Here is a 127,257-nt window from a genome sequence, read left to right on the forward strand (position 1 = left end):
CTGCCAGACACTTCAGAGGAAGTTAACAGAACAGGGCAATTTTGAGTGATTCATCCCCTGTCATCCAGTCCCATCTTCTGGTCGTCAGAGGTTTACAGACCACCCAGTGCATGGGATTATCCCTAACCCTCTTGGCTAATAGCCACTGATGAACCTATCCTCCATGAACGTATCAAATTCTTTTTCAAACCCAGTTATACTTTTGGCCTTTATAACTTCCCCTGGCAACGAGTTCCTCCTGTGCATTGTGTGTAAGTACTTCCTTTTGTTTTTTTTAAACCTGCTGCCTTTTAATTTCCTCCTGTGACTCCTGGTTTTTCTGTTAATGTGAAGGGGAAAATCACACTTACTTTCTCCAAGATTTCTATCATAGCCCCACTAGTTGTCTCTTTTCTAAACTGAATAGTTCCAATCTTTTTAATCTCTCCTCCTATGGAAGCTGTGCCATGTCCCTAATCATTTTTCTTGACCTTCTCTGTACTTTTTCCAATTCTAATATATCTTTTTTGAAATGGAGCAACCAGAACTGCAAACAGTGTTCAAGGTGTGGGGGTACCATGTATTTATATAATGGCATGATATTTTCTGTCTTATTACCTATCCCTTTCCTAATAGTTCCTAACGTTGTGTTAGCTTTCTTGACTGCAGTTGCACAGGAATCAGGAGGAGAAGAAAGACTTCACACTGAATTCTGGGCCTTGCACCTGGGGGGCCCAATCAACAATCTTCAAAGGGGGCCACAGATTTGCTTGTGCCAGCTCTCCTGGCAACCACACCCCTATTGTGTGTTGTGAGGCCTATTGTTGATATAGGGTTGCAGATTGAAGCAAGCATCACCTTAGAGTGTCATATTAGCCTTATAATATGGGATATTTCAAGTAAAAGAATGTAATTGTTACAGGTACCATCATATCTCAACAGATGCTGAATAACAGTCATGCTGCTATTTCGCCTTTGTCATACTGAACACTTGTTTCATTGTACAGGAAAGATACTCTTGTGGTTGAGGTGTGGGACTGTCCTTAAGGACATCTGGATTCAGTTCCCAGCTCTGTCAGAGACTTCCTTTATGACCCTGAGCCAGTCATTTACTCTCTGTGCCTTAGCTCCCCATTTTAAAATGAAGATAAGACTTTTTGTTTGCTTTGCCTATTTAGATTGTAAGAACTCCAGGGCAGCAACTGTCTCTTACTGTGTATTTGGACAGTGTCTGGCACAATAGTGACCTGATCTTGATTAGGGTCTCTGGATACTACCGTTATAATAAATAATTATATTGAATTATAAGGTAATTATAGAACTGTCGTGCTAAAAATCCTCTGCACTATCTGTGATAATGCTATTTTAGAGAGGAATGCAGTATGAGGTAACCTGCTCTGCAAGCAGAATAAATGCAGATTATTTTATTGAAAACATCTAGTATTGGTTAGAGAGAAAAATTCTGTCTCACATGTTCTAAATTTTGATCTTTATGCCTATGAGCCCTACAAAAGTAACTCTGGAGTAAAGCATCCAGCTGGGATTGTCCTGGACATTAATGAAAAACGATAAAGACTCAAAAAACCCAGAATTCTGTGGACAGTTTTGTTGATGGTGCCTGCAATACCCTGCAGTGAAAACTGTAGCATAAATGTCTCAGGAGCATTGTGGGCAGGTGTCTTTCCAACCACAGCCATATTTGTTGTTAAAGTTTGTATCAATTTAGTGCTCTAACCACTGTTTTAACCCTGGCCATAAGGGAGGATCCCCTCTAGGAGTTCCAGCTCCATGCCCAGGCAATCCTTGCTTCTCTGCTGAGGCTGCCCATCAAAATGGTGGCTTTTAGGATGGAGACACTTGTCCCTTGGGAGCTTATCAGCAATAACTAGGAATGAGGCCCAGTCTCAACAATCATATTGGGAGTTCAAACGCTTCATATTTCAAGGATTTGGAGAATTGGGGATTTGGCTCAAACCACTCCAAAGAGCAGGGGCCACGTACAAAATTCAGAATCCAGTTCAGATTTCAGCACCTCCACCCTAAACTTCAAAGCAGCGGTATGGAGCCAGACACATGTTTGTGAATAACAATAAAGAAACCCAAAGCATACAATGGAGGCCACTCAGAAGTGTCCTGTTACCTTTAAAGAATGAAATATGACAAGTTTCCGAGCACTGTGGAGTGCATTAAGAGCTATTAACATTTACTATATTGTTTGAGAGACATGGATGAAAATCACAGTATAAGTGTGATGTTGTCTGGATTTAGGGGGACCATTTAGAATATGATTTAATATCAATATTACAAAATTACAATAATTCATACGAGATAGGACATGTCAGGTACCATTAGAAAGGTTATAATTTGATAAGTATGATAATATTGTTTATGTGTATGTATCACATTTATATTGGAAGTTATGGATAAGTTTGATAAATCTCTATTTCAACTTGTGCTGTGTTTCTGGGTGACCCCGCAGACAGGGGCTACACCTTATGAGTCACCAGGACTTGCCCAGGTGACCCTGGACTCCATCTTGTTTCGGTGAATTTCCACAAGCCATATGGCAAAGGAACGTAAAAGGCAGCTACTCCATCCCACCTCGCCTCCTCCCATGTTATCTCCTGCCTCCTACCTCTGGATCAACTCATCTACAACTGAAGTTGTGAAACAAAGGACTGAGACCCATCCAGATTCTGGATGTACGCCAGAGGGACTGTACAAGCCTGCAAGCTCCACAGTTCTACTGAGAACTTGATATATATGGACTTTAAAGTCATTTGTATGTATCTAATTGCTTTAACCATTTAACATTTCTCTTATTTGCTTCTTTCCTTTTATAATAAACCTTTAGTTTTAGGTTCTAAAGGATTGGTTGGCAGCGTGGTAATTTGGGTAAGATCTAAACTTCTATTGATCTGGCAATGTGGCTGAACCTTTGGGTCAGGAGAACATTTTGGTAAAGGGAATAGAGTTTTAAATAACTTATCTCTTTACTGGACCTAGTTGCTGACTGGGAGCCAGAGACTGAAATGCAGTAAAGGGGGCTGAGTATTTTTTGTTTTAGCTTCTTGATAACCAGTGTGGGGAATCAGAAGCATTGTTTGTGCCTGGCTGGGGAGTCTAACTTCAGTGTTGCCCACCAGTGCTGGGAGAATCTGCTCTCCTTTTGCAGCCTGCCCTGCCCTTCGCATTTTCAGGTGGTCTACCCAAGCTAGGCATGGATGGGTCACAATTAGCACTTGATATTACTTAAAAATATCAGTGCTACTTTACTTAACCAGGGCACCTTTAATGAGAGTGGTGGAAACTGTTAACATTCAGAGCCTTAAGAAGATATAATTAATGCTGCTCTTTGAAATCTACCTTGGAATTTCTATTTAAGGACATGTTCTCAAAGTAAAAGTGATCGTTTCCTCTTTCTTTCCCTGTCAGTGCTTCAAGTTTTGTTGTTTAAAATAAGAGCACAGGTTCCGCTTTATCCAGTTCAGCTGGAAGTAGTTTTCTTGACCCTCTCCTTACCCCCCCTCCACATCTCCCTGCAGGACCTAGAGCAGAAAGGCCAGCAAATTAAAGATGCGTCCTTGGTCTGTTAGTGATTCTTATTTACTTGTCTTATTCATGTAAAAAAACACCCTTTAATGAAGCCTCTTAACTGTGCAGCCCTGGGCCATCTTTCTTCCTCCCCACCCCCTTCCCACTTCATTGGTTTTTGACATTCACCTATCGTGTGTTGTCCCTACTGGGATTGTAAGTTCTTTGAGGCAGAGACTGTCTTTTATGTTATGTCTGTACAGTTCCCAGCACAGTGGGCTCCTGATCCTGACTGGGTGGTATAATAATAAAAAAACCTGTGATGTGTATTTTTAATTTAAATTGGGAGTCCTGGGGATGAAAGGAGGAGAGAATTCAGACACTTCATAGAACCTCAAGCTGCAAGAAACAATGGGGCATACATGAAAAGCCAGTACGATGTCTGCTCTAAATCTCAAGGTTGTTACTACAATGCTTACTGAACTAAATTAGAGGGAAGCATCCAGATATAACATGAAAACCAGGAACTCTTCCTCTTTTCATTAGTTCATTTATTTTATGTTTATTATTATGGTCTGTAACCCACAAACTAACCTGTAAAATGGGATACTATATATGCTGTAATATACATTTCACTGGTATCCTTCTACACATGGACATTATGGCTAGAACTGGGTGAAGTTTTTCATCCCCCCCAAAAATGCAGATTGAGCAATGACAAAATGTTTCATGAATTCATGTTGGTTAGGCCCAATTGTTTGTGTCGAAAAAAATAATCTGACATTTTTGGTTCAAAATGACTTTAGAATTTTATTTAATTTTTAAAAAAATGTTAATAATTGCTCAAAATCTAAATGAAAAGCGGTTAACTGGAAATACTTGCTTTCTTTTCTACTTTATGATGTGTCAAAAAATTTGTTTTCAGTTCAACCCCAATGATTTTTTAATTTCAGACATGACAGAGCACCAAAAAAATCCATTATTTGCATAACTCTAGTCATGGCCTAGGTTAGTAAAGGTATTTAGGTGTTGTTCTGCTCAACATTTCACAACTAAAGTGACTTAGGTGTCTAAGTCCCATGTTCAAAGGTGAAGTAGGCACTTAGATCCAAATATCTTCAAAGTTACTTAGATGCCAACTCCCATTGATTTCACTGGGAATTAGACCACTTGGTACCTTTGAGGTTAGGAGCCTAAATGCCTGAGTCACTTTTGAGTGCAGCACTGCCTAAATATCTTTAAAATCTGGGTCTGTGGACTGCTGAGGACTCACCAAGGTGAACATGACACTGTTCTATAGGTTCTGAGATAAATCATTAAAAGGACATGCAGCAGAACCCCATTTATCTAATTCAACTGGAATGTTGGCCAGCTTGGATACTCAAAAATTTGGAGAATCTGGAGAATGGGAAAGTGCGAGGCTGCAGTGCCATCTAGCAGCCACAAGAGAGATCGCCTGCTTCTGGACCTGTGTGTGCTGGTGGTTTGGTCAATACCGAGAGCTGGATAACAGAGGGTCAGATAAATGGAGTTCTACTGATTTGCCCTAGAAACAAACACCTACTTGGGAGAAGCAGCCATGACACCCTGCTAGTTCATGGAGGAATGGCCCCCAGAGAACCCACACAATATGCTGCAGCAAAGACTTCTCCCAGGAGCAGTTGTGCTTCCTAACAGCTGGTAATTAGCCCTACTGCAGCTTGTCATGCAGGGCGATGGACCTGCTTGTGCAGGCCATGCTCCTTTGGGGATGGGATGCGCGCCTGTCCTCAGTAGGTGTGCATTTCTTTTAGCACACTCCTATGGGCTGTGGAGGACTGCTGCTCTCTTTGTTTTAGGTATCTTTACAATAGTTATTTCCAGTGACCAATCACTGTAGGGCATAGGAGCCAAACAGGAGTTAATTTAGCTCCTCAACCCTCCTTTGAAGTCGGTAAATGCTGTTATCACCATTTCACAGATATGGAAACAAAGGCACAAGAGGTTAAGACTAAAATTTTCAAATAAGTGGTTCAGTTTTAAAATGTACTGAGCATCCACCTCTCCCACTGAATTACTGACACTTAGGAAAGGCACTGTATGAATGTACTGGATCATTATTAATAGTTACTGATTGTTAGCCACTTTTATGTGCAGCCAGGACAGCCCCCTTTCAGAGAAAGGGGCTGTGCTGGGGAATAATACAGTACCTCAGCTACTTTTACAGTCTTTTAACTTGGACATTGACCTTAGGAATGTAATCAGAGAGCTGATTATAAATAGTTCATGCAGTTGCTGATGGGATTAAAATGTGCTGTGGCAGCCAATTAAAGACGAAGGCTACTCCAGTGTAAAGGAGTGTGCCTCAGATACTGTATGCTCCTCGATGGACAGCTGTGTGACTTGTCTAAAAAGAGAAGGGCCTGAAAAAATGCTCAATAGACCCAAGCAGTGAAGGAGGAGGAAGCAGCCTTAAAATACAGAGGGGTGAGGGAATGGGTTTGCAGGTGGCAGAGAGTAGGTGACGGTGGTGACAGGAGCTTGGCGGGAAGCAGCGGGAGAGAGAAGCCAGTGGAAGGAAGGCAGGGCAGCGGGAGCCAGCCTCATTCAGTGTGCTGGATACATGGTACTTTGGGAATGAATCAGGGTAACGTACAGGAAGGCCATTAGTCTGGTTTTAAACCACACAGTCCTCTTTTTGGGTGATTTGTTCACTGCCTGGTACTGAGACAAAACTGGACATGGTTTTGTCCGGTATTGGATGGAGGAGGCCATTTTGAAGAGCACACTGAGAGCCTCAGCCACCAGTGCATGAGAGGTCACATTGGTGGGGGTGGGCTCACACCTTTCCTGAAAGTACTGAAATGTCTGGTATTCTGGGGATGTCTGAGTGGCCACCATGTTTATGTAATGAATTAGGCTGTCATCTATAGGACTCCTGCTTCATTTGTTGAGAAGTTTGCCTGCCTGCCCTACCGAAGGGCTGGGCCAGAGATGCTGACTCGCCTTGTCTAGGGCGTGAGACTGTGTTTGCTTGCCTGCCCTCCTGAGGGGCTAGGTTATAGACTGCTTCCTCACCCTGCTGAGGGCTGTTTCCCACTGCCTGCCCATCCCTGACTGAGGGCCGCACCATAGACTGCTGGCACGCCCCATGGGGCAAGAGACTATTTCCCCCAAAGAAGCGGCCTGAACCAAGGCTCGCCCTACTGAGGGCCAGAGGTGGCCCCTTAATTCGGACTCCCCGAAGGGCGTAGGCTCCAGGAGGTGTGGCCTCCCTCTGAGACTGACGCAGAGGGAGAGCCACCGGCACCACCCCCTACAGGGGAATCTTCTACACAGCACAAGTGGAGAGCTGGTGTGATCTGGCATCTTGGAGAGAGCAGCCTATAAAAGATGATTGGAGCTACAGAATTTTGAAACTATTTGGGTTTTATTTCTTGATTTTCTGGATTACAACAAGACAGCCAGTAGTGCCTTGTGTAAATCTTGTATGGTCCATGAGTATGTACCACTGTGAACAATTTAATGTTTTGCATTATCTTCTACACGTGATCCTCATGGGCAGCTTTTCTTTTTTCTTTCTTTTTTCCCTTCTGGTTATTCTTTTCTTTAACTCTTCTCTTTCCTATCTTTTCTCAGGTGGCTATTCTTTGCTTTCTTGTCTTTCTCCAGGTTATTTCTCTTGTATTCTTTCCCAGGATTTATCTTAGCTTCCTTTATTTGAAATGTTATTCTATAATGAAAAGAAATTTTTAAAATGAAGAAAGAAAGCTTGTTGTCTGCCATGGGAGAACATTATTTTTTTCTGGAATGGAAGGACATTATTTTTATGTATAATTGCAAACAAATGCCCTCGCTGAATTCCTGTTGGAGACATCCCTTTGTGCCCAATGGTTTTCACAGATTTTTAAAATATCATAGGCATTGCTTTAGTTTAAAAAGAAAAAAAAAATGGCTCCTCTTCGCCCAGGCTGTAGGAGATATACTGGGATGTTAGTTATCTATATTATAGTACTGATGTTGTAATACTTTGTTCAGAAATTGCCATGTTGTTTTATAGATGGTTATTGAATTTACAACAGTAACAGTAAACTTCATAGATGCCAGGTTGTACAAAACTTTACATCAATAACAGTGTTTCCATTGAGTTACTCTTGAGAAATTAAAGGTAACTGTTGTTGTTTGGATATCTTCATTCCCCTGCAGTAGTACGTATTTGCAATTCAAACTTTGTCAAATTCTGTGTCAGAACCAGAAAGTGAACAACTCTTCTAGAAATCAAACAGACAAGATGGGTGAGGTAATATCTTTTATTGGAACAAGTTGTGTTGGCGAGAGAGAGAGACAAACTTTCAAGCCACACAGAGTTCTTCTTCAGGTCTGGGACAGGTACTCCCAGCATCACAGCACAATGCAAGGTGGAGATATCTAGGGATGATGATTTCTTTCTTGCATTTGCTCAGGAAGTAGATGTCATATTGTGTAGTTGCCATTTCAGAGAGCTAAATTTGATAACCACTGCATAGAAACCAGCGTAACTATTATCACTGTCCAAGCTGCATGCAGCGCAAAAAGGAATGCAATCAGATTTAATGTGGAAAGTAAAATCAGATTGCTACAATTTATTCTTGTTTTGACAAACTCTGGTGCTGTTGATGCCTCAAGTAAAGATACATTTTTTAAAGTGACATTGAACACCATTAATCATAAGGCCACCAAATCAATCCTATTTTTCTTTTCTATGCCTAGCATGTATTATATACAGTAGAACCTCAGAGTTATGAACACCAGAGTTATGAACTGACCAGTCAACCACACACGTCATTTGGAACCAGAAGTACACAATCAGGCAGCCGCAGAGGAAAAAAAAGCAAATACAGTACAGTACTGTGTTAAACGTAAACTACTTAAAAAAAAAAAAAAAAGCAGCATTTTTCTTCTCCAAAGTAGTGCTTCAAAGCTGTATTAAGTTAATGTTCAGTTGTAAACTTTTGAAAGAACAACCATAAAGTTTTGTTCAGAATTATGAACATTTCAGAGTTACAAACAACCTCCATTCCTGAAGTGTTTGTAACTCTGAGGTTCTACTGTAATTATTTTATGTACAGTGAAAGGAAAAATAAATTCTGAGGAGCCAGAATGTGATCTCAGTCCATGGAGTACTCTGGACACCTTCTGATGTAACTAAAATCAGAATCTTTACACTTGCAATTGCATCATATTTGTGTAGAAATAGAAACATTGTGGTACTAAGATAAGGCTCTGTCATGAAACATATTTTTAGATGATTATAAGACATCTTGGATTTATTTGGGAGATATTAGCACTGAACAACAGCTTACTCCAAAGCAAGGAGAGTGCAAGGAGATGCGGTATAAAACTCATTGGGTTATGTCAGAAATGCCAACTCCAGGCCTGTGATTTGAAAAGGTTTGAAAATAAGAGGCAGGACTGGTAAATTTCTTCTGTTACAAGTTTCCTTTTCTGAGTCACATCCTGATTGCTGAATAACTGGAAGAGATAACATATCTGGATAGCTCACCAGGATCATTTGTTTCACCAGGAGTGAGTGGGTGACTTCTGCAGGTAGGCTCATATAAGTAAGGTAAGCAGGATTTGGCCCTGGGTCTTATTCACCATAGTACTCACTCTGAGTGAAATAGACCTAAAGGCAGAGGGCAGTCCATAAGCCTCGCTCAGGGGTAAATTTCACTCTATGGGCCTGATCTTCAGCAGTTATAAATTGGTTTAGATATACTGAAATAAATGGAACTATCCCAATTTACACCAATTGAGATCTAGCCGTTTGTGTCCTTGAGTCACACCTGCTAACTGTGTTGATCAGGGGTCAGTTCCTACAATGCTCATTCAGTGCTGAGAAAAAACTCACATTAAAATCAAAAGGATTTTGGCCTGCATAAAGAGCAAAGGATGAGCCCCAAATCAACTCGATATCTTAGCAAAGTAGAGCCATTAAAGCTACAGAAGAACAAACTGGATTCTACTACACATTGCATATTATTAGAGCTGCACGTTTGTCAGGGCTGGGACAGCAGTCACAGAGCCCATGATTTTCATGTTGGGGTTTGGTTTTTTAAGATATTCTTGACTTTTGACCTTTTGTAGGGGAGCTGGGGGGCTGGTGCTCTCATCACTGAGAATTTGTTAGGTGCCATAGACTGAATCTGGCAACTCTCAGAGAACAAGAGTTTTGCAACATCCACCACATTGGCCAGAGCAGGGAACTTTTAGAGATGTTCTCCCCTCCTCAGGGTAACACCCAAAAAACCACCATAAAAATATCCTGTAGAGATTTACATTAGGTTTCCAAAGGCTGGTGATGATTCTACCCCTATCTCTGTAGTGTTCTCAGCTCAAGGAATTATTTGCATTAATATGGGGAAACAAAGGTTGTCTAAGGTTCAAAACCATGCCCACTGTGTTCGACACACAGCCTTTGTTCTTTTCACCTAACTTTTTAAAGCTGCCTTAATAAACAGCAGCCCTGTACAAGAGCAAGAGCATAAGTCTATGTCTGTGATGGGGAAGTAAGAGAACAACACAGCTTGATTTTTGTTATCTCTGATATCAAGTGCAAAAACAGAAGAGACTGTGAAACTGACGTATTATACTGTAAGGTCACAGATAGAAGTAATTCTAACAGGAAAGTTTGACTAAATATAGTAAACAAATATGAATAGTTTGCAAAATAGGCAATTAGAAAAAAATCTTTTTGGACTTGTAAACTGAATGAATTCACTATGAAATTCCTTGAAAGGGAATAAATATGTATCCCCGCAATGTTAATGATGGTCACCTTTCAAAGTATAATCACACTTTCAAGGCCAGATTCAATTCTCCTCTAAGTAGGCAGAAACCTCTAGAAGTCAGAGCCTGCACAATCTATAGTTGGATCAAGTCTCATTAACATCTATTGAATGGTACACTGAATTGAAGTCAATGGAGATGTGTTCATTTGCACCCATGCTGAATTTGATCCTAAGAATTGTTTCCTACTGCAGGTATTAAGCTCTAAATTCACTAACAGCATAGTTTTAAAATCAGTCCTCGCAGTAAGCAGCAGTTTTGTTAAAAGGTGTAACTTTTTGTACATCCACATTGCCTCCTCATCTCACAGCTGGGTAATTTACTGCTCACTATCCATTCATGTTCTTGGGAGCTTCTGTGATAGTTACTGAATGCTGGGGAGAGACAATTATTTGATCCAAGCCTGGATAGTCATGTTCAGATATTCTGGATACCTATGCCACAGTTTTTGGACTCTGTGCCATCTCTACTGAAAGCATTGTTGGGATGTTTACAATAGCTGACATATCTTCAATTAAATGATAGGAATAATATGTGACTAAAATCAATGGCAGAACAATCTAATCTCTTGCAGACTAGCTGCTCTTAAAACAATGTCAGAAAATGACTAGAGCCCCCATCCAACCAAACATTGGAACATATGCTTAACTTTAATTGATTTTAAATGGCTCTGCTTTCCTCACATGCCTAAGTGCTTTACTGGATCAGGCATTATGCTTGCACAAGAAGATGTGATTCTTGTGATTCAGGGGTGAGCCTAGCCATTTGTCATTGCTGAAAGAATAATATATAAAGAAGGGGGAATTCATGGCTCACCGCCAATGTTAATGTTCAGCATTTTGGGGGGAGAGAAAGGTGTTTGGGAAGTGAGGGATGTTGCTTTCAATTTAAAGTAAATTCAGTGCTCTTGAAACATGCTGGATTGACAGCACTTGAGACGTAAGTTTTCTTTTTATCTACAGAAAGAACCCAGCACCATTTGTGGAAGTGAAAGGTCCCCACGTTGTCCTGCCAATAAAATGACCAGTGCCTTTTTTTAAAAAACAAAACCAGAGAAGAACACAACTCCATTCTCAATTGCCAAATGTAGATGTGTATAAACATCTCTGCTTAGCAAATGGCTCTTGTAACGGGAACATCACTGATGGAAAATATATTTCAATCCAACACAAACTCATAAACTTTTCAGATATGGACTTGGTCCATGTAGCTTTCTTTTGTTTTGCTTATTTCGTATTGGCTGGTGCAACTTGTTTTTTTTTTTGTTTTTTTTTGCAGTCACTTTTGCTATGCATCACTTTCTATAATTAATATTTTTTTTAATACTATTTGTGTAACAATTAAATGGAGAAATAAATCCTGTGTTTTATGCTAAACAAGTTGTGTCATCATTAACAGTATTGTTATGTTAAGTCTTCATCATGTGTTTAGTTATAAATCAAAAGATACTTTTATGACATAATCCAAATTAATATATAGAGGCCTGATCTTGCTTTCATTGAAATCAATGGCAAAACACCACAGACTTCCCTAGGAGCAGGATTAAGATATTGGTATTTAAATTGGTGTATATGGTCTTACTTTGATTTATTTGATATGCTTGCCCCTTATTTGAGCCATAAATCACAAGGAGAATCGCTTTGCATGAATTCCTTGCTCTAATCTCTTTTTTCTATGGTAATCAGTAAACTGTTGTTGAACTGCATGTTTAACTCCCAGTGAAGTCAATGAGACTTAAGGACATTGCTGAATTGGGATCTATAAAAGCTTTGCTGGATTCTCTTTTTAATGAGCCAAATTATCTGCAGGTGCAAATGAGCTCAGACCCATTGACTGCAATAGAATTCCACCAATATACAGCATCAGAGAATTGTGTCCAGTGATTTGTGACCAATACTTGTTGACCCAACAAGTTCACCTGTGACTTTCATACACACTCCATTTAGGAGAGAATGAAAGCACATTTTTGTTTAGATGTAAAATAATAAAAAGATGTCTATCCAAGGCTCTAGATGTCCTAACATATTAATGATATAAAAGAATCCCAGCAGCATTAAAGTAGTACTTCACCAGGTAAACTCCTTGTAAACTTGCCCCATGATTAATTCAGAGTTCAATAAACATGGCAAGTTCTGGGAATTAAAATTAATTTTGGCATCTATGCTGTTCAATTAAGACAGCATTGTCCAAGTCCTTGATGCAGACTGTCTCTACTTTTCTTGTATCCTGTGAATAAAATATGTTTTGCCTTTGTTATATCAGTTTAGCAGATCTGAAAACGGACAACAGTCAGAATAACAGAAATGATTTGTCATAAAGAGAAGCGCAGGCAGATGGGCTAAGAGAGGGATGAGTCATCAATGGCCTGTTTTCCAGAAACAGCTAACCCTGCCAGCTGTTTTATCTTGCTATATTGCGTTATTATTGCCCAGGAAGTGCCACACATTCATTTTCTGAAAAGTATAGCCCTGCAGTAAGTGGGCACATACGCACTTCAGTGACTTCAGTTACTTCACTGACTTCAGTGGGAGCTGTATCTGCTTCTGTCAGGTTTGAATCTGATCCCCTTCTTATGGAAAGGAGAGTCATGGATAAAAGATGTATGCAAGAGGAGCTACTAAACTATTCCTTAGATCCTTTCCTAGTGTCTGTGTCTCACACATAGACAGACTCAAGGACACATTTGGCAGATCAATGTGCTCAATAAAAATACACTGGGGCAATCAAGAGAAATAACTCATGCTTTAAGATTTTTCTTGTTTTAATTGTTATGATGCTTATAGCAGCTGAAATTTTAAAGGGGGTTCTGGCTTGCACATGGAGTTGTAATATTTAATAACCATTTTAACATAAGGCAGAAGAGTTTTTTCAAAAAACCTTTCTATTTAGAGCATTTTAAGTGACAAACTACCACATAGTCCAGCTCTGTTGCAGTCAGGGAGATGGATCTCCCAAAAGAAAGAGCAACACCTAAGTAACTTAGAAATTTAGGACCCATTTCTACCGCCTTTGCACACATTGGACAGACTTCACATTTCAAAATGGCCTCTCAATGCCACCAGAATGTTATAAAAGCGTTGTAAAAAGTGCTTAAATTGCCATCACAGAATACCCTCATTGTAGATGCTGGCATACAGTTGGCATAATGGCTCTATGCTGCCCCCTTTCACTCCCCAACATGGTGGCATGTTGTGGGTGGGTTGAAGAAGGTAGAGGTAAGAGGCAGCATAGCCACAGCACACTGATCCAGCTTGTCTAAGTCAGAATAATAGTCTATAGAGGGTCATTACAAGCTGACACAATTTAGAGCAGCCCTAGGTGCACTCTAAGGGTACGTCTACACTGCAGTTAAACACATGTGGCTGGCCTATGCCAGATAATCCAGGGTCCCAGAGATGGGTTCGAGCCCAAGCGTCCATACTGTGATTAAAAAGCCCCTTAGCCCATGCCTGAGTCAGCTGGCACACACCAGTCACAGGTTTCTAATTGCAGTGCATGAAGTGTAGTTGCAGCCTTGTTGGTCTCAGGATGTAAAATAAGGTGGGTGAGGTAATTTCTTTTATTGACCAACTGCTGCTGGTGAGAGAAAGACAAGCTTTTGAGTTTACATAGAGCTCTTCCTCAGGATTGGGACAGGTATTCCCAGTTTCACAGCATAATACAAGGTGGGAATAAGTTGTTAGCACATATTGTAAGGGACCATTCAAGGTAGAGTGGCCCATTGACACCTCTGCTGATGTAGGACAAAAAGAGGGAGTTGGTGGGTTGCAGGTTGTTGTAATAAGATATAAATCCAGCATCTCTATTTGGTCCATGATCTTTAATGTTTAACAAAGTTATGAATTTAAGCTCCCAGGCGCATCTTTTGAAAGTGCTGTGTGAGGCTGAGGACTGATAGGTCAGCTACAGAGTGATCGCTTTGTGTAAAGTGTTCACCCACAGCTGATAGGGTGTTTTCATATTTCATCACTTTCCTGTGGGTTCATTTGAGCATGTAGTGATTGCAATTAGAGAGACAAGGTGGGTGAGGTAATATCAGGGTAGACCAGTGGTCCCCCAGTTTTTTACCCCATGTCCCCCTTATCTGTGTCTGTACCCCCCCTGCCTTCCACCAGCTGAGGCTGGGAGCGGGGCCATGGCTGGGAGTGGTGCTGCGGAGGCTGGGGCTTGAGGCGGGGTGCCAAGCGCCATAGCTGGGGGCTGGGCATCGAGAGCACGGCCAGGCGTCATGACTGGGGGCTGGGCACCGAGGCTGTGGGCGGAGATGGGGACTGGGTGCTGAAGCCATGTGCTGCAACTGAGGGCCAAGGCTGCGGCCGAACTGGGAGCCAGGGCAGGAGGCTGAAGCCAGGCCCAGAGCAGGACTAGGGACAGAGTGGGGCTGGGTGATGCTCCCTCCCTGGCCCCAATGGGGGCTAGCCTGGGTCTGGCTGTGCTCCCCGAATGTTCTTCTGTGCCTCCCTGTTGGGGTGCACCCCACAGTTTGTGGGCCTCTTGTGTAGGCATACCCAGTGACTGACACACACACATGGCCAGAATTAAGGAGGCACAAAGGTAGCTTAAAGCCACCTTTGCCCCCCACTTTCTTTCTACCATACCAGGCTGGAAAGGAGGAACAGTTTGACCCACTGAGTTCTACTTTATGCCACAAATAACCCCAGTAATTTCAATGGGATTACATATGAAGTATGACATATTTAGGGACTGAAATTCATTCTCAGTTAGTTGTGGCATTGATGTGTGTCATTGAAAAGATTTTTTTCACATCAGGGAATCTGAAACACAGAGGTCTAAGAAACAACAACTGATGCATTACTGTAGTCATTGTGCAACTACAAGTAGTTATTCAGGAAGAGTCCTGATTAGAAAGAGCCGTGCCTAACTGGTGAATTGGGGTGGGCTGAGGAGAATGTAGAAAAGGCATAGGAACAAAGTGCTGGGATGGTGTGCGGGAGAAAGAGTGGCAGGCTTGTCATGTCCTTGAATCTCTCAGAGGAAGATAGTGTTGCCAGCTCTCATGGATTTTGTCATGAGTTTTGTGATAATTACTGTTTTCCTTAAAGTTCCAGCTCTTGGAGTCAAGTGGATATGTGATGATGGTCAGCCTTCTTTCTTAAAGAAAAAGTAAGTTTCTAGCCCTCATGGTTGTGGAGAAAGCTTCAAAATGTGACCCCACTGCACCCTAAAGGCTCAGAAAGCAGAAGGCAAATAAAAAGAACACCGAATCAATTATCTTTACATAATCTCATGATTTTTGGTGAGCCTGATTCATGATTTTTTAACATTTGCGGTTGGCAATACTGGGAAGATACCATCTATCTATACCCTCTTTGGCTCAATGAGCTAAGGATTGTATGCAATTGGAAATATAGTGATGCACAAATTTGTTAAGATGGTGGGAAAGAGCACTGTGAATAAATTGCACAAGGTGTTTGACCAGAAGAAGGTCTTCTAGTGGTGTGTGGCTGGAAAATAGATAGGAGAGGGAACCTGTCACAGAATCTGTTTAAAAAAAACCCAACAACACACACACACACACACACACACACACAAACATATTATATTGGTGTTAGAAACGTGTCCAAAAGAAGAGAATTGCCTGATTTACTCACAAACAGTACTTCTGAATGTGTTAAATCAAAACCTTTATTTAAATCTAAAATTAGAGGTAAAGATCTTAATAATTCATTGTTTCTGGAGGATAACATTTTCTTTGCTTCATCAAAGTGAGTGAAGATGTATCACATATCCTTTTTATACTACACTCAATTTAGTTGGAAAAAAATTGCCCTAGATGCACCCATTTAGAGTGAAATTGTCTAGTAAAGTGCAGAAGCTTTTGAGATTAATTTCAGCTAAAGTGTATTGAAGCTGTTTGGCTCTATTCCATGTGCTTCACACCAAGAACTACTTCAGCCCTAAAATTTCAAGATAATGTCAAGGTTTTAAAAGGGATTGATTTCTCTTCTATCAAACTGTTCAAAAAATGTGCGTCAAAAAGTGCCAAGAGATGCAAACAACAAGCAAAAATCACATTGTTGGTATTAAGTGAACCCATTATTTCTGCTACTCTCGTCCCCTAAAGAAAATGATATAAAAATGCGTAAGGATAAGCTATAGCGTTCTGTGAAATAGTCTATGTACTGCAGCAAAACCTAGAACATGACAAATAAAATAAAGAAAAAAGAGGCTAGACTTCAGTGATACCTTTCTATGTCATGCTGCGTTGTTGGTGTAAATGTGCCTTAATCTCTCCCTACTCCTCTACCCTATGGCTGAGCCAGCACAGCAGAGCACATTCAGGCCAATAATAGGACACATTAAATAAAAATGGCATCACTGAAATATAGCTCTCTTCATACCAATTGTGTGTTACTTTAGTTATTATTTGTGTCTCTTCCTGGCATACATTTTTTCAGCAGTTTGAGTAAGTGGCACTAGTGATGTCTCTTATTTTTGCTGTGTGGGGTGAGGGCATGTCTTAGGTTTTACATGAACAGACCAATGCTCGCATTTGACAACTCATCAGCTACCTTCTGCAGGTGTTTCCCTGAACACAGTTGATGGGGGACTGTAAAGAATTGCAACTCCTTGGGGCAGGGACCTATAATGCCATCCATATCCCATCATTTTCATGCCTTTTTTTTAAATCCCAGGAACGTCCACAATCTTTCTCACCATCCTCCCTCTGTGACAGATGTATGGAACCTGCATAGCTCTGCACTATTGTCATGAGCGTTGCAAACACAGGACACATGATCCTCGGGTATTTGCTGCGCTGCAAGAAGAACTGAATCAGTGGGGAACAAAACAACTTCATGGAGAACAGACTGCGGTGGGACATAGTGAAAACCAATTCAAAGCTGTTGGTGGCATTCATAGACCAGCTGCAAACGGTGGAGTGCTGCTTCTGGGTTCAAGAAATGAGCACTGACCGATGGGATCACATCGTAATACAGGTTTGGGACAATGAGCAGTGACTGCAGAACATTTGGATGGGCCACAAGGTCAAATTCCTGGATCAGTGCACTGAGCGTGCCCCAGCCTTCCAGCTGTCAGGGACACCAGAATGAGATCTGCACAGTGGATAAGCAAGTGCCGATTGCACTGTGGAAACTTGCAACACCAAACTGCTACTGGTCAGTGAGAAATCATTTTGGAGTTTGAAATATCCACCGGGAGGGGCCGTTGTCACTGAAGTGTGTCGGGTCATTAATCATGTCCTGCTATGCAGGACCGTGAAAAACAGATAACTCTACCTCTCTTTCTTTGTAACACTACCACTTCTAAAATGAGTAAATTAATGAAAAGTTGATAGCTGTGCCTGGTTAATTTGGGGTGCCAGTAGTACCTCATTGTAATGAGAAATCCATTTACACACTTACGCGAGGTTCCTTCCCCTGCATCAGGCTCGCCCATACTCAACTGCTGGGACTGACAGGAATGCGCTGGAGTCACAAACAGGTCCTGGCTTGCGGCATAGCTGTACACCCCAGTCACAAGTCCCCCGTCCTCCTTTTGCTCCTCACTGTTCATGCCAGGGGTCTGTGTTTTAGGCTTCTCAGATGTATCCATGATGCTCTGCGAGGTGGTGGTGGCAGTGTCTCTGCCAAGTACAGCATGTAGATCTTTGTAAAGGTGGTGGGTCTGTGGCCTGGCACCGGATTGACTGTTGGCCTCCCTGGCTTTGTGGTATCCCCAGCGAAGTTCCTTTGCTTTCCTATGGCATTGCTGCTGATCCCTGTCATACCCCTTCTCCTACATCCCCTGTGCTGCTCATAGACGCCCACATTTCTGTGGCTGGTCCAGAGCTATGCCTGCATAGCCTCTTCTCCCCAGATTCACAGGAGATCCACTATCTCTTGTCTACTCCAGGCCAGAGCATGTCTGGACTATGTAGCCAGCATGGTCAGCTGAGCAGTTGCACACAACAATGGAGAGCTTCTACGTGTGTCGGCCCAGCTGGACAATCAGGAAAATACATTTAAAAAATCTGCAGGGTTTTAAGGGGGATGGGGAGGCAACTGATCTCTATGACCCCTGGGAAGTGAAGTTCACAATTGAGACTAGAGCGGTCAGTGCTGGAGGACTGTTAGGGTCAACATACACCAGGTGGGTGAGGTAATATCTTTTATTGGACTAGCTTTTGTTGGTGAGAGAGACAAGCTTTTGAGCTTACACAGAGCTCTTCTTCAGGGCTGTGAAAGGTAGTAAGAGTGTCACAGATAAATACAAGATTGAACAGATAGTTCAGCAATGCGGTATCTACACTTGCACTGTGTCAGCTTCAGTTCATCAACCATGGCTCAATGCCACTCAGGGAGATGGTATTACTGCATAACTGTAATGGGGCATTTACACTGGTGGGAAACAAATTTAAGTGTAGACAAAAGCACAACTAGGTGGATGTAAGGCAGCTTATGTTGATCTAACTTTGTGGTGTAGACCAGGCCTCAGGCAGACAGCAAATCCTGCCACTCCCCACACAGCTCCCTCTCCAAGGACCACGGGCTCTACACAGACCCTTGAATAACAAAACTAGCAACAGCACAGCACGTCTTCCCAATGCTGAATATTTGCTGGCACACTAAGAAAAAGGACTTGAAAAACTAAGGGCAAGTCTACATTTAAAATGCTTCATCAGCACAACTGCACCGATGCAACTTTGCTGCTATCCTGCTAAAGTGAAGATGTTCGGATGCTGATGGGAGAACTTCTCCTGTCAGTGTAGTTAATCCACCTCCTTGAGAGGCGGTAACTACGTTGACAAGAGCAGCTCTTCCACTGACATAATGTTGTCTACGCCAGGGATTAGGTCAGTATAACTATGTTGCTGAGGGGTGTGGATTTTTCACACCTCATACCAATGTAAGTTTGTAGTGTACACCTGGCCGATGTGTATCAGTGTCTCCTAGTGATATCTGCCATAATAATACTATAAAATTGTTATGATAATCATTTCAGAGGATCACTAATATTAATTAATTGCAGAATCTGTTCTTTCCTCTGAATGAAAGAGTGACAAAGAAAGGTCGTTAGGTGATTTCCATCTAGACTTGTGGAAATAACATCTAGTTGTGGAAAACGTCAGTAGGTAGGACCTTGTGTTTTACAAACTCCAGTAAAAGAGCAGTCAAACTGGCAGAAAATGTATATTACTATTCTGCACATGATATAAGTCATACACCAATGCAGTTCTGAGAGCCAGAGAAAGGGAACCTGGAGACAGAGAAAAGGTGAAAATAGCTCAAAAGAGCGGCCAGGACAGTGAGTAGGGGAATCGATCCAGACCTGAAGATCAAAGGAGAACATGAGGGAGGGGAAGTGGAGACAGCAGGGTCAGAGGTATTATCAGTATGGAAGTTGCAACTATGAGGATTAGGAGGAGGGGAGGGAGGAGAACCAGACATTGAAGACAAACAGGAAAGAGGATGCTAAGCCTGAGGGAATGTAGATAGCATTCATTTCAAAGGAGTAGAAGATGAATCCACAATAGCCCTTGGGAAGTTGTTCCAATGGTTAATTACTCTCACATTTAAAAATTTGCACCTTATTTCCAGTCTCAATTAGTCTAGCTTCGATTTCAAGCACAGAGGAAGAGGGGGATGGAGACAGCAGAAGTGGGCTCAAATGACACTCTGTGGCCTTTGGAATAGGAGGCATGGGAGACAAAAAGACCACCAAAGGTGACTGAAGTTACTGAGGCATAATCGAGCAGGAGAGCCAGGCTTCTGTCAGCTAGAAGTCGAAAGATTTGGACTCTCTACTTCTTTTGGCCCCATTTCAGTTAATGTACTTATTATGCACATGCCTAACTTTAATCATGTGACTGGTCCCACCAACTCTAATGAGACTGCTCATGTGCTTAATGTTAGGCATGTACTTAATAAATATCTGGCTTACATTTAAGGGGTGACTTGACTACAGTCTATGAGGCCAGGTCTACACTACAGCCATATTGGTTAACTACATTGCTCAGAGGTGTGAAAAATCCACACCCCCTGAGCAACATACTTACACCAATTTAACCCCTGGTGTAGACAGGCAATTTAAATTCATAACTTTGCTAGATACTAAAAATCATGGACTGAATAGACACATTGGATTTACAGTTTACTGGATTTATAACAATCTGTAACCCACTAAATTGCCCTCTACCTCTTCCCGCCCCTGCATGACTGGAGCCATTTGGTGGTTAATAGGCCACTTCACACTGAATGGTCCCTTGAAATATATGTTAATTACTTATGCTAAACAGTCTGTTAATTTGCAGAGATCCTTTTCATGAGTTATATTTATAGAATGTCAGCAAAGAATATTTTGTTGCAATGCTCAGTCATTGCTCATTTATTTCTTTGCCTCTCAGGTCAAACTGTCCAAAAGGATGTCAAGTGTGATGGCACTTTTCATGATGTGGACAATAGAAGCTAGACAGGATCATTTTGCACAGCTCACCAAGCAGGCTTCAGAGGGTAGTACATTTCAGTCACTGTTGAGGTGGATTGGATTTGAAACAGCATCCTAAAAGTGAAGGGTGCTGTACTCTGGCATTACCAAATTTTATGCCATCCCATCTCTTTTGTGCTTATTTCCATTTCTGTACCACTGCAAAGAGAGAACACAACAAACAATGATTCATAGACATCCAGAAGACATAAGGATGCTAGCATCTCTGAGTCTATGAACAGCAAAAAAAAAAAAAAAGAAAAAGAAAAGACATGATGACACTGCCTTTGCTGAGAGATTTGGGAAGAGATAACTTTCTTGGGCTGACACTTGCAAGGACTCATCCATCTTCTCTCCATGTCCACTAGTTGGGCTTTAGTTAAGCAGTTTAGCATCCTCGATTTAGTCTATAAGTGGGGAAGATTCTCTTTTTGTGGCCAGCCAGGGAACAGGACACCTGATAGGGAAAGGAGGCAAGGGTCTGCTGGAAGATATTTGGAGAAACAGAGATGGTCCCTCTAATTTTTTTTAAAAAGGGAATCTCACATATAGATAGAAGAGACAATGGATTTATGTTCCATAATTGGAATCTTGAATATCACTCCCTTAAAGGGCCCATAGGAGATAGGCCTAGGGTCTCTCCTCCTTTGGTGTGGAACAGAAAGTTGTTGTATGCCTCCTGTAAATACTGCTGAATAGAGCAGAGCTAAATTTCAGATAACCAATTGCGATTTAGATTGCAAGTTCAGATTCAGATAAGCATTTACAAAATAGGGAAGGAGGTTGTAACTAGCTATTTAACTTTTATCATAATTCTTATTTGAAATAAAAAATTTATCATAATTTTATCATAACTTTTATCTGAAATGAAATTTCTGCCCCTTTGCTTACCTCTGCAGCTGGTGTTTCTATTTTTGCCTCTTACTGGGGTATCAGTCAACAGCAACATTGTACACAAAGCAAATGCTTTTCCTCACATTTTAGCATAAGCTTGTGGTTCTCAGATTTAAGAGCTAGTATACTACATCTAATATTAAAAAGTACATGGCATACCACCTCTGTAAATGTAATCAGGGTAGTTATAGTGGATTCTTCCTCTGATACTATACTAGACCCCAGTCCAGCAAAGATTTACACGTTCTTAATATAATGAACTGTGAGTAATAATCTCATTGAAGTCAATGGAACTATTCTCAGTGCATGAAGTTGGGCACATACAATTCTTTCCAGGATCTGGGCCTTAATTATTTTTTTAAACCAACCCTGTTCCACCTGATTACAGTTTGCATACTTCCAGTGGCATATGCTTGTGATGCTTTTGGGAAAAGCTAGTATAAACAGTATTTTACTCAGGTCTATCTACTAGAACTAACAGGGAAAAGATATGAGTTCTAATTAAAAATTAATAATTAATGTCAATAGTAATCAATCAATTAATTAATAATAAATACATAGCACATAATACGATATATTTTTCTTGTGCAAGAACGTAAATTAATCCATCAAATTAATTCTAACAAAATCCCTGAGGTAAAGCAAAGGATGAGGAGTAAAATTTCTTTAGTGAAATCTACCAATAACAAGAGATATAAATAAATAATGTATTGTTGTCTAATGTTTCAGGGTTAGAGTGTGCATGGGTTTTCCTGTATTATCAAAAGGCATCTAATTCCACCTGTTTCATCAGCCTAACAGCAGTGCCAACCTCAACATCTGTCTTCAGGAAAGGAGATAAATAATAACAGATAAAGCAATCATTGTTAAGCTTGAAGGGTTACCTGTCTGTTTTTAAAAATAGCTGATTGTAGGGTAAAGAATGTAGGCCCAGATCCTTATGGATATTTAGGATCTTAACTTCCATTGAAAGCAGTGGAAGGTAGGAGCCTAAATGACTTTGCTGATCCAGTTAGACAGTTCTACTCTCACATTGTTTCATTAAAGTCAGTGGGACTATTCTTTCTGAGGGCTACAGGAATGTAAATTATTCAGGTCAAGGATTATATCTTAATATATGTTTGTATAGTGCCTAGGACAGTGGGGGCCATGATCCTGCAGGGTTCTTCAGCCACTATACAAATAATAAATAGTATAGTAATACTAAAGTACAGGGTCCTAACTGCTGAAAGACCCATGCAACCAGGATAAGAGATTCATTCTGTGCATGACTCTTCATAAACTGACATTTTATTTTTCTTCATGACCTCTGAAGTTGAGGATGGTTGGCTCTTGCTCTGAGTGATGACCCAGATAGATTGTGCTAGTGGTAACACAATCATCACTGTCTCCATCACCCTGAAAAGGGCAAAGGTGAATTAAGACTACACTGGGCCTAGTTCCAGCAATATTAAAAAGAAGAAAAGCCCCCACAAGTGTGTGGAATGCTGAGCTGGGGATCACATGATTCTTGTCCTCTCCCCACCCGCTCAGTTACATCCTATCATTGCATAATAAATAATAGTAATTCCAACAAAACTTGTCACTTATACAACTCTTCAAAGTGCTCTACATACAGGGACTAATTAACCGTCAAAACATCCAGTGAGATGTGTAAGGAAGTACAAACTGGGGAGTTGCAGGAGACATCATAGACTCCAGATGCATCTCCTGTTCCTGATGTCCTGTGCCTGCAACATATTTCAGAACTGCCTGTTGTTCATTGCTTTTTGTCTTTCTCTCCAACTGTCTGTCCTTGACCTCAATGATCATGCCATAATTCTCTCAATAGAGGATCAGCGAGGGTCATATTTTATCATATTGGCAAGGGTTTGCAACATTTTAAAAATTATTTTCTATTCAAAGAGATATAAAACAACTGTGTGTGTGTGTGTGTGTGTGTGTGTGTGTGTGTGTGTGTGTGTGTGTGTGTGTGTGTGTGTGTGTGTGTGTGTGTGTGTGTGTGTGTGTGTGTGTGTGTGTGTGTGTGTGTGTGTGTGTGTGTGTGTGTGTTTAAAAACGTTGCAGAAACTCCAAGAACCCAAGTCTCCTTTTATTTACAATGATGTAAATAAGGCATAACTCAACCAAAATCAGTGACTTACACTGGAGTAAAACTGATGTAAGAAGAGAAGCAGATCCCAAGTTTTTCTACATTACACTTGTGGAAATTTACTGCACCAATGTCATAAACAAATAATGTACACATCTAACTTCTAGTCAGGAATCTGGCAGCTATTCCATTATATTGAAAAATGAGATCCAATTACTATTCCTATAGAGACTGTGACAATCTCAAAACATGCAGGTAACATCACCAGGACAGTCTGAAAGGGCAGTTCACAAGACTAAATCAAACTATGAAGAACCTTCATAGTGCATCATGATGATTAAATAAAATGGGTAAATACAGGCAACTACTAACATGGCACTAACATACATCAAGTGCCTTGATAAAGATATTGGTTAGTAGTGATGAAACAAGAATTAACATACTCTTATAACTAATCTCCCTTTTCACTAGAATCCTTTTACCCTGTAATGAAAATTCTTAGAACAATGTCTCATCTACTGATTTCCTGACACCCCACCACAGATAAAACAGCTTTAATATATAGAACTTAGTAAGATTCAATGCATGAGCCCTGGGCTGTGCCATGGCCACTTTCCCATGCAGTGTGGACAGGGGCAAGTAGAGTATACTAGGTCCCACGTTCCAATAGTCCTTCAGCCTCAGTCCCACAATTCAGTGACCCCTTTCCTGTCTGATCTTTACCCAGTCCCTGCCTCTCTGTTATCACTGCTAGTAATGAGTTACGCTGACCTCTGGAGAACAGTTTTCCAATGCACTCTTTTGATCAGTACAGGTGAACATGGATCATGTTCTGAGAGCAGCCACCTGGCCTGCTGACCACACCTGAGCACTGATCAATGTGTGGTTAGAGGACACTGTCTTCCACGACTTCTCCCACAGCTGCAGAAACATTCACCTGTGCTGGGAAATTTCATGGAGGCTGAAGAAAGCAGGCAGTCACCAGACTCCGGCCCAGTACTGGGAATGGATAAAGCATCTGAAGCTCCTGTACTGAGGGCAGACGACTCCAAAAGTCATTTCAGGAGTAAAGAATCCTTGTACATGCCCATTTTATGACAAGCTGAACCAGGTGTTGTCCAGGGCTTCCAGTATAGAGCCTGAAGTCACTCACGACTCTCTTCTCAACCCTGTCAGCATCATTGTCTGATGGGACACCAATGAGGGCCAGAACAAAGAGACAGCAGGGAATACAGAGAAAGCCCCAGAAGCCCTGCAGGAAGAGGTGTTACCCAAATAACAAATATTACAGGATCTTATTAGGGGATAAGGCAACAAGCCGCATTTATTGTGAACACAGAAACTTATGTAGATAGTATCAAAGAAAAGAAAAGTATCAACACTGTAATAACATTAATATTGTGCTCTACTTAGTGAAATAGCATTAATAATAATGTAAACACTAGGAAAACAGTATATCAATACTACAAATTACAGAGACACATGTTTCAATTGATGCTTTCATTCACATTCACACACACTGACAGGCACACACAGATAGAGACAGACAAACATACATAGGGATCTTCCAGATGTCATAGTTACCAGCTTCTTGGTGCTCATGATAGTCGCTGGCCAGGTGACTAGAGCATGAGGATGAGGAGCAAGGTTCTGCCGATGCGCATCGGTACTCCTGGCTGATGTGATGTTGTAGACCCGAACCTCCAGCCTTCATCTTCTTGTCCCATTTTATAGGGAAAGGACCCCATGTAAGTCTATGGGTTTTGCATTGTCATGCTGCAACTGCATTCTTGGTGTGATCCTCAATCACCCACATTGTTGCAAGCCTGATCAGATTTTGTCCTTTGAAATGGGCTGGCTCCAAAGTCATCAGGGTGGGCTCCTCTTCGGCCATTTGATCATCTTTGCTTCTTTCTTCTTCCCTCAAGCGTTTTAGGTGAGGCTGGTGTTTTCTTCAAGTCTGTTTCGATATCCCTTACTCAGACCAATTGTTCAATCACTCTTTTTGTCTACACCCAACTCAATTGCTCAGCCATTCACACTTCAATCACTCAGGGCCAACTCCTAGCTGAAGAACTTACATATTATTTTTAGAGCAAACCTTATTTCATTTTTGACAGTGTCTTTCACAATTAGATAGATACATTACATTGCACAGTGTGGCTTTTGTACTTAGAATAGGATTTTTACAAATATATTGGAAGCAGGTAAAATTAACAGATAAACTGGCCAGTGGACATAGTACAGACATTTACAAACAATCTTAAAATTATACAAAGTACAGACAGACTTGAATTAACATTTAAAAGGGTAGAACAGTAAGAGTCAGTTTGAGGTTTTAGCTTTTGATTCAGACTGATGTGCATTTTGGTAGGAAGGGGGGGTGTGTGTTTGTGGCTCTGTTCTTACATATATTTCAAAAACAAGATTTTGGCCAACAGAGGAACATGTCATTTTTCACCTCTTCCCAGAGAAGCTCAGCGAGCCCCCACAATGAGTTCAAGAAGGACCCCAAGCTGCAAGGGGAACCAGCACCCGAGGCTGGTAGATTACAATGGACCCTGATTTTAAGCGTAGCCTCCACTCTGCACTACCCTGGAATGGCCCCCAAAGAAGACAAGACTATAAATCAATGATTTGATTGAAGTCCCATGAACCACTGCTACACATTTGGTAAAAGCTATAACACAGATTATTAACAAAGAATGATTGTGCCCCTGTGTCTGTGCATTTCTTGGCCAGCATGCTGTCGGTGATGGTCTGAGGGCCGCCTGGACCAGGAGAAGGTAAGGGGGCAGGTTTGGAAAGGGTCTGGTTGGGGATATAGGAGAATTGTAAAAAACTTTTATGGTTGTGCAGAGTTACAGATATGTTACACTCCTTTTAAGATTACAGAAAGTTTCAGAGATTTTCCCAGATTAACTTTTCACCTCCACCTCCATTTTACAATCCCCTTCCAAAAGGGAGCCATGCAGAACTGGGCAGGGTTAGGTGCAGGGCCAGTATGGTAGGGGAAGGGAAAGGGAATCCTTTGGTTGTCCAAGGAACGTCATAGCAGTCCTCTCTCCTTTTGAAGATTCAAAACTTTTTTTAGCGTTCCTAGTCCCTGGTGTCTGGCTCCTTTTCATTGTGAGCCACGCTGCAGAAGCCTGGAGAACACGGGTGGGGAAAAGCTCTGTTCTGACAGTTGCATAAACACAGTGCATGGGGAGGTGAGTGGCTTGTGGTGTTGATTGAAAGGTTCAGGGAACGATAGAAGTTGTGATGTCCCTCTCTTTTTCCCTGTTCCTTTCACTGCTATTCTCTGGACATAGGCACCAGCTTTTCTGGCAGTGCTGGTGGGACGGTTTGCGGTAGATGGGCGTTCTTAGTGGTTTGCTTCTCCCCTCCATGGAAACTCTATCTTTTAGCTTAGAATATAATCAATTTCCTGGCGAATTGCCTCCTAGTCCTGTAAGCGTAGTTCAGAAATCTCTGGTGTAGCAGAAATTCCAGCAGGGTCTTGAAGTTCAATGGCAGCTTAAATGTGTTTGGTCCACTTTTGTAGTTGATCAAACCCCTCCATTCAGCGATATGTAGGGAGTGATTATTAGCAGAAACTTCTCTCTGGAGGGGCTCATTGGTATGGACTGGAGGAACCAGGAGCAGTTTGAGCTCCTCCAGGCACGGGAGGATCGGAGTCTTCAGCAGGAGGCATCGATGAACTGTTCCTGGAGCAGGATACGTGCCACAGGGAATGGAAGTATGGCCAGAGATAAAGGGAGCTAGCCCAAAAGGAACAGGAGCACGCCCTGATGCAGTCATTCATACAACTGGTATCTGAATGAATTTGGGGCCCACCTACCACTGTGGCCATGGTTGGTCTCCAGAACCTGGCATGATCTCCTCCTCCTCCTCCAGCTGCTACCCAGGGTGCTGCTGCAATGGAGGAACCCTACCTCTATCCCCAGTGACCAGGAGAAGCCTACAGGACTCCCAGCACAACACCCTTCGCTAGCACTCGAAACCCTTTGCAGGGGTACCCGTCGCATGCAGGAGAGAAACATTGAGTGTGATGCAATCCCTGAAGCTCAGCAGAGCCTGGCTCCCAAATCTTATGCAAGAGACATCCCCAGTTGACCCCCGGGACAATTTTCCACAGCTGCTCTGCCTTGTCAGGAGGGGAAGGGCCAGGAGACAGACTCAGAGACATTAACATGTGGTCGGTGATCAGGGAGTCAGACCCATTGTGGCTTCATTTGTAGTTTCTTTTTAAAAATTTCACTTTTACGTTACATGGGTCACACAGCTCCATCAAGATCAGTTTCCTCATTCGGAAGTTCTGAAGCCACTGTTCATCATCCCATAGTTTCCTAATTGATGTGATCCCGACTTTTATTTAAATGAAAGCTAAGGCAGTGATGTGATCACCTGATTCCAGTAGCTGAGGCTTTAAAAAAGATGCCAAATATTGTGAGACTTGTGATAAAATTGCAAGGATTGGCAGTGCTGCATTGAGAAGCACGGGATACTTGTATTTATTGAGATTTCTGAATTGAATGTTGTGATTCTAAAATTGTCAGATCATATATAAATAGCAAAGTCCTCAGAGGCCACAGTCTCCTTTGGATAAATTGACTCACCAGTGAAAATTAATAATGCTATAATAAACAGATCTGTTTCCCTTGCCTTCTTAAGCATTATAAAATGATCATGACAGCATCAGTGATCCCCAGTAAATCCTGTGAACTACTGATGAGGTATATAAGTTTAGCAACACAGAGAATGGGTATACTTTAATATATGTGCACTATCTGTGGTCTCTGAAACTGCCATTTGTTACCATTGTGTGAGAATAAAGATTAAGTTAAATTAAGGCACTGCAGTTGTCCAGATGGTTCCAAATATTACTCAGAGAAATACTTTCTATTAATGCACTGACGGAAGGCCCAGTCCCAATCAATGCGACTCTTTCATTAATGTTAGTAAATTAGGCCTCAGGAAAGTGAACTGATTCATTCAGTGTTTAACTGGAAAGATGGAAAATAAAATATGGAAAGATGTATAAATATAGTAAAATAGCTTGATTTCTGTTTCCATCAGATGGACCAAATGATTAAAAGATATATTAATGTCACTGACAATGTTGCCTCTTTGTAAAAATGTAGGATTTCCTTTCAGGTATATTATTAAATACAATAATATTATAAGTGCTCTAAATGCCAGCAAATCATATGAAAAAGAAACTAACATCTTTTAAAAATAGATCACTCTGTAAACAAAGTGGAAATGATAAGTCATCAAATATTGCATAAGATCACCCCGTTACTGTTTTCCTTTTCCGCGAAGAGTTGTTTGAGCCAGTGTGTTGGGAATGGGAATTTTTCTAGTCACAGATGAGCTGCAGTCATTCATATTTTGCCTTTCTCTTTATTATTAAGATTTAGAATATGGTGCTTTAAACAAAAAATGAATATGATTTACAAATTCAAACAACTCCTGCCAGTCTTACTTTAGGCCCAATCATGCAAAGATGTATGCAAATCAATGGGATTACTCACATGTATTTGTCTTCTCTCTGGCCCTTGGGATTGGGGCATATATTGTCAAGAAATAAATATAATCCTAACTACTGCATGTAATTTCAGTGCTATGATTTTACCACCATGTTTGAAAATACATCTAAGATATTTATTATTAGGGTTCCCATTATTGCAGTATCTTAGCACATCACACTCTATAATGTATTGAAACTCACAGCATTCCTCTGAGGCAGGGAACTACTATCATTCCCACTTAACAGATGGGGAGCTAAGGCACCAAGAGACTAAGATTATGGCTACATTACAGAGCCTATGCCTACATAGCCTCCTGATGTAGATGGAGCGAACATTGACAGAAAGAGGAGTTTTATTGTTATGAGAACATCACCTCCCTAAATGTCATTAGCTATGCTGACAGAAGCCTTTTTCTGTTGCCATGACTGCATCTACCCTGGGGGTTCTGTCCGCATAACCGTGTCACTAGAGTTTGTGGTTTTTTTCACACCCCTGATCAACATAGCTACACCAGTATAAATTTTAGGTGTAAACCAGGCCTCTGTGATTTGCCCAAGGTCACACAGAAAGCCTGTGGTGAAGCCTGGAAATGGTCCTGAGTTCAAGACAGTGCTCTAACCATTAGAAACCATGTCTTTTCTGACACAACATACTGCAAAGGTCGGAATAATCCTAGGGCCAACTCCAGCAAAACTTTATTCACATTCCATTTGAGCAAAGATATGTGTGATTGAAACCCTAGATGAGAAACAGAGATTATTTCAGTGACAACAGAAGCTTTGAATAAAACTGAAAAAGGGCTTGAAAATTAAACAAAGATTTTCAGATGCAGTGGTCAAACTCCACATAAGATAGTTTCTTTACAGAAAGATGCAAGTATGTGCAGGCAATGAACACACTGGCAAACTGCTGCATTGCACATAGTACATAACACCTTTGTGTAGAAGGAATCAGAATATAGTGGTAGCACAGACCTGCACTGTGCTTGTCAAGCCTACTAAATTTGTGGGCCTAAGTTAGTTTCAATCAACCACATGACATGGCTTTTAATTTAGGGCCATTTCTTATATATTCCAGACACTGGTTTGTTTCCCATACCATTTTATTTTCAGCATGCACAATTTCAGTATATAAGCTTATTTCCCCTTAAACCTTTATTTCCATATAGATCCATGTGGAGATTGTGACACTTCCCCCAAAAAATCCCAGGCCGTGCTAGAAGAGAACAAAATCTCCCCATCATTTATTTGTGGATTGTTTGGAGGAGGGAAAAGACATGAGGCTGCTGTCTTGTGCCTTTAGTTTTCTATGCCCTGGAACTGAAAGCTCTCTTTCTGTCTCTCTCTGACACTAACAGGCTCGCTGCTGCTGCTGCTGCTGCTGCTGCTGGAGGGAAGTGAAAATGAAATCGACTTTTCCGAGAAATGATGAAAGCGGCTGTGTCTGCCAATGAAAGACTGCGGTAAACTTCCGCACCTCTTCCATCTCAGAGTCCAACCCACCCCCTGCACAAACAGGCCGGGGAGAGGTGGGGGGAATTTCCAAGCCTCAGCTCCTCGCAGTTTCCTCTCCTTGTTTTGCTTTCGATCTGGACTCTTCTCAGCCAAAGCAGAGGGAGTAACTTTTAGTTTTGCTCCTGCGATTATTCAGCTGGGTATTTTCATTTCCATTTTGCATCCCCTGCCAACAGCGTTAACCTTGAGGAATTATATAAATACCGTGAATAACACATTAAACAAGGTAATTTTTTTTAACTACTACTGTCTGTATGTGGATTACACAAATGTTTGGCAAACAGGAAGTGCCTGCTCTCAAATAATTAATATTGATTTAAAAAGAAAAGGTCAGCGGTGTTATGGATCATATGATTTTGGGCGAAGCTGCTGCTGGGGAGAGGAAGGTTAATTTCACTTTTGCATTTGAAAAGGCAGAGAGGGTGATCGACTGGAAAGACGTTTGTTTGTCTTGGACCGGGTCGAGACCGACCGTGTATACGGAACTACAGGGTTTTGGGATTGAATTTATTTGGGGTTCTGATGGGAGGAAATTATCAACAACGGAAACAAAGGAGGGAAGCGTTTAATTCTCCCGCTGTGATGGATGGGAAAAAGAGGGAGAGAGCTGGACGGGGGGGAGGGAAACGAGGAGAAAAAGAAGCCAAACAACCCAGAGGGACATCAAAGCAGCAACTTCCACCCCGCGGCGCCAGCCAGGCCAGCCTGACCTCCCATAGCTGCAGCACGACACGGAAAGTTAATGGGGTGGCGGCGGAGCTGAGCTAGGGCTGGGGGCTGCGTGCGGGCATTTCCTGCAGGTGATCAGCCCCGCCACCCGGGCCGCGGGGGATCCCGCTCGGTTCGGGGCCAGAGGCTGGTGGGGGAGCCGCCGGCCGGGGCGAGACATGTACCGAGGGGAAGCGAGCGCTAAGTAAGCAGCCGCGGTGGAAGGAGCCGGAGTCACAGCAGGGCGCAGGGCAGCGGCTGCCCCCTGGCTGTGCGCCTAGGGCGGGGCGGAGGGGGGCCGAGTAACCCCTTGCCGGCCCGGGCAGCGAGCGGCAGGCGGAGCCGGGCCGGGCCCGGGTTGGTAGCGGGCGTGGATCCCCGGCCCTGCCGGGGCTGGCCGCGGGACTTGTTGCGGACCGGGGGCCTGGGGGAAGGGGGCGAAGCGACTCCCACGGGGCCGCCGCTTCCTGCTCCCCGCAGAGGCCTGGCGGCTGCTGCAGGCCTGCGCGCGCTGAGCGCGGGGGAGCGCCTGGCCAGAGCCCCCTGCCCGGCCTAGCATCGGGTGGGGGGGCTGCCCTGCAGCGTTTCCCTCCCCTGGGGCCTGGGGCTGTGGGCGGGGGGTGGGTGTGGGGTATCGCTCCCTGCTCCCCTCCCCCCCCGTGTTGCAGCCAGAACTGGTTCGGTTGTTACACAAGCCCCAGCCCCCACCTCCAGCACTTCCTCCGTCCCCTCCCCCCCGTCAGGCGGTGACGAAGCCGCCTGACCTCTGAGTCTTGCGCCCAATGGCTGGGCCGAGCCGCGGGCCTCCCACGCGCCCCTGGCTGCCCCCCGCAGCCAAAAGCGGCGCGCGGACGGTGCAGGTTTCGCAGCGCGCTCCCCCTCTAGCTACTGCCGCGCCGCTGGCACTGGGGGCTGGGTCCTTCCACCTTCCCACGCCGCCTTCTGCACTGGGACTTGGAGGGGAGGCCGGGCCCTGGCTGGCGGTGCCTCTGCCGCGGAGATGGTGATACTGCGTGACCCAACACACCCCCCCGGCCGTTCCCCGCCAGCCGTAGAGAGACTCCATTTAACCAGTGCCACTACCAGGAGTGTAAACAGGGCCCAGACGCCTGCCTTCCGGCATGGGAGGTCTGCTGCTGCTGGTGGTTGTATTCCAGCGGAACTGCACTGAAACGCAGAGGGAGAGTGCCCGGACTCCCGGCACCTGGGTGCCCTGGGCCTAAGGCATACTGTGGCCCTGGCTGGCTGTGCTAGCAGCCAAACAACCTTTACCCTTGAATGGCCCTGGTTGAGTAGGGGAAATGTTCCAGATGTTTGCTGGCTCAGTTCCCCTGGGGTTAGTAGTGTTGGGAGCCCTGTTGTGACCATTGGTCTATAACGTGGAGCCAGAACAGCCTGCATGTATCTGAGCCACCATTTCCCACCACTGTTCTAAGCACGGCCTCAGTAGACCTGCCCAGAGCCAGGTTAGGTGATCCGGTGCTTAAAACACAGTGGCAGATGGTGGGTGCCTATACTAGGACTCCCAACATTGGTATCCCCCTTGGAAAGTTTTGAAAAATAGCCCTTCCAGGCATTACCACTAATAACAATAGTTGTAGAAAGTCCCAGCAAGCAAGGCCTTGGAGGACCTGTGTTATGCGACAAGCACAAAAACGGTGCTTGGTAGTGTACCGGATGCAGGAATTCCTAGTTCATTTTCCAAAAACTTTACAATCTGAGATGCCCATTGACAACTAGATGTGGCCAATTGCCTCATATGGTTTTACATGATAGTAATACAAACTTTGAATCTGTCTAAGATTTTTCTATAGCAGCCGTTTCTGTGGTTTCAAATACTTGTAAAAGCAGGTCTAAATAATAACACTGGGTTTGTTTCTTTTTCCTGTTGCATGTGTTGGAATTGTAGTCTGAATGGGGCAGCAATGTCCAGTAAAACATGACTGAAAAAGTATTTCTATCATGTGCCCTTCATAAATAATGCACTAAGGTACCAAGTTGATCCACACAGAGAGACCCCTAATTCCTGCACAGAGCCTTATTGAAGTCAGTGTGGCTCTGCATGGGCACAGAGTATCCTGCATGGATCAGCTTAGTATTTTTAAAAAATATATTCCACACTTGCACTTCTTGAAGTTTCATTTTTCAACTGGTAATGATGTTTGAAATGTATTCTCTATATCGGTTATCACTGGGTCTGTGTCTTCCTCTCTGTTATGTACAATGCCAAGGGAATTGTAAACAAGCACTCCAGTTTGTTGAGGTGAAATATCAACTTCTAAATTTAAACATGCATTTAAAATAAATCTTTGAATAGTTATGCATAAAATACCTCTTGCAGTAAATGCTTAACCTAGTACTATTAAAAAAAATTGACTACTGCACCAACATTTACATTCAATATAACAAGAAAAATGGTGACAAAGTTATGAAAGCAGCACAGTTAAGATTCAGAGTCTCTATGATACAGATCAACGTTCTGAATGTGAATCTGAATCTTTTCCTCTGCTATCAGATGTTGGTTAGGGCATGAACAAGGTCTGTCTATCTGGGCTGATCTTTGCATGTCCTCTGTGTTGTTAAGTCCATGCTCTCTCAGTAGTCTTCAATGGAGATATTCTTTTGATTGGCCCCTTTACATTACCATTCCTTTACATTGGCATAATACAGTAGAAGAGCTGAGTTTGTTCATTGTGAGAGCAATGGCTTTCTTGACATGGTATTCACTTGCACTAGCAAGTGCAAGTTTGTAACCAGGAAACAAACTGCAATTTTGTAACCAGGAAAGAAACTCAAAACATAGGTAATAATAAACAGTTTATTTTCTTTCTCTGCTAATCTATGTCCATATCTTGCAAACATGCATATACATAGCTTTAAACAAATGAGTAGTCCTATTAACGGCAATGGAACTATAAATGTATAAAAGTAAATATGTTCCTTAAGTGTTTCCAAGATTGGTACCCTGCTCTTGAACTGTTTAGACTTTTAACACAAAGTTTTAAATTTAAAGCTATAAAAGCATGGTGGTGTCTGCTTTGGTAGATAAATATTACAAATTGCTGTCAGTAGGCACAAGGGACCAGATTCACTAGTATATTCTAGCTGCCTTGCATCACTTCAGTTATGTAAAGATGCTGTTAACCCAGATTAATTGACTATTGATCAGTTAAATTGGGTTTTTGACTGCTTTGTATTGCTTGAATGGCATAATCAGCCAGGCCATATTGGTGAATCTGACCAATACTGTATCCTTTTGATCATATCATGAAAACACATTTTGAATTTGCAGTTTTGAGTGTGTCCACAATGGTGGCCTAATTCTGAGAGATGCTTATCCAGTCAGGGAGGAGAAACTTACTATGTGAGTTATGTGTCCATTCAGAACAGTTCAATTTCAAATTTTGAATATAAATATTCACAATGAACGGCTTGTGAACAAGCCACTGACCAAGAATTATTTGTAGAAATTGTTCAGCAATTTATATATAAGAAAATTTTGTTCTATTTGTAGACAATTCCTATGCAGAAAAAGAAGCAGAAATTAATTATTCATTACTAGTTCCTTGTCCAAGTCTAGTATTGTAAATGAACAGGCATTTACTCTTATTTGTTTTCTCTGACTGTAATTGTAAAGTTGAAGTTAGGGATTTAAGTAAAGATTGGCATAATAAAAACTCAGTTCTTCAAAGTCCTGTGATGACTGTGGATTTAAGGATATAAGAATTATTTAAGGTAACCTGACCATACAATATTGAAGGTATATGTACTGAGACCCCAATCCTGCACCCACTTGTGAATTTGGCTCTATGCATGTACCTAATGTTAAGCATGTGTGTAAATGTTTGCAGCATCAGGGTTTGAATCATGTTGAGAAGACCAAATGGTAACAAATTATAGACTATATTAGATTATTCATTTTAAAAAAAACCAAACAAACCAGTTGTTCAGTGCATTAGAAGTTTTCATTACTGCTTTTTCTAATATAAAGACTGGTTGATTAGTTTAAAACACCTTCTAGTAAGTTTTGGGAGATTTACAAGTGAAAATAAATAAATATTAAAACCAGAATGAAACTGGGAGTAATAAACCAGAATTGGTCCTTATTAAATTGTGCATTAATTGTACATGGATAAAATTATATGCCAAATTAATACTGAAATCAATGAATTTACCCCACTGTTTCAAAAGTTTTATTGATTTAATAATTAGGAACCCTACTAAATTGCTATGCACAGTAATTGTTTAGGATAAAAATAACTATTAGGAGAACAAAGTAGGTGAGGTCACCCAAGAAGAGCTCTCTGGAGTTCAAAAGCTTCTCTCTTTCACTAACAGAAGTTGGATCAATAAAAGATATTACCTCACCAACCCGGTCTCTTTCATATCCTGTGACCAAGACAGCTACAACAACACTGCAAACAATATTAAAAAAACAAGAATTAGCCTTTTTTTTTTTTTTTTTTTTTTTTAAATAAAGTCAAGTGAACTTTTTGGGGAGGGGGAGGTATGTGTGTGCACCTGTGTAACATATATATACACACACACACACATATAAAATCAGTGGTTTATATATAATAATTATACATTTAGCACTTCTATAGCACTTTTCTGTCATACAGCTCAAAACACTTAATTCCTGTAATCTTTAAAAGCAGGATGGAACTTTGCAAATGTGGACTCTTGTAAATGATTGAAGTATTCTAGTTCTCTTAATGATCTAAAAAGAAAGTATCATAGACATTTTGAACTTTAAAGTAGTATTTGGGTTTTTTAAACAATGATAGTCATTTTTGTTTCAATTGGTGACCTACTGACCTTTTGGTTTGTTTGTTTTGGGGTAGCTTGCAGCAAACAAAGCACTCATTAGTTATACAGTAGACATTTTAACTTGGAGTGGCTTGAATTAATACATAAAAAAAATCTTCCATGTGACATTGTTTCACTCAATGTAACACTATACAAAACTAAAGGCTAACTGTACATAATGTTTAAATTCAGTTGTTGCAGCACACTTCACCTGCCTTTGTGGTGCAATTAAAAGAGTTAATTCATTATAAACATAGGCTGTTTCTTGCCAGGTAAGGAGAAGAACAGATTGCTGTGTTATAGCTAGTAACCTTCACAGTTAGTTTGTTGATAATCATGAATGCTGGTGTCAGGGAGGGAGTTAAGTTTTAGAAGAGATGGGAAGTTTTAAATGTTACTTTTAACTTTTACCTGCAGTTAGACAATAGACTAATATAAACAGCCACCTACCTTCTTTTTTAAAGCAAATTAGAATTGTAGCAGTCTTTAAACTTTCAGATGTATTGAAGTTCATGTATGACAAAGAATAAATAATTTCTTAGGGGAGGTCCAAAGAAAGTGGCAGTTCAGAGACATTGGCCAACTTCTGTTATATGGCTATGTACACTGGCTTTCCATGACGCATGTATGCAAGGGCAAATTTTGCCCCATTATATCCATGTACATTAATCACAGACATTGCGGGCCAGGTTCTGATACTTGTATTCGTGCTGTGTAACACTTTTCTTCACAAGCAGTAATGTGGCAAGGAAGAAATTAAGTAGTCAACTAGGTTACAGAGTTTGAAATTTTCCCCTTCTGCAGCAAACTCTGCCTGCATTGGGTGGGCTGGGAAGTCATACTTTCAAGATCACTTATTAAATTGTAAGAAAGAATTTTTATTTGAGCAGACATAAAACAAGTGAAAACCTTTTAAAGGGACACTGTTGACTTAAATTTGACCTGAACATTACATTTTGTAAAAGCAAGTTTTTATAAAATCTGTGTCCAATCAAAATGTTTCCACATTAAAGAGAGAGAGAGAGAAAGAGAGAGAGAGATAAAAAAGGAAAAGAAAACATATGTTTTAAAATAAACTTTCCCTGCAATGTCTGAAATCCAAACATTGCAACATTAAGGAACCTGAAAACAAAACTGACTATAAACAAAACTGAAACCAACTCCATTGGTTTTTATTTTCCAGCTGACGTACGAGAAAAAAGGAAACATGGAGCATAAGTAGCGCAAAGAAAATTAGGTTTAAAAATTATCACTTAATAATTTAAGGTGGTAGGTGAATGTGTGTTTGCATATGATTTTTATGTAACAATGTCCCTTTAACTGAATACATGATAAAAGAATTGAAGTTGTCATCTGATTAGTTTGGACAGGGCAAGTTCTCTCTCACCTGAAGGTCTATTATGAAGTGACTCTACAATACTAAAGGGGAAGTTGTTGTACCAATATGTATTATTCACTTGTGGAGGTAATTTTTTAAAATGTTATGTCAGATGTATACCCAGAGGTTATGTCTCCACCACAGCTTATGTTGGTATAACTTATGTCATGCAGGGGTGTGAATAAGTTAACACCTGAGTGACATAAGTTATACTGACCTAAGCGCCAGTGTAAACAGTGCTATCCCACCAACATAGCTGCCACCACTTACGAGGGCTGGAGTAATTAAGTCGATGGAAGAGCTCTTATCTGCACTAGCAACACTAAAGCGGTGCAGCTTCATTGGTGTAAACTCTGTAGTGTAGCTATAGCCTGTGTAAAATGATAGTAGTCATGTCATGACAGTGAACCAGTCAGCTGTAACTAAAAATTTATTCAGAATTATTGGCATGTTCAGAATGGAATAGTTAATAGGATTGGTAACAGGATATAGAATTTTTCACTTCTGATCACTGGTTCAGATCCAGGCCAGGCCAGTAGTAACAAAAAGATTTTACATCTGATGACTGCTTGGTTGATAATGTGAAGTGAATGTATGTCTATACTCACGGCGGCAAAGTCGCTGCCATCAGATCGATCTTTCTGGATTGATTGAGCGGCCAGTGTAAACCCGCTCAATTGATCAGGAAGTCGACACAGTAAATCCACCACCTCAAGTGGCGTAGCGCTGCGTCAACAGGAACGCGGTTCCGGTCGGTGCAGTGCAGTGAAGACACCCACCGCACAGAAGGGAAGCCAGCAGTTGATGGGAGTTACACAAGCTACTCTGTGTAGCTTGCGTAACTCCCGTCGACTGCCGCCGAATTTCCAGGTAAATGTAGACCTGGGCTCTGTGTCTTGTGGACTGGTGTCCACAATAGAAAACTCACCACCAACCACATCTGGAACTAATTAGCATGTTAGCTTGGGTCTCAACAAAGAGGCAAAGTGCTGAATGGATATGAAGCCTAATTTATAGTCTCCTCCCTATAGTTGGACTTTCCAGATCTATGTTGAAGGACAGTGCAGGAAAGCTTGGACAGCCACAGCCTATGTTGGAGCTGTTCTATCGATAATTAGAAGACTTCTGTTTCCAGAGATTTCAGAATGACGTCTTTGAGATGCACTAAATTCAAACACACCAAAATTAAATTCTTGGCATGCAAAAAATGTTCTGGAGAATTCAGATTCAGAAGAATGGTGGATGAAAATCAATCTTTTTAGTTAGATTTTTCCTTATTAGATCATAAGTGAAAATAAATTTGGTGGTCTCTATCTGATTAAGTGGATATTTGCCACCTATAAACAATCTCTACTTAGAAAAGTCTGAGGATAGAAATAGCTGGAATGTTACAGGTTAGCCTCTGTTCATTGCTGTTAGTCTGTGAAGAACACCATATTTGTTCAAAAACCTAAATTAAAAAATAGAAAACTCCCTCCTACATCCTGTGTCAGTGGAAAGAGCCATTGTTGTTACAACATAGGGGGTTACATCATATGGTCTCAGTAACAGACAATATTGAGAATTTTATAATTGGTGCTTCTTTTAATACAAGTCTTTAACGTCATTCATAAAAGGAAACAGTTTTCCTATACTTTTCTCAATAATTTGAGTTGACCAGTAGCTTTGTAATAGCTGAACTAGTTAAATCTATTGTGTACACATCTGCTTCTTTCATGTGCTGTTTTTGCAATCATAAATAAGTCCATGTATCAGAAACCTTTTCAGTATGCAGTCTGGATGATTCAAAACATCCCAGGCCCCAATTATGGTGTGCTTCTGTGTTCACCTTTAAACTTAGCATTCTAACTAAGCAGTAGAGGTGGAACTCAATGAGCAAGAATAAACATATTCTTATCTTTAATAAAGAAACTTCTAGACAGGTGTCAGGGAAATTACAGTGTGTTTCAGTTAAGTGTGGTGAGCTCCAGTCTCATGAGGGTTATGTTTGATGCCCACCCATGTGGTTAGGCATTGGTGGTCTAAAAATAGGAATGCCTATAGCTGTATATGCTAGGCTAACTGTTGAATTATTTTGACAGTAGTAAAGGGGCAGGTTACTTATTAACTTGAATGGTAGAAACAGCCTGCACCTGGACAATAAAATGAAACCTTTAAGCAAACATTAAATTGTACTTTAGTATCGGGTGCAAACAGTCTTTGCTTTGTATTGCAGGGAAAAGTATGTTATGTAAACAAAGCAAGTACTGTTTGAGTGAGCTATATTATTACATCAGGTTCAGTCCATGGACAGATTACCTGAAAACTCCTCCTTCAATGCACTCTGCAGATTGCTTCCACTGAAACTGGCTTTTTCCCTCCTCAGGTATCTTCAGAAATGTAAACATTAGGGTGGATTGATTTAAATCACCAAGAGAAAATAATTGATTTAAATCAGGTTTCCCACTGGTACTTCTTTACATATTTCTTAAACAATGGTGCAAATCTGATCACTAAAACATGTTAATTTACAACTCAGTACAGCATTTTACAGGATCTATGAGGGTACACTTTGTGTAATTTTTTAGTTAACTTGATTTTTATTAATTTAGGAAATAGTACATAATACTCATTACCTGTGTCAAGCTGCAGATGCAGCAGCAGTACATTAGGAATGGTAAGAACTAAATCATACACACAAACACAATAGCACTTATATTTTATTAAACTAAATCTTAAACGTTACATAAATGTTTCACATTGACAATTGCAGCAGTCTCCTGAGTTGCCAGCTGACGGCTGTCCTTAAACTTTTTTTTAAAAAATTCAAATTTTATTAACTGTAACAGACAAGTCATCACAACACTAAACGTACGCTGTCCTTAAAACTTCTATAACTAGCTCTCATCTTCCCCACTCCCACTGTCATTTTTATTCATAGACTGAAACAGAAATACGAGTTTTCCTGCTTTTTCAACTCCCAGTCGATTTCTTAGCTTTGAGTGAATAAAACCAAATGATGAAAATATTCTCTCTGTGCCTGCAGAGGAAGCTACTGCTGTGAAAAGTTGGCTTAGCAACTGAAGGAACTGTTTCAAGGTTCCTGTCTAATGATTTCCACCAATTCAGGGGAGTGACTTTGTTCAAAACATCATCAGTAAACAGGTACTGTTTAAATGGTTCCGCTCCAGCCCTGAAATTTATGATGACTGGCATAACGGAGGAGTGATTTTGAGATGCCCATGCCATGACAGCATAATCTTCTTCAGAAGTTAGGCATCTGCCTTTACGTCCGTGGTCGAGAATGTTCACAAGAAAATGAGGCAGAGTTAGTGCTTGATCCATTCACTTCTTTATTGCCTGCAGTTTAACTTTCTGGCGAGGTATTTCTTTCTTCAATGTCTTTTGAAGTGCCTTCCAAATTTCAACAGCATCAGCAATGCAGCAACGATTTCTCTGATGTTTGTTTAAAGCTATGGATTTAGGCTTCAGTATACTGAGCATATCCTCTACATTCCTCTTTAATCCAGTGTTAGATACTTTGGATGAGATACTTCCATCTATTTTATCACAGTTTTCTTCACAAAGTTTTATGAGAATAGGCCAGTTCTTAATGTTCAAAACAACCACAGAATTCCATCGAACATATTGAGGGAGAATTAGTTTGGATCCTCCTGCTCTCTTCAGTGAAGCTAAAGCAAAATGGTTGTTATGTCGGTATTTTGCGACTTCAACAACATTTTCTTTTATTCCTGGAGAAGACATATTTAAGTCTTTAGCTAAAAGATGCATTAAATGGGCACTGCAGCCATATGTAATTAAGGAGCATCCTTCCGTTTCTTCTTCTAAGTATCTTCTCATCTTTGCAGCACTGTCTGTGACAAAACTGCACACGTGACAGTTGAATTTTTGTTCAGTTTATTACAGCTTTCACTGCCACTTCTTTTAAATATTTTATACAATGTGGCACGTGACTTTCTAATGCAGACCACATGGATGGCTGGGGGGTAATCGGCTGGCATCACAAACACACAGCAACAGGATCGGTTTTTGTTGTTTTTTTTTGGGGGGTGGGGGGGAGTGGATTTCTCTGCCTGCAGTCCAAAGAAAAACGGAGAGCTATTGGGAACTGATTGGGGGGGGGGGTGGGGGTGATTTCTCAGCTTGCATTCCAAACACACACAGATAGGAAAAACGGGGGTTGTGGGGGAGTTGGATTTGTCTTCTTGCATTCAACACGCACACACAGACTGGAACTGAAGAAAGAGAACTCACCAGATGTCCCTTCCCCAGCATGCCTTTCCCCTTCTCAAACAGGAAAATCAAATCTTCCCAGGGCTTGATGGGAGGGGACTTTACCTGCTATTGTGACCACAAAGCACCACAGATTGATTGGCCAGAGAGGTGAAAATGGAGCATAATGGGATACATTCCGGAGGTTAATTAATTCAAATTAAGCTCCATTACATTTACACAAATTTGAATTTACAAAGCCGATTTAGGCGCTACACCATTTGCAGAGGTGGTCTTATTAAATCAATTTTACTGGCACCTTAAGTCGACTTAACAGTGGCGACAGTGTGAACGTCTGAGTACTTAAATCGATATAGGGGACTTTAAATCGACATAAGTCCACAGTGTGAACCAGCCCTTAGAGTGCACTTAATTTTGGAGTAAGCCCCATAGAACTCACTGCCACTTCTGTTTTTTGAGAAAACAAGTATAGGATGGGGTTCCCTTGGGAAAGCTGAGTTATGCTGAAATAAAATGGGGATAGACTTATGGCATCACCATTATGGTCTGTGGCCATGATGTTCCAAAATAAGGGGCATGTATTATGTAAGAAAATGACACCCAGTAGCAACTGGCAACTCTAGATTTCTCTTACTGCAGCTTTCTGTACCATATAATTGGGTGATAGATTCTAAACCTAGTTAACTAATTAAACAAGCCATAAGGATTAGATAAGCTAAACTTTTTTTTTTAGCAACATCCAACATAGCAAACAGCTTGGGAATTTACTTGTTAAATCACACTTGTACTGAAAGGCATAGAGAGAGTCTTGAAGAATGATGCATTGCAAAGTGAATTATTTAAGTTACTAACCAGTTGATCCACATTGTTCTTCAGACATATCCACATCTTCATCCACATAATTTTCTCCCAATAAGCAGTTTTCATTATGATGTTTCATTCTTTCAACTAGTCCCTGCATTTCCTTCTTGCACTGCTTACATTTGACACATTTTCCTTTTTTACCCAGGGAAGGAATTTCTTCAGACTAGAGCCATTAATTCATTTTTATGAGACTGTAAGTGTAGGTTTAGTATGTTTGTGATGAGATTTAATTGTAACTGTTATTTTTTAAATGAGAGAGAAATTTAGTATTGATGATTTTTAAAAAAATGATATAAATTAAAAAAAATTCATTGTTTTTAATTTAAAAAAAAAAAGATTTTTATCCACCCTGATTTACTAATAGCATTACTAATTCCCTCTGTGATTCTACAACACCACTAAGGGGAGACTGTGATCATGTTTGTTTGTTTTTTTTAAACCCTATTTTTATTCTCGATAGTGTATTAAGCACTGCTAGTGTGCTTGGTGCTGGACAGGAGACCAAGATAGTGACAATCCCTGCTCTGAAGAGTTTCAATCTAAAGCTCTGATCCTGCAGGTGCTTATGCATGTGGTTAGTCCCCATGACTTCAGTGGTCTTATTCATGTCACTGTGTATAAAGTGCATGTATTGTTTTGGGAAAAGGGCCTGAAAAGCCAGTCACAGAGAAGACAGGATGTACTGGGGATACCAGAACAAGGGAGTAATTTTTAAAAAAAGTTATTAACTCAGTTCTTGTTGGCAACACAAGATGTGAAGTGATTCTCTAAAGGGATTTGAGCCATAACAAAATACTTCCTCATTTTCATCAGCCTGGGAAAATTCTTTCACAACAGCCATAAAATACTGTGTTCTCTGAACTTCTTGCTACTCAAAGAATATTGTTCCTTAGGGTGTGGCTACACAGTGAAATTGACTGGCATAGCTGTAGCATCTTGAGAAGTGCTGAGCAACTGCAACAAAATTGCATTTAACTGAAAGGATCTGGCAATAACTATGGAACACCAGTTTCTAAAATGCCTAGAGTGAGGGATAAGGTGGATGAGAGAATATCTTTTATTGGACCAGCTTCCATTGGTGAGAGAGACAAGCTTTTGAGCTTACTCAGAGTGAGGGATATAACATCATATAGGAAAGAAAGATGTCTTAATAGCATTTTTACATACTTTTAGTATTGTGGTTCTTTCTTTTTGAGACCTGCTTCTGCTCCCAGTATAGTCAGTCATTAAACACCTATATTGGGAAATAGAAAAGCTTGGAAATTTTCCTTTTGATTGAACAAATTTTTCCCCTTGGATGTCATGTCATGGATGAAAGAAATTGGTTTTGCATATACTTACCAGTGGAAAGTAATATATACTCTCCTAAAGTGAATCCAGAAGATCAAGGATTTTAAGAATTCTTCTTTGAGCCTTGCCTGGATATGAAATCCCAAGGACTTTCTTTGAGTTCCAGTCAAAAGAAGGGGATGGACGTCTTGTTTATTCTATTAATCTATTTTCCTTAAACTTGTGGTCATTTGGGCTATGGTGGTGAAATTCACTTGTTGGTTGGAGGGCCGGTGCAAGAAGCAGTGTGCTAGATGCTGTACAAAGAGGGTCCAGTCTAGCAAAATATTTAGGCATGTGCTTAACTTCAATCATGTGTTTAAGTGCCTTGCAGGATTATGGCCAGAGAGGGGTTGGAAGTGTTGCTGCACTGGGAATGTACCACAGGATGGATATTCTTGTTAGCCAGGTATAGGCTGGCACAGAAGGCTGCAATGGGGAGGGGCTTGGAGATCTGCTACTGCTGTCCAGGAGCTGTATATGATATCCCAATTTAGGGAGATGGAGTTCATCAAATCTGCACATCACCTGCACAGAGTCCAATGACTTGGGCCTTATGCAAGTGGAATGCATGTTATTCCAGGTTTCTCTTTTCCTGGTTCATAGTGGAAAATTGTTAGTATATCTTTAAAACTTATATTGCTACCATGGTAAATTACATTTCTTCATTTTTACAATTTAAATCCCTTCATATTCTGTTATGACTTGTATCACAAAGCAAGTTGAAACTGCTATGATCTACAAGTATAGTGTAAATATTAAGGGTGAAATCCTGGTTCTGTTGAAGTCAGTGAGAGTTTTGCCATTGACTTAGATGTGGCCGAGATTTCACCCTAAATAATATAAACATTTTAACAATGCATTTAAATCTGCTTTGATCCAGGTCTTCAGCAGCTGTAAATTGGTGTAACGCCATTGAAGTCATTTGAGTTGTTGTTTCTCTACTTATGATTGAATGCATATTTTTTTAGATAATTGGGAGAGGATGAAGTAGGCTGTGTATTTTAAAACTGATAAATTTAGTTATGTGAATGAGTCTTGTAGTTGTGCTGTATGCAAGTAGTGTGGGTTTTCTTCAAGGTAGTTCTAAGCTCTCTGTCAGTCCAAAGACTATCTTTAATAATGCCTTTGTTCGCTGAAAAATAACAGCTCTGTTTTTGCTGCTGAGAGAAAATGAGGCTTTGCATGGAAACCAAATGAAAGAGTTTGTTTTGATGTTTAATACCAGGGAGTGTTAACATCCTTTAGATGGAGCAGGGATGCTATAGGACTGATGAAATAGTCTCTGTATAAAGTGGGAGTATGTTGGTTACCATTGTACAGTTTCTAGGACATGTCTATCAAGCAGTCTGTAATGTTTGTGTTTTAATAAATGCATGGGATATTTGCTTCTTTTCCCCTGCACAGTTTTTAAGGGAATGGGAGATTTTTGCATTTGTTTGATTTTTCCAAGAAAGGGGAGGGGTTTTCAAGCTACATTTGTTTTTTTATGTGTGTATGTCTATGTGCATGCGAGAGAGAATCTTGAACTTTACTTCACTTCACTTTCATTTATTTTGCATTTCCAGCTTTGTTTGCCTTTCAAGTCTTGATACCCATCACTGTGCTGTTCTGAATTAGCCTGTACCTCTGCAGTACTTTCCCTGGATCAATGACAATCCTGTTGGTAGTACTTCTGTTAGTATTTAACTTAGGACTGAGGGAAGCAGAAAAAGCCTTTATAATTATTTAGCAGGCTGATTTCTTATTAAGGGCCAGATTGTGTTTAACTCTAGGGTTTGCTGGGGGTCAGCCATCCTCCCCATCTGGTTGTATTAGGGTTATCAGGATCTTGAATCCTTGGGGCGGCTCCTCCCTGCAAGCAGATGGGACAGCAGATAAATGAGAAAGTAAGATCCATCATTTGCTGGGCTGCAGTGAATGATTTTTGTTGGTGGTGCACACCAAGAAATAGAATCCAGCTTCATTGCTTTTGCAGTGCTAACAAGAGTAAGACGATACCACTTGTCAGGGTAGAACTGGACAGTGAACTAAAAAGAACCCAAAGTGAGGGTTCCTTCCATCACGACTTATAAGGAAATCCGAAAGGGATTCATGACATTTCCTCAGTGCCTTTTTGATAATGTATCAATAATATTCCTCAACAAGATAAGAGAGGCAACAGCAATGGTTGAGATTAACAGGCCAGATAGCATAGCTCCTACCTTCAGTCTTGACCTCTATTGCCGAACAATCCAAGGTCTTTTGCAGTAGATTGTTTACTTTCCTTAATCTTATCTCCGATTTGACAGGCTCAGGAACTTCAGACAACTTTATTAGAAATCTTAACCCCTGCAACACCGAGAGTGAATTATACCCATGAGCATACCAGATTTACAGAGCTGCCATTTGTTCGATGCTGTTGATTCCATGATAGATCTTCTTTCATTCTGTTTGCAGTTTTGTAGCCGTGTTGATCCAAGGGTATAAGCAAGACAAGGTGGCTGAAGTAATATCTTTTATTAGACCAACTTCTGTTGGTGGAACTTACAAGCTTTCAAGCTACACGGAGTTCTTCTTCAGGTCTGGGGAAAGAAGCAGAGTATCGTCAGTCTGATCTTCTAAGATGATCTTCTTTCCCGCTGAAGAACAGGTCAAGAACTGGTAGTAGAGGGGAGGTAGGTCAGAATGGGAACACAGGCTGATACGTAAGGTTGATTTATGTATATTTTCATCACTTGGGTTTATTCAAGAAAAAGTATGTAACTTTACTATTGCAATCACATGGACAAGATGCAACTTCTCTTTTCTTCACTGGAGCACTAATTATACGGGAGGGGCGGGACTCCTTGTATTAGAGGTTTTTTAGGGGCAGGAAGATTCAAATGTCTTAATTCAGTGTAATTGAAAAGTGAAGTTAAATGACAATGTATGTTGCAATTAAAATACTGATTTATATCTTTAAAGTAGCTTTAATCCAGGTCATGTTAGTGGGTCATATTACCTGTGAAAAATCAGAATTTCATGGACTGGAGCTTGTATTTGCAAATACTTTCAAAACGATATACAAATATATGTGTTTGAGGGGGTAGAAAGTGTGTTGATGATACCACAGTCTTAGGCCCTGATCTTGAAAACACTTGCGCTTGTGCTTACCGTTACGCCCTACGAGTGGCCCATTGACTTCACAACTGTGTGCAGTACATAAAATTAAGTACGTGGATAAATCTTTGCAGGATACACCCCTGGTGATGCATGTTTCTATATTTAAGCAGGATCAAGTCTGTGATCCAAGTGTGACATTTTGGGGACCACCCAGACTGGTAAGGGATCCTGTCACTGCTTGCCCTGTAACCTTGGGGCCTTTGTGCTGGGTGGCAGTGCTTCAATTCCCTGATAATCAGTATCCAGCCACAAGCATACAGTCTTGCTGGCCTAATTACTCCTTGCAGGGTGATGCCAACAGCCTTCCAGTCTGTGATCTCCCAAATGTATCCTCCCCAATATCTTAATTACTAGACACTCAGAATGTTCCCCTTCTGATTCACCACAGTCTGCCTCCTAGATATCAACTCCACACAGTTTGCACATCTGAGACCTGCTGTGATAAAAATAAACAAAAAGTTTATCTAATAGAAAACCACAGATTCAAAGATAAAATAGTGAGGGATGTTGTCAGGGGGAAAGCAAACACATACAAGTTACACAGAAAATAAACATAAAAATGCAGTCTCAGCTTTTACACTTTCATATTTGATAAAATCTCTTTTCTAATGTAAGGGCATGCCTATACTACAGAATTACTTGAGTCTACTTAAGTTAGGTTGACCTACAGCCACCACAGTAATTACATCGGCTCTTGGTGTTCACACTATGCTACTATGAGGTGTGCATCCTCATCTGGAGCGCTTGCACCGACTTAAGGGGCATTGTGGGGCACTGACAGCCAGAGCCCCGGGTGGCAACAGGTGATGTAAGCAACACTGTGTCTACACAGACATTGCGTCAACCTAACAACATCGACTTAAGCGCTACGCCTCTTGCGGAGGAGAAGTTATTAAGTCAGTGCAGTGGGCAACTTATATCGATGGGAAGGACATTTTAGTGTAGACGCTTACAGAATTAGGTTGATGTAAGCTGCCTCACGTTGATCTAACTCTGCAGTGTAGACCAGGCCTAATTTACCTATTTCCTTGTGACAGAGTTTCAGCATACCCCCTGGCTAGAGGAGGGATCCAGCATTCAGGGACAGTCTTTTGCCATGAGACTGTCCCTCAAAGTGGAGAGCAAGGATGTCAAACATCCGGCCCACAGGCCGGATATGGCCCGCCAACCTTTTTGGTCTGGCCCCTGGGGGCAGCACGCACTGCCGCGACATCTTGCAGCGTTGTACTCTCTGGCGGCGTCGCGCGCTGCCGCGAGATCCGTGTACTCTGGCGGCAGCGCGTGGAGCGCTGTGTGCACGAGACGCAGCGCTCCAAAAGGCGGGAGAGGGACAGTGTGGTCGTGGGGCATCGCGCAGTACTATCATTCTTAATCACTGATCGATTCTTTTAATAGTAAAATAGTAGTAGTTGTAGAAGTGAATTTACTGCAATTTTTATATCACTGATATCTAGCAAATAAAATATAATACTACATACAAATGGGTGTGCCTAGTATTTCGATTTATGGTACGTATGGCCCACTTGAAGTACATTTAATTCAAATCTGGCCGCCATAGCAAATGAGTTTGACACCCCTGGTCTAGATAAAAAAAACCTCAGTCTCAAACCTGCTTTTTTTTCAGTCCATGGTGACTTCTGTTTATTTGAAGTGGGAAAATTCTCTTTTGACTTGGTAGCCTGGATGTCTCAATGCCTTCCTATTAACTTTAATGGTCCATTATTAACTTTAACGGTCCATCGTTGTCTTTTCCTGGCTGGACAATGGATTGTTACTTGAAGCCAGCTTTGTGTAAATACTTGGTTTGGGAGGTGCCTTTCCCCACTTGATTGCTCACCCCCCTGCTATGAGGTGTAGTTTAAGTTGTTGTATAAATTATTAGAACAATTTTCTATATATACAAATACATAGATTCATAACCACAGTTTGTATACATATCTCATAGTGACTAATCAAGTTCAGAAGTTTACAAGCTTTTATAAAAGACCTTACTTGATATACTTTTATACTACAGTAATACAGTCTGCTATGCAGTCAGTTGGTTTAGCTAATCATTTTGGGGTCTCAAACATGTTCTCTCTTTGGGGCGTTTGTCCTCTGATTGTCGCACCCCCCCTTGTGAGTCTGATGCTGGGGTTTTGGTCACTGGCCATGGTGTTAGCTTCACTTCTGCTGCTCCCACCCACCCTACCCTTTTCTGGATAGGGTGGTAGGCAACCTCTCCCTATTTTTAATCTCTGTATTATACGCCTGCAAAACTATACTCCATCATAGAAATCTGGAGTTGTTCTTTTAATTTTATAGAGCCATACTAAATGTCTATAATTACAAGCTTCCAGCGGCACAGCTGTACTGATACAGCTGTGCTGCTGTAAGAGCGCTTGTGTAGCCACATTATGCCGATGGGAAAGAGCTCTTCCATTGACAGAGTGCTGTGCACACAAGCATTTATGCTGGCAAAACTTATGTTGCTTGGGGTGGTGAAAAAAGCGTTGCAGACCTAAGTGCTCATGTAGACATGGCCTTTAGTGAGTGATTTGTTAACGCTGCTGTGACCTGCCTATTGAACAGGCAGGGTGAGTTGTTTTACAGACCATACAATAGCAAATGTTCCTGTTTCTATTAGAGTAATTGTGTTCCATAGGAGACAGGCTTTTGCTCAGAAAGCAATGGGTGTTTTTTCCGGTTATCTTCCTTTTTCCATTAAAATGGCTCTGAGACCTGTGTTGGATGCATCACAATTTAACTGTTTTTTTAAAAAAATCTGGACTGGGCTAAATGGGTGTCTTTGATACCATTTGTTTCGTTGTATCAAAACCGTTTTGACAGGCATCTGACCAAACCCCTGTTTCTGGTTTTGTTTTCTGGCATAGGCTTGTGATCGGAGCGATAATGTCACTGAAACCTCTTACAAATTTTCGGTAATAGTTAGCCAGACCTATAAAAGATAGAACCTGTTTTTTAATTTTAGGGACAGGCCAATTCACAATAGCTTCCACTTCCAGGGGATCTGGGTGGATTTGATCTCCAGCCCCCACCCAATGACCCAGGTGCTACCGCAGTTGTACACTTTGACCATGTTTTTCAACACCCTCCCCACATGTTTTGTGTTCCTCTCAGGTGTTTTTAAATACAGCAATATCATCTACATAGTTGAGTGCAAAGTCCTGGAACCCGTGTAGCATCTGCTTGACCAAGCTCTGGAATGTAGCCCTTGCATTAATTAATTTAAGGGTGGTACCTTAAACTCCAAAAGTCCAAAATCTGTAATGAATGCAGGATCTTACAGCCTGGGCTCTAGCCCAAGCCTGGAAGTCTACACAGCAATGAAGGAGCCCTGCGAGCCCGAGACAGCTGGCACAGGTCAGCCATGTTTTTTTCTTTGCTGTGTAGACATACCCTTAGGGGTCTGCCCCTGACTCTCAGACATTAAGTCTAGGAGAGGCGATACTTTGTGGTCCTCATCTGCATAGCATATCATGTTTGCTATAAGCTTTTCTGTTGTCGTAAATGTTCAGTCAATTAATATGTACAGTTTGGGGCATGTTCTTTGAGCCTAGGGTTTCTGTACATTGCAAGTGACTTTACTTAGTCTCTCTATCACATCAGAGGGACCCTCCTACAAGTTGTGCATTTTATGCTTTATACAGGGCTAATTTCAGAACCAAATCAACTATATCAAAGGCTCTTTAACTTGCTTTTTTGTCATACCACCCTTTTTTTTACAGCTTGGCTTTTTTCAAGATTATGCTGTACCAGCTCCATAATGGATTTTAGCTCTGCCCTGAATTTAGATATCAGTTCATTCACTGGTTCCCCTTCTGAGTCAATGTTATCTTCCCACAAATCTCTTTCTAGATCTAGGGGGCCTCTGACCTTTCTTCTATATAAGACATCAAATGGGGCAAACCCTGTCAAATTTTGGGTACCTCTCTGTAAGCAAACAATAGGTAAGGCAGTAGCATTTCCCAGTCCCTTTTCTTCCGGTCTACAAACATTGTTAGCATGGATTTAAATGTCCCATGAAATCTTTCAACTAACCCATTTGTTTCTGGGTGATAAGGGGCAGACTAATTGTTTTACGCCACACCTTTTCCACAATTCATAGACAATGTGGGCCATGAAATTTAACCCCCAATCTCACAGTATTTCTATTTGAAAATGCGTCCTACTAAATATGGAAAAGAATGCACTTGCCAATTTCTGCTTCCATATTAGCTAAGCAGGCCACTGCCTCTGGGTATCTGCTAGTAAAGTCAGCTATCACCTATCCCCCCCACCTCCCTTTTTGGATGGCTTAGAGAATGGACCAATAATGTCCATGGCAATCCTAGGGAATGCTTCTCCAGTACAGGTAATGGTTGCAGTGAGGCTTTTCTGCTTTTGGCACAAATCATAAGACTGACAGTATTCCTTCTAGGTTTATACCAGGCCAATAAACATTTTCCTGAAGTCTTTCAAATGTCCTCTCTTGTGTACCCCAATAGTACATCTTGTGCACCTCAATGGGTTCAGACCATACAAAGTCTACCAACACCCGCATGGTGTCCTCTGTGTGTCCTGAGCTCATCATAGCTGTATTAACCTGGGCAGGATAGGCTTGGTTTTGGGGTAATACCTCTTTATGTGCTCAGTAGTTACACATACAGTATTTTCTTGGCCGTTTTCCTGGGTCAGAGGTTTATAACGGGGGTTACTTACATGATGCTTTTTGGGATATATCTGGCCTGCCCTCCCCACTCCTTGAGGACCCACTTTTACATGGGGCCTTTGCCCTTCACTTTGGGGCTTTTGTTTAGTGCCTAATCTGGAGTGCACATGCAAATCAGCAGCCCAAGCAGCCACCTGCGCTGTTTCAGGAGACTTTTCCCCTGTGGCAGTTCTGATTCTGAGCAAGCATTACAGAAGTGTTCTTGGTTAAACAAATCACACTGTCTCCCATAATCCCCTTCTACCCCTTTACTTTTTACCCATTTATGCGTAAAATGTGATTATATGAAAAAACTCCTCATGACTCTTATTGTCATGCATCTTTAGGTTTCTAAACTTTACATAGTATGATTCTGGAGTAATTTGAAACCTTGACAATATAGTTTCCTTATATTTATCATAGTTCATGGCTTCCCACTGGTCCATGTCAGTCAAGACTTGGAATGCTGTACCCGAAATTTTGGGAACCAGTACAGACATTCATTTGTCCTTAGGACGCCATTGGCCTGGCATATTATTTCAAAAGGAGTAAAATGTTCTTCTGTGCAGTCTGAGTCCTTTAAAGGTGGACACTGTCCCAGCTGGGTGAGTTCTGGTGGGGATCACCCATGGGCTGGGGAATACCTTTCTGCTGCTCCAGTACTCTGAGCTGCATTTCTTGTGCCTCTATTTGCCACTTGTGTTTGTGCTCTCTTCTGCTTCGGTCATTGTCACCTGTCGCTGTGGGGCTGCTCCTCTGTCTTCTCATTGGCCTTGGTTGTGTGGATCGATTCCATTTGTTGCTGGTGGACTCACTCCTCAGCATCCTTGATGACTGCCTTTTCTTGGAGTCTGAGCCATCTGCACCTGGTGCTCCTATGCCTCCTTGTCCCTGTGGAGCTGCAATTTAGTCAGCTGTATCTGAGCACCAATTCCTGCAGTGGATTAAGGTCTGGTTCGTGTCCCAACTCTGGTTCATCTCGACCTGTACCCTCCTCCTCCTGCTTAAAATGCTCAGTGAGCAAGGTTCTCAGATCCTTCACTGATTTCCTCTTGTGGGGTCAACTATGTTGCAAACATAAAGTCCTAAGCTACTTTTTATTCATACTGTCCAAGGACTATCTGGCTTATTTTCCCCTTTCCTGGTTGTATTTCTCTTAACCCGAAATAAACAAAAAGAAAATATGTAATAAACGTTAAGCTTGTACTTTGCTCCTTTACTTTTGAATCTATTAGGGTCTGTTTAGTAAGTTTTTAGAGTGTGAACCCCAGCTCACTGATATTGGGGTGCAACTTCTGTAATGACTATGCCAGTCTGATGTTTTGGGGGCCACCCAGATTAGTAAGGGGTTCTGTCACTGCCTGCTCTGTAACTTTGGGGTCCTTTGTGCTGTGCAGTTATGGTCAGTTCCTTGACACCAGTAGCCAGCCTGTAACCATAAGATCTCACCTAGGCTTTCACCAGCCCAGTTACTCCTTCCAGGGTGACACCAACAGCCCTTCCTGTTCTGAATCTCTCCAAATCCATCCTTCCTAAATTGTTAATTTCCAAACATTCGGACCGTTCCCCTCTGGTTTGAATGCACCATTGACGGGACTACTTACAGTATATAAAGTTTAGTATGTTTATACATCTTTGCAGGACTGGGGCCTTCTCAGAAGATGGTTTTAAAAGATGCTTGGTGACACATGTTTCTATATCTAAGCAGGACTCAGTCTGTGATCAAGGGACAGAATTTTCATCCATACCCTGTTCCTTAAAATAAGATCAGTGATCTTTTGCACCCTGGAAGAGTCCCAGAACATGGGCAAACACAGAACCAAATTCCCTGAATCCTATAATTAATAGCATGGACTCATCTCAGCATATCGGTCTGGTCACACAGGATGGTTTATATGCTTAGGAAGTGAAACTACATCTTAAAATGAAGGAAGTACTAAAAAGAATATCAGCTAATAAAGTTATAAAATACATCTCACTCTTTTAATATATTTTGTTCTTTTTTGTCAGTCCGAAAACTGTGATAGAAAAATATTTCTCCTACAAACTCTGGAAACATTTTCCCTGAAGAGTAGATTCTTTTCATAACTGTGAGAGGAAAAGGTTGTGACCTAGTCCATGGCACTCCTCAGGGTGTCTCTACTCAACTACCTCCCCAGAAGTATTTACAAATTTTTTCAGATATCAACATGCTTCTTAGGGCTTGACTACACTTACCGTGCAGTAGCAGCTGTGGTGCTTAGTGAAGATGCCACCTATGCCAACAGGAGAGCTTCTGCTGTTGGTGTAGGTACTCTGCCTCCCTGAGAGGCGGTTGCTATGTCGATGGGAGAAGCCCTCTTGTCAAGATAGCGCTGTCTACACTGGGAGTTCAGTCAGCTTTAATACACTTTGAAGAAGTGAGAGATGGGTCAGAATTCTGGTTCTTTCAAACAAAAATTCTTGGTTGGATTGGTTAGTAAGGGGAAGCACTTTTATAGAATTTAAAATCCCTGGGGGTGGGCCCAATTCTCTTTTCATTTATACATGGGCTATCCCTTTGCGGTCTGGGTAAAAAAACTGCTGTGTTGGGCCCCATCTACACTAGAAAGCTGACCTGTTGCTGACAGTGGTTGTTGGCAATGGCCTCCTCTGAAAAGGTGTAAACCAGAAAACAAACAAACCATGCTTTCAAAGCCATTTCAGAAAATTTGGTTGAAACATGTTCAAATGTGCGTGTACAGTATTTCCCTATCCTGTTGCAATGGGATGCTAGGCTGAGTTTGAGAGCATCATGTGTCTAACATCCCTGCTTCCAGCTGTCAACCTGAGCATGTTAGAAACAAGATTGTATTCTTAACTTGTCTCCCCCATGCCAGTGCCAGGTGGTACCAACTGAGCCAAGAGATTGGCCTGAAGCTTTTTCTTGCAGGTGGCTTGAGCTCTTGAGGGGCCAGATGTACAAAGATGCTTAGGCGCCTAAAGATGCAGATAGGCACCTAGTGGGATTTTCAGAAGCACCGAAGAAAGTTAGATGCCTAACTCCCGTTGACTTGAAGTGGAACTTGAAATCGTGGGGAGTTAGGTACGTAGGTGCCTTTGTAAACCCTTCTAGGCACCTATCTGCATCTTTAGGTGCCTAAAATACCTCTGTAAATTTGGGCCTCAGTCCTTAAATTTAGTGTAAAGTGAGAAACAGGTCCCTTCTAGCCCAGTGGTTCTATGATTCTCTGAAACATAGCCATTAATTGTAAGGAGGAATGGAGAGGGATTTGTGTAGGTGTGCAGGATTTTTCTGAAGAGGCACAGCTACTCTATTTACAGTGCAAACACTAAAAAAAAAAGCTGGGTGGGGGAGATGGTATGAGGGAGGCTAGAGTGAAAGAACTTGCCATGCTTAGTGTTACATATGCCTCATGTTAGTTCCTGGTTTTCATTTGTTTGTTTTGAAATTAATATATTACAAGGAGGGTGAGGCCAGGCTGGAGTTTGATGGCAGGCCATAGTACTGCGCGTGTCTATGCTGCTCTCATTGAAGGATTTCAAAGTTCTTTGCATGCTTTAATTACTTAATTGGCACAAAGTGGCTTTCCCATTCTTTACTGATTGTTTGGTTTTAAAGTTCTCCCATCTGAAGCTCTAGGAGCATGTAAAAATAATAACACATACAACAAACAGAGAGAGAGAGAGAGAGCATGTTGGAGAAAAGTTGAATCTTTGCAGTATGAACTAAAGGCTCCCAAATTCAGGCTCTGACACCTATGGGAGAAGCAAATTCCAGAGTTATGGACCCTTTTCTAAAAATGCCCTGCCTCCCTCCATTAGGTGCCAGACAGTTACTTTGTCATCACCAGTAGAGTTACCTACTCAAAGAGGAGGATACGTCCAGTGTTTTATGTGTTTTGGCATACAAAACTTAGGGATTTCCCACAAATTCCTACTACAGAGTAATTATTTACTATTAAGATTAAGTTTCTTACTGCAATGTTAATTTAGCTGAGTTACACACATCCTGTATATCTTACGGTATATGTAACAACATAAACAGAATTATTTCAAACTATATGTTTAACAAGAAAAGCAGGAATGCAAAATATGACATTTGATGGCCAAGTTAACATTACAGTAGAAACTTAATTTCTATATATCCTGATTTTGTTTTCCATTCTAACTATGCATCTGGACCAGTGCCTTAGTGTAATTTTTCTGTATTTAATTATTTGTTACCTGAGCTAAATTAATCCTGTGTTCATACTGTACTTTTGTCTACGGAGTGGTGGATATGCAGCTGTTTTAGAAACCACAACATTCTGCCATTTCAGATGTGGTCAGTGTTCTCCTTCTGAGAAAGAGCTGCCTGGAGATGCTTCTGGAAACATTACAGCTTTGTTTTCTATAGCAAAACTCTATTTGAACATTGCCTCTGAGGAGCATTGCTGAGGCTCATATATATTTTGCTTAACAGAACTTTAATAGTGGCTGTGCTTGCTTCTCTGTGGAAATGTATCCCAGACAATGCCCACGATCTCCTCCAACTGGACATTATTTAGAGGGTTCTGTTTTGTTTTTGTTTTAAAATAATTAGGTCTTAAAAAAAATTTCCCTCTCCTTCCTAAACACCTTTGATCAGACTGAGCGGGTGTGGCCTTATATACAAAGTATATATGCTACCAACAGCAGACCCCAGTTCTGTCTTGGAAGGTCCCTAGTCTGAAGTAGAGGAGAGAGCACTGGACCTGCAGTGGAACAGCAGGGAGAACCATTGGGTCATCCATCTCCGTGGGAGAAAAGAGAGAGCCACACAACTTTGCACTTCCATCCCAAGCAAGACCAGCTTCTCTGGAGCAGTGGTGTTGGCAGCTCTTTCTTCTCCTGGCTGGGGAATCAAGGCGGAACTCCCTGCTATCACCAGGCCGAGAGCTGAGCACTTCAAGTGGGATTAGCTGCTGCTCCCTTGAACATACTGATTGTCTCTCTCCTCTTTGCCTCTTGACTAATTAGTTCCCCAAAAGTAGGCCTGCAATTTTGTCCTGAATATTTTGGCTTATACACAAATATATACAATATGTCTATTGCTGAGCTTGAGTGCCCACACTTGGAACACTGAGAGCTGCATTGCACCTTGTCAGGATATATTTACATAATTTACATAAAGAAATGCACTCAACCATGATATTTGCTTGTGCTTGTATCTTCCTTGCCAGATGAATAGAAAATGCTTGTTGGTTGAGTTTTTAGTTGCTCAGCTTTGCCCTCCTGCTGCAGTTGCAGAGAGATGCCGTCTGTGTAAGCGGGCTACTTTTAAGGATCTCTTGTCCCTGATGTACAAACAAAACATGCAGCTGACTTACTGGAAAGGTAGATACTGCATTTAGGGTTTCAGTCCAAACAGCAATGTCATTTCTGTCTCAGAGTATTCAGTGCATCAGCCCTGAGCACAGTTTAAGATACGTGCATAGTGTTTCCTGGGTGAGAATTCTACATGAACTCATTATAGATACTGTTCCTGCGCGGCAGACATTTCTCAAGGCACCATACCATGTGAGCACGCCAACCTGCTTTGCTACTACTCACATAATCAGCTTTGTTGGCAGGTCTCTGACATGGAGACTGAAACTTTGTACATGGATTCAACTGTCGTCAGTTTCTGGTGATTTTTTCATATCTGAAGCTGATAGGGGAGTAAGTCAGTCAGTCATTTTCTATGTTATTTAGAAGTTCTTAGTCATTGTAGTTAGTGACTGTAAAGACAACTGAGATTGAAACGTTTGTGGCTTGCTCTACACAGCTCTTCCAAGGTAATAAAATGAGACAGTATGTTTGCTAAGAGCTTGTGGATGATCATGCTTGTTATAAAATTGCTGTTCTGTTCTCTAAACATTTTAAAAAGCCATATTTTGCCCTCAGATTTTAAACATAATTCCCCCTTGATTTCAGCAAAAAACTAAAAAACAAAAACAAACCCTCCTTTGGGCAGTGAGAGGAAACCTAATTGTTTGTCTGCCTGATATTTGTGAGCCCATAGGAAAAAGAACAAACCCATGTACACTAAAGTAATTGCTGTCCGCTTTCAAATGTATGGCTTTTAACAATGTGATGAGGATCAAAAATGAAGTACACAACAATAGCAGAGTGGGGAAGCAGGAAGTAATGCAAAGTTCTTTCCCTTTTGACATGAAGAAAGGGGAGGAATTTGGGGTGAAAAAAACCAAGTAAAAGTCTTTGAACACGGAAGTGATTGATTGCAGGCTCCTTAACAGTTTTAATGTGACTCTTAAATCTGTATCTAGTATCTAGATACCACAGCCATTGGCACCTTAGAAATACCTGACACAGGTTAAAGTTTTCTTGATCAGACTGAAGACTTCCTACTCTGATGTGAGTAATTTACAGATACAAACAATGAAATGACATCAAGTTTGTGTGATGTGTGAGAGAAATAAATTTGGGTCTAAACTAGTGAGACATAGCTACACTGAGATACAGGCAAGATGGCTGAAGAGCACTGAGTCCTATGTATTTTAAACTGTAAAATGGTTTCTTAAAAATGTCAGGGACTGGATAGCTCAAGGGACTGGTAATGGGGCATGGTGACACGCCTTGCACTCGGGTAGAGTGACAGTTGCTACCAGATGGCTGCCCACTGAATAACAGTATACTCCCATTTATCCAAAACCCTATCATCCAAATCTCTTCCTTGTCCTCCAACGTGAGATACTTGAGACGCATTCCCACTGCAGCATGTATCTCATGCAGGGGGACCAGGAAGGGATTTGGATAATGCAGAGGTCCGGATGATAGAGCAGAGACCATCGGCCAGGTGTTGAGGAGGCTCCCCTGCTGCTGAATGGCACTTGCGTTGCTGCAGGGTTGGTGGCATCTGATCCCTGCAGGCCCAAAATGCAGGGAAGGCTGTGGTCCTGGCAGGACAGAACAGAGTCTGGGCCAAATGTCTCTGCTCTGCCCTGCTGTGATCGCGGCTTCCCCCTGCACCTGGTGCTTGCAGAGAACCCTCTGCAGCCCTGCTATCACAGGAGTGAGTGAGCAAGGCAGAGCAGACACCCCTAGCCAGGACTGTCTGTGAGGAGGAGCCCTCAGCCGTGGGGGATGCCACCCTGGAGCTGAATGGTTCCTGCCCTCTCCATTATCTGAACTCCCGATTATCCAAATAAAATCCATATCACCCATGCTATTTGGATAATCGGGAGTAGACTGTACTATAATGTAAAATATGTTGGGAATCTCAGTCAAGTTCCTGGCGGACAGGTGTCCATGCTACAGGAACAACCCTTCCAGAAGAACTGAGGACTGACTAAATAAAAGTTTGAATTTGTTTTTTTTTTTAATTGTTTGTTCAGTTTACAGATGGTTCCCCCCCACAAGGTCAAAGTTGAAACATGGGAGAGCTTACATTGCTACTGTCTGCGCTGGACCTGATGGATGGATAAACAGAACAGCAGTCTCAAGGACTGCTGTTTACCAGCCCCGTGTTCACACACTTTTTAAATAAACAATTCAAATTTGCCTGTTATCGGTAAAAAAATGAAAACTCTACTTCTGTGATTAGGACACAGCTAAGTAACTGTAACACTGTCCCTTGTTTTCTTCATCTTCTACTTAAGGTAACGATGCCTGTGGAAAGAATGCGGATGCGGCCATGGCTGGAAGACCAAATAAATTCAGACACAATACCAGGGTTAAAGTGGCTAAATAAGGTAAGGTTTGTATGTGTTTGATAAACAGACCAATTGTAGCAGGGCCTGAAGCTTGGTTGCTTAGATCTAATTCTCATGGTTTCCTGTGAGGCAAAGTAATGAGGGTAGGCAAAGTTGAGCTGTTCTTGTTGAACCTGTTCTTCAAGGCCTTTGTTCAGGGTTTTAGGCACTATTTTTGCTTATCAAATCAGTGACTCTTTTAAAAACCATTTTTCTTCCTCTGCCTTCTTTTGTGGGAGCAGGTGCTATGGAAACTCCAGTGCTTTACGTTGGGAACAAAGTGCAGAGTCAAGCAGCTGCAGTGGGACCTGAACAGAATGCTCTTCTGAACTGTAACAGTCTGCTCTGCCTTAACCCCTGAGCAGATATGCCGATCCCCACTTGGAGCATGGATACTTACTTTGATGTCATTGCTGTGGGCAGTGTGGTAAAACTTAGAAGGGTAATGGGTGTCTTTTTCCATATCAGTCCCGGTCAGCATTCCGTACTTACCCAGAACTCTCAGTGAGAGTTTTAGGTGTTCAGAGAATACAGGATTAAGCCCCAGCACATCAGAGCAAATAGTTTTCTTGAGCTAATTTTTAAAAAGTTCAAAGTAAATGTCAGACCTAAAAAAACCCAAATAAAATCACATGGTCTTACCGTGGAAAATATTTATCACTTATAAAAGCATGAGTCAGTTATTTTCAGCCATAGTGTGCTAATTTATAATCTAAAGGCATGGAAAATATTAAGACCAATGGTGGATTGTGATGTGTGGAAATGTATATAGGATTTGCCATTCAAAGTCAGACATTGATCCAATTAGTTTGGTACCCTGTTTCCAGTAGTAATTGATGCTCAGGTGATCAACTTTTGAACTGACGCATAATATTTAACTTCTATTATTTTATCTTAGCTTGCATAACTGCAAGTTGCATAGCTGTAAATGATGGTGGTCATAAAATTATCAGATGCTTTTTAAAATTCATTCATAATAATTTGTCTCACTAATCTCCTGTGGCACTGAATTCCATATGCTGTGATTATATGATGGGTAAATAAATATTTTCTTTTATCTGTTCCCAAATTAGCTGCCCCTTAAGCTTGAGTGTGCACTTGTGATTGTATTATGGGATAAGGTAAAAAGGAGGGACTGATCAGTTTTGACTATTCCCTTTGTAATTGGAATACTACATTCAGATCCCTACTGAATCTTCTCCTTTGCTCTCTGTAGTCAGTTATGTGTCACTTCTTCTTATTGCTCATTTCTGGAAATGTTCATTCTCTGCTGAATCTTTCTTAAAGTGAGGCTGTCTATATAGGATACAGTATTCCAGATGCAGGCATACCACTGTTCGACACAGTGCCATTGTTGCATTTTATACATTATGCACACCCTTGTTTAATACACCCAAGAAACCTATTTGCTTTGTTTGCTCTGCACTGAGAAGACATCTCCACTGAGCTAGTGGATTCCTAAGTGTGTTTGTTCAGATACTCCTGTGAATTCAGAGCCCATTAACAAATCCAGGTAGATTGTAAGGCAAATTGTTGAATTGTTCAACGTTTGCAACTATTCTGTCTAAATCAAGATGTTACAATGATTATCTGCCCTTGGCTTCTGGGCATAAACTGTTTGCCCACTGGAGTCAGTAAGGTATTCTTTGTCCCATTATAGCTTATTACACAACTGGCCAGGCCATGTCTTGCTATTAAAGTACTTTGCATTTGGATTATTTTCTAAAGCAGGTGGTGGTGGCTGCTACCAGGGGCAGAATACCAGATTAAATGACCTATATCGTCAATGCAGATAAGTGCAAAGTAGTGCACACTAGAAAAAATAATCCCAACTATACATACACAGTGATGGGGTCTAAATTAGCTGTCACCACGCAACAAAGTGATCTTGGAGTCATTGTGGGTAGTTTTCTGAAAACATCCGCTCAATATGCAGTGGCAGGGCAGTCAAAAATGCTAACAGAATGTTAGAAACTATTAGGAAAGGGATAGATAATAAAACAGAACATATCATAATGTCTCTGTGTAAATCCAGGGTACGCCCATACCTTGAATACTGCATGCAGTTCTGGTCACCACACCTGAAAATAGATATATTAGAAATGGAAAAGGTACAGAGAAGGGCAACAAAAATTAACAGCTTCCATATGCGGACAGATTAAAAAGACTGGAACTGTTCATCTTAGAATAGAGACAATTAAGGGGGGATATAAAATCATGCATGGTAGAGAAACTGAATAGGGAAATACTATTTACCTCTTCACATAACATAGGAACTAAGGATCACCTGACGAAATTAATAGGCAGCAGATTTAAAACAAATAAAAGGAAGTACTTCTTCATACAGTTCATAATCAACCTGCAGAACTCATTGCCAGAGGATGTTGTAAAGGCCAAAAGTATGGCTCAAAAACCAATTATATAAGTTCATGGAGGATTGGTCCATCAATGTCTATTAGCTAAGATGGTCATGGATGTGACTCTACGCTCTGGGAATTCCTAAATTTCCAACTATCAGAAGCTGGGACTGGGTGACTGGGGATGGATCATTCAAAATTGCCCTGTTCTGTTCATTCTTTCTCATCTGGCACTGGCCACTGTCAGAAGGCAGGATACTGGGCTAGATGGACCACTGGTCTGACCCAGCATGGTTGTTCTTATGTTATTACATTTGTTTATGGCATCTGATCTCCCCCCCCCCAAATTCACATAGCTTCATAGTTGCCTCTTATAGTGTTAAATGACTTCCTGAATCCACTTCTAAATGCTTCTATTTGAAACTGATCACTCTGAGTCATTAAATCAGAAACAATTACAGTAAGTGTAAATCCTGACCATAAACAAGGCAGCACATGCAATCTATGATATGGTATCCTTTGCACCCACAGCTTTGTTTATACACAGAACCTATGATTTGCCAACTGTGGAAGTTGTGCAGTGTAGGTTTTGTTTTTTTTAACCATAGTTCTGCAATGGTGGTTCATGGTGAAGAAAAGAATTTGGGTAGAATTAACAGGATATCTGCTATTATAGCACGCAGCTTTTAAGGTGTATTAAATGTAAAGCCTCAAAAGTTCAGTATTGGGACCTTTATAGTTCACTTTCATGGGGAATATTGTCAATTTTCATACACAATATTATATTGGCTAAATGGCATCTCATGTAGTTACATTTTACTTACCTAAATGCTCCCTGCACTTTCAAATGGAGAAGTTATTCTTCACTTCCTGTCCTGTCCTGCTGCATAAGGTTACTGTACACTGTTAAGTAGTTACTGTGTTCCACTCCAGAAGTGGCCAGATTTCAGTGGTACATGAAATGACTCCTGTGTACTGGACTTGAAAAATCCATTTGCCATCTTAGCCAGGGCAAGCAGAAATTTTGTCAGGGTGAGTGGCAGAAAGGCAGTGGTGGTTCATTCTTCTTCTGAGACAAAGTTGTGGGGGATGACTTCCTTCAGGGTAAGGCAGAGCTGGTGGAGAGATAGTGTCCCTCATGCTGTTGGAAAGGAGGGCTGAAATGACAGGCATGCGCTGGCAGCATTCAGAGGAACTGTAACAGGAGCAGGGATTAAAACACTTGGCTCAGTGCACATGTTTGGGATATTACCATCAGGACAGATACAGCCTATTTAAAACTTGCCCTGCTGTTCTCTAGTTAGGAAAGAGCTGACTTCATGCTCTGTTACCTGTTGTGAGAGTTTGGCAGCATAGCAAGAGAGCAGTAAGGGTATGTCTGGGCTCCACTGCGATCGGTTCAGAGAGATCGACTGAGCAGGTAGTGGAGATCTGCTCAGTCGATCCCGGAAGTGATCTCTGGTCGACGCTGGTAATCCACCTTCCCAAAAGGAGTAAGGCTGTGTTGACGGTACCGTTGATGGTATAGTGAAGATGCTGCGGTACGGCAATGTGAGTACGTTGACAGGAGATGATACACCAGCTACCTAATGTAGCTTGTGTATCTCCCATCGACTGCCGGCGGCAGTGTAGACCAGGCCTAAGTCTTTAATGTTGTTTTCCTTTTCTAGTTTGTTGCAAGATTTCAAACACTGGCATTATTTTCCCTTTGATGTCTCCAACTGAAAATAACCATTTGTATTACACTGCTTTAGTTAGTTAGTTCATGATTCATGTATTTGTTCTCTAAAGGTTACAGTAAGCCTGACTGATTTATTCCCAGTGAGATTCAGCATCCTGCATAAATGCCTGAATGACACAATACTGTGTGTACAGTACATGACTGAGCAGGGCCAATACAGCTGTAATCTTCAGAATTTTCAACACAAATGAGAGATCATCACCTTCTCCATGGATGAGTTGCACTGAATTTAATAGAAATTGCTGGTTCCAAATTAACTGCAGTCATTCAGGACATCATTTTGGAAAGCTCAATGAAAGACTGTTCTCTGCAGCTGTCAAAATAGAAAACAATGGCAGGATGTATAAGGAATAGGATGGAAAATAACATTGGTGATATAATGCTATTATATAAATCAATGGTATGCTGTCATCTCATATACTGTGTTCAGTTATGGTCTTAAAAAAGTATGAAGCAGAAATCCAAGTTACTCAGATTCGGGTGATGAAAATTATTAGACGCAAGGGAGGTTTTCCCTGTGAAAAGACAGAGAGAAGACTGGGACTGTCAAGAGAGGTGATTGGTAAGAGAGATCATAGATGTGTACAATATAATAAAGACCGTAGAGAACTATTAAATTGGGGGGCTATGGTTGCAGTTTCTCACAGTGCAAGAACAAGGGAACTGTAACAGGATGGCTGTTTGCTGGAGACACCTTAACTTCTTAGCAGTTGTTGACCCTAACAGACAAGGTTTAAGTAGGTTCTGCTGATTCATTGAAGCAGGTGGCTCATTACCTCTCCCCACGGCATCTCTCAGGGCTGTGAAAGTGGTTATCCTGCAAGAGAGAAGAGAGGGAGTGTGGGCGGAGCAGTTCTCAGGTAGGACTGCTAGGTGCAGCCAAGCCTAAGGAAAAGGTTTGTCATTGATTTTTTATTTTTTTTTGTCTTTGTTAATAAAAGCAAACTCCTGGAAGGGGATAAGTGAGGTCTTGACTCTACCCAACAAGTGGATTTTGCTTTAGAACAGATACGTGCAAGCACCTGCTCACAGAGGCTTTCAATGAAACTGAAAAGAAAGGTGTTTCCAATTGAAAAGATTATTTCTGGTACCCAATCCATATTTAACATGTGGAACTTGTGGCCACAGATGTTGCTGTGGTGAGGAGTTTAGTAGGCTTCAAGACAGGATTAGATATTTCTCTGATTTACAAGAACGCCTATAGTTGTATTAGATAGGATTATTTTTATTTTAAGTGATACAAATCCTCATGCTTCAGGCTACAAACCGATTGGAGTTAGGAAGAACCTTCCCATTCAGGCAGGTTGTTACATAATTGGCAGCTAAAAGTTTTCTTGCAATTTTCTTTGAAGTTTGAAACATTAGATATTGACCACAGTTAGCAACAAGATACTGGACAAATGGACCAGTGATCTTAGTCAGTATGGCAATTCCTATAGGGCTGTTATGAACCATCCTACTGAATGGAAGTAAATGTAAAATCACTGCTCATAACATTTGCAGATGATACAAAGATTCATGGAATGGTAAATAATGAAGAAGACAGAGCAGTCAAACAGAGCAATCTGGATCGCTTGGTAAGCTGGCTAAGCCACATGGAAAGTAATACACCTGGGAATGAGGCATGCAGACCATACCTACAGAATGGGGGACTGTGTCCTGCAAATTAGTGACCCTGAAAAGAATTCAAGGATCAGAGTTAGAACTCTGTGAAATTCTTCTTGTGTTTTATAATTTTGGGGTGGAGGGTTTTTTTTGCGGGGGGGGGGGGGGAGAGGAAGAGATTTTATTTCATTTAATCTGTGTGAGCATGTGGAGGAGGTGAGTGTGGGAGCTCTTGGCTGGATTGGGACCTGCCCTGGGGCTTTGGGAGGTGGGAGGCCCTTTGGATGGTTTCTGACCTCGAGGAGTGGGGTGGCAAGCCCAGGAGGGAGGTTGCAGAGTGAACCCACACTGCACTCACCCTGCAGTGACGGCTTCTGCAACTCCTGTCCCATGAGGCTGGGCCCAGCTTTCCACGCCAGGCATTGTGACCTGGTGTAGTGGGTCACAGAGCTGCTCAAGTTTGGCCCACCTGGCCCTCTGTCATGACAGCAGAGTGGCTGGGGCCAATCCTGTGACCTCATGTGCCAAGGTGCAACACCGTTCATCAAACCTGAGTGGCCCTGAGACCCTGTGTGCCAGGTTGCAAAGCCCAGAGCAGGGAGTAGGGCCCAGCAACGACGACAGCAGCAGCCGCTGCTGCAGGGAGTTTTTTTGGTTTTTCTTTTTAAACACTGATTTTCATTTTATGTTGTGTCATTGCAAAAAATGGGCTCTAGTCATAGTGCATAAACAACTCAACATGAGCTCCCCCTGCGATGCTGTGGCAAAAAGGACTAATGCAATCCATGGATGTATAAACAGGGGAGCAGGAATAGGGAGATAACTTCACCTCCGTACATGGCCAAACAAATTCAAATTGGAAATAAGACATACATTTTCATCAGTGAAGGAGATTAACCACTGGAACAAACTGGCAAGGGATGTGGATTCTCCACCATCTCTTGATGTCTTCAGATCAAGATTGGATGCTTTTCTGGAAGATGTGCTTTAATCAAACACTGTTATTCCACGCAATAGAGGAGTAATTGGGTAACATTTTAGAACCTGTGGTGTGCAGGAGGCCAGACTAGATTATCACAATGATTCTTTCTGACCTTAAAAATCTATTAGTCTGTGAATAGGATCTCTACTAAATTCTATAGACTTTTTAATATAAAAATCTAAAGAACTAGATTAAGTTTCTGTATTACACAGTTTGTTTAATCCCTGCTGGACTGTATAAGACATTTCAGTAAGGTGTACTGATTGCCATCTGCAACATGCATCTCAGGATCAAACTCATTTTTTATTAATGTAGAAGGTGCTTAGTAAATATTACGCCAAGTAAAGAAATGGATAATTATATATTTAGACCAGCCTTGCAAAAATCCACTCACTCATCTGGGGCAAGGATTTTGTTAGCAAATAAGAAATATATTATAAGTATCTTCATTGTTGTCAAGTTAAATGTAGGCAAGTAGAATTCTGTGCTTGGGCTGATACATTTTCACAATTTTGAAATGATGTTTAGAAATCTGGCCCTAAACATTTATGGTGGGTTTTTTTGCCTTATTTCATTCTCCATCTGTTCCTTTCGTTTCAGTATTGCTTTGTTGATTCACTTGAGTATATTCTCCCTTGCTGCATGACCCTAGCTCCCTTTGATACCCATCTTAGTTCATTGCACACAAGTTATGTGTTATCCCAGGGAATATTCTTGGAGAAAAGGTTCAGGGCAGCACTGATTGCTAAATCATTGACATGAGCCACGTCATGAGGCGTTGCTGTGTCTTGCATTACAGTGCTGTTTGTGCTTCTGACCAGGATGGTGTTGGTTAAGAGCACTGATAGTGCTGACAAGCATTAAGGCCGTGGACCTGTCGTTGCTGGGGGTGGATGCAGTGGTGCTTTGGACCCAAGTACAGTGGGATTAGGCAAAAAGCTTTCACCTTAGATATGATCAGTTATAGCTGGGGAATGAGGAGAGCTTCTTTCAGGCTGATCACTGTTTTGCAGGAGATAAAATGAGGCAAGGGGAATAAATGAAAGGAGATGGCATAGGTATAGAGAATGAGTGGGAAGAATGATGAGAGAGAAAAATGGACATCACATGTTAAACCTCTACTTTCACCAAATTAAAGGGAAGAGGGAGAAAAATGAGGCTGGAAAAATAAAAATGAACATAACTAGACAGTCCTAACAAACAAGAGAAAGAAAAGTTTGAATGGACTCAGAAACTGAAGTAAAAGGCAGAATCAGAAAAAGAAAATATCACAGATAGATGAGAAAAGAAAAAAAAGCTTTATTTTTATAGAAATAGTCTGAGAGAGGATACATATGGGAAGCAGACTAGGAGGAGAGACAGATAGAGAAGGAAAGAAAGTGGTGTTGAAGGAAGAAGAGAAGAGCAAAAACAAGAGTGATTTTTTTTAGATTATTTCATAGAAACGCATATAACTTGGTCACAATGTTCTTAGATGTAATCTTTAGAGCAGTAAACAAAGAGTACATTCTTCTGCTCTATATTGAGATACTAAAATGATCCTTAGTCTCTCTTCTTGTGCATCCTACTTCCTTAATGACCTTTGATTCCTGCTGTGAAGGAGTCTTGTACATTTCACTGTGTTATTGTGTTGGATTTGCTTGCCTCACGCAACATTAGATGTCATCATCTCCCACTGTGCTGGTGCCTCACAGACTAAATTTTAAGCCCCCATCCTCCACAACAACATCATTAGCTTTGCTCCTGTGGATGTTTATCTTCATACCAATTTCTAATCATAAAAAGAAAAAATTCTGCACTGCCAAAAGTGCCTTGACTTGAATATTTATAAATATGTGGTGCAGCATGTTTTATACATGTGTCATCTTGGAAACCTACCCAATTTTTAGTCCATAAAGGCGCATCTGAAGGTTTCACAGACTTAGTGCTTTATCCTGCTCCCTCTGTTGCCTGTGGATGTTTTGCCATTGACTTCAGTGACAGCAGGATTGGGCCATAAGGGAGCAAATGAAACAAAACACTTGCAGATGCTGGAACTGTGGATGCGTTTTTAAATGAGTGGATTAAAGTCCTCAGAAAATCTGAGTCAGTCAATGTTGACATAGCCTCATTGTTTTTCTTTCCAGGAGAAGAAGATTTTTCAGATTCCTTGGATGCATGCGGCACGGCATGGGTGGGATGTTGAAAAAGATGCTCCTTTGTTTAGAAACTGGGCAATTCACACAGGTACTAGAACTCTCCTTTCTGCAGACCAGATTTTGTTTGCCTTTGTGTTTCTCCTGGAGATTTCCCCATTAATTTTGCTTGCTTTTGCAAATGCAGTGAATGAATTTAAGGGCTTGAATCTGTGAGGCGCTGAGTGCCTCTTGTGACAGTCCTTGGAACTCTCCCAACTTTATTGAGGGGCCATAACTTGCTTCCATTGAAGACAACAGTGAAACCTCATTGATTCAAATGGAAACAAAATTGAGTTCAAAGTCAATGGGAGTAGAGATGGCTCAGCAGCCCTTGTGCTCTTAAATATTAATACAGGTTCGAACCAGCCATAATAAAGGTAAATGCTGTAAAAGCTTATTCAGACTGCATCTGATTTGTAAAACCCATACTATTCCAGTCCTGGGCCTTTCCTGAGAAGAAGCTACCAATCATACATTCTAGAGATCTTCATGAAAATGAGATCACCAAATGTGCCTTCTCTAGCAATCTAAACTGTGGTTTGAACTTGTGTCTCCAGAATCAAAAGAACTGCACTGTCGCTAACTCATGGTGCTACTAGCTCTCCCCAGGCTTTAAAAAATGTTTAATATGTACCTAACTTTCTTTATTTTCTTGCTTGCTAGGAAAATTTCAACCAGGAGTAGATAAACCTGATCCAAAGACATGGAAGGCAAACTTCCGATGTGCTATGAACTCCTTGCCAGATATAGAAGAAGTCAAAGACAAAAGTATAAAGAAAGGAAACAATGCCTTTAGGGTTTACAGGATGCTACCCTTATCCGAAAGACCTTCCAAAAAAGGTAGACGAAGGGACTCATGAACATGAAATCAGTGTTAGGTACCTGGCTGGCTCTTAATTTGCTGATGGAGACTTTTACTCCAGAATCTGAGACCTGCAAAATATAGCCATTGTACCTTGGCTTCTGTGAAATCACGTGTATTTATCCAAAAGATTCCCTGAATCTAGGAACTTTTGATGAACAGGAGATGGATTGCATTCATTTAAAGGGATAATATACTCTTTTTGAAAAAGAGAGGATACACAGGATGTGACGACTGGAGATCAGGTGTCTGGTATAAATTGGTTTAGCTCCATTGAAGATAATGGAGCAATATCAATGAGCAGCTGAGGCTCTGACTCCAGATATCTAGTCTGTTTCATGTTTGGAGCAACAAGGGAACATGTTATGGTCAAGGTGTGACGTGGAAGTTCTGATGTTTGCTACAGTTTAAAGGGAAAAACCTGTCTATTTCTACAATGTTACAATCATTTCATCTCCACTCCCAAAAAGAAACAAATTGACGTTTTCCCCATCCTATGAAGTTGCCGACCACATGTCCTATTGGGTAGCACTTAGCACTGGAACAGGTATACTAGAAATGCATAGGTTGGAGATCTGTGCTTTGTAGCGGATACCTTCCCCCCCTTGCCTGTGCAAAACACCCTTTCTGAAAGAGGTGCAGGTGTGGATTGTTCAAGAAGCATTAACTTAGGTACAGGTATCTATCATCTTTTAGGAGGTGGGAATGTCACACAGAATGGCCCTTTCTTCACTCACCCACAGTTCCATCTTCCAAGCCTCCTATAGCCCAGTCTCCATACAGTGTCCATAGGGGGGGAGAAGATAGCATAGAGGCATCTCTGCCTTCCCTCTAGGCCTCCTGGGAGATTTCTGTCTGATCAGGGTATTCTCCTTTCATGAAAGGGGATTAGGGGAATAGTGGAGATGATTATAATTAACATAACTCATTCAGAATGTGGAGGCAGCCATCTTGCTGCCTGCTGGCAAATTAGGTTGGGAAAAAACCCCATCTAAGTTCGATTCACTGGCAGAAATAGGATACGTCCAGCGTGTAAATTAGCTGGGGTCTGTGTGGACATACCTTTTTCTAAGGGTTTTTTTTTTTTTTTGGTAGTTATGTTTTCTTCATAAACAGATAGTGGCTACTAATTTCAAAGAAAACAGAAAATACAACCCCTAGATCTAGTGCTCTTCTTCAGCCTGCTTCACATCCCACACAGTTCAGCCCAGTTCCCTCCCCCTCCCCCCCCCCCATGCCAGGTTCCCTACCTGAGTCCTCTATTTCTATCTGCCACTGTGTACTTATAGTTCCTATTAGTCTCTCTTCCCCCTCTCCCTTCTTCCTCAACTATTCAGAGATTCCCACACCAAACACTCTGCCCATTACTAACAAGCACACACCCTCCTTTCCCCCCCCCGTTCCTCGTGCTACCTGCAGCTAGGGTGACCAGATTGCAAATGTGAAAAAGTCAAGACACTTTTTTGTTGTGGGGGAGCGGTATAGTTGTGTATGTAAGACAAAGCTCCTAATATTGGATTGGTTCTAATAACATCAGGACACCTGATTACCTTACCTGCAGCCAAACACCCCAGTTGAAAGGCAAGGAGTGGCTGAGGTGATGCTGTAAGTATAAGATGAGTGTCGCTGTAGGGGAGAGACAGGGAATGAGGGGAAGGACTAGACCAAGCTATGGGGGGAATATCTACCAGATTGGGCACAGCAGATAATTGGTTTTAAAGCTCTTAGGTGTCATCTGCCTATGATGCCTTTTATAGACCCCAGCATACCTCGCTGCATTGAGTTACATTCAGTATAAATTTGGAAGGTTCTCTTCATAGCCATAAAGACTAGAAACATAACTTGTCTTCAAAATGGCAGCTGAGTTTTTGGAGCGCAGGTCTGCGACAAGGGCTGATTCTGGAATACACAAAGCCTTGTCTGTAATGGCATAATATGTTACCACCCTCCTGCTCTATCTCTTACTTAAATAAATTGAGGTACTAGTGGGGGGCAAAAGAAATTGGCTGGGAGGACTTTTACTTCACAAGGATGCTCAATGTCCTAGTACAAGGGATAAGTGAATCTCATAGTGTTCAAGGTTTTGTGAATATAGTGAACTGTTATTTGGATTCTCAACCCGTTCTCATTCTAACTGAAATTCATGTGTTTTTTTTTTCCAAATGTGATTACATTCGAACAATCATATTTTTCTAACTAAAGGGAACCCTGTGCTACATAGCAGGAATAGAAGGGCCATTCCATCCCTCCCACCTCCAAGCGAGGCTGAATGAATGGCTGACCTATGTACAGTGTATTGCATATACTGTATTTATTTTTCATTAAGAGTGTGCTTTCTCCCCCTTTTCTTTTTTTCACAGTCCTTGTTTTTCAATCAATCTTCTCTGTGTTCCATTTTTGTTCACTGTTTTTCCACTGGATTATTTTTCTTTCTGCCCCATCAATGCTCCTTTTTTTATAATCTTTCTAAAGCAGAGCGTGAACCCAAAATATTCAAACTGAACTTTTTGGCCCCTCAGTGCTGAAGTGGGTTCAAAATTAAGCATAATGAGTTCTCCCATCCCTTCCAGGTACTGATGTTTTGAGGCACCTCATGATAATTTCCTAGTTAGTGGTTTTTGGTTTTTTTTGTGGGTGGGAGGTGATTGTCTGTTCTTCTCACAATTGATTGTAACAAACCTTTCCTTCCATTGCTCCAGGAAAGAAACCAAAGACTGAGAAGGATGACAAATCTAAACAAATTAAGGTAAGAGTTGTCTGTCTCACAGTGAGAGACACTTTAACTTGTGTCAATAATTCTGTTATAATTTCTTTTATACCCATTCTAAAATAATATCAGAGCTACTTGCAGTCTGTTCAACCATCTTTCTTTGCCTGTCGTTTCTTCCCTATGTATTTAGAGTGACACATTGAGTTTCTTTAACATGGAGCTTGTTGTAACTGTGGGTGATGTGATCAGACTGGCACCAGTTTTTGTGTTGCAGCTGGATATTAGGACGCAAGCAGCTTTATGTAGAGCATGGTCCTAGACCACAAAAATACCCAGTGTAATTAATTTGTGATGCCGTTGTGTTGGAAATTAGATTGTATTTAGGTAAGAACAGTGGCTCTAATAGTGTTGCAGTCTGTGTTCATGACTCCTTTGCACATCCCGGAACTGAGCGTGACGCTTCTGCCAAAACATACTGTGGGCCTTAACTTGCAAATGCTCACTACCAAGTGTTGTGCTTCCTCGCTGGAGTAGTTCCATTGAAGTCATTAGAGACACAATGACGCACGCTCCATAGTAAGTGTTAGCAGGACTGGGCTGTAAGCCAGAAATGAATATCAAATCTCTTTCAGAAAAAACAACTGAAAACAAAGTTTACAGTCTCAAATCATTAGCAGAACAGGGCAAATCCTGCAAGCTTTTCTCAGGCAAAACTGTCATTGAAATCAGTGGCCACAGTAACGGCAAATTTCTCCACAGGTCAAAAACTGACAAAAACCATAGCTTCCTTGTAATGTATGAGTTGTAGCAGTGTCCTTAATGAGCAATGCCTGATTTCCGTGCCAATCCTTGTTAAAGAGAGACCAAATTCAGCCCCGACATTAGCAGGTTCAGGTGTCACTGGGTTCAGTGGGAATTTTGTCTGTTTACACCAGAGGAGAATTTGGCCCTAGCTGTTGTGAAGTCAGTGGGAATTCTACCTGAGTATGTATTGCAGAATCTGGCCTTATACTGCCCCTAATTAAATTGAAATTTTTGAGGAGGAGAAACTGTAGTTCCTATACATATGTAAGCTATCCCACTGAGCAGGCTCTGCATGCTATGGCCTCTCTTAGGGGCATGGAAAGGATTTTATGCATGTTGAACTCTTAAGATCCTTTTTGAAAGACACCCTTATTAAAATTGAATGAAGGGAAAAATTCTCCTGATGCATCACAAAATCAGATTTTCCACAGTTGGACAATGGCTTTCAGTGGGGAGGGAGGTGGCAAACAAAACCTGTGCTGGCATTTGTCTCATTTAATATATAAGTATATTGAATATTTCAGAATCCTGCTTTACTGTATTTTTATTTAGTTTAAGATTATTTTAAGACTACATTATTTAACCATGTTATCCAGATTAGATAGCCACCGGTATTAATTTTAATGTAAGTGCCGATCATAATTAGCACCCAGAGGGATGCAAATTGCCAGCAAAGAAATAACTCTCTACTTGTACCTTTCTCTGTCTGATGGGAAAAGCAGCTGGCATCCTTCAAGGCCAACTGGCTGCAGTTACATACTGTCTTCCCCCTCCCCCACACACTTCCTTTACAATCAAAACATTAAATAAATAAAAGCTGTAGCAGTGCTTGTCTTCATTAATGAGAAACGCTGCCCCTCCCCTACTCACATGGGTCCAGTCCCGTGAGCACTCATTACCGTAGTGGGATTATTGCGCATGGCATTATGCCTGGTCATAAGTGTTCGTAGGAGTAGGCCCCAAGTGTTGGAAGCAGCATCTTCCGGATATGTTATCCTGGAACGCTGGAACATGTAAGCCATTTGTCCATGCTTCCAGCCCACTCTTTATACACCAATGAGTTTAGCCCTCACCAGCCCCTTTGAGCTGGAGCCAGGATGCTATCCCAGAGTATTCTGTCTTATTTTAACTACTCTACATGTGCTGATGTTAGATTGTTTATATTTTAAAATTATTGCAGTCTCTCTACTCAACAACCATTAGAACGTCATCCATTGTTGCAGGAGTAATAGTGATCCTTAACTCAGACCCTGTCAGATCAGTGAAAGATGAACTAATTTACATATATTGTTTGAAAATTGAAACTCTTCTATAATTTTCAAGTCTACAAAGATGTTTGGTTGATGATTGGATTTTTTATTTTTAAACGAAAGCTATGCACTTAACCTTTAAAATAGTCTTTCATGTTCAGGAAGATTACTGGGAAACCTTTCCATGACATGATGCCTGTTAAAGTGCTTGAAATAATCCCGTGGTCCATAGTACACAGATGGAGAAGACTAAGGACTAGAAGCTGAGTGCTCAAAAGGAGCTAGGTGTTGTGACACAGGGCCTAACTTTGAGACGCTCAGAAAATCACAGGAACAATGCTGAAATTTGCAAAGCCTCCGTTAGGCACCTAGGCTCCCTCAATGAATAGGGAGAGAGAGGCACCTTAGAAAGCTGTTCTCAAAAGCCAGCATGTGAGGCAGGGAGCCACCCAAACTAGCCTATGAGAGAGGATGACAAGAGGACTGTATGCTAAGCCCTGCCCCTCTTACAGAGATAGATGCCCAAATCCAGGCTGCAAGGAAGTGCTGATCTCTATTGGTGATAATTCTCACCTTATAACTTTTGGCCCTTTGGTAAAGCACTCACCCGGAATGTGGGAAACCCAGGTTCAATTCCCCGCTCAGGCAGAGCGGGAGAAAGGTTTGAACAGTGTCTCTCACCTCTGAGCTGTGAGTTTTTCTGATGTGGGGCTCCCTCAGTCTCTCCTGCTGAATCTGTTCCACTGTGGAAAATCATGAAAGAGTGATTGGAGCAGGTGGTCTGGACCAAGGGTCTCCCATGTCCTAACTACTGGACTATAGAGTAATTCTCTCTCTCTCTCTCTCTCTCTCTTTCTCTGGCCCAGTGACTGTGGATAAAATTTAAATAGTCATGGAGCCAGAGAAATTGGGCCCCTTACTCCAATCACTCTTCCATTAATTTAAATAGTCATGGGGCCAGAGAGATTGGGCCCCTTGCTCCAATCACTCTTCCATTATTTATCCTCAATGGAACAGCTTCATCAGGAGAGACTAAGGAAGCCCTCCTCCCCGCCCCCTTGCATATCAGACTATCTTGTAGCTCAGTGATTAGAGCACTCTGCTGAGAGGTAGGAGACCCAGGTTCAAATCCTCTCATTCCCTCTCTGCGTGAGGGGGAAATTGAACCTGGGTTGCCTGTATCCCAGGCAACTTGGCTCCTCCTCCAGTTAGGCTTTGTTGGGTCCCCAATCTGATAGGCAGCCTCTGAATATGCCTACCCGATCGGCTCTTGCATGCAATTTAGGCATCCAAACATCTACGTACTCCAGGTTTATCTGTCACACTGGGGCTCAGATGGGAGGTAGGCATCCAGACAAATGCCCAAAAGCAGAGACATTGGCGCTGAGGGAACTTGTACCCTGCAAATGTAGGCACTGAGAGGGTTTAGATACCTATCCAGGAGTTTTGTGCATCACAGTGGAGCCAAAACTGGGACATAGATGCCTAACTCCATTTCAGCATCCAACCCTAGATCCTCAGCTCTCAGACACCTTTCTGCCTCCATAGTTCTACGGTGCCAAGGGCTGAAACAGCCCCTCATGTAACTTAGAGCAGCCTAATTCAATCTGCTTTAAGTTACACTGTCTGCAGCATTCCTGTAGGGACTGCGCCACTGACTAAATACAGGTTGGGACACAGCATCCTCCCTTCCTGCCTCCAGCATGCCCCTCCTATCCCTGTCCTGACAAATCCTTATGCTGGCTTTATGCCATCTGAAAATCCTCCAGCTGCTTCTTTGAAGTGGCTTTTAAGATCCTTCTGTGCCAACAAGGCCTTCGCTGGTGCATGCAAGAATCTGACTCTAATCTCAATGTCATCTACTGCTGATTATTAGTATTAATATTGATAATACACTGGTGCCCTGAGATCCCCAGTCAGTATGGGTAACTCCCTTGTGCCAGGTGCTGTACCAACATGCAATATTTGTTTTGCAGGTTTAATGTTAGGGTCCTTTTGGAAAACTACTGCCTAACTTTTACAAACACCTAATAGGCAGAATATTGTCTGCTAAGGCAGAAAAGTACCACTTTTATAGTAAACACTTCCACAGTTTGTTTTGAAGATTTTGGCTTGGATCAATTTTTGCTGTGTGGATGCAGAATTGGAGATCAAGAGAGGGGAACTGTCACAGTTCAGGGCAACTGCACCTGTATTTCCCCCTCTTGGTCCACCAAGGGCACCCACTCTAGGCTTCTGGCTCCCAGCTACCACCTCGCTTGGGTGGACACCTGTGTCTCTCCCCCTCCTGACCGAGGGTTTTCCAGATTGCATAGTACCCTGTCTACACTGTGATAAACCAAGCAAGCCAGACTGCCTAAACAGGCCAGCCTCTGTGCTTTGCTCTGTCTCTAGAGGCTATGGTCAGGTAATTGCCTACAGTTATAAGTTACCATGCAGTCCTTTCTAAGCAAGCATATTTATTCTTAAGGAGGAAGCATCACAGAAAAAAACATAGTAAAAACAATAAAGGAGTCTATACACATGCTAATAAGTATACCAAAGATTATCCCTCTCTCTTCAGCAGGGCTGTGGTAGGAGTCAGTCCTTCAAACCCCACCAACGTTTTTTCCGTGGTTACATATTCATTAACTCAGAACAAACATCCTGACTGGGAAAATCAGCCTGTTTCTTTATATAGCTTGGGCCTTTGATAGTCAGATTCTGGGGAAAGGTAGTCATTTGACAGTGATCCTGTCTTCAGCCTGTAACTTCAATCGGCTGGGTTTTTGCATAAATGGGGGGGAGGAATTTGCATTCACCTCCATCTAGATATTTCCCAGGAATTCCACTTCACATGTATTCTCCCAAAAGATCATTCTTGTCTGCCACATTGTTCAATATAGTCCTTTGATCATCCAGGCCCACAATAATACATAACCTTTGCATTTAACACACTGGACTTCAAAGATAATTCAACTCAATTCAATAAGTGTTTTCAAAGATATTTCAGGAAATTTCCATATCTGTCACAGGAATTTTAAAAAGCTCTTTAATATATTTGAACAATCAATAGGCCAAATTAATCCCGAGTATAGCTCCATTTACTTCCCCTGATTTACAGTAAGGATGAATTTGACTCAATATCTTTTAGAATCTTCCTATTTAGTATTTTCTAACCTACTGTACTTTATTCAGCATCCACTGCTAACAAGAGAAAAACTGTTTTTCACTTTAATTTCCACAATCAATTCTGATTTTTTTTTTTAAATCACAAAAAATTGGTGCATGTCCCCCAGAGAACTTGGGTCCATTCTGATCTTTAGCTGTGGCTGTAAATTTATCCTGCTTGTGTCCATCTGACTCTGTTTTTCGACAATAGTCCCTATCTTGCCCTCAATGAAATCAATGAGAATCTTGCCATTGATTTCAGTACAGGCAGGAGCAGTCCTGCTGTAGTAAGAATAAATGCTGGTTTTTGAACTTGTTTCATAGCTTATCAGGTACAGTGTATGGGGACTGTAGCAGGGAAATAGCCCACTGGAACCCGCCCAAGACCAGCAGATCAGAACCTACAAGTGCATGTTCTCACATGTATGCATCATAAGTTATCCATTCAGAGAGATTTATAACATGTTACAGTAAGGTAGCCAAGCTTTGAGATGGTATGAGTACAAGTAGTACTCATATACATGATACAAGTGCAAGTATTAGCTTTATAATGACATACATCCACAGAATCCACTGATCCCCAGAGAACAGCCCCATATGCTTCATATTTTCCTCTGTTCCTGATTGTGTGTGTGTGTGCGCGCATAGACCAAAGGCCTGATTCTCTTCTCACTTACACTCATTTAAATCAAGAGTAACTCCACTGATTTCCATGTAGTTGTTCTGGTATTAAACTAGTGTAAGTCAGAAGACAGTCATGGCCCAAGTAACCTAGAATATGAGTTCCACTTTGTGTAGTCCTAATCTTTCTTTGCTATCCACGGATCCTTTATGATGGACCAGAATTCATCCTTTCCAGTTGTGGACTGAAGATACTGATGCTTTGATTTATGGGGCTGACATAACTGGTATCACATATAAAGGACCCGATTCTCATTTATGCAAAGGGCATTTTATACTGCTCTGGCAGAGTAAAGGGTCCTTCAAATGGGACTAAATTATATTTTCACTCACTTTAGGGTTCCATTGTACAGACAGAGAATTACAAGTAAACAAGAATTAGGACCAAAAATTGTAACTTTTTGGTTGGTAGCACTGCAGCTATCTTACCAAAAACTATCCAGTTAGAGCAAGCTCATTAGACAAGGGACATCACACTGTCCCTACAGTCTCTCTGGCACCTTGATCATAGAGTTTATTAGACTTACAGAGTGAAGGGCTGGGAATGGAAAACTTGAAGCTGAGTTCATCGTTGCCCTGTACTTTGTATATTCTTTTATACCTGTGTAAAGTGAGTATAAAACGCTACCAAATCAGAGTAGTATCATTTTAAACCTACTTTACACTCATTTTGCCCAGATGTAAATGATCACACAAGTTTCCAGGCAAAATTGAATCAGGCCCTTACTATTAATGCTGGCATTGTCAGTCCAAAATCAGATTTTATTCTCTATAATGTATAGGCCTTGTCAGGGTTTCAGCAGGTAGAAAGGCTGATCTTGCAGTTAATCCCTGTTTTAAAAAATGATCATGACCTATTAAAGAAATCCCAAGTTTTTGTAATAACTTCTACAATATATTCAAAGAGAGTTACATAGGTTCCCCAGCTGACACACAACAAAATGCCTAGAGGTATATTGCATATAGAATAGGTGTTGCTTTCCCAACAGAATTGCCCAATGGCAACAGTTATGATGAGACCGAGAAGGTTTGATTTAGTGTAAATGCTTTTGTTTTATTTTGGACTCTTGTGATAGAGAAAAATTAAGGATAGACCTTAGTAATTATTGTACAGACACCTCTGGCATTATTTCAGAAAGTATTCAGTGCTGCACTATGTTTGGAAAGGAGTTGAGTGAGGATGAATTTAATGAAACGCTGTGTCAAGGCAGTGTTTCAACCTCATTACCCCCAGTGTTTATCTTTTATAACAAATAGTGTATTAATTTATTGTTCTTTGGAGGCACGCTGTCAATGTGAAGAGTGACTTTTAACTTCAGTTTAAATGGAGAAGGCTTGGAAATGTAGTAAACTCTGGCCTCCTTTTGGAGAGCTTAAGTATTGATCTTCCGCCTGCTTCTAACTGGGGGCAGTGAGTGTGACATGCAGAAACTAATTTGATATATTGTGATCTTGGCACAAAGAGATGAATAAAGAATAAAGTCAAAGTTCCTAAAATAAACCAAAACTAAATCTGACACAACTCCACTGTTTTCATTCTAGCAAGAACCAGTCGAGTCATCTTTTGCTGTGACTAATGGAATAAATGAGGTCTCTTCTGATTATTTGCTATCCTCCACTATAAAAAGTGAAGTTGACAGTACTGTGAACATTGTAGGTAAGTGCTTCCAGTGCATACTTCTCACATGTGGTAAACCAGTATGCATGTATCTTTAGACTTTAAACTCAGGTTCATGACATAGATGGTATCAGAATAGCACATATGACTGCATAAAACTGACCTTAGCAACAGCATTTTACATTTTGGAGTATGCTACAGTTATAAAATGTAGTTAGTAGGACCAGCTTTGTGGTCTAAAGGTTTGCTACAAACCCAGGATGTGAGTTCAGGTCTCTAGCTCAGTCCCTGGCTCCAAAGCCAGCAGGGGCTGGGAGCAAAATGCTCATCTTTTGAGAAAAAAGCACTTCTCATCCCTTTGGTGGCCCTTCCTGACATTAACCAATTCCAGAGAGAACCATATACAGCATTCTACAGCTAGGTTGATACTTTATCCAGTGCATGGTGGGTAGTAACATTGGGGCATAGAAGGTGAAAGAGTTCTCATGATTCCAAGATGGCTTGATGGGATTTTTACAGGTTGCCATTTTGGTGGTGGTTTAAAATATATATATTAACAGGTTAAACATGATGTGACCCAGTTTTTTTTAGCTGGCACCTCAGTAACAGAATATGCTGTTATCACAGTGTTAACAGCAAAGATCAGTGAAAACTGCCTTTAAAACTGGTGCGTTAGGAATGAGCTGACAGAGTGAAATGTGAATAATTATTTCTTAGCAGTGTAAGTTGGGTTATATTTTGACAGCTCTTTGTTGGCTGTAGTTATCATTACAGTGAGGTTCTTGGAAATGGAATCCAATCACCACTTGGCCTAGAATTTCTTTTTTCTGTACAAGGTGAAGTGTTTGAAAATATGTTAATTTTCTCTTTGAAGAGATGATAGGTTTTAGTTGCAATGACTCATTTTATGTCACTTTTTGGGAGGCTAAGTGTAGGCTTTTTTATCGAGATACTTTTGTGGATGGAAAATTTATGGGTGCTCCTGCTCTCCAGGGAGCAGTATATTTAATTGCATTTTATTTTTGTGAGCATGTTTAGATTTCTGCTCCTTCTATTACAGAGGGTCTTAAAATTAGCCTTGGAGGAATTCCAGCACTGTAGTGAAACATACTTCCCAAGTAAGTCAGATCCACAAGCAAAACTGAAATCCAGAAGGTTGATGTGGAGGCACTGGGATGAAACTTTATACATTTTTGCTTTATTTAGCAAACTATAAGTCAAACAATGGAAATGTAAATCCTTTTGGGGGCATATCAAGCCTGATCCATAGTCCACTGAAGTTGATGGGAATCTTTCTTTTGACTTCATTGGCATTTGGACTAGACTTATAGAGCTCAATTCTGTGAGGTACTGAGTGCTTTCAACTTCCATTTAACTTAATTGGAAGCTGAATGCCCTCTGCACATGATAAGAGGTTCTCAGTAGTTCATAGGAAAAGGCCAGTAGATGACACTAACATTTATCAGAGTCTGGTCTATGTGCTATAATAAAAATAAGGAAAGTCACTCAGGCAAACAGAAGTGAATCCAAATGTTGTAGGGCTTTATTTTTGCCATTGTTCCTAGATATACATCATTCATAGCAGGAAAACCTAGGGCCAAATCCTGCTCCAATGAGTAGTCTTCATTTAACAAATAAAGCTGTTGGGATCTGGTCTGTAATTGAGAGCATCCTGTTTGTGTGAGTGCTTTCCAGTTTAATTACCTGTGCTGTGTGCTGCCTATCTGAACTAAACAAGGAAATCCTTATTTACTATTCCAAGCAGTTTTTCAATACAAGCAGCAAAAAAAGGCAGAATAAATTAATTCTGTGTGTGCTGGGGAGGGGGATGAGAAGTGGGGAAGGGAGAGGGAGAGAGGGAAACAGCACCTGCAATGTTTCTAGCATGGTGCAGCTGAGGCCAAGCCCTTGGTATTTTGTCCAAGCCATTAGTATTTTTGCTGATCAGCACTGAAGTTATCTCTGGAGGTTGGGTAAGAATTCTCCAGGGACTGAAGAGAAAGATAAGGCCATGAAGGCAGAGTGTTCTTAATAAGACAGCATTGCACAACACTGTGGTTTCACACTGATAAAAATGAACATGGGATGTTTTTTTCCCCCTCTTTGCTCTTATTGAGAGCTTGCCGCAGAACCAGGAGGAATGTTGTTTACAGTTCAACTTAGTATCTGGAGCAAAATGGTAGGAATTTTAAATCAGGCTCATTTTAAAGAGGATAGTCAGTTTCTGTTTAAAGTTAAGGGTGCTGGGATTGCCTCATAAAATACACATTCTGGTTTAGGGAGGTTTCCAGATTAGCTACTTGTCTCTTTACAGAACAAAATGATATGCAATTATTTCATTTGGAAAAAATATTTCTTTCCTTTTTCTTGTTTAACACTTTGGTTAATAACAATGGCATCTGCAGTTGTTACCTCTGAGAAGAATGACAAAGTTCGTCCATCATACTTCATTTTAGAATCTTGGCATCAGCATGGGGCTAGAAGAAATGTCTCCCCTACATCCCTCCTGTTACAATATTGTGTAATTCCCTACATGCATTATGGTTACCTTTCAGCTTGTTTCAAAGCATCCAATATTGACCACTGTCAGAGACACAATACCAGACTACATGAACTGTTGTTCAGATCCAGTATGGCAATTCTTATGTAAATCTTAAAATAGGCAAATCCATCCATAATTTTATAATCCTTAAATCTAACAGTATATCACTACTCACACACCTCTCTGAATCAAATCCTGCAGCACATATTCTTACAAAACTCCCATTGAAATCCATGAGACATTTGCCTGAATACGGACTGCTGGTTTGGGCCTGCTACATTCAAGTGAAATTATAATATAATTCTCCCTCTTGTCTTTGATGATTGTGAATTCTGAGGAACACGCACAAGACTAGCTCTAACCCTGAGCTTTCTATCACCTGCTGGTTATTTTAGATTAATGTTTGTGCACAACTTCTGCTTAGCAAATGTATATCACATCAGTGCTGGAATCTGTGTTAATTTAAAAAATCTTACATAGTGTAATAGGGGGGTAGACTACGTACTGCAGGGATGCTCTTTATAATATAAAGCCCCTTAACATTTTCTACAGAGATGATGCATTTTATTAATGTTACTGTTTTATATTGATATTGTTGAGATCACCAAGGAAAAGAAGTAGTACAAGGAGGGAGTTAGTCCATGGTTTGAACACATGACTGGAAGTTCTGGGTCTTCTTCCTGGCTTTTACCTTTGTTTCACTGTCAGTTAATCTTTGGGTGCCTTAGTTTACTCATCTGTAAGACAGTTATAAAAATATTTAGTTGTCTCATGGCTGTATTTGAGTGGCTCCCTAATGTCTGTAAAGTGTTTTGGGATTACTGGATGAAGAACTTGCAGAATATTAAAGGCTGCCTCAACTTTGTAGAGAAAAAAAAGTGGAGCTTTTTCTAACCAAGATGTTGAGCAGAGGTTACCTGCTGAACTTGCAGCCTAGAGATCATGAAATACATTTCAGTCACAGACCCTGGTGTTTAGAGGCTAAAAGCTCAACATGACTTTTTATGTTCTGTAGCTGGTATTGCAGGGGATGGCAAAAACCCTAAAAGAAGTGCCCGCCTCATTCCTGTCTCCCAGAGAAACTCTAGGCCAGATTCATCCCATTTTTAAGACCACTGAAGTCAGTAGAGTTATCCAGGGATTAATTTGGGCCACTGTCTAAATGAGTTTTGAACCACTGTGCCTTGTAGTATGTGATCTATATCAGGGCATCCAAAGTCCACAAAGCATTGGCAACTTGCCAGGAGCTGCATCTGACTTACATTAAGAGGAACATATTGCAGCTACCCATCATCATTAATACAGAAGTGCAACCTAGAGTAATCACTGATTCTAGCGAGTAATGTTCTCATCGAAACAGAGCATTGCTTGCTGAGCCCTGTATACTCTAGTGAGGCCTCATTTCTGTATTAAAGATGAGCGTAGCCACAGGCTGTATTGTGGAACTCTGAGCTACCTCTGGCTGGGGGCCACACTTACTGATCTGCTTCCACCCATGGACATACTTATTTTCTATGTTCTGATGACTCCTGGTAAGTAACAGGTTTGCCTTTACAAAAGGCATGGCTCTGGAAGGCTCCAAAGACATTATTGCACAAACCAGGTGAGGTTTAAGCATTTCCAGTGGTGACAACTGGAGAGGAAGGAGGCAGCTTTGAAGGTGTTGCAGACTGAAAACATTAACCAAAATTTCCTTAGAAGCCTTGTTCGAAACAATCAGGCATGGAGGAGAGCACAGAAACTGTAGTGAGAAGACCATAGTTTAGCTATTAACCCAACAGTGCAATGTGTCTGATAAATCAGGGGGTCTTATAAATAACCTATCTCTTCCTTCTGATATGAAGTTGTAGGACAGCACCACTTTGATGGCAGTACTGAAGAGCAAGTGATAGTTGCCAATCCTCCTGATGTTTGCCAAGTAGTAGAGGTGACAACAGAGTGTGATGAACAGCCCCTCAGCATGAGTCAGCTGTACCCTCTGCAGATCTCCCCGGTCTCCTCTTACGCAGGTAAGTCATTCCTCAAAAGACCTTTCACAAGATTCAGGAAAGGTGAAAGGGCAGTACTGGAATATTACACAGGCAGGCCTAAGCAATTAGGCAGATACCACAGTTGGAGAAGTGGTGGATGGTTTCTTTGCTTTGTACCTTTGGGTAGTTGACAGAGATTCTGAAACATTTACACTTTGTTGGTCATTTTTTTGGATTTGAGTTCTAATACTTCCAGGTATATTCCCTAGTTTTACGCTGGGAAGCCAGAAAGCAATATCTATTTTAGGTGGGAAACATAAGCGCCAATTAAGTAACTAATGGAAAATAGACCTTTGTAGGTGCAAAAGCAGTTAGGGATGTACATCTTTTATTAGAGAGACTGTGTCAATTTAAATGATGGGTCACTTCACCTTGAATGGTCCATTAGAACATAGTTTCTCAACCTGTGGTACAGGGTACGTGAGACACAGGCAGGGGGTAAGCGGCACAAAACCCATTGAAGGGAGGCGAGCGCCAGCCGTCGACTTCTGGGAAAGCCAAGTGGCAGCTGCCTGCTTCCCGCCCGAACCTAGCTCCCAGCTGGGGGGCAGGCGGCCCACACAGCGTGATTTGCCCAGGCCTGCACCCCCCTAGGGACGGTCATGGGGAGCACTGCTATCCACTCTGGTGGGCCACTTGTGCCTGCTCAGACCTCACAAGTGACCCCACCATCAGGCCATAGTGATTGGCTGGCGCTGACCTTTGCTCCTATGTGGAGGAAGGGGAGGAGGAAGTAGGGGAGAAACAGCAGAGGGTTTTGTGATCTGCCACAGCCCCACAGCTCTGCAGAACTCTCCTGCTTTACGAGACATACAGTCGTCCAGTGGTAAAGGGGAAAAAGATTGTATTTCTCAGAGTAGAAAATTGAGTGTTGGGGTACTTATTAAAATTTTCAGAAGTTAGGGGGTACTTGCTACTTAAAAGGTTGAGAAACACTGTATTAGAATAAGTGCTGAGTGTTTATGCTACACTATCTGTTCGACCTTGTATTTAGCTGTGACACTCTGAATACCTTTCTCAGACCTGAGGAGCTCTGTTTAGCTTGAAAGCTTGTCTCTCACACCAACAGAAGTTGGTCTAATAAAAGATATTACCTCACCCAGCTTGTCTCCTAAGGCTGCAAACAAGTTTCTTTCCCTAGTACACCTTTGGTTATTAAAAGTGAGGTTATTAAAAGTGAAAGACAGTTAAAAATCCAGTGTTTCTGCCACTTTTTATACTCTTTCCTTTTTGTATTTCTCTCAGCTTGAACAGTGAAAATCAATTACGTTAGTTTCACTTTTTGGACATTTTAGCATCGCTTTCAGATTCTTAGTCCTGAAGTTTTGAGGCTTTAAACACTGATGGAGAATGTTTATTTGTTTAAAAACAACTGTTTTCATTGGATATTTTCAATCTGGAAACATTTCTACTGGTCTCACATTTTATAAAAGCTTGCTTTTACAACATGCAAACTTTGGCCAAATTTAAGTTGACGGTGTTATTCTACTGTTACCAGCTTATGGTCCTGATGTTGTTTTTACAGTTATCATATTTGCTCTTCATCTCACGATTTTCCTTGATTGTTCACTGTCATTGGTCTAGAGATGAATTCTATTTTGAGAGGCCCAGGAAGTATAATGGCCTGTTTTCTCCTCCTCTTCTCTCCCTGTACAACCTTGTTTCTACATATTGTATCTCTCTCTATCCACTCCGCTTTTCTTTAACATTTATCATACTGTAAAGCAAGAAAACCTTATGTACAGTATATTTTGTCCATTTACTGTCTACATGTAATTCACATCTACTAATTGTCACATGGATTGTCCCATGTAATAATTACAGGGAATAAAGAGTCAAAGCCTGCTAGCCTTACTCATGTGGATAGAAGCTTGTTCCACAAGTGGCTTCAGTGGAACAATTCCAGGTGTGCTATATTGCATAATCCAAGGATGCCACCTCATTATGCAGTAATTTACCACGACCACACACGTGTAACAACAATTATTTTATCTCTGCTACCAAAAAGTGATCTGAGGTAGCAGGTATACCACACAAAAATGTCTTCTTTCAAAAACCTATCCACCCCCTTTTTGAAGCCGTTCAAGTTAACAACGCTTGTTATTGCCCTCATGAATCCTCTGGTATTTTAACTAGTGTCTGCAAAATTCTTTAGTGCCAGCCTCATTCTTTGCTGACCTCATCTTGTTGACAATCATTCAAATAGTCTTGCAGCCTCTTTTTGCTTTAGAACATTGTGCATTCCGGTGACCGTCTCCTCTTGCCAATGCTGGAACCTTCTCTTGCTCAGGCTTTTGTAATATAAACACTGAGGACAGATTCCTTCTTGTTTGCATCACAAAATTCTTTATTACCACACATTTCTGTACATCAGAGTATCTGTTTCATGTCTGCACATAAATGCCTTCTATCCATGTCATTCTCAAATTGTGCCCCTCCTCTTCTGCACAGATTGCTCTCCTGCCTTCTCTTCCCCATCCTAACATGTAATTTGGCTTAATTAGCAAAAATCACCTTGCGGCAACTCTGTTATCCAGGTCAGCAAATGTGAAGCCTTGCAAAGTGCTAATCGGAGTCAGAACTAACTATTCTGCTACAGCTGTTTTTATATAACTCCCACATGTGGATACACTATGTTGCAATAAAAGTGACTTTTCCAAGAATGCAATGATCCCATCTATTTTTCTTGGCACTGTATGTGACATACAGGAGGGTCTATGGCCCACTCATCCCCCTACTGTTGCTGTGTGTGCATTTGGGGTACGAGACAGGAACACAGATGTGATGAGACGTGTGGAGGTGGAGGCATCGGGGGGATGATAAGATGCATGTGTGGGTACAGTGGTTAGGGGAGGGGTATATATGTGTGGGAAGATGCAGCCGTTGGTGGGATGATGGCAGGGATGTGTGTGGAGGTGCAGTGGGAGGGAGTGTGTGAGTGAGGTGCAGTGGTTAGGGGGTGATGGCAGAGGTGTGTATGTGTGGAAATGCAGTGGTCGGGAGTGATGGCAGGTGTGTGTGTGCGCGTGCAGATGCAGTGGGTGAGGGGATGAAGAAAGGGTGAGTGTGTGTGTGTGTCGGTGCCTTGGGGGTGTTGATGGTAGTGGTGAATGGAGGTGCATTGGGGGATGGGATGTGTGTGTTGAGCTGTCATGGTTGGGGGTGATGGGAAGAGGGGGTGTGGAAGTGCAGTGGGAGGGGGATGTGTGTGGAGGTGAAGGGATTGGAGGGGTGATGGGATGTGTGTGGAGGTGCAGTGATTGAGAGGATGCTCATAGGTGGGTGGCAGGGAAGGTACAATGGTTGTGGGGATCTTAAAAGGGACGTGTGGAAATTCAGTGATAGAGGGACTGGGAGTGGGATGTTAAGGGCAAGAGAAGGATGAAATAAAAGTAAATGAGAACAAATTCTATAATAGCAGTAACAAAACGTGTTGAAGACTAGTCCTTGAGCCTGAAAGTTTACATAGAATTTATCAAGGGAAAGCAGCTTAATCTGTCTTTGAGTGTGTAATGTTGCTAGGGTTGTCAATTTTTCAAAACAAGACCTTACAGGCTCCCCCATTGCTTGCTGCCCACGACTCACCTGCCACCTGTAGGAGCCAGGCCGGGAGGAGTGGACATGGAGCCTGCCCGCCTCCCAACTAGACACTCCACAGGTCCCCTTTCGACCAGACTTTCCGGTTGAAAACCGGACACCTGGCAACCCGCGACCGTAAAGTGGTGTTCTAGGTAACCAGCACAATGGTGAAGAGGAGAGGGCCCTCTCCCCTTCCAATAGTCTATCAAGGGAAAATAAATTCTCTCCTTCACCCACAGTGATAAGTCTGTTATGTATGTGCTTCTCTTTAGCATTTTCTACCTCTTGTGTAGTCTGTTCTCCTGTTTGCAGTGCACAGACAGATTTTATCCTGGTAACCTTTTTGTTTTATTCTGTTCAGGTGCTCACAGGTTCAGCAAGTTGTTTTATGTAGGCCTCATGTTACAGGTCTGGAGTCAATTCACGCATGACAGGGAATAAAGGCTGTTGTACTGTTTGTTTTATTTTATTTATTTATTTGTGTGTTTCTTTTAATCTTTGCTAGTTCTAGAAGAGGTTATTGGGACCTGTTTCTTAGAAGTGGGTATTGTCTGTGTAGATGGATTTTGATACTTCAGGTAGAAGGATGCCGACTTTCATTTTTACTTCCATTTTGTCCAACAGAAAGTGAAACAACAGACAGCATTCCAAGTGATGAAGAAAACACAGAGGTAAGCACTTGGTTTTATAATGCGCAGGAGAAATTCTTCAAGAACAGTGACGCATATTGTGGAAATTCTTTCCCACTGTTCCCACCAGACTATATTTCTACTCAGACAGTATTAATTTTAATAGTGGAGGAAGAACTATATGGAGACAAATGTTCAGATGCTTGTAAAAACTCCTTCTTGGTCTTTCAAAATTACAAGTAAACTAATGCATCCAGGAAAGTCAAATGTATGCTTTGGAGAGATGTCATTTGTGGAAACAAACAAACACATTTCTTAATAAAGAGTAAAGCAACAGAGAGAGGCTTTGTGTATGCATGTGTTGGTGTTATTGCTCAGTGCTTGCTGGGTAGTTTAGTATTTTATCTTAGTTACGAGTAGCCCTGTTTGGATTTTCTTATATGTCATCTGGGCTCACACAGTGGCAAGAAAAGGTGATTCTGATGATGGAAAGACTTGTGCAAATGTGGTGCATGTAGCTTTCCTAACAAGTCTGTCTTCATGCTTTGACTGAAAAGAAATCAAAGGAAATAATACACAACCATGAAATATTGCATGGAGCTATTTCTTAAGACCTAACAGAACCAATGGACCAATTTTTCATTTGCAGCCTCTAATTTTGCACCTGCCAAAATGCATGCACATGTATTTGTACGTGTAAATCATGTAACTAGACATAAAATTAGATATGTATATAAGAGACAAGGCTGAAATTTAGCTTCAGGATTTCAGCTTCATATTCCTGAAAGACTTCCCTGCGAGGTCCTTTTCTTGCTCTGTTTAAAAAAAATGTTGGAATCCTTTTTTGGGGGAAAATTCTGTTATGAAGTCAAAAATGAACAGCAATATTAACTCTGCTGTCAGTGTCCAGACTTTAATGTTAAACCAGCTCTTCATCTCTCATCATCCTGAATGGGGAAGGGAGCTGAGGGCGCATGCACACAGCTAATGACATTTAATACCATAAAAGGAAGTGAAAGTTCTCTAAAGGCTGCAATAAAGGGATATAAAAATAGCACCTTGCAGAGTAGTGTGCTGGAGTACAGCTGAGCTGCTACCTGCTGCCAGATGCAGGGTTGGTTGTAGTAGGGCATGAATAAGGAAATTGACCCCAAAACATTGCTGATCGTTTGGGCCATATTTTCCATCCTGCTGCCGAAAACTCAGCAGACTTCCCTAGAGCAGTCTGAACAATCTGGGGATGAGAAATGCCTCTACTTGCATACCAGTGCAGGGCTTAGGACTATCTCTATAGTAAGATTACCTTGCTCCCCAGTCTCATAAAAGTCACTTCCTAGGTGTACACTGGGTGTTCGACAGGCATTAGGGGATGGAGCAAGTGCTCTCTGTGGCATGATCCACTACAGGCTGCATAGATATCAGAGTGGAGAGCCCATCAAAGAATAATGCTAGCAGTGTTGACTGTGAGTAGATTCTGTGCTGGCTAAGCCACAGGAAAGATCACTATGTTTAGGCACTTGGCCTCTGTGGATGACCAAACTTTCCTTGGATTCAGGGACTGAAACCCTTGTCTATTTCAAGGAAGAGGGAACCCCTGATAGACCAATGAGGGAAACTTTGTAGGTTGAAGCTCAGAGTTTCTTGTTCCCTGTACCCATTTTTTCCAGAATAACTGAGAATAACTGGCCTTTGTTTTCCATCAGCGGGGCAAGTTGTGCAGAGGAACAACTAGACTTAAGAGAATGGGACTCCGGAGGGAGAAGAAATCACCAAGTCACAAACAAAAGGCTAGAAGCACAGATGTTAGTGGCCATTCCTTAGCACACGGTCCTTTATTTGGCTACAAGACTGTAATGCAATTTAGGTCATGACTGAAAGCGAAAAGAGAGCGGCCTCTGTATCTGTTATATTAAGAGGAGTAGTTTACAAAATCACATTCACTAGCACGGTCTTTTTCTTTTCAGGGTCGGCTTCACTGGCAAAAGAAAAGCATTGAAGGTAAACAGTATCTGAGCAATTTGGGTATGAGGAGTACTTCCCATATGCTTCCCAGTATGGCTACCTTTGTGACTTCCAACAAGCCTGACCTTCAGGTCACCATCAAAGAAGAAAGCTGCCCACTGCCTTACAACAGCTCCTGGCCCCCCTTCCCAGATATCCCTCTCCCACAAGTAGTGTCTTCAGCTTCTGCCAGCAGCAGCAGGCCAGACCATGAGACACGGGCTAGTGTCATCAAGAAAACATCAGACATCACCCAGTCGAGAGTCAAGAGCTGCTAAGTTTTTGACTGTCTCTCTAGTTTGGGTTTGTTGTTGTATTTTATGTTTCTCTAGAAGAGGTGCAACTCTGATGCACATTAGACAAATCTAAGGGAAAGCCTTGACAATGTAGAACATTGCTGTGTCCGACTCCAGTACTGGAGCTTTTTAACTCAGGACTCCAGCCATCAGTATGTATACCTGAAACCAGATGGATTTCCAAGGTTACTGCATAGGAAAAACAGAACTTTGGCCCACTTATCTAAGTTCCAGTACTTCATAAGAGGACCAACAACCACAAGGGAAGTGGTGCTGCTGCACTTCTTGCAGTCAAGGCTGTGATGGAACTGAAAGCCTCAGAATGGAAGAGAAAATGTGAACTAGCTGGAATTTTTTTTTTTAAATAAAAAATCTATTGTGAATATGTACATAGTGCAGTACTAGCAACGTTGCAGTCTGCTTCTGCACCTTATTAAAAAGCACTTACAAAAAGGCCTTTTATTACCTTGCTCTAATTAATGGCACATTCAAAGCCCCCTCCTATCTTTATTCTTTTCCAAGGCTATTCTTGCTAACAAGTCTTGAGAAATAGAGGAAAGAAAAGGAAGGTAAATCTTCCCATATGGATTTCAAACATTGTAAGACTGCTTTTCTCATGTTTGTTTCTAATCTGCTATGCTTGAATGCCGCGTGGTACAATAGGAAGAAAAATATTACAGAGATTATTGAAATTCCCAGATTTCAAGAAGAAAAAATACTCTAATTCTAACCAGAGCAAGCTTTTTTATTTTTTATACAGGGGAATATTTTATTCAAAGAAAAATTCTAAAGTGAATATAATTGTTTTTTTAATCTTTTCTACTGCAAATTTATAAGTTTAAGATTCAGTTCTTGGTTGGCTATTGGCAGTTATTACATCCTTGTGAGCTCATGTAGCAATCAAATTATCCTGTGGATTGATAATAAATATGATATATAGTTAAATTTTTAATAATCCTCTTCTGTCATTTTTTAATCTTACAAAAAGCCCAAGCAGTGTAGATATGGAAGATGAAGGTGAAGAGTGTCACCTCCCACAATGAAAAACTGGGATTAGCCTTTGCTTTAGAATTGAGAACTATCATGTAAATTTTGAATGAAATAGGAAGTACTGTGAGACAACTGCAGCACAGCACAGGTAGAAAGAGGAACTAGGATTTAAAGGCACCATGGTCCAGTGGTTAGGCACCACTCAGAAGACCAGGACTCTGTTCCCAACTCTGCTACTGACCTGTTGTGTGTCCTTGGCAAGTCGCTTCCTGCCTCTCTCCCTCTGTTTCCCCATCAATAAAATGGGATATTGATTTTTTTTAAGTTCTCTGAGTAATAACAATCTATTACTAGTGGACTGAACACAGGATTGGCAGCCAGGTAAAACGCCATGCTGAATTCCGATCCTTTAGTTCCCTCAGCAACCACCTGATGATGGAAGGTTCTGAGTGCCCTTGGCTTTTATTGATTTTTGAGGGAGATGGCTCAGAGTCTTTCAGGATTGCTTTGTGGTACTGAGCAAGTCATGTAGGGCCTGATTTTGTGAGGTGTTGTGTACTATCAACTTTCATTGACATCAGTGGAAGCTGAGGGTGTCCACCTTGCTGGTTCAGGCCCTGCTCATCCCTAACATAACTCCACTGAATCCACTGGAGTTGGATGAATGTGACCATCTATCTGTAAAACAAATAGTAGTTCCCTTATAAACCTATAACTAGGAATACCTCACAAAGGAGTTTGGTATTTGTGCAGTGATTTGATATAAAGTGCTCTTCAAATCCTATTCTAATTCTGTTATTACAGTCGAATCCCAGTTATCCAAATGGGCATGGTGACTCCAAATATATTTGGACAAGCAGCCATCAGTGGCCACAAAAGAGAGTAAACACCAACGGGAGACACCCTACCAGGTCATTAGAAAAGGGAGGTTTGGCTAGTGGGGGTTCTGATCTGTACGATTCTGCTGCGTTAGTAACTCAATGGAATGTCGCACCCTCAAGTCTTAGCACCATTTGCAGTGTGAAGTGTTGCTAACATATTCATGGCACAGTATGGCTGTCAGTGTCCACAAAATACAGCTGTCAGCTGACATTCTAATGTGTGATCTTGGGCAAGAACTTCAGCCACATTTTGCATCAGTAAACCCAGATGAAGACCTGGACCTCATAGACACCACCTCAGCTTTTCTACGTGTATAAAAATGGTCCTGAATCTATTTATCCCAAAATTATATTTTATCTGAGCACCTGATCAATACATTAATCAAAAGACCTGGCCAGCATTTTGATAGCCACAATGTTTGGACTGACCTCTCCTTAACTCAATTAAGCTTACTTTATACATACACACTAACAGCACTGCTTTTAGGAATGCTTACTAGGAGGCAGCTGCTTCCCTCCTATAATGTTGTGTGTGCCTGGTAAAGCTCATCTTTCAAGGATCTATGTTCAAGCTCATCACTGAGTGCTTGCGAACACAAGATTTATCATGCCCATCATTCCATGATCCATCTAGACAAATATTCCTGCTGCATCAGAAGATAAAATAACTCAGCCGCCACTTTTACCTCAACGCGATGCCAGGTTGACAGTTACTTTAAATACATAGTAGAGTTGAATCGTGTTATTTATTGCACCGAACTGTGCAAGTCAATATCCTGCAGAACGGCCCAGGCCAGGAGACTAAGGGGAAGACGAGGCAGTGCAGAATTGTTCCATTCCCCAAACTGGTGGCCTCTAACAGGAGACAAGGCATCTCCAACAGGGTCCTATGCATGAATTTAGTTAGGGGGGGTTGGGGGAAGCGGGGGCATTGTTCCCCCCCCCACCACCACCGGGGGGGGGGGGGGTGTCACGTAGGGTCACATCACATGCCACGCCCCACTTCTGCCGGCGCCGATCTGCCCTGTAGGTCTTGCTCTGCTCCGCCTGTCCTGGGGGTGGGGGCGGCTCTGGCCTGCCCCTCCCCACACTGCACCCCCCCCCTGCCCCCCCCCCGCACGGGGAGCGCGAGCGGGAGCCGGCAGCCTTCCCTGCGCTGCGGACGATCAGGCGTTGCCCTGGAGGCTGCCTCCTGGGTCCTAGGGCCCGTCCCACCGAGGTGAGGGCCCCCGTGGGGAGGAGGGCAGGGCAGAGACCGTGCGACAATGGGGCGGGGGCAGACGCGGGGGCGGCGGGCAGGGGCAGCCCTGCCCCATTGAGCGGAGCAGCGACGTAGCTGCCTCAGCCGGACTGGTGGCAGCCAGCAGCTGCTGGGGCGCCTCTCCGTCACCCTGCCCCCCCCCCCGCCCCGACAGCCCAGGTACCACGCGGGGCGGGACGGGTCGGGGCCAGTGAGCCAAGGGACCTGGCGTCAGGCTGCACGTGTGCGGGGAGCTGCATGCGCGCCCGCCTGCCCCCCCCCCCCCATAGCCGTCCAACTGCGCCTACGGCCCTGTGTCTCTGTGCCAGCTCCAGGTCACACACCAGCTTTGGCCAGTGCGGCGCTCATGGCGTCATCGAGCCCGGGATCCTCCTGAAATGCTGCGGAGGGGGGGGGGGGGGGGGTTAAGGCAAGGTTACTGCAGCTCAAGGCCTGTCTGAGCTCGCCGTGGGGCCCGCCCCTTGTGTGAGCGCAGCATCACAGCAGAAGGAGCCGCGGGAAGAGAGGGCAGTGGTGCTGTAAGGGGTGGGGGCGATGCACACGCAGCAGGCTCCCTGCGTGCATGGATCCAGGGGAATGGCACTGGGTCTCCGTTTTTTACTGAGGCCCCCATTTAAGTGCTTTAAGTTTAGCACCTCCTCCACAAAATCCTCTGTTCAGCTTCTACCTCACCCCAGAGGTGCCTAAATTTTCACTGTAACTGTTCCTTATATGCCTACGTTTCTGCCGTGCGCTTTGCTGCCTTATTCTAGGCATCCAGGTGCCTATTATCTCTCCCTAAGACCCAGCACAATCCTGAAATAAGGGGGAGGTAGGCAGGGCAACTCCCCTGTCACCTGCAGAACCTGATCCAGTAGGCATGCTCAGAGCACTGCAGTGCCTAACTACCATTGTGGCTCTGGGCCTAAGTCATTTCTCAGCCAAAATTCCCATTGAAGTGAATCTGCTGACCTTGTGTGTCTTTCAGTTTTTGCAGACAATTAAGAATAATCCCAAAAAACCATTCCCCCAAACCAAAAGAGCATTCCCTGCTCATTAAACCACACCTTGCTTTAGCAAATGTAAAAGGACCCTTACACAGATGTTTTGTTTTTAAAAGATGTGTGTGTGATAATTGCTTGTTAGAATAAGTCTATTATCCTGCTGCTCTGCTCACAAACACACAGGACTAGGAGTTAACATCTTGAGTTTAGCCAACAAACCGTGTCTTAAATTAAGTTACATTTTCTAACAAGCAGACCATGTATGGTAACCTCATTCACCAAGTAACCAGCTGAGGGAGAGGCAGCTAACTTCCTGCAGGAAGAGTAATAATCAGGGTTTGGTATGAAACCTTCGGTCTGTCACCTTAGGCAGCTAAGCTTAGTGCCATCTCGTCAATTAGTTTTACAGGTGGCAAAAGGATTTGTACTGAGCTATTGAAGTGATTTACCCACGATCATGTGGTAGGCCAGATTCATCCCTGGTGTAACTCGACTGACGTAACAAATTACCAAAGATGAATTTATCCTGGTGTGTAGATCCCCTCAGATCTTTCTGACTCCCAGGCCTTTGCACTAATCACTAGACCAGGGGGTCCCAAACTTTTTTTCCCTGAGGCCCATCTGTGCAACTGCTATAGACACTGCATCCCACTATTAACACGCATCAGGGAGAGGGGCCCTGCAGGACGTGCATGGCCCCTCATCTCAGCAGGGACCAGGGCCAGCAAGAGGGTGAAGGGGCCAGTCAGGTGTCACAGACAGCCCCTTCCAACAACCACCACCTCAGCAGCACGCTGAGTGCCTTAAGCTGGTCACCTGGCAGCCCTACTCAGTCACCCACCCAGCACCCTGGCATACATCACAGGCACCACCTGCCTGGGAATGAGGGAAGGGCTCAGGGACCGCCAGTGTTGGCAGGTGCTCTGGTTGGGCTCAGCCATTACCTTGATGGTCCCAAGCACAGTGTTGTAGACTCCAGGCAGCTGGGAGCAGGAGCAGCTCAGAGCAGGACCAGCAGTGTGGTTACCGTATTTCAAGTTCCGAACTAGAGGATGCTGCTGAAGGGAAGTGAGGGTTACAATTAAGGGGTAATGGAGGGGTGTGTGCATGCACACTGGAAGGGGGCTTTGAAGGCAGGTAGAGGGGGTACCTGGAGCCTCACTCTCAAGATGGGGGGCAGTGTTGCGCTCCCTGTCACGGTGGCAGGCCTCTCCCCACTAGCCCTGTCACCCCTCCCCACCGGGAGGTGCTTAGCGGCTCCACTTATGGCCATGAACCCTCCAGCCGTGCTGACAGCCACTGCCTCCCGGGGTCAGCCCCTTCTCCTTGCCCTCCGTCCAGTAGCTTTGCTTCACCCTCTGCTGCCTACTGGAAGCGATGGGCTCCTCTGGCCCTGGGCGGGGACCGTCACTGGCCACCACTCCGCCAACATATACAGTTGGGGGAGGGCAGTGCCCCCTCACGCTCTCCCCAACTCTGCAGACCACCCCAGCCTGTGTTGCGGCCCACCTCTGGGCATCAGCCCACCGTTTGGGAACCCCCTGCATTAGACCATAGTTTCTCAAACTGGTAGGGGTACGCGAGACACAGACAGAGTGTACGCAGCGAAAAACCCAGTGAAGGGAGGTGAGCGGCAGCCGCCAACTTCTGGGGAAGCCAGGAGGCAGGTAGCCCACAGTGTGTGATTTGCCCCAAGCCCGCATCTCTCTAGGGCCGGCCATGGGGAGAACTGCTATCCACTCTGGTGGGCCACTTGTGCCTGCTCAGACCTCACAAGTTCCCGCCTATGTGAGGAGAACACCACATGACCCCCACCATCAGGCCATAGTGATTGGCTGGTGTTGACCTTTGCTCCTATGTGGAGGAAGGAGAGGAGAAACAGCAGGGGGTTTTGTGATCTGCCACAGCCACACAGCACTCAGAACTCAGAATTCTCCTGCTTTATGAGAAATACAGTCCAGCAGTAAAGGGGAAGAAGATTGTATTTCTCAGAGTGGAAAATTGAGTGTTGGGGTACTTTTTCAGAAGTTAGGGGGTACTTGCTACTTAAAAGGTTGAGAAACACTGCACTTAGACCACACTTCCTGCTTTAGCACTTAATCCTGGGAGATGCTGAACATGCTCAGGTCCCATTAAAAGCAATGACAGTTGAGACAGCTCAGAGCTTCCCAAGAGGTGCACCTTACAATATCAGACCTTTACTGTTTCAGCAGCAGGTTGCAATGTCTTTGCTGATGCAAATTGCATAAATCACTACCTCTTACAGCAGTAACGGTGCTACATTTTTGGTGCTGTTAGAAATATGCAAGATGCAGATATTACATTCCCAAAAGTCATTGTAACATCATCAAAAGCATTTTCACTCCACTTAGGAGCCTAAGGTGACGTCTGCAAAGGTGATGTTTCACCAGTATAGGAATACACTGTATCAACAAGGCACTCCTAGTGCGGATGCTGTTTACACTGGCAAAGTTGTGCTTTGTAGCCATTTAGTAAAACCAACCCCTCCTGCACGTGAAACAAACTATACTGGTAAAAAAGCAAGGGGGTAGTGGGGGAGGCCTGTATAGAAGCATCTAGACAAGGAGCATCTGTTAGCACTGCTGTAGTCATCAGGGATCACACTCCTTCCTGGCAGAAGGCTGCAGTGTAGCTGTGGCCTGTGTCTCATTGACAGGCAGTGAGACTTTTCCTGTCACTTTTGAAAATGAGACTTAAACCCAGAGCCTCAAAGGTATGATGGAGGCTCAAAGGACGTTACGTACCTAAATACAATGGAGGATCTGGGCCAAAGCTTTTAGCTGCTTTTGAAAAATGTTACCAATCATCAATATAGCTCCTGATAAGAATTTTCATAGACAAGCCCATAACTCAGATAATAATTAAGTGATATGCTTTCCAGCTACTGCATCTTAATTATTTTCACAGTATGGTTTGGCTTAGGCTGCACGAGGAGGTGCTGCCCACTGAAGCATTTCCACATTCCTGCTGGAGTTTCCCTGGTGCACTACTAGAGGGGCTTGTAGACTGAGTTTTTTTGTATTGCTGTGCTTGCAGGAGAAGAAACAACAGTGAGCATTTAAACAAATGCTTAAAGGCGGTTTCCTTTTCTGTAGTAATACTAACACGTGCAGGATTTTTCAGTCAACAATACTGAAAATAGCTATTGCGAGGAAGGAAACCGCAGGGGCCGTCAGTTAGTTCTCGCACAGATAGCATTTTGTCCAAGAATGTGCCTGCTGTATGCAGATTAAGATGCTCACAGTAGTGCAACATTTGCGTTTCACCCAGTTTGACAAAAAGATGTAACTGAGACTCACCTGTCATTTTGATATGCTGCAGCTTTAAATAAATCAGTGACTACTGAGGAAATTTCTTTCAGGTTGAATGTGTTGTTTTTTCATGAGTAGTTTATGATACCTAGGCCCTTTGGGCCAACTCTGCTGTCAATTAAACTAAATAATTCAGTTGTAATTAAAGTACTATAGAGTTCAGTGCTTTTAGACCAGTATTTGGCCCTCTAACTACATTTGATTGTGGGTCAAATTCTCTTCTGGTGTGAAGTGGTGGCACTCAGTTGACATCAGTGGAGGTTGGCCCTTTATCTTCCTTTTTAAAATGCTTTTTGTGCTTCTATACAGAACAATCTTGGTTTATGGACATTAGTTTTAAAAAAATATTTTATTACAATTATTCCCATCCCATTAATGGTTTTAGATATTCTTGCCTAAGGACTTCTCATTGTGTTACATTAATTTCCATTGTTTATCTGATGTATGCTTTATATTTGTCATTGTTTCTATGTATACTGCAAGTTATATCATTTACACACAGAGTTTTAAAACTATGTTTGTGTATATTTCTCTAGATAAACTGTTCTTTGGGGTATGGGCATTTTTACAGTATCTGCCTTATGCCATGTTCAAACAAAGATTGCTTGCTATGTGGAACTTGCCAGGATTATCCAACAGTAACTTTATTAACTCCATATAAGCATTTGCAGGTGACACTTAAAACAGCAGCAGGAAATTGGTTGGGGGCTAAGAACAGTTGCACCAGCACTTGCTGCTTTTGCATGTGTTTCATTTGAAGATGTTATCTCCTTCAGTCAATGTTTTCTAGTTTCAGTTTTCAGTAGTAGTTTTGCTCACATGCCCCACTGTTTTTTTAAAAACTTGAAAAAAAAATCCACCATAACTTTTAAGATAAATTTTGTTGTTCTTGCTACATATTTGCAATAGCAACAAAACATACAGCTGTAACACATACACTGCAATTTGAATACTTTTCCAGCCAGGAAACATGACTCTCTACTGGGACAGGAAAATGTTAGAGCCTTTTGATTGATTAAATTAGGCCAAATTCATCCCTGGTGTAAACCACAGCATTCAATGGCATTAAAACATATATTTACTTCAGGGCCTGTGCTGCAGCAATCCTATCTGAGTAGGATTTACTCATGTATTCAGCCATGGTGTAACTCCACTGAGTTTTGTGTAACCTTACAACTAATACAAACTGATGAAAGACTAATTTTTTTCAGTCACAGGAAGTAACACTGCTTGTAAATTACCTTCCCAACATCCACTCAGACATCTTAATTACAAGCCCCTGAAGTATGCATCTAAAAACAGATAGCCATCCAGAAGACATTTATGCACCTGGGTTTTTTGAGTTCTTGTTTTTCTTTACATCAGAAAGCAGCTAATGTCTGATATTGAATTGGGAATGGAGGAGTCAATATGTTGCTCTATTATTAGCACAGGGAGGAATCAGTTCCACATTCATTTTTGGCTACCATCATATTTCTCTTCCTCCTGTGACCTACCTCTTTGACAAGTTGGTTTCTTTTTTTTTTTAAATCAGTTCTACCTCTCACACACTAATGCTGTCTTAAGACCACTGCATAAATCAATGGTCCAATTCTGTGTTCAGCCACAAGGACACATCACGTGCTGAAGCTACAGAGAATTGTGCTTTTTCATCCAGGGGAAGAATTCTGCCACATCCAGAATTCCAATGTAGCATGACTTATTTTTTCTATTACAATGATACCCAGAGACCTCAGTCAGCATCGAGGCCTCATTTGCTGGATGTGGTACAAGCTTCAGTTCTTATCTCTTAGATTAACACCCTGTAGTTTAACATCTCTTTTATGTGGACAAATCCTATAGTGACGTAGTGTCCTAATGAGTAAGGCAGGTGCAACTTAGACACCTGAGTGAGCTAAATAACTCATGAAAGCCGAGATGGCTAAACATTTTGCAGTGGGGTAAAATGAGTGTTTTTGCCTCGGTTTGATGTGCACAGGTGGGGCATGTGAGGGAGAGCATTTATGTGGGGAGTTGCAGTCTAAAAGAATCCATGACCTGTAGAAAAAGTGGATGCTTTTAGGGTACAAGGAAGATAAATTCATCTTACAATGTTGTAAGTGAGGTGTAGGGAGCCTGAATATGTGGTATAAAAACTAGAGTAGCCACTTTGCCCCGCAAGATACAGTCCAGTGCTCACTAGGGTGACCAGATAACAAGTGTGAAAAATCGGGACGGGAGTGGGGAGGTAATAGGCATCTATATAAGAAAAAGCTCCGAATATCAGGACTGTCCCTATAAAAATCGGGACATCTGGTGACCCAAATGTCCACACACTATGCAGAATATAATCTACAAATCAGACATATAATTGTAATGCCATTTATTTCACACTGCAGATCTTCAAGATGAAGAAGAATGGGCCTTATGTAGGCCATTGCCTATGCAAATTGAGAAGGCCCTTTCCATATCTGAAATGTACACTTTTCATTTACCAAAATATTTTCTACCCCATTGGTTTCAGTTTTCAAATGGATAACTGTATACAAATTGCTGGCATTTAGAACACGTAGTATTCAAGGAATGTACTTCTCAAGCCAAACTTTCTGCACACAAAGATTACCTGTCATTCTGAAAAGTAGGGGTTGATAATTTACCACACTGGCTGTTGTCAAAGCACAACTAGGAAGCCACCAGCTGAGTGTGAACGGAAGTTTTATTGTCATGTCGTGCCCTGATAGAAAGCTTTCTCAGAAACTCCCTATTTGCTTCAGTTGTTAACTGTCAGAATTTTGTGGTCCAGCACTCTAGTCGTCTCATAAATAATCAGGAATAACATCGAATCATTTGTATTCTTTGGAGAGACATGGTGAGAGGGAACTAATGCATTGTAGTGATACATTACTTAGCTACCGGTTTGTGCTACTTCAGTAGCACAAGGTAGCCAGTTTACCAGCACCCTGAGGATTCCCCCTGCACTGAGGAATATGTTAGTGCTGTAGAGCCTCCTACAGCAGACCTTCCTGGCCCCTCAGTGTAAGGGGCATGCCCAGCTGTCAGAATGGCCCTTTGGAGGCAATGAGCATCCAATGTAAGTTAGTAGCCTGAGATTCTCTAACTCTGACAGGGGACAGGACCTCCACAATCTGGCTCCAGCTCAGCCAGATGGAAGGATCTGGCGCTCATGACACCAAACTAGATTTGGGGCCCAATCCTGTGAATGGCTGAGCAGCCTGAATACTCAAAGAAGTCAGTGGAACTTGAGGATGCTCAGCTCTTCTGTGAGACCATACAGAACATGGTCCTTAATCTCTGTTTATAACTCACATGTATACATTACCAGATATGCACCACATAGTGTATTCTATTCCCAATGTAAATTCTTGCAAGTGGGAGGATAAACCATTTTAAAGCTGTCTCATGCTTTAACTCTGTTTTCCTGCAAGGTCCCCACTGCTACAGCTCATGCAGTTTGACTCATCCTGAACTTTGTAGAGGCACACAATTTTCACAGCTTCCTTTCACAATTTGCCAAGTTTAATTTCCAGGAATATTAAAATATTCCTGCACTGTTTTGGAGTACAGACCGAAAGATCTACTATAAAACAGTTTAGAAAACCCAGTAAAGTATGAACTGGCCAATCATTTATGGATTAGTGTTCTGTACTGCTGTACAAGAGACCAGGTTTGAGTCCCAGCCCTGCTTTCTCTTTTGTTTATGCCAGAAGGGACTGAAAGTACTGCCCCAAGGGATGGTGTGTGTCACATTACTCAAGAGCACCTCCTATGGCCAGTTAAGTGATGGCATTGGAAGAATTCTGACCAGATTGCCCAGACATCCTCATCCTGAAGGCTGGTGATGTAAAGTCCAGCAGGGGTGGTGCAAGACACCCCATACTTGCATCAATAGTTTGGAAAATTAAGATAAGAGAGTTACCAAATTCACAGGGTTTTTGTGATGATTAATTCACCCACTGTGTAGAGACATGAGATCCTTGGATGGCGTACACTGTACAAATACAAGATATTATTATAATATATCACCAGCACTGCCTCATGTGGTCAATGAATCAATCCTGAATGGATTTTAATGGCTACAATCCCAGTGGGCCATCAATTATACAGATTTATATCATTTCAGACCCTAGACTGACAGACAGAAAAAGGAGGTAAAAGACAGCATAGAACTACACTAAGTGTAGTTCTGTGCTTAGTAGTACTCTTGAGACTCCTATCATTTTTTCTGTCAATACATATAAATCATTAGCTGGAAATCAGCTAAGTTAAAAAGAAGTATTCAGGCTGGGGTCACTTCAAGTAAAAACTACCATCTGCATTGATTTCCCTTCCCTGAGCAACAACAAAAACAACTATAGCCATCCACCAGGAAACTGCATCCACTACCAGACACACGTTGTGTGTTAACCATGGCATGATGTAAACAGAACAGTTTTTATGCTTTAGCACAGCGCAAGGTGACATATAACACTACTGACTGCAAAGATCTGACATTTTGATGGGCTTCCTTCACTGTTAGAAGGACTTGCAAAGGAAATCAATGGCTCTCTTGACTACAACTTAGCATTTGTTTTTTTCATGCTTACATTAACTTTAAGAGATTAGGAAATACCAGGATATTCATAAGCCTGATTCAAAAAAATAAAAGTCTACCCCTCACTCCAAAATCAACTCATTCTCCTCCTTTGTTCTTATTAGGAAACCAATTTTAAATGAGGATTTAAAACATAGTTTCCATAAAAACAGGCCCCAATCCAGGACAGTAGTTAATATACACAATGGGACTAGTCGTGCTTAAAGTTACACATATATTAAAGCACCTTCCTGAACTGGGACTTCAGTTGTGCTGGCCAGATTAAATGGCGCTCAACACTGTTCACACAGTTTTCATAACGGCTGAAGAGTAACCTGAGGCCACCTAATCCTGAGACTTTTATTTTAACCAACAGATTTACCAAAGTTTAAAAAGTCCCAGTTGGTTCTCTCTGGCTGGTCTCCTCCTCCCTGGCCACCCCATTCCCACCAGTGAGCTGCTTTAACAGCTTCCTCTGACCTTCAGCAGGATTCTGGGTATGTTTCAACAGAAGGGCAAAAGGTTTAAATAAATACACAGTTCATACAATAAATAACTAAAGGGCTCTGGGAAAATTAACAGAATTAAGTGGAGGGTTTTCAAATATCATTTTAATTACTTTCTTTTTTTTTTGGTACAGTCATATCATAGTATTGACACAGGGCCCAGGCCTGCTAAGCACTGAATGCTTTCACCATCCACTGGCGTCACAGGGAGTTGTGTAGGCTCAGCATCTGCTGAGGCCGCACCTGGAATGAAGCAATGTTCTGATGACAAGAGTATACAAGAGCCCTGACTAGAGGTGAACTGGAGCTGCAAAGATTTGATCTGGTGCAGAACTTTGCCAGAGTTCAGGGAGATTGGAATCTTTTGGGTTCAACAGCAATACTTAGCATTTATGTGGTGCTTTGCAGGTCAAAGGCATTGATTGATTCATTCTCAAAACACTCCTGGGACATAGGTATAGTAAGTAATAGTGTCCCCACTTTACTTTTAACAAAATCCATACACATGTAAAAACTGAGGCAGAGAGGTGAAGTGATTTGCCCAATACTACATAGCAAGTCAGTGGCATTTCTGGGAAGAGAACAGCGGAGTTCCTGGCTCCCAACCAGTGATTGTACCTTTAGACCACGTGAGCACAAGCCAAATAGATAGTGGCCACGGTCCTCATCCATCGACTTCAGTGGGAAATGGAATGAGTCCTTAAACAGCATTACTGAGCTAGGAATCAGAAGTAGACCACCCCAATATAGCATCAGGGCTACTGCATTGTATTAGCACTCCTTTCACTGTCCCGTCCCACACAGACTGAGTATGCTGTCTCCACAGTGCTGCCAGTCATTTATAGGAAAGGTCCAAATCCCTCCTGTACATTTGTGGACTGGTGTAGAAAACATCAAAACACTCAGCCTTAAAATTCTTCTGTACCTATGAGTACTACATTAATTTCACTTACCCATACACGCTATCTTTAGTGTATTGCACATTAAATCAATGTTTTACTGACCACCAAGGATAAGATAGGGCTGAGAACAGCAAACAGCACAACATGCAGTAGACTTTGAACTTAAATTACCTCTGTGTACCATTTAACTATGAAAGCCACAAAAGCTCATTTGAAATACTGTATTGGATTAGAAAACAATTAGTGTACTGTACTTTTCCATGAACTTTAGAATCATTAGTGAGGACAACAGCCCTCTAGAGGAATACTTCTCTAGGCTTAGTTCCAGTGTACTTATTAATGAATCTCTGAAGAAAAAGAGTTGGACGTGTATAATATGCCTTTTTCCATGCCCACAGTCAGAAATTCTAGAATTGCTTTGAGAGGAAGGTGTTGAACTTGTGGCTAAATGTTTCTTAGAGGTAAATTCAGAAACTTTGAATCAGTTACAAACATTTCATAAGAACAGGTTATTGCCTAGTAAAGGAAATGACCTGGGTGTTCCCACATTCTATTTTCTGGGTGATGTTATATAGCTTTCCTGAATTTACTGGACCAAATTCATCCCTAGTGTAACACTACTGATTTCAATAGTGATTCACCGGTGGTGAACTACTAATACACCATATTCTGTATATATCAATTTTTCCATATTGTAAGAGGTGCTCAATATCTTCATAAAAATTAGTGTTTTTTCTGCATATAGGAAGAACAAGGGATACATTCTTCATGCTACAGTATTTCCTTTGAAAAGTTTAATTGTTAGAAGGAGGAAGAATAGCCAAGAGGTAGAGCACCAGCCCAGGACTTTGAAGACAGTGGGCTGAATTTCCTGTTTACCAGACTTCATGGGTGACCTTGCATAAATTATTTAGCCTTTCTGTATCTCAGTTCTGCATCTCTAAAATGGGGATAATAGCACTTCCTCACAGGAGTGCTGTGAGAATATATGCATTAAAGACTGTGAGGCGCTCAGATGCTGTGGAAATGGTGGGGGCATAGAACTATGAAGATAGACAGGCTGCTAGGGAGGCAGTGTGGTCTAACGGTAATAGTACAGGAGTCAGGGAGCCTTGGCTGTGTACCTAAGTCACTTAAACTTTCCGTGCAGCAGTTTCCCTATCTATACAATGCATGCTTTGAGATCCCTGGCTGTAAAAGCATGACGTAAATGCAAATTATTGTCAATGGAAATATATGCTTATATTTTCAGAAATGTGCACATATAATTTGCACACAGAGTAACCACAATTGTGTACAAAATCTTAAGAACTGCATTAGGCTGGCATGTGAATAATTACACATAAAAAATCATTCTCACAATTTTAGAGGCCAGGGTGAGACCCTTTGAAAATTTGGTCTTATAGGTCAATGGGTTACTAAATGGAGACATACATTTGTACCGTATTTGCTCTACCAGTACTGTGTGGCAATGATGTTGAGTGATTAAAAATAAATGCCAGCTAAAACATGACGCATTAGATGCACACAGGTTTGTACAAAACATGTTAAAAGAAAAAATTCAACTGCAAGAGTGCCTGCCTACATAATTGAGTCAGACATCAATAAGGGACTGACAACAGTTGTGTGCTTTACACAACAACTTGTTCTGCTAGTCACACTGTTTCCGAGTTGCTATAGTAACTACTTACTTGGCTGCTTTGCCATAGTAACTGTCATTATCTCACAGTACCTGGTGACCTCTGATTTACAGAACAATTCTTAAAGAAATAATGCACACAAATGTCTCATACATTTGTACGTTCTATTCTGTAAAGAACAAACTGTACTGTGTAGTAAACAGACCTTTTTGTGTGTTGTTAAAAAGCTCTGATTTCACACCATTGTTTGGTTTTCCATAAAGTTTACTACATTCCCTGTTTCAGAAAAGAAACAAGTTATATGAAAATTTACACAAAGGGTTGAATACAGTTTGACAATCAAGGGAAAGGTCATATGGGCTAGGGAGTGGTGAGGATGTCTTGTGTTATGTTTGTAGGTCTCTATTTTGTTACTTCAGAATGCTACACTCCTAACAGCAGATGCTGTGTACTTAGTCCTATTGAAAATCTGGCCTCCTAGAGCCAGGTACAAGTAATGCTATATTCCCTAGAGGTGATTAGAAGATCATGCAGACACAAAGGCTATCCAGTGAAGTGACTATACGTATGTTGTGTGTTTATTCTCAAATTTACTGTTGACATTTAATTCAGGAATAGTACACTGAAGAGTAACACCCTCTTTTATTTTTTCTATGCAATAAACAGCAAAGATAAAAAGCAGCCCTTTCTTTCAGGACATGACAAACCCAGTGATCTGAAAACAGGTAACACTCAGGGCCCATATATAGTACATTTCCCCTTCAGTGTTCTTGCAAACATTAGCTTTGGTACTCAGACACAATGTTTGAGAAGTGGTCATGAATTCTGGGTGCCTCATCTTTTACGTATTGATGATGTTTCAAGTTGGGTGCTCAAAAGTGGAGGGATCCAAGATCAGTGATCCTTTTTGAAAATTTGGGCTTTAATGTTTGGGCCCCACATCAGCATAGAAGAGGAAAGAACTGGAAGACTCTGAATAGCTATGCTGAGTGGTATTGAAAAGTTTTCCCTCTTTCAAGTAGCCTCTGGCACAGATATGCATAAGGATTCACAAAATATTTGAAACATACAGAAATTTGTCCTGATCATTTTCTTAATTGTTCCCAGACTTTTTCAATATGGGTGGGCAGATGATAGGATTTTTCTGGAGATTTACATTATCTCCCTGTTTTGCCAGTTTCTTTACCATACCCTGATGCTCTTCGCTGATATACTGTTTCATCAGATGGAATTATGAAATTGGGCAGACAGAGTGTGCCCTCTAGCACTTTGCTTGCTTATGAGAATATTTTCCAAGAAATCTAAACGCCGGATTCCTCTTGCAGAGGAAATTCTGCAATGGCATAAACTTGGTGGAGGCAGCTCCTGCATCCACCACCTCCTGCCTGGGGGAGGAAGGTATGTGCTGGAGATCCACTCTTTTATGCCAGTCCTCCATTGGCATAAGTTCTCTTAGGAATCTTTGGTGCAAGCAGATGGCCCCCTCACCCGCTCTGCTGCAATGAGCAAAGCAAGGATCCAAGAGAGAATTGAGCTCAATTGGCATGGAATGGAAGTAGGTCTCAGAAAATACCTTAGGTTAATATTGTATTTTTAAACTCTGGTATGATATGAATCCAGAGCTCATCAAACTGAGGATAGGCTGAGGTCTAAATTGACGCTATGACTCTTGTAGCGGGCTGACTGCAGTGACTTTCAAATATGTCAGAGCCTGACGTGTAACCAGTATGGTAGCTGCAGGTCTCTTGGTGACATGGTGCTTGTGGAGCTGGATAGCATGGAGTTAATAGACTAGAATATTGCCTAATGATCTGCAACCACCTCTATTGAAATTGACCTCTGGCTCACATAGCTGTGATAACAGAAGTTGTGCCAGCCAGCTCTGTTAGTTTTTGCTGCTTGAAAAACAGGTAATGATTTCCACCTCACAGAGCTTGCAGTCTCCATAGGCAACATGCATTGAGCAATCACTAAACATCCTGAAGTCCTTGATGATCACTTGTTCTACAGTACAAGCATGACGCAACAGACTTGGAATGTGTACAAGACATTGTTAGCTTGCTTAAGATCACATATAATTCTTCTCTGCAGGGCTGTATAGAAGTATCTATTCATTTCATGGGAAGACATCAGCCCACAGAGGAATTCTACACTATTTTTAGAGGCATAATTCATGGATTCCTTGCTTTTTGATGCTGCCATTTCATTGCATTATTTGTTTGGAGCAGGCATGTGCATTCCTCATGCAGAAGTTTCAGGTAGTGCTCATTGCAGTGGTTCTTTGACAGTAGAAAAAACAAACCTGTCTTAGGATGCCTCACTCAAGAGATTGGGACCTCACCAGAGAGGGGAAAATAGGAAAAGAAACAGGAACCTCTTTGTGAAACAAAATCATCACAGAACTGAGAGAAGAAGTGAAATTAAGGTAAAAAAGGCTGCTTTTAGGTGAGTTTTGTAAGCATGCTAATCTTGTAGCTCAGCAGTTCCCAAACTGCGATCAGTGGAGAGCTGGCTGGCTGGATTGTGCTGCATAAACATCAGCTAAATCACATTAAATATTTCCCTGTTACTTTTCCTTACAGAGGGTAGATGTCAATGAGGCAGTGGTCTGATTAAAATGTAATCCATTCTAGGAAAAGGTTTGAGAATCTAGAGCCTGAGTGTTCTGACTCTAGCTATTAGTAAAACATTACATGAATGTAGCTGCAACATCAGAATGCCTGCCATTATTAATATAATAAGTCAGATACTTGCCTCAGCATGGAATAAAATAGCACCTGGACTATTACTCTGTATACCTGAGTGTTCAGAAGCAGAAACCAGCATACCTGTAAAGGCAGCAGGAGAGAAATACGAGATAAAAATCAATAATGGCAAAATTCACTATTGTGTATTAAAACTGTGCATTGAAATTTCTCTAAAACACACATGCCACCTAGTACAGTGGGTCAGATTTACAAAAGATAAATAAGAACATAACATAAAAATGTAAATGTGATACTGGAAGATCATGCCAAGGCCCCTAGGTCTCAGCTGAACACTGACAAACACATAGCTGGAACCAATCTGGCTAACCTGTGTGTTAGTATTGTTCAAATAGGTATTAGAGTTATAGCTATTAGAGTTTCATATTTAGAGTTACAAAATGCTTGTAAATTGCTGCATGCAGTAATCTTACTTATGATACCTGAATCCCATGTTATGAGTAATATTTCCGTGTTTGCTCTGTAACTAAATCACCAGACAGGAGGAAAGCATTAACAAGTGTGAAACAATTTCCAACAGGAGGTATTATCTCTTGCCTAACAAAAGAAGATCCATCTACAGCAGATGAACCATTGTGGAACATTAGAAGACAAAAGGCTTTTGTGGATTGCTTCCCCTTTCTCCCCCTAAAGTGGAGATGTGCAACTGAATTATTCTCAACAGCTGAATTTGCAGCTCGAAGCAGGAGGAGGAAAGGAATCAAAAGCTCTGACAACAAGGAACTGTATCTTTTATGCTGTTTGGATTCTGAGGTGCAAGGATTATTAACAAAAGCAAAAGATAAGCAAAGAATCCTCAGTGCTTAGCCTGGCTTATCCCTAAAGGGCATCTAGAGCTTGCTTATAGAAGCTTCTATTGCCTTTTGAAACTTACAAATGTAACTTGCGTGTGTATATATGTTTACCTGCTTTAATCTTGTAAATAACTCTTAGTTCCCTTTTTTAGTTAATAAATCTTAAATAGTTTGTTATAGGATTGGCTACAAGTGTTGTCTTTGGTATGAGATGCAAAGTGCAACTGATCTGGGGTATGTGATTGGCCCTTTGGGAATGGGAATAACCTTAATATTATTGTGATTTTTGGTGTCAGGGGCCATCTGTCACAAAGGCAAGCTTACCTGGGTGACAAGATAGCTTGGAGTACCCAAAGAACTGTCTGTAATTCCATGGTTGGGTTGTTATAGTGCCTGAGGAGAATTCACTTGATACTTGGTGGGTGAAATCTAAATACAAAACTCACAGCCAATTTGGGGGTTTTGCCTTGCTTCTTAACAGTCTGCCCTGAGGTTGCTACTCATGTTCTTGGGCCAATGGAGGACAGCTTTATAATGATAATGCTGATAATGAGAATGAGAATACTGGATTAGACCAACAGTCCACATAGCCCAGTAACATGTCTTCCAACAGTGGTCGGTGCCAGATGCTTCAGAGGGAATGAACAGAACAGGTCAATTATTGAGTGATCCAACCCATCTTCACTCCAAGCTTCTGGCAATCAGACGTTTAGGGACACCCAGAGCGCATGATTGCATCCCTGACCATCATGATGAATGGACCCATCCTTCATGAACTTATCTAATTCTTTTTTGAACTCAGTTATACTGTTGGCCTTCACAACATCCCCTGGCAACGAGTTCCACAGATTAACTATTCATTGTGTGAAGAATTACTTCCTTATGTTTCTTTTAAACCTGCTGCCTATTAATTTTATTGAGTGACCTCCGGTCCCTTGCGTTATGTGAATAGGTAAACAAACACTTCCTTGTTCACTTTATCCACATCATTCATGATTTTATAGACTTTTATCTTATCCCCCCTTAGTTGTCGTTTTTCAAAGCTGAACAATCCCAGTCTTTTTTCTTTCTCATACAGTAGCTGTTCCATACCCTTATTCAGTTTTGTTGCTCTTCTCTATACCTTTTCCTATTCTACTATATCTCTTCTGAGATGGGGTGACCAGAACTGCATGCAGGACTCAAGATGTGGGCCTACCCTGGATTTATATAGTGGCTTTATGATACTTTTTGTCTTATTCCCTTTCCTAATGGTTCCTAATATTCTGTTAGCTTTTATGACTGCCACTGCACATTGAGCAGGTATTTTCAGGGAACTATCCACGATGACTACAAGATCTCTTTTCGGAGTGAATCTATTGTGAAACCCTGAAAACTTGCACTATACATTTAAGTTACTTAGGAAAGTAGATGAAAGCCATAATATACCCCACAGCTTCCATAAGAGAGAGTGTCAGTCTGTCCCCATAATATCAGAGAGTATCTTGTCTCCTCAGAGACATGTAATGAACAAATATCATCTCTTGATAGAGTGGATGTAATGATAGACTCTTGATGGTGGATGTAATGGTGGTCCTTGTGGTCCTTATATCACAGGCTTGGTAACCTTCCCATCCTTTGGGTAATATTTTACATCTATTGCTCTCAGAACTAGGCAGTATTATAGTCCTTGACCAAAGCTATGTTAAGATGGAGTCAAGGTTAAGAATACATGTACGTAACCCAGGCGTAAAAGACATTACAGCGATGTTGTAATTACCAAAAAACCCAAGCCCTACATAACACAGGAAAAATAGATTTCTTTTAAATTTAACCTTCAATCTCATGGTAGGACATGAGGGGTTGCTCTACTCACAGCTGGATGGCACCTCCTTGAGGCTCATCTGGAAAATTAGCTTGGTCAGGCTGATGCCCCTTCCAGCGGTTACATCCCGTCAGTTTGTCCTCTGCGGTCCCTCTCTTGCTCTCAGGAGCTGCAGCTGTCCTCCTCGTGACTCAGCCCTCTGGCCAGGTCACTTTTGGGGTTTCCCCTTCTGGTCGTTGTTTGGGGGGAGGGAAGGAGAGTGTATCAAGGTTCCTGCTCTCCAGCAGTCTTCTTAGGCAGTTTTCTGCTTCACTGCCTCTTAGTGCTACTCCCGCAGGGCCTAACAGGGGAACCCGGGCCCACCCTCTACTCCAGGTTCCAGCTCAGGGACCCTCTAATCAGCAGCCAAGGTCTGTTCCCTGCACCTTGCTGCCTTTCCCTCAGTTGCTTCCATACCTTCTGAACTGCTCTGGGTTTGCCAGTCTCCTCACTTCCTCCTCCCAGGGAGTAACTTTAGGCAATCTGTCTCTGCAGCCACAGTCCCTCTTCCTCCCACATTCCTCCCTTCTCCCAAGGAGTGACTGCAGGCTTCTTCCTGCCACCCCTTCTGTTGCCAGCTTCCTGGCTTATACAGTCCCTGTCTGTTTCTACACAAGTGAACTTCTTCTTTAATTAGCTGCCTCCAGCCTAAAGCTCCCCTGTTTGCAGCCTAATCAGCTGATTGGGCCCACCTAGCCCAATTCAGCTTTTGCAGGACCAGTGTGGGGAGCACATCCCATCACACAGGGCTATGCACAAATTGGGCATCCAAACAACCTTAAGTCTATCCTGTGGTGATATGACTATGATTTCATTGATTGTGGTCCCAGATTAGATTATCCTGATTTTTAGAGCCATATTATTTCTTCCCCTCATGGTGTCACTACCATAAGGTGCTGTATCTTGCTGATATACGTTTGGCTAGACTCCTCCTCTCTGTCCACGATTAATCTGTGTGCAAAAAAGTGCTATAAAATTGTGTCACTGTAAAAAGCAGATTCACATTGGGGTGGGCTCTATCTTGAGAATTTCTTGGTCAAAAAACCCATTTTGCTCTTCATACAGTAGCTCTGCCCTTCATATGGCTCATCAATTTTCAATGCAATCTGCCTAGGCAAGTTGATTTTACAGCAATTAGGCCTGGTCTATGGCTAAAACTTAAGTCAATTTAGCTATATTGCTCAGGGCTGTGAAAAATGTCATGCCCTGTGTGATGTAGTTAGGTCAACCTAACCCCCACTGTAGGTTCCACTAGGTGAATAGAATATTCTTCCATCAACCTAGTTACTGTAAGGTGGTGGATTTACTACAGCAATAGAAAACCCCCTTCCATCACTATAGTGTGTCTACATTACAGCGCTACAACAGTGTAGCTGCAGCTTGCAGCCTAGCTATACTCTTAGAAAAATGGTCTCTTAATGGAAACTCTGCTGCCTGCCCCCTTAACTATAGAGTCACTGCTGGTCACCCATTGGTAAGCTAGAAAGGCTGGCGCTCAGAAATGTTACAGAAGAAGAGGCAACACAATTTGGACATTACCTAGATATATGTGGCCAGAGACAGAAAGATGAGTTAAGAAGCATTTCCAGTTCTGAGCCTAAGAAATACAAAAAGTAACGGTGTTGTCAACAGTAACAGAGACAAATTTTCTTTGGACTTTTCAACTAGCCAATTTTTTCTAATTTTTTGGAATTACCAGCAAATAAAAAATCCATTATTCACTCAGCTCTACATTGATCTACTGTCATCTCCGTTCATTGACCATCAGGGCTAAAAAATGGTCCCGTAAATTCTTTTCATCAAGGAAACTATGACATAGGCATAACACTATTTCTGCCCAAATCCTGTAATTATCACTGGTTCTGTATTAAGTGAGGTCAACTGTAACAACTTGTTAAAGAAACAAAGACCTGTTTAAAAGACATACATTTTCTGTCCACTTAAGTGACACTATATCAAGAACCGCTTTTAAATTAGATCCCCACCAAATGCAAGATGCACCAAAATATAACGCACAATTGACAACCTGCCTGTGACAGAAATGGAACTGTTCATTTAATGCACGTCAGTGTGTCACACACCAAACTATGGCCCCCAGCCTACAAATCGCTCCAGCATGCACTTTACTCAATAAGACTACTCAAGTTAAGCATGAACTTAAAGTCCTTTGCTTATAGGAACAGATCTGTTAAAGAAAATGGATCAGATGCTGATCTCAGTTACACTGGTGTTAATCCGGAGTAACTCCACTGAAATCAAGAGCAACTCTGGATGTGTATACTTGTAACTGAGATTGGAATCTGGCCCGATATGGCTTTGTGCATATTATAAATTCAATGTATTTCTAGTGGGAATTTTTCATCATATATTTAAGAGAGTGTCATTCACGTGGTCACCAGCTAACAATAAATAACAACATACTTGAAACAAATATATATGGCACTGCGTACTAAATATATACTGGAATACATCTGAAACAAACTAATAAATCAGATATACATGAAACATGTCACACACACAGTATATAATAAATCAAACTATATATAAAAAATGCAGTATATACAAAGCAGGAAAATTCAGAGTTAGGAGACCCAATTAACCCTTTTACATGGGTAAACTTTACCCATTTACCCATTTACATTACCCATTAACCAAATTGGACAAGTATGGTAGATCATCCCCCTTTGAGGCTTCCTCACTGAAAATACACTTGACTTTCATATTAATACATATCTGTGAGACCAGACTGTCTGGCTCTTGGCAGCATTTTGAGCACTCGTATGGGGGATTAGAGTAGATGTCTCACGTGCACTTTCATGTTCTCTGGGCCTCAGTCATAACTCTAGCGAAAAAATATTAGCTTGCTCCATAGCCAACACTTCTGTATATGTATTAATGCACTACTATGTTAAATTCCAGTCCTTCAAACAGTTATGCATGGGAGTAACTTTACAAATGTGAGTTGTCCAATTTGGTTCAACAGGTTCAGGCAATTAATATAACTACTGCTCATAAATCCTGTAGAGTAATGGTCCAAAACACTATATCTCACAATACTAATACTGTAGTATGTGGGGCTATAGTGTAGAATACTGCTGTATTTTTTGTAATAAAAGTGCAAACAAAAGTGGGAGGCTGAAATCCATGCTCCCCATAAGATGTACATGTGAAAATACCACACTGGGCTGCATTTTGCAGCACCATGCTTTTCAATTAAGAGAAGGAGTAAGATTCTAAGTCCTTCCTATTGTCTCAGCCTAATAAAAATGAAAAAGAGCCCATTTGCTGACAGTGACGAAATAGTGTCAGATGCTAACATTCCTGGTACATTTAGCTTTCTCAATACCAAAAGACCAATAGTATCTTACGATATTTTGTAATTTTCTGATGTCTTTTGGTGTTTTCCATTATAGGCCAAGAATTCTTAAGCCCATGTTCTTTTGATAAATGTTAGTTAAAAATATGTCCTTTTGATCATCTCTGTGGTGTTCCCTTTTGTGGACCTTCTATACATGTCCCGGTCTAATTGAGCAGTACTTTAAGACAGCTTTACACATTACAGTCAGGGGCTGATCAGGGACCAGAACACCTCTAGACGTAAGTGAGAGCAGCGTCAGAATTTACAAGCTGGGGATCTCTGCTGCAAAAAAAGCCCTTTTTCTATAGCCAATCCCGCTGTGCCAGCCAGGAACTGAAGTGGTGATGTGCTGAATCAGTGCATTTGCAGCTGTCCTGGTCCACCTCTCTCTGGCCTGCAATAACTTTTGGGGTTGTACTAGGTGGGTGCAGGCCCCCTCTGGCAGGAGGTACAGGGTGGACATTGTGGTGTCCAGTGATCACCCAGTGGAAGAACTCTGCTTTATTCCGTGTCCAGTTTCAACCGGCTGTGCATAACAAGAGCTTCGCAGCACCTGCCCAAACACTCTGTTGGGGAAGCTCAGCCATTAAAGGCACAGTCCCCTGTACCACAGCTAGGCCGTGTGTTGCTCCCGGCTCCAAACAGACTTTATACGAACGGGACTTTGTGCCAAGGTCTGTGCTGGCAGAATGAGTCCAAGCCTTAAGACGTGTTTAAGCCCAGCTTTGCAGAACTGTCCAGAACTTATCAGTATAGGCCCAAAAACCTACTCACTGGCCCTTTGCTACAGTGATTGCTGGTGAGGGAAAACTAACAATATTTTACTTGCTCCTCAAGAAAGCTACTTGCCTTGACAATAGCTGGTTTAAACTATACATATGTTGGGCTGTGTGTGGGAGAGAGCAATTACTATTGTTGTTTGAAAGAAACAGACCTGGATATCAGAGGCTCATGGCTAGAGAACTCTTCCTGCAGCTAGCTACCATCTCTTTGTGTTTGGAACTGGTTCTCCTTGGCAGTGTGTTGGAGCCCAGTGTTCTTTAGGGGTGGCATTGAGTACAATGAGTTGTTCAGAGGTCAACTGGCTTTTTATTTTGTTCTGAGCTCAGGTGTTTCTGAAGCGCATATTTGTTAGTGTTTTAATCTCTGTCACTGCACTGCTGGGCTGCCACAGTGATAGACACTATAGAGATTAACAAATAAATAATGCAGCTTAGCAGAGCCATAAAGTGACATGCTGAGAGAGAGGGATAAGAATTCGCTTAGATTGTTAGACTAGAACTATTTATAATCCATTATTTCCTTTTTTCTAAAATGGGATAGTTCCCCTTTTCTTCTATATTCCCTCCTTATCTCACCCAATCTCCTTGAGGGCTAGAACAGAGAGTTTTGTTTTTAAATGAGAAGATAGCTGCATAACACAGGCTACCAACGGAGGTTTCGGAATCCCCACCACTGCAGGTTTTTAAGAACAGGTTAGACAAACACCTGTCAGGAATGGTCTAGGTATAATCCTGCCTCGGTGTGGGGTAGGGATGGAAGAGGTGGACTAGAATCCTGCCTCAGCATTGGGGAGACGGACTAGATGACTTCTCAAGGTCCCTTCCAGCCTTCCATTTCTATAAACAGCTTCCTCAGATAAATGCCCAGTAATCTCAGCTAAGTGTTGCACATACCACATCAGGAAAGGGCCCTGAACATTTCAGGAAAGAAAGACAATTGGTACAGGATAAACATCAGGCTGCTTTACACTGAATGACACTGGTTCTCCTACTAATGAGAGGTCAGTAGACCTTCTTGAGTGAGTTACAGCTTTGAATTTCATTGAGAATCATTCAACTAATGGTATACAAACTTTATTGTTGTTAAATAGGTGAGAACCCCTTAAGGGGACCCCTTTAAACTGATGAACTGGGAATAGGCTTCTAGTAAGGCTTGAAAAGCTAGTTCTGGAAGTAAGATCCCGATCCTGCAATGTGTTGAGCAAAAGTTAATGGTTCTTTGAGTGCTTGCTCATGTCAATTCCATTGTAGGTGTGTGCGCAACTCCGTGCACGGTCACCGGAACTATTTTCCCTTCAGCAGTATCTGTAGGGTCGGCTCTGGAGCCCCGTGGAGCCCTGCCCACATGGCACGGTATATTAGGCGCCGCCGGCCCTACACCCCCTCAGTTCCTTTGTTCTGCCTGTGATGGATGCTGGAACTGCTCAACTTGCTTCGCAAGTGTCTTTCAAACCCTTCATAACCTGTTAATCATTCGTTGTTTGTTTTCTTAGTTAGGTAGATTAGCCTTAAGTGTTGTTAATAGCGATAGTTAGTATAGGAATAGTCCTGGCTGGGACTCCTGCCCGGGAGCAGGGCATGGCCCGGTTGCTGGGCTTCAAACCCTGTGTCTTCTGTGGGAAATCATTCCCGCTGAGTGACCCCCATGACAGTTGCCTAAAGTGCCTGGGGGAAGCTCATTGAAAGGACAAGTGCAAGATCTGTAAGGCTTTCAGGCCATGGACTCAAAAGGACAGAGAAATCTGCCTGAAGGCCTTACTAATGGAGGCAGCACTTAGACCGGCCTCTGAGCTGGCATGCTCTGCCTCAGTGCCAAGTATGGCTTCGGCGCACATTAGGCACCAACTCCTCCCCGGCACCGAACTTCTTCCTCACCAAGGAAGAAGCAACAAAAACAATGCGCAAAGTGAGGCTGCTTCCCCGCACCACCAAAGAAATCAGGATTGAGTGTGGGACCGCACCGGGAAAGCTGATGGAGGTTGGCAGGACAACGGCTCTCCCCCCTAAGAGTGCATCCACACCTACAGAGCCACCCCCCTCTCCAGGGAGCAGGAGGGGATCTCTCCACCTGCCGACGCTGTTGACACCGGAGGCCTTCCAGGCAGCAAGGAGCCTGTGCCACCCCCTCCTCGGCCCCCAGATCTGACAAAAGGGGAATGCCGGTGTCAGGGGGAAGGCCGCACTGGGGCCCCCTGTGTGGCTTCGATGATCCCTGGAACCGGGGAGACTGTCTCCGAGAACCCGGTTGCTGTGGGCGGAGGTGTCATCATGGCGTCGGTCTCCAAGGGGGCGCTCCCAGTCACTGTCACCAGAGCACCCCTCAACATTAGAGCAAGGGGGAAGGTCGCCACCTTCTCGGCACCGGTCGCAGTCTCCGGCACTGAGGGAAGCACGTTCGGGGAGGCGGTGCCAGTCCAGGTTGCCCTCACATGGACACTCTCCAGAAGGAAGCTGGCACTGCCTCCCTGGCACCGAGGAGTTCACCCGCACTGGCACAGCGCAGAACCCGGTCGTCGGAAGTGGAGCTGGCACCGAGAGGGAAGCAGCACCATAAGTCGTTGGTGCCCAGGCGCTGCTTGCGGCATTCCAGCTTTCCGTCAGAGCATGATTCCCCAGCCCAGCGGCACCAATCAAGGAACCGGCACTGGGGTTCATCGTCCTCGTGCTCAGCGACGCCAAGAGGGCATTCTTCAGAGTACTGAGGGTCACAGAGGTCCGGTCATCACTCCCCCACAAGGCGGCACCATTCGGTGGGAGCCTCTGCAGCCGTCTCACCCTGGTCATTGGACAGCCAGTCGATGTCTTCTCGAGAGGATGGTCACCGCACGAGATGCTGCCATCTGCAAAAGGTGCCCCCTGCCCCGACAGCTCTGGGGTGGCCTTGAGGGCAGTGGCCAGCACAGTGGCCATATTGGGGTCTCTGGGGTTTCCCGGTGGGGCCAGGGCCATTTTCATACAGGTCAGCGGGGTGCAGTCTGTGCCACTGGCTCCAGAGAGGGGACCATGACTCATCCTCAGACGATGGCTCTGACACCCAGGAAGGGACCTCAGCTGTGACCTCCTGGTGGCAGGAAGGGATGCCACCACCCTCCGCGCCCCTCCAGTCCTTCTCATCTTCTCCGGATGAGGTGGTAACCCAAGGATCATCGGTGCCCTTGGATGATTTCAGGATGCATCAAGAACTCCTCAAGAGGGTGGCCTCAAACTTGGGGCTGGAGGCGGAGGAGCTAAAGGAGGCATCAGATAGCCTCTTCAATGTGCTGGCAGCGGCTGCTCCAGCCCGGGTCGCTCTTCCCGTGCATGAGGGGGTATTAAAAATAGTAAAGGCCCTATGGCAGACCCCTTCCTCAGTGGCCCTGACTCTAAAGGGGGTGAGAAAAAGTACTTTGTCCCAGCTAAGGGGTATGAATACCTGTACACCCACCCCTCCCCTGGTACCCTTGTGGTGGATGCTGCCAACACCCGGAATAAAGAGAATAAGAAATTGGACTTGTTTGGGAAAAATGTTTATTCGATGGCAAGCCTACAATTTCGCATTACCAACCAACAGGCTTTCCTGGACAGGTACAATTTCAACCTCTGGGACTCTCTCAGACGTTTTGGAGAGGGTTTGCCCCAGGACCAAGCACTGGACTTTGGCACCATACCAGAAGAGGGCATTACGGTGGCTAGAGCAGCACTGCAGGCAGGCTCAGATGCAGCAGATTTGGCAGGGAGAGCCATGGGCTTGGCAATCTGTATGCGTGGATGTTCGTGGCTGCAATCCTTGGGGCTGGCACAGGAGGTCCAGCAGTCCATTCAGGACTTGCCCTTTGACAGGTCGGCCCTCTTTTCGGACCAGTCAGATGCAAAATTGCATGGTCTGAAAGACTCAAGTTGCCATGCTCCACTCCTGGGGCCATTATATGCCCCAGGTCTGGAGGTGCCAATTCCGTCCTCAAAGCAGCAAAGATACCAGCCGCAGCAGTTTGCATCCTATAGACAAAGGGAAAGAAACAGGGGGTCTAGGAGACCCTGACCAACGTTGGGATCCTCCTCGACCCCCCAGCAGGGGTCGTCTAGGTGATCCAACAATCAAAGATGGTCCTTTTGAAGACATGTCCCAGGGCGGCGTTTCAGCCTATTTCCAGGATACTACCCGTCCCTTCCTAAACCACCTAGTTCCCTTCCTGTCTGAATGGGCCAAGGTCACTTCAGACCTCTGGGTCCTTGACATAATTTCGGCAGTTTTCCTTTATCCCTCCCAGCAACCCTCCCTTCCCATCTCTCTTCAGGGACCCCTCTCACGAGCAACTCCTCATACAAAAGATAGAGAACCTTCTCAGCCTGGGGGCCGTAGAAAAGGTTCCACCAGACATGAGGAGAAAAGGGTTTTACTCGAGGTACTTCCTCATCCCCAAAGTGAAAGGGGGTCTCAGGCCTATACTAGACCTGTGTCGTCTCAACAAATATCTCAAGAGACTGAAATTTCACATGGTCCCCCTTGCCTCCATCATTCCATCCCTGGATCCAGAAGACTGGATTGCCGCCCTCGACCTAAAGGTTGCATACTTCCATATTTCTATTTTTCCCAGCCACAGACGTTTCCTCTGCTTCGTGATGGCTGGCTCCCACTACCAGTTTGCAGCATTGTCCTTTGGCCTTTCCTCAGCCCCACGGGTGTTTATGAAATGTCTGGCAGTAATGGCGGTGCACCTGAGGTGCCGGGGGGGGGGGGGGGGTCCAAATTTTCCCATACCTGGACAACTGGTTAATCAAGGGCAGGTCCCAGTCCCAGGTCCGGAGCATCATAGACCTTATTTGTGCCACCTGCTGCCGCCTGGGCCTGCTAATAAACAAGCAGAAGTCCACGTGAACTCCTGTACAGTGAATAGAATTCATCGGGGGAGTCCTGGACTCTTTATGGGCCAGGGCTTTCCTTCCCTAGCCCCGTTTTGAGGCGATGTCAGTCATGATCGTTCACAAGCACATCTGCCAGACCGCTACAGCCAGGTACTGTCTACAGCTGCTAGGCCACATGGCAGCCTGTACATATGCAGTGAGACTTGCTTGGCTGAGACTCAGGCCGCTTCAATCATGGCTCGCCTTGGTCTATGTTCCGAGCAGGCACTCCCTAGACCAAGTGGTCACAGTCCTCCCCCCCCCCCCCCAGGTTCTGTCTGCAATAGAGGTGGCAGAACCCCCACACAGTGCAAGGGGGTGTACCATTCAAGGAGCTAGTCCCCTCGGTCACCCTGGCGTTGGATGCCTTGGACTTGGGGTGAGGGTCCCACATCAGTGCCAACCTCGGCACGCAAGGGGTCTGGTTGAGAGAGGTATGCACATCAACATGAGGGAGTTATGGGCGATATGCCTAGTTTGTGGGGTCTTCCTTCACCTCATTGCAGGCAAGGTACTGCACGTCCCGACAGACAATACAGCGACCATGTGTTACATCAACAGGCAGGGGTAGCCTGTTCCTCAGCCCTCTGCAAGGAAGCGGTTCACCTGTGGAACATGGCGGTGAGGCACAATTTTCACATAATAGCCTCTCACATGCCGGGAGTCAGTAACAATGAAGTGGACTACCTCAACAGGTCATTCTTACCCTGCCACAACTGGTTGCTTCACCCGAAGGTGGCCTCTATGATATTGCGGAGGTGGGGCTCTCCACAGGTGGACTTGTTTGCTTCTGGATGGAACAGGAAATGCCCGCAGTTCTGCTCCCTCCACAGTCCTGAGGCCGGGTCGCTATCTGACGCCTTTCTTCTGCAGTGGAGGGGGAGCCTGATGTACCTGTTTCTGCCCATCCTGCCCCTTCACAAGGTCCTGGTGAAAATCAAAAAGGACAAGGTGGACATCATTCTGATTGCACCAGCCTGGCCGCATCAGCATTGGTTTAGTATGCTGCTGGAACTATCAATCGCCCCTCCCTCTGGAGCTGCCGAGGTAGCACGATCTCGTATCCCAGGACCACAGTCGCTTGCTGCACCCAGACCTGGACTCCTTACACCTGATGGCATGGAGGCTCCGTGGCTGAACGCGGATGAGCGAGCGTGTTCGATGCAGGTTCAGCAAGTCCTGCTGGGTAGCAGGAAGCCTTCCACCCAGGTCACGTATCAGGCAAAATAGAAGCGTTTTACCTGCTGGACAGTGTCCCAGGGAATTTCTCCTGGGTCGTCGCTGACACAGGTGGTCCTGGAGTACCTGTTACATCTGAAGCTCCAGGGCCTACCTGTGGCTTCGCTGAGGGTTCACCTCGCGGCCGTCTCGGAGTTCCACCAGCCATTGGAGGGGGGATCGGTTTTCTCCCACCCTATGACAACTAAGTTTCTGAAAAGGATGGAGAGGCTCTATCCACAGGTCCGTGACCCAGTGCCTCCTTGGGATCTAAACCTGGTTCTCTCCCAGTTCACGGGTCCCCCTTTCACGCCCATGGCTACATGCTCACTGCTGTTGCTCTCATGGAAGGTTTCCTTCCTAGTGGCAATTACCTTGGCAAGGTGGGTGTCCGAGATTAGGGCGCTGACCTCGGAGCCTCCATATACTGTGTTTTATAAAGATAAGGTTCAGTTACGACCTCGTCCGGCTTTCCTGCCTAAGGTGGTCTCTCAATTTCATTATAACCAAGATATTTTTCTCTGTGTGTTTTTTCCCAATCTGCATGGTTCGGAGGATGAGCGGAGGTGGCACATGCTGGACGTTAGGCAAGCATTAGCTTTCTACATCGAGTGCACGAAATCATTTCAGACGTCTACTCAACTCTTCGTCGCAGTGACTGATCAGATGAAAGGCTGACCTGTTTCCACCCAGTGCCTCTCATCCTGGATAACCTCCTGCATCAAGTTCTTCTACGAGCAGGCGAGGGTGCCCCTTTCAGGGATAGTCACAGCCCACTTGACCAGAGCTGAAGTGTCATCGGCAGCCTTTCTGGCGCAGGTGCTGGTGCAAGACATCTGTAGGGCTGCCACCTGGTCATCAGTGCACACCTTCAAGTCACACTATGCCATTGTCCAGCAGGTATGTGACGACGCCGGCTTTGGCAGAGCGGTGCAGCAGTCAGCTCATCTGTAACTCCGGCCCACCTCCAAGGTATTACTTGTGAGTCACCTACAATGGAATCGACATGAGCAAGCACTCGAAGAAGAAAAGACGGTTACTCACCTTGTAACTATTGTTTTTCGAGATATGTTGCTCATGTCCATTCCATTAAACGCTCCCCATCCCCACTGCCGGCATTGGCGACAAGAAGCAACCGAGGGACCGTAGGGCTGGCGGTGCCTCATATATCGTGGCATGTGCGCGGGGCTCCAGGGGGCATCAGAGCCGGCCCTACAGGTACTGCTGAAGGGAAGAAGTTCCGGTGAGCATGCACGGAGGTGCACATACAGCTACAATGGAATGGACATGAGCAACACATTTTGAAGAACAACAGTTACAAAGTGAGTAACCATCTTCTTTTGAGGCACCTTTATGGAGGCAATGGGCTTGGACCTAACTGTACCAAACTGAGCATCTATCCTGATCATATGCAGTGTCAAAACCCTGTTGTCTGTGGTACAGCCTGGCACTTTATTTGGCATCAGACGGCACACAGGTGCAGAGACTCTTCTCTCTGCCTGGAGATGTGGCACATCAGGAACTTGTATGTAACGATGTGTGTGTGTCCGCATCAGTAACAGTGGCAGCAGCAGAGAGTGAAATGACAAAGAACTTTCCAGCTGAACCCTTCAGTCAGTCACACAACTATAGCGTATGCAAGGGGAATGAGCTTCAGTATTAGCTACAGATGGTGGCAGCTGGGATAGAACACTGGCTTGCATTTCTTTATATTCCATTCTACAGTATATTTAAATTAAGATAAGTGCTTTTTCTCCTTTAACCCTGGCCAGTCTCCTCTTGTTTAAGAAAGCATCCAAAATCAGATGCAAGAGGAATAAGTCTCTCCCTTTCTCCAGGCAGAACTCTTCAGATTTTTGCAATAATAGCTGAAATAAAATGTTGCAACCATGTTTCACATGTAAGGAGGATGTGGGGTGCTGGTAGAAGCAGGGTGCTCCCAAAGCTAACTGAACCACCTCAAAATAAACTCAGTAAGGGTATGTGTCCCAAAATATATCTTTGCAAATTTGCCAATTTCTAGCCACAGATTTTTCACTGACAACTTATCCCTTTATCCCAGCCAAAACCTATGCAAGGATCAGGGCTGAGGTACAGCCATAGAAACCACTTGCCCACATCCTATTTTGTCTTCCCTATTCCTTGTGGTCCGCAAAGTCCTACATCCAAGAGTCCATTCAACTTTTCCAGAAGCCCCTTCAGTGTAGTGAAGAAAGTTAGCCTCCAAAACCTGCATGGTATTCCTCTCTCCAGAAATTTTCTTTAGATCCAGGCCTGTAAACAAATCCTTCTAGGCTAGGGTTTCATGTCATTTTTAGACCAGGCAGAAAAGTAATTCTAGCAGCAAAAAGCCCTTTCCAATCCATCTAAAAGCAATTCCATCAAACTGTTCTTGGCAAAAATGTGCTCTCTCTCTCGATGGATCAGACAGGAGGATTCTCACATCCCTCTGTAGTCTATAGCGATCTGTCCTCCTATGTATAACTAGCAACCTGTATCCCCAAGGTAGGTAATAAAGTCACTCACTGATAAATGGAGTGCTTGGTTTCAGCTCACTTCTTAGAAAGTATATATCAGTGCCTTAAAGCATTCTGAAAAGTCACTGCATTATTAGAAAGGAAGAGCTGGTTCTAGGCAGTGGCCCTGAAAATTTTAGTTTGGTTGTTTGATATCAAAGACTAAACCACACGATAATACAGAAAAAGGTGCAGTCCTAAATCCTGAAAAGCCAGTTCTGTGCTAAACATAGAGATTGTAGCATTCTCCTCTCAATACCAGGGCGGTATCAGTCTGACCTTTCTTCCGTTACTGTCCTTGACTGGTTCCCATTGGATTGCATGAGCTTTCAGTGCAAACAAACAGTAACCATGATGCAATTTAATCACATATTACATTAGGCAACACTGCAAATTTAAAAATAGCTTTCCTCATTGGAGTACAAACTACTCACACTCCTTGGGGTGGGGAACAGTAAGCAGAGACTGTACCAAGTTTGTATGATCCTAAATATAATTGTAGGAAACTGATTCAGGGCCCAATTCCGATCTCATTTTCACTGACTTGATGCCAGGATAATACCATCATTAACTTAAATGGATTAACTCTTCATTTACACTTGTATCAGCTAACTCAGAATCAGACCTTGAAGAGCGCATATTAAATTATTTAAAACCTGGATTCAGAAACAGCAGAGTCCCGCTAAATTTCATTAATGACTGGAAGACCCACTGTGAGTGACTGGATTTTGTGAATCAGCAAAAGCAAACAAAGATTAAAAAACAAGGATATTGCCTGCCAATATGGGAATTGGATATTGGTTTTAATTAGTGATGACAGACAGTTCACAGGATACCAGTAAGTGTACTGCTGTATATTTAGTAAAAATAACGGTCTTAGTAATATGACTCTTTACAGCAGCTGCTAGTAAATCTTTGCTGAGCTCCTAGCTGAGAGGAGATTGTATTCTCTAGAAATGCAAGATTAGATTTTGCTTCCTCAATGCAATGACATGGCCTATGCCACCTAGCTTGGATTTTGAAGTTTGACTAGATGCATTATCATGCATATGGGACTTTGTTTTAAACTGGCTCGCTCTACTGATTCTCAGTGTGTATTTATTAATTTATTTATTTTACTTTAGCTCATGTGGTTTTAGGCTGTTGTTTGGGAGTGTCCCAGAGAGGTGAAACAATCTTTAGTCTCTGAGAAGAGGTAGAGGTAGAGAAGAAATCGGAGTGCCTGCCCTGCTCCAAATTCTGTCAAAGAGGGCCTGGATTAAGGGATCTTTTCCCATGAGGTGCAGCACTGTCATGGTTGCAGGCATACTGTGATATCAGAAAATCAGTCTAGTGAGACAGACAAAAACTGTGTTTTAAAGGTTAAAGCCTGCATCAGATAATTGATTTTTAACAGCTGTTGACCAGCAAATCGCTGTCAAAGTTGACTGATTCTACAAGTTCTTCAAATGATTTATGTCCATGGTCACGTGTGAGAAGGCTATGAGAAGACTGCAAAAAGGGAAACAGGTGCAGCCATGTTGAAGGGCTTTCTGTTTTCTCCACACCCAAACGTATTCACCCTTCTAAATGTTTCAGGGCAAACCCAAATCTTTCCAGATAACTAGCAATGGGCTGGATTACACAAGTGTAATAAATCAGGTTACACAATCAACCCTATTCCATTACAAAAAAATAATTTCATTTCCTGTCATGCTTCTGACCAGTCAATACTTGGTTCACTGTCTTTCTCTAAGCAGAGCAAACAGCACAATGAATTTCTTGAGTAGAGGGCCGCCATCTCTCCTCTAGCCTGTATAGTACCAATCACACTGTCAGTGCTTAAAAACAGTGACCAGGAGTTAATTCTAGTACATTGGAGAACACATGTGAAATGGAGTTAGAGTGGGTGGGATTAGCCACTTTTACAGAAAACCAAACAATTATATCTCAGTCCTAGGGGGATCTCTCATGTTTGGCATTTTCTAGAGTGACCAGGCATCCTTAGCCTTTGTGTTACCAAAGGATCTCTCTACAAAACTGATAATTTAGATAAAGAAATGTTAAAGTCACTATTCCAATGCATATTAATAAGAAAAATTAATACATTTAAAACACTAATTGTCATGAGATCATTACGTTTGATCTTGGCCTACCCATTGGCTTATTAATGCATTTCAAAAGTAATTTTCAGCAAGAGATTGCAATTTGAATTGGACATCAGCTACCAGATAATTCAACAAGCACATCCCCAACACAGGGCTATCTGATTTATCGCTGTGATTCACCAACATAGGGAGCTTTGCAGATGCCTTACAAAACATTATGGTCCAGTGCAAAGGTTGTTTATAGAAACCAAAGAACCACCAACTGTGCCATACCCCCTTCTTCCTCCCATACATGTGCAAAGTTATATCTGGAACAAAAGAGAAAGTCTGATGTTTACACTTAAGCTCCTCAACTTCACTTTCATTTGCAGAGCTAAAAACAGGAGGTAACAAAAATAGAAGATTACAGAGCTTGGGCACAGGTTCAAGTTATTAATGATGCAAGTGCAAAAGTTCACTTGAAGTTACTGTACGATTCCTGACTGCTCTGAAATACATTTTTGCCTTTCTTGTATTCTTTTAATAAATACTTCTGTTCTTTTTCATGTGATTTTAGTCCTGATGAAGGGAGCAGTATGACAGCCTGAGGTCCTCCTTTAGTTGTAGACCCCCCAAAATCAGACATGCCAAATTTTGAAATTCAGGTTAGAGCAAACCTTATATATATTGAAGGAAGGGACTTTTTCATGCTCTTCTCTAGTAGTTTTTTTCCTGTGTCTCCATAAGATGAGACAAAGGCCAGTGTCATGATTTGAGATTCTGAAGGGTCAAGAACAGGAGTTTACAAACGAGACGGAACTGGGCACAATATTTAGCAAACTCCAATCTGAATTGCAGCGAGGTGTGAAGTCTTGTGTGTTGCCAAGCCAGGAAAGTGTGTAGTGTGGGTGGGAGAAGAGGAGTGGTCACATGAGGAAGTGGCAGACCCTTTCCTCCTAGGCTTGTTATGGTGTCCTGGAATACAGAGATAGTTTAGGGCACCTGCTTCATCCTCTTGTGATTGTGCCTCTGCTACCACTTATACTGCAGAAGGAACTGGAGTCCTTCTAGGCTGGTGATGTGATGCAAATATGATCCCGTCACAACACAAGTGTCTGCTGAAGAGAGTGTGTGGGGTTTGGCTCAGGAAGTGTGAACAGGGTAATTTTAATAACTTGGATCTCTGTACTTGAACCATTCACCTAGTCTTAGTGTCATATCCAACAGTCATTAAAGTCCATGACTTGATTTCAATGGGAGCGGAGATAATGTTTGCATTAGGGAATTGCAATACACTGTTAAC

General features: G+C 42.4%; 1 protein-coding gene and 3 long non-coding RNA genes across 10 annotated transcripts; 2 read left to right on the plus strand and 2 right to left on the minus strand.

The window, feature by feature from the left end:
* Nucleotides 1-30,078: 30,078 nt before the first annotated feature.
* On the minus strand, nt 30,079-32,590 carry LOC137155419 (uncharacterized). The gene is made up of 2 exons (XR_010920456.1): nt 32,276-32,590; nt 30,079-30,986 (listed from the first exon to the last, which is right to left on the minus strand). It is a non-coding gene; the product is annotated as an uncharacterized lncRNA (long non-coding RNA).
* IRF2 (interferon regulatory factor 2) lies at nt 30,719-91,120 on the plus strand. Of its 6 annotated transcripts, none has more exons than XM_067551658.1 (9): nt 30,719-31,029; nt 59,560-59,652; nt 68,464-68,563; nt 69,178-69,354; nt 72,076-72,122; nt 79,514-79,628; nt 83,976-84,140; nt 88,365-88,411; nt 90,334-91,120. In XM_067551658.1, the coding sequence occupies exons 1-9, from the start codon at nt 30,739-30,741 to the stop codon at nt 90,646-90,648; spliced, it is 1,350 nt and encodes a 449-aa protein (XP_067407759.1). In that variant the 5' UTR covers nt 30,719-30,738; the 3' UTR covers nt 90,649-91,120. The 6 variants fall into 6 exon arrangements, with proteins under 6 accessions (XP_067407759.1, XP_067407761.1, XP_067407764.1 ...); XM_067551660.1 differs by lacking the exon at nt 30,719-31,029 and adding an exon at nt 31,058-31,716; XM_067551663.1 differs by lacking the exon at nt 30,719-31,029 and adding an exon at nt 41,049-41,060.
* Nucleotides 91,121-103,250: 12,130 nt separating this feature from the next.
* LOC137155569 (uncharacterized) lies at nt 103,251-111,647 on the minus strand. Its single transcript, XR_010920534.1, has 4 exons — nt 111,551-111,647; nt 111,146-111,323; nt 108,486-108,559; nt 103,251-103,432 (listed from the first exon to the last, which is right to left on the minus strand). It is a non-coding gene; the product is annotated as an uncharacterized lncRNA (long non-coding RNA).
* On the plus strand, nt 107,704-109,469 carry LOC137155570 (uncharacterized). Of its 2 annotated transcripts, none has more exons than XR_010920535.1 (2): nt 107,704-108,176; nt 109,017-109,469. It is a non-coding gene; the product is annotated as an uncharacterized lncRNA (long non-coding RNA). The 2 variants fall into 2 exon arrangements; XR_010920536.1 differs by having other exon boundaries at nt 107,704-108,156.
* Nucleotides 111,648-127,257: the final 15,610 nt, after the last annotated feature.

Source organism: Emydura macquarii, unplaced genomic scaffold (assembly GCF_026122565.2).
Source record: "Emydura macquarii macquarii isolate MOO-44397 ecotype Brisbane River unplaced genomic scaffold, CSIRO-AGI_Emac_v2 contig_1363, whole genome shotgun sequence".
NCBI lineage: Eukaryota > Metazoa > Chordata > Testudines > Chelidae > Emydura > Emydura macquarii.

Bases quoted from the DNA above. Each gene is read 5' to 3' on its own strand.
- IRF2 (XM_067551658.1), top strand. From the start codon at position 30,739: ATGAAAGACTGCGGTAAACTTCCGCACCTCTTCCATCTCAGAGTCCAA. The intron at 72,123-79,513 runs GTAAGAGTTGTC...TTTTCATTCTAG, and splicing joins ACAAATCTAAACAAATTAAG to CAAGAACCAGTCGAGTCATC. The intron at 79,629-83,975 runs GTAAGTGCTTCC...TCTGATATGAAG, and splicing joins CAGTACTGTGAACATTGTAG to TTGTAGGACAGCACCACTTT.